The sequence below is a fragment of the Canis lupus genome, chromosome 21 (genome assembly GCF_011100685.1).
Source record: "Canis lupus familiaris isolate Mischka breed German Shepherd chromosome 21, alternate assembly UU_Cfam_GSD_1.0, whole genome shotgun sequence".
Classification (NCBI taxonomy): domain Eukaryota; kingdom Metazoa; phylum Chordata; class Mammalia; order Carnivora; family Canidae; genus Canis; species Canis lupus.
Window position 1 is genome coordinate 31,224,541 of NC_049242.1, and position 144,179 is coordinate 31,368,719.

A 144,179-nucleotide genomic window follows, 5' to 3' on the forward strand; every position below is an offset into this window, starting at 1 on the left:
GTTTGGACAGCTTCCCTATCCACCTATACACATATGTATGTCAATCTAAAAATCCTACCTTTAAGGGATAGAGGATCAGTCTTCAAATATGCTGTACAGTGTTTACCTGGATGCTAAGTTTTTGTTGTGGGTTAAGAGTTTATCACTGAGGGGCACCTGGGTAGCTCAGTGGTTGAGTGTATGCCTCCGCCTAGGATGTGATCATGGAGTCCCGGGATCGAGTCCCTGTGAGGGCTCCCTGTGAGGAGCCTGCTTCTCCCTCTGCCTATGTCTCTGCCCCTCTCCCTGTGTCTCTCATGAATAAATAAATAAAATCTTTTTTTAAAAGTTTATCACTGAGGTAGTAAGGGTATTATTTAATGGAATTCTCTTTAGAGGGACAGAAACATACACAACCTGCATATGCACATACACATGCAGATATACACACCACATATGTATGGTTTATACCCATACATGTTATTTTCACAACCTACTTTTTATTTTTTTAAGATTCTATTTATTTTTTCATGAAAGACACAGAGTGAGAGAGAGAGAGAGGCAGAGACACAGGCAGAGGGAGAAGCAGGCTCCATGCTGGGAGCGTGACATGGGACTCGATCCCAGCACTCCAGGATCATGCCCTGGACCGAAGGCAGGCACTAAACCGCTGAGCCACCCAGGGATCCACAGCCTACTTCTTAAACTCAACAGTGTGAGCAACATCTTTCTAAGGAAAATATAGGTCTACTTATGTGTTAGTAGACATAGGTCTACTAACCTTAATGGCTTAAGGTTAGTGCATCATGATCACAGCAGCCATTTCTTTCAATGTAGCTGTCAGACGTTGTGCAAACTACTTTCCATTAGGTTCTCAACTTAATCTGTACATCCATGCTATAAATTTGTGGTGTTATACCCAATTCTTTGTGGTGTTATGTCCAATTCACACTAAGCAACAGGCATAAAGGAGCTAAATCAACTGGCCAAAGCCACAGAGCTAAGAAACAGGGGGAAAGGATTCAACCTGTGTCTGTAGGATGACACATCTGTACTGTTACCCATTTCTCTATAAGGTATAGATTATATTATATAGGAAAACAAGAATTTACTCAGCACATCACTTACTGCTAGACTGTAAATTGTTTTATTCTGGAAATAATCCTATATGTGAATATCCTTTGAAGCAAAGTTTCATACATACCTATAATTATTTCCAAAATGTAAGGTCCCAAAAATAGCATTGTTCAGAAACAAAAGGCAGTTCCATTTTGTAAATTTTTAATATTTTCAAATCACCTTCCAGAGAGATTTTATAAATGCTACATGTGTACATTTTTCATATCTGCTTGCCCCATTCTCAAAAGTACAGTGAATGATTTCAATCTATTTCACCTTTGCTAACCTACTGTGAAAGGAACAGTATTATTTATTTTCTGTTTCTCTAAGTGAAGATGAACATTCTTTACACAGGTTGGGCATTTGTATTTCTTCTGTAAATTGGCTGTGTAACATCCTGTTTGCATCATTTTCATTGGTATTCTTTTTACTCTTTTTAAAAGCTTAAAAGCTCTTTGATATCCTAGTTTCCTACTTGGTGTTTATATGTTAACTGTGTATGTTCTTTACTTAACCACTTATTTTTACCTTGTTTTATAATAGACTATCCCGCCCCCCTAACTTAATGGTTATGGTTTTCATGGCATCCTTAGTAGGTCTTTTCCCACAGAAAGTACTCAGTTACATTTTCTACTGGTAATAGTATGGTGTCTTCGGTTTTATTTTTTCTTACACTGAGATATTTAATCCGTGTGTATTTGGGGGAAAAATAAGAATTGTTGTGAGAGTGTTTTGTTTCCAAACAGATACCCAGATATCCTAACACCATTTTTAAGTAATACGTACACCTTTCTCTGTTAATTTAGATGACGCTTGTATCATTCATGTCCTTGTATTCTTTTTATATATATATAAATTTGTTTTTTATTGGTGTTCAATTTGCCAACATCTAGAATAACACCCAGTGCTCATCCCATCAAGTGCTCCCCTCAGTGCCCGTCACCCAGTCACCCCCACCCCCCACCCACCTCCCCTTCCACCACTCCTAGTTCATTTCCCAGAGTTAGGAGCCTTTCATGTTCTGTCTCCCTTTCTGATATTTCGCACTCCTTTTTTCTCCTTTCCCCTTTATTCCCTTTCACTATTTTTTTATATTCCCCAAATGAATGAGACCAAATGCTGAGTAAAATAAGTCAATCGGAGAAGGACAAACATGTCCGCATATTCTTGATTTTGATTCTTCACTACTTTATTTCATTGAGATGTTTGTGCTTGGGCTAATACAATACATATAAATTAATCAGATTTAATTGTGTATCTTAGTATCAGGTAGGTTAAATCTTCTAACCTCACCCTACCACAGTGCTTTTCAGTTTCATTTTTTTCAGATATTTACTGTGAATATTTTCACATGTATTCTTCTGGATAAACTTCAGAATTATCTTAATTTCCCATCAGGATGCTTATGGATTTTGATTACAATTGCATTTGATTTTAGCATGTTTCTGGGGAGTGTTTCTCAAAATATGGTGCATGAAATAATCACATCAAAATCACCAAAAATACTTGTTAGAAAGGCGGGGTTTTTTTGTTCCACCACCAACCTACCGAAAATCTTCAGAGCCCAGAAATATTTATTTTTGACAAACTCTCACAGAGAGAATTATGAAGAACACTAAAGTGTGAGAATCAAGGAAGGAAGAACTGATATCTTTATAATATTTTAATTTCCCATCTGGGAATTAGGTGTATTTCTCCTTGTATTCATGTTGATGTCTATGATTCTCACTGGAGTATAATATTCCCCTTGCATTGGTTTCGATCATATTCTGTTAACATCTCAACTGAACATTTGAGAGAGCGCGCTGTTATGAACTTTAAGTGCATTTATTTTTTTATGACTTTATTTACTCATAAGAGACACACAGAGAGAGGCAGAGATATAGACAGAGGGAGAAGCATGCTCCCTGTAGGGACCCCAAATGTGGTACTTGATCCCAGGACCTGGGATCATACCCTGAGCCAAAGGCAGATGCACAACCGCTGAGCCACCCAGGTGTCCCAACTATAACCACATTTAATAAATTCTCTAATTAGTTCTCAGTATATAGAAAAAGTGCATATAACACTCATTTGTTTACAGATTTCTTATTGCTTTTAATCACTTTTCAGTAGATTTAAGTTTTCCAGACAAAAAATAATATTCATTTACAAATAATAAAGTTACCATTTCCTTTCCGATAATTAGGTCTCTTCATTCTAGTTTCTATTTCTAATTTCTATTGCATTAACTAACTCTTTGCAAACAGATATCTTTTCTGAACTCAGAATGTAATGTAAATGTTTCTAATATTTCACTGTTGAGTATGATTGAGCCTTTGATTTCAAATAATGTGTAATACCATAAAAGGATATATATTCAAATTCCTTCTAAAATGAAGTATACCAGGGAGCTGTGTGGCTCAGTTGTTTGAGCATCTGCATTTGGCTCAGGTCATGATCTTGGGGTCATGGGATATGGCCCAAGTCATGCTCCACTCCATGGGGAGCCTCCTCCTCCCTCTCTCTCATCCACTCCCCCTCCTTATGCTTGTGCACATTCTCTGTCAAATAGATAAATAAAATCTTTATTTTTAAAAAGATTTTATTTATTCATTCCTGAGAGACACAGAGAAGTAGAGACAGAAAGAGGGAGAAGCAGGCTCCATGCAAGGAGCCCAATGCGGAACTCGATCCCAGGTCCCGGGATCATGCCCTGAGCCAAAGGCAGATGCTCAACCACTGATCCACCCAGGTGTCCCAATAAATAAAATCTTTAAATAACATAAAATAAAATGATATACACCTAAGCTCATTTTTTACATAGAATGTTCATTACTAATGAAAGTAAACTTTATTCAATGCCTTTTACAGCATCTACTGACATTATTTTATCCTCATTTTGATCTGTTAATATGAAGAAATGTTTTAATCAAGTTCCTAATAATCAGTTCATCTGTGCATTCATGGGAAAAATTCACTTGATCATGAAGCTTTATTCTTTTGGAATACTGTGATATCCTATAGGCTTTTATTTATTCTTAATTTTAATTCCAGTATAATTAACATGCAGTGTTATATTAGTTTCAAGTATAAAATATAGTGACTTGGGATGCATGGGTGGCTCAGTGGTTGAGCATCTTCCTTTAGCTCAGGGTGTGATCCCAGGATCCGGGTTCAAGTCCCATGTCCAGCTCCCTGCGTGGAGCCTGTTTCCCCTCTGCCTATGTCTCTGCCTTTCTCTGTGTGTCTCTCATGAATAAATAAGTAAAATCTTTTAAAAATATATAGTGATTCAACAATTCTGTTTATTACTCAGTGTTCATCATGATAAGGGTATTCTTAATCCCCTTCACTACTTCCTCCATCCCCCCACTTACCCTCCTTTTGTAACCACTAGTTCTCTATAATTGAGTCTATTTTTTGTTTATTTTTTCTTTGTGTAGTTTTTCTTAAATTCCACATATGAGCAAAATTATATGCTATTTGTCTTTCTCTGAATTATTTCACTTAGTGTTATACTCTCTAGATCCATCCATGTTGTTGCAAATGGCAAGATCATTCTTTTGTATGACTAATATTCCACTCTGTATATATGCCACTTCCTATTTTCCATTTATCTCTTGATGGGCATTTGGGCTGCTTCCATAACTTGACTATTGTAAATAATGCTGCAATAAACATAGGGGTGCATGTATCTTTTCAAATTAGTGTTTTTGCATTCTTTGGGTAAATACTTTGTAGTGGAATTATTGAATTATATGAGAATTCTAATTTTAATTTTTTGAATCACCTCCATACTATTTTCCACAGTGGCTGCACAAGTTTGCATTCCTAGAGTAGAGGACGCACGACGGATTCTTTTTCTCCACATCCTCCCCAACACTTGTTTTTTCTTGTGATTTTTATTTTAGCCTTTCTGACAGGTGTGAGGGGATATCTCATTGTGGGTTTGCTTGTATTCCCCTGATGAGTAGTGACATTGAGCATCTTTTCATGTGTCTGTCCGCCATCTGTATGTCTTCTTTGGGGGAATGTCTGTCCATGTCTTCTGCTCATTTTTTTATTGGAGTATTTGTGTTTATGGTGTTTAGTTGTACAAATTCTTTATATATTTGGATACGAACTCTTTATTGGATGTGTCATTTGCAAATATCTTCTTCCATTCGGTAGGTTTTCTTTTAGCTTTGTTGATTGTTTCCTTTGCTGTGCAGAAGATTTTTATTTTGAAGTCATGCCAATAGTTTGTTGCTTTTCTTTCCCTTGCCTCAGGAGACATTTCTAGAAAGATGTTGCTATAGTCAAAGACAGAGAAATCACTGCCTGTGCTCTCTTCTAGGATTTTTATGATTTCAGGTCTCACATTTATATCCTTAACTCATTTTGAGTTTCTTTTTGCATATGGTATAAGAAAGTGGTCTGGTTTCATTCTTTTGCATGTAGCTGTCCAATTTTCCCAGCATATTTGTGAAAAGACTGTCTGTTTCTCATTGCATGTTTTTGCCTCTTTGGTCAAAGATTAATCCACCATATAATGATTGGTTTATGTCTGGGCTCTCTGTTCTACTCTCTACATCTCTGTGTCTGTTGTTGTGCCAATGCTATATTGTTTTGATTACTAGACCTTTGCAGTGTATCGAGAAATCTGGGACTGTGGACCTGCAGTTTTTCTTCTTTCTCAGGATTGCTTTGGCTCTTCAGGTTCTTGTCTTGTCCCATAGAGATTTTTAGCATTATTTGAATCAGTTCTCTGGAAAATGCTGTTGTTATAAGGATTGTGTTTAATCTGTAGGTTGTTTTGGGTAGTGTGGATATTTTAAGGATTTGTTATTGCAATCCATGAGCATGGAATATTTTTCCATTTGTGTCATATGCACTTTCTTTCCTCAATGTTTTATAGTTTTCTGAGTACAGGTCTTTCACCCCCTTGGTTAATTCCTAGTTATCTTGTTCTTCTTGGTGAAGTTGTAAATAGGATTGTTTTCTTAATTTCTCTTTCTGCTGCTTCAATTATTACGTGTAGAAATTCAACAGAATTCTGTAGATTGGCTTTATATCCTGTTACCTTTCTACATTCGTTCATCAGTTCTAGCAGTGTTTGGGTGGAGTGTAAAGGGTAATCTATATGTGGTATTGTGTCGTCTGCAAATAGTGAAAGTTTTACTACTTCCTTACCAATTTGAGTGCCCTTTATTTCTTTTCTTGTCTGATTTCTGTAGGGCTAGGACTTCCAGTATTATGTTGAATAAAAGTGGTAAGAATGGACATACTTGTCTTGTTCTTGATCTTCGGGGGAAATCTGTCAGTTTTTGACCATCGAGTATGATGTTAGCTGTGAGTTTTTCATGTGGGGCCCTTATGATATGGATATATTCCCTCCACACCTACTTTGTTGAGGGCTTTTATTTTGAATGGTTGTTGTATTTTGTCAAATGTTTTTTTCTGCATTGAAACAATCTTACGGGTTTTATTCTTTCTTGTGTTGATGTTATGTATCATGCTGATTGATCATAGTGAAAGATTTTTAAATATATTGTTGGATTCAGTTTGCTAGTATTTTATTGAGGATTTGTGCATCGATGTTCATCGGAGAGATACTGCCCTGTAGTTCCCCCTCCCTTCCTCTGTCTCTCTGTCTCTCTCTGTCTCTCTGTCTCTCTGTCTCTCTCTCTTTATAGTGTCTTTATCTGTACTGGTGGCCTCATAGAATCAATTTGGATGCTTTTCTTCCTCTTCTATTTTTTGCAATACTTTGAGAATAGAATAGAGAATATTAACTCTTCTTTAAATGTTTAATTGCATTCACCTATGAAACCATCTGGTCCTGGACTTTTGTTGTTGGGAGCTTTTTGATTTTGATTCCAACGTTATTGCTGGTAAGCAATCTGTTCACATTTTCAATTAATTCCTGCTTCAGTTTTAGGAGTTTATATGTATCGAGGAAGTTTTCCATTTCTTTGAGGTTGTGGAACTTGTTGGGTATGATTATTTGTATTTCTGTGGTGCTATTTGTTATTTCTCCTCTCTCAGTTGTAATTCTATTTATTTGGGTCTTTTCTCCTTTCCTTTTCCTAAGTCTGGCTAGGGGTCATCAATTTTAAATTTTTTTCAAAGAACCAGCTCCTGGTTTCATTGATCTGTTCTATTGGTTTTTTTAGTTTCTCTGTCATTTATTTCCATTCTAATATTTATTATTTCCCTTCTTCAGCTGGCTTTAAACTTCATTTGATGTTCTTCTTCTAGCTCCATTAGGTGTAAGATTAGGTTGTTTATTGATATTTTTCTTGCTTCTTGAGGTAGGACTATATTGCTATAAACGTTCCTCTTGGAAAAGCTTTTGCTGCATCCCAAATATTTATGACCATTGTGTTTTCATTTTCGATGGTCTCCATGTGTTTTTGTATTTCCTCTTTGAGGAAATATTTTCATATTCTATTCTTTTTTCTTTCTTTCTTTCTTTCTTTCTTTCTTTCTTTCTTTCTTTCTTTCTTTCTTTCTTTCTTTCTTTCAGGATCATGCACACAAATGAGCTGGGGAGGGTAGGGCAGAGGTAGAGGAAGGGAATCTTAAGCCAGCTCCATGCTCACATGGAGCCCAACGTGGGGCTCAATCACTACCCTAGATCATGACCTGGACTGAAATCAAGAGTCAGATGTTCAACTGACTGAGGTACCCAGAACCTCTATTTCCAATCTGATTTCTTGATTCACCCATTCATTGTTTAATAGCATGGTATTTAGCTTCCATGTATTTGTGCTCTTTCCAGATATCTTCTTTTGTTTGATTTCCAGTCATAGTATTGTGGATGGAAACATGCATGGTGTGACTTCACTGTTTGTTTGTTTTTTTAATTTCTTAAGACTTATTTTGTGGCCTCATGTGTGATCTCTTCTGGAGATTGTTTCATCTGCACTTGAAAAGAATGTGTATTTTTCTGTGTTAGGATGGATTCTGAATATATCAGTTAGATCTATCTGGTTCAATATGTCATTGAAAGGCACTGTTTCCTTGTTGATTTTGTGTTTGGATGATCTATCCAATGATCTATCTATCCTTCTTGGTCTCTTGTTGCACTCTTTGTTTTTAAGTCCATTTTGTCTGATAGAAGTATTGCTTCTGGCTTGCTTTGCACTTCTATCTGCATGATAGATGTTTTTCTTTTTTTTAATTTTTAAAAAGTTTTTATTTATTTATTCACAAGAGACACACAGAGAGAGAGAGAGGCAGAGACATAGGCAGAGGGAGAAGGAGGCTCCATGCAGGGAGCCGGATGTGGGTCTGGATCCCAGAACTCCAGGATCAAGCCCTGGGCCAAAGCAGGTGCTCAACTGCTGAACCACCCAGGCGTCCTGATAAATTTTTGCTATCAGTTCACTTTCAATCTGCATGTGTCTTTAGGTCTGAAGTGAGTCTCTAGTAGGAAGCATATAGATGGGTCTTGTTTTTTATCCATTCTGTCACCCTGTGTCTTTTCACTGGAGCATTTCTCCACTTACATTCAAAGTAGTTATTGACAGATATGTATTTATGGCCATTTTGTTACTTGTTTTGTGGGTTTTGTAGTTTTTCTCTGATCCTTTCTTCTCTTGCTCTCTTTCAAAGAGAGAAGGTTTATTGGCTATCTTTAGTGATATACTCAGATTCCTTTCTCTTTAATCTTTGCATATCTATTACTGGTTTTTGATTTGTGGTCACCATTTCATTTGTAAATAGCATCTTCTGCATAAAGAGGCCTATATTAAGTTGATGGTCGCTTCAGCTTGGACCCATTTCTTTACTCCAATACCCCCAAACATATGTAAACATATGCTTTAGTTATATAGTGTCATATCTTACATCCTTTTAATCCATTTTGGGTTGATTTTTGTATATGATGTGAGATAAGGGCCTAATTCCATTGTTTTGCATGTGGATATCCAGTTTTCCCAACACTATTTATTGGAGAGACCGTCTTTTCCTCATTGTGTATCCTTGGCATCCTTGTCACAGAAACCCAACCTTGTAAGGGTTATTTCTGAGTTCTTTATTATATTCCATTTGTGTATCTGTCCATTTTTAACCATTATTATGTAACAAGATAAACATATTTTCTTGTGAATATTTTTCTGGAGTTTATTTATTTTGAATAGATTCCTAGAATTGGATTTAGAAATTGGCATAATATTTGAGGATATTATATGATATTAGGCCTAGGGACTCAAAAACTCCTAATATTCTAGTCCTGGTCATTCCTCTCCTTAGAGTCCTACAAAAGAAACAAGAAATATGAAAAATAACAGACTGCTTTTTATTAGTTGTGCTAGTCCCGAATGTCACTCTAGTTCAGAACTCTGATAAGCCTGGGTTGGGGCACTTGGTCTAAAGTCTTTCAAAATCTTCAACCTTTCTTACAGTTTAGTGGGACTTGTTCCAATTTATTAGTCCAGTTCCATGAAGAAGTGAGGAAATAGAACATGCATGACCTTTTAAAGCACAGTAACCCTAGCCAGTAGTAAATAGGGACCAAGCAACATCCTAGAATGTCACAAATCAGATTCTTCTTCATGGGGAAGAAAAGACCAGTAAAAAGGAAATCTTTCCCTCCCCCCCTATTGAGAAGTCGGTCAAGGTATACAAATATTTAAAGTTTTTAGTATATTTGACAAAATTATTTTCCAGACAGATTGGACTACTTTTCCTACCCTCTTGCATTGTACACAAAAGTCTTTTTTTGTAAACCTTCACTTTACACTTAATGAATCCTGCTGTTTATTAATTGTGTAATTTGGGGAAAGTAGCTAAACTTTTCTATGCCTCAGTTTTTTCATCTGCAAACTAAGATTAATAACGTCTACCTTATAATGTCATTGAGACAATGTACTTTTAAAACCCTTCATGCTTGTCATGTGTTAAGTTTTAAATAAAATCCAAGTTACTATTTTGTGATGTGGTTGTTCTGTTAAAATCTTAGCTAATTTCCAAGGTGAAAAATGTATCCTTCATTGTTGTACTTAATTACTTGTAATAATATCAAGTATTCTTATATTTAGTAACTAATTGCATTGCATCTTTTTTTGTTGTTGTTTTTTAATTTAAATTCAATTTGCCAACATACGCTGTAACACCCAGTGGTCATCCCATCAAGTGCCCTCCTCAGTGCCCATCATCCAACTACCCCATCCCCCCATCCACCTCCCCTTCAGCACCCCTTTGTTTTCCAGAATTAGGAGTCTCTCATGTTTTGTCTCCCTTTCTAATATTTTCCACTCAGTTCCCCTTCTTCCTGCATTTCATCTTTGTAAGTAGTCTGTTCATGTTCTTAGCTCATTATTTTTTGGACTCAACAATTTTCATGGTGTTTTATATGTAATCTTAGTGTATTAAAGACATTACCTCTGAACTGACATCTTTAAGTATTTTTGTCAGTATGTAGTTCAACTTAAATTTATTCATGATATTATTATCGCACAAAAGCCTTTCATTTTATGTTATAACTTCTGCATGTTTTCCTCATGGTCTCTTGGCTTTTGTGTCAGTCTGATCCTGTCCAGATATCACAAGAATTTTGACTTGTTTTTCCTGGTTTTTTACTTTTACTTTTAGCATTTTATTCTTTAATCCAAAAAGAACAATACTTGGTATATTAAGTGATAAGCCTCTATTTCTTTTTTTTAAGATTTTATTTTTTTATTCATGAGAGACACACACAGAGAGAGAAGCAGAGACACTGGCAGAGGGAGAAGCAGGCTCCATGCAGGAAGCCTGACATGGGACTCGATCCCGGGTCCCCAGAATCACACCCTGGGCTGAGGCAGCACTAAACCGCTGAGCCATTTGGGCTGCCCAAGCTTCTATTTCTAAGCCAAGAAAAAATTGCTGTTTTTTTTAAGAAGTCAAATTAAGTTTGATGCCTGAAAGCTGTTTCACATTTTCAAGCATATGTTATAATTAAATGTGTAGTATTTTGAATAGTTAGTGGTGCAGGATTGTACATGGCAATAGTGCCAACAGTAAACAGCAATTTTGTAGGAATATGTGTATAGCCATTTAAGAAAATCCATTCAAATCCCAAATCCTCATATGAGAACTAGCCAGGAAGGCTTTAACGATGTCATAATATAGATAAATGGCACTGGGAAGAGGATATTTGGAAAAAAATTGAAATGGGTTGAAATTACAACCAAGCAATCAGAATTAATATTTAGTATTAATTAGAATGACTTGGGTAGCAAAAAGCTAGAAATATCCAATTTGGTTATAATATGAGCTTTAAATAAGACTCTTCTACAAGACTTGATGTTACAAACCAAAAGGTTGTTCTTTTTATTTGTGCAAACAGGTAAACAGGCATAAATCTCAATGGGAGAGGAAAACCAAACCTCTGTGGCTGAGTTTATTTTCCTGGGCCTTTCACAGGACTTGCAGACCCAGATCCTGCTGTTTGTTCTTTTTCTCCTCATTTATCTTTTGACTGTGCTTGGGAACCTGCTCATCATCATTCTCATCTTCATGGACTCTCGACTTCACACTCCCATGTACTTTTTTCTTAGAAACCTCTCTTTCGCAGATCTCTGTTTCTCTACTAGCATCGTCCCTCAGGTGTTGGTCCATTTCCTGGTAAAAAGGAAAACGATTTCTTTTCTTGGGTGTATGGCACAAATAGTTGTCTTCCTTCTGGCTGGGTGTACAGAGTGTGCACTGCTGGCAGTGATGTCTTATGACCGGTACGTGGCTGTCTGCAAGCCCCTGCACTACTCTAGCATCATGACCCAACAGGTGTGTCTCCAGTTGGCCATTGGATCCTGGGCCAGTGGAGCACTCGTGTCTCTGGTGGATACCACCTTTACTTTTCAACTACCCTATCAAGGACAGAAGATTATTAATCACTACTTTTGTGAACCTCCTGCCCTCCTGAAGCTGGCTTCAGCAGATACCTACAGCACAGAAATGGCCATCTTTGCAATGGGCGTGGTCATCCTCTTAGCTCCTGTCTGCCTGATTCTGGTCTCCTACTGGAATATTATCTCCACTGTGATCCAGATGCAGTCTGGGGAGGGGAGGCTCAAGGCTTTCTCTACCTGTGGCTCCCATCTCATTGTTGTTGTCCTGTTCTATGGCTCAGGCATATTCGCCTACATGCGGCCAAACTCCAAGACCACAAAAGAGCAGGATAAAATGATCTCTGTGTTCTATACAGTGGTGACTCCAATGTTGAACCCCATAATTTATAGCCTGAGAAACAAGGATGTTAAAGGGGCTTTCAGAAAACTAGCTGGAAGAAAGTCCTTTTCTCAACAGCGGTGATCTAGGGTTTGACTTTTATATTTGTTTAGTTTAGTTTAGTATTAGTTTTTGAGAGAGAACGAGAGTAGGAGCTGGTGGATTGGCAGTAGGAGAGGGAGAGGGACAAGCAGACACCCTGCTCAGTGGATAGCCCAGGAGGGGTACCATCCCAAGATCCTGAGATCATGATCTGAGCTGAAGTCAGCTGTTGAACTGATTGAGTCACTGAGGAGGCCCTATTTAATTAATTAATTAAATGGAGAGTGTGGATGAACAGGTAGCACAAGGCGAAGAGGGAGAGAGAAAGAGAATGTTTAAGCAGGCTCCATCCCTAGCATCGAGCTGATTGAAGGCTCCATCTCATGACACTGAAATCACGACCTGAACCAAAATCAAGAATCAGATGCTTGGGATCCCTGGGTGGCTCAGTGGTTTAGCGTCTGCCTTTGGCCCAGGGAGTGATCCTGGAGTCCTGGGATCGAGTCCCACATCAGGCTCCCTGCATGGAGCCTGCTTCTCCCTCTGCCTGTGTATCTGCCTCTCTGTCTCTCTGCCTCTCATGAATAAATAAATAAAACCTTAAAAAAAAAAAGAATCAGATGCTCAACTGGTGAGCCACTATGTTACTCTGGTAACATTCTTATAAGAGGTACAGGATTTTAGTAGACAGTTATGAATTAATTCAAGAAACATAAAAGTGAAGACATGTTCTAAAAACCATGAATATGCACACTGAGCTAGAACACAGAGGAGAGAAATAAAAGGATAAAAAGTTTATGTTTTCCTGATTATAAAACACAAGTGCTATTTTGGAATTTGTGGGTTAATTTCAACATGATACAACTGAATCTAAGGCTTAAACTGAATTATTTTGATAAACATCTAATATGACTGGCATACATGATTCTAACACCAAAGACATTTCCGGTTTAGATGTCCCACTCATACAAATCTAGGATTAGGCTCTGATAGAAACAACCAATATATCTGGAAGAGTCTTTAATATGGGATCATTCATGACTCAAAGCATTTCATCTTGTAAAATGCCACCAAGGGCAAAATACTTCCCAGTTCATGATATTTTCTCCTGAAAACTTCAAAAACAACAGATTTTTTTATCTTGATATCCCAAATTTCATGCAAACACAAACTATAGGGTAAAAAGGAAATTTAACATTTAACTGAAACAAAGTTCTGAGGCTTAAACCAGTCCATAATATTTCTATTGAGTGATTATCCAGCATTTGCTTAGGATTATATACCTCTCAACAAAAAAAAAAAGATTATATACCTCTCTACTATCTTGGATCATCCCTTTTCATTTATACAGCTGACAATCAAACAACATGTGCCAACCACTGCATATTGGAAAATCCATGTAACAACCTTTGAATCCCCTAAAACTTAACTGCTAATAGCATTGTTCACTGGAAACCTTACCAATAAAATGAGCAGTCGATTAACACATATTTTGTATGTGTATTATATACTGTATTCATACAATAAAGTAAGCTAGAGAAAAGAAAATGTTATAAAGAAGATCATAGGAGAAAATACATGCACAGTACTGTACTGTATAAAAAAATGTATAAGTGGACCCATGCAGTCCAAATCTGCATTGTTCAAGGGTCAACTATCGATACTTTTTTGCTTTTACAAAGATCTTCCTACGGTAAGTCAAAATCAATGTTCCTGTATCTTGAACTCACGTTCTCTAGTTTGAGTCCTTTAGTCCTATAGGAAAATTTCATTTTCCTATTCCATGACCCTCTGAAGTCAGTTTCTGTATTGGCCCAAATTCAATTCTCACAGCCAACCACTCACTTGTTTCTTTAAAGTTCCTATATCTAACATGCTCAGGCACCCTGTATTCATTCTGGTCATCCTCCTTTGAATGAGCTCATTTTATCCATTGAATCCCTCTTCCAAAAGCAAAAGAAAATTTAGGGTTTTAGAAATTGGAATTTGCAAACCTGAGGCTGACCCCTCCATGGGCTTAGATGCCTAGAACCACATCTTAGTGTAACTCAACTTCTTTAGCATGGTCCTTCTGCATTCCACTTTAGGTTTGATGAATGCTTAGTACAAACAATCTGCCTGACAGCCACCTGCTTATTTTCCCCAAGTTTTTAATCAGTCACATGTTTAGAGGGGATTCAATGTAACTGTAAATTTTTTCTACAGTTACCATGGATATGAGTCCAGGAACAACAGATGTCAGGAGTCAGGTACTACTGACTCTGCTGTAGTAGACCTCCCCAGTGAAGTAATATCTAGTAGCTAAATTTCTTCTTTTTTCATTCATGCATCCATGTATTTATTTAAAAACCGTTAGGAGTTCTTCTTTGCCAATTTGAATGCCTTTAATGTCTTTTTGTTGTCTGATTGCTGAGGCTAGGACTTCCAGTACTATGTTGAATAGCAGTGGTGAGAGTGGACATCCCTGTCTTATTCCTGATCTTAGGGGAAAGGCTCCCAGTGCTTCCCCATTGAGAAGGATATTTGCTGTGGGCTTTTTGTAGATGGCTTTTAAGATGCTGAGGAATGTTTCCTCTATCCCTACACTCTGAAGAGTTTTGATCAGGAATGGATGCTGTATTTTGTCAAATGATTTCTCTCATCTAATGAGAGGATCATATGGTTCTTGGTTTTTCTCTTGCTGATATGATGAATCACATTGATTGTTTTACGAGTGTTGAACCAGCCTTGTGTCCCGGGATAAATCCTACTTGGTCATGGTGAATAATCTTCTTAATGTACTGTTGGATCCTAATTGGCTAGTATCTTGTTGAGAATTTTTGCATCCATGTTAATCAGGGATATTGGTCTATAATTCTCCTTTTTGGTGGGGTCTTTGTCTGGTTTTGGAATTAAGGTGATGCTGGCCTCATAGAACGAGTTTGGAAGTACTCCATCTCTTTCTATCTTTCCAAACAGCTTTAGTAGAATAGGTATGATTTCTTCTTTAAACGTTTGATAGAATTCCCCTGGGAAGCCATCTGGCCCTGGACTTTTGTGTCTTGGGAGGTTTTTGATGACTGCTTCAATTTCCACCCTGGTTATTGGCCTGTTCAGGTTTTCTATTTCTTCCTGTTCCAGTTTTGGTTGTTTGTGGCTTTCCAGGAATGCGTCCATTTCTTCTAGATTGCCTAATTTATTGGTGTATAGCTATTTATAATATGTTTTTAAAATCGTTTGTATTTCCTTGGTGTTGGTAGTGATCTCTCCTTTCTCATTCATGATTTTATTAATTGAAGTCAAACTCTCCCTCTTCGCCAATGACATGATATTCTACATAGAAAACCCAAAAGCCTCCACCCCAAGATTGCTAGAACTCATACAGCAATTTGGTAGCGTGGCAGGATACAAAATCAATGCCCAGAAATCAATGGCATTTCTATACACTAACATTGAGACTGAAGAAAGAGAAATAAAGGAGTCAATCCCATTTACAATTGCACTGAAAAGTATAAGATACCTAGGAATAAACCTAACCAAAGAGGTAAAGGATCTATACCCTAAAAACTATAGAACACTTCTGAAAGAAATTGAGGAAGACACAAAGAGATGGAAAAATATTCCATGCTCATGGATTGGCAGAATTAATATTGTGAAAATGTCAATGTACCAGGGCAATTTACACGTTTAATGCAATCCCTATCAAAATACCATGGACTTTCTTTACAGAGTTAGAACAAATTATTTGAAGATTTGTGTGGAATCAGAAAAGACCCCGAATAGCCAGGGGAATTTTAAAAAAGAAAACCTTATCTGGGGGCATCACAATGCCAGATTTCAGGTTGTACTACAAAGCTGTGGTCATCAAGACAGTGTGGTACTGGCACAAGAACAGACACTTAGATCAATGGAACAGAATAGAGAACCCAGAAGTGGACCCTGAACTTTATGGTCAACTAATATTCGATAAAGGAGGAAAGACTATCCATTGGAAGAAAGACAGTCTCTTCAATAAATGGTGCTGGGAAAATTGGACATCCACATGCAGAAGAATGAAACTAGACCACTCTCTTTCACCATACACAAAGATAAACTCAAAATGGATGAAAGATCTAAATGTGAGACAAGATTCCGTCAAAATCCTAGAGGAGAACACAGGCAACACCCTTTTTGAACTTGGCCACAGTAACTTCTTGCAAGATACATCCATGAAGGCAAAAGAAACAAAAGCAAAAATGAACTATTGGGACTTCATCAAGATAAGAAGCTTTTGCACAGCAAAGGATACAGTCAACAAAACTAAAAGACAACCTACAGAATGGGAGAAGATATTTGCAAATGACGTATCAGATAAAGGGATAGTTTCCAAGATCTATAAAGAACTTATTAAGCTCAACAGCAAAGAAACAAACAATCCAATCATGAAATGGTCAAAAGACATGAAGAGAAATCTCACAGAGGAAGACATAGACATGGCCAACGAGAACATGAGAAAATGCTCTGCATCACTTGCCATCAGGCAAATACAAATCAAAACCACAATGAGATACCACCTCACACCAGTGAGAATGGGGAAAATTAACAAGGCAGGAAACAACAAATGTTGGAGAGGATGCGGAGAAAAGGGAACCCTCTTACACTGTTGGTGGGAATGTGAACTGGTGCAGCCACTCTGGAAAACTGTGTGGAGGTTCCTCAAACAGTTAAAAATAGACCTGCCCTACGACCCAGCAATTGCACTGTTGGGGATTTACCCGAAAGATACAGGTGCAATGAAACACCGGGACACCTGCACCCCGATGTTTCTAGCAGCAATGTCCACAATAGCCAAACTGTGGAAGGAGCCTCGGCGTCCATCGAAAGATGAATGGATACAGAAGATGTGGTTTATGTATACAACGGAATATTACTCAGCCTTTAGAAATGACAAATACCAACCATTTGCTTCAACGTGGATGGAACTGGAGGGTATTATGCTGAGTGAAGTAAGTCAATCGGAGAAGGACAAACAGTGTATGTTCTCATTCATTTGGGGAATATAAATAATAGTGAAAGGGAATATAAGGGAAAGGAGAAGAAATGTGTGGGAAATATCAGAAAGGGATAAAGAACATAAAGACTCCTAACTCTGGGAAAGGAACTAGGGGTGGTGGAAGGGGAGGAGGGCGGGGGGGTAGTGGTGAGTGGGTGACGGGCACTGAGGGGGATACTTGATGGGACGAGCACTGGGTGTTATTCTGTATGTTGGTAAATTGAACACCAATAAAAAATTAATTTATTAAAAAAAACCGTTATGAGCTCTTTTTCATTTTCTCTCATCTGACTCTAATTGTATCCAATATAACCCGAGCAATAGCTGACACATTATGTGTTTCAATACACATTTTTGCATTTGTTACTATTTTTAAATTTACTGGAGCTGGACCACAATAGACAAATTCTAATCTGGGGTGTGAAGATCAGAGAAAACTTTGATATAAGCAGCATGTGCTACTTGTGTTATAGACAAGGACAAAACACTAATAGGTGAAAATGCTGATTAGGCTGCCCATGATGATCTAAATGATACTGTTTAAGCAACAGGAAGAAAAATAAGGAAATGTAAACTGAAAATTTGGACATTAACTTAGAGAAGTCTGGCCATGAAGAAGAAAGAAGAAAGAAGGTATGGCTGAGAAAGTTGAATTGTGAACTTTATAAAAAATTTTAGATTCCTTGGTCACTTTCCCCTTTTCATTTAAGATTTTAACCCCGTAGGTCACTGTCACTTGCCCCAACACACTACTCCTGTTATAGATCTTAGGCTTTCTAATTTTCACATAAAAAAATATTCAATGATTCTGCATTCACAGAATTCCTTGATCTTCATTCTTCCAATGAACTCAGCCATCCACACCATGGTCATATTTTTAATATTGCTATTACCAATAGTTGCCATCCCCACTCCAAATTCTGAAACCACAGAATCCTGAGCAAAATAAAATGGGTACAGTTTTCAGGCACTAAGTTCTGAGATGGTTTTATTATACAGCAGTGGATAACCAAAATGCTGAGAGAATTATGCTCCCATTCATTCCATCAAAATAGATGCTGTTGGGACTTTTTCACACTACTAATAAAATCTATGATCTCTCTCAAAACAAACCAAATCAAAACTCTCAACACATGTTATCTCTCTTGCTATGGAGGGAGACAAGAAATAATCTGCCAGAAAGCTTCTAAAGAAAATATTTCCTATATACATCCCAAAATAATAATAAAATAATATGTAGATAAGGGTTCTAGATTGCAAGTAGGAAAGACCCACTATGAGTGATTTAAGTTAAAAGGAAAAATATTGAAAGAATGGTAATTCTGGTCCTGCAGCCAAAACCACAGGCCAAAATCAGATAGAATGGGTGTGATGACAGCCTCGCTGCCACTCAGCACTAGATGGCGCACGTCGCTCTGCCAACACCATCAGCCCAGGCTCCGCTGCTGGAGCTGCTGCTTCACTGAGGCTGGAAATTGGGCTGTTGGTGCTTCCTCTGCCCCTGAAAGAAAAAGACAAAGGAAATTGTGTGCTGACCAACACTAGGTCAGTCAGGTGGTCCAGGAGAACAGCAATAGTGATCACGTGGGTAGTATGTGCCCTCGAGATGATGTGATGGAGATAGCACTTTATCTTTGTGACCTCCCTCTCCTAAACCCATAAACTCAGTCGAATCATGAGAAGAACACCAGACAAATCTAATAGGTCGGCTTCCTATAAAATATGTGACCAGTACTCTTTAAATCTAGAATGGTCAGCAAAACACAAGTCTGAGAACCTGTCACAGCCAAGAGGATCTTAAGGAGAGATGCCCAGTAAATGTAATATGGCATCCTGTGTGGGATCCTGGATCAGAAAAGGGATATAAGGGAAAAGAGAAGAAAAAAAAAGATTGGGGGCACCTGAGTGGCCCTGTCAGTTAAGCGTCTGCCTTTGGCTCAGGTCATGATCTCTGGGTCTGGGACCAAGCCCCATGTGGGCCTCCCTGCTCAGTGGGGAGTCTGCTTCTCCCTCTAACCCTCCCCCACACACTCCTGCTGTCTCTCTCAAATGAATAGATCAACTCTTTAAAGAAAAGAAAGAAATCCAAATGAAGTATGAATTTTGGTTAATACTGTATCAGTAGGGGGCTTGGTGGCTAAGTCACTTGGGTGTTTGACTCTTGGATTCAGCCCAGGTCATGATTTCAATATGTTCAGGTGGTGGGATTATTCCCCATTTGGGGTTCCACACTCAGCCAGGAGGATGCTTGGTATTTTCTCTCTCCCTCCCCCTAGGCACTTTCCCCTGCTGTCTCTCAAATAAATAAATAAATAAATAAATAAATAAATAAATAAATAAATCTTAAAATCATGGGATATCAATGTTGATTTTCTTTTTTTTCTTTAAGATTTAATTCATTTATTCATGAGAGTGACACAGAGAGAGAGAGAGAGGCAGGGACACAGGCAGAGGGAGAAGCAGGCTCCATGGAGGGAGCCAGATGTGGGACTCCATCCCGGGTCTCCAGGATCAGGCCCTGGACTGAAGGCGGTACCAAACCATTGAGCCACCTGGGCTGCCCTCAATGTTGATTTCCTTAATTGTAACAAATACAATAATAATAATGTAAGATGTCAGTAATAAGGGAAAGTGTCATATGAACACTCAGGGTGTTCTCAGTTTCTATACGCCTAAAACTGATCTAAAAAAATAAAGTTTATTTTTAAAAAACAACAGAGACGGCTTGTTCTTGCTTTTTCATGTCACTAGAGCTACTTCAGAATGTAGACTGCGTGACTCCACCTTGCAAGCTAACCATAGCCGCAGTGAAGACAAGAAACTGAATTTCAGATGTATTCAGCTTGTAAGATGGGAGACAGGCTCCAACTAGCCCAAGACACACAGAAGACCATAAATGTGGAAAGGCAACCCAAATGACCAGAAGCCAAAAACTGACATATGGCCATTACACATGGCCTGTGAAACCAAATACCGCTTCTCCTCTCCCTCTTCTCTCCTCTCACTCCAACCTTGCCCCTCTCGTTTCATGCTTTCTCTCTCAAACAAAAAAATAAAATCTTATAAAATATAGTGTCCTCTTCTGATTGTGTTTACTAATATAATGCAACTGCTAGTACAGTATCTGCCACAAATTAGATTCTCAATAAGAATTTGCTGAAAGAATATTAGTGTAGGAAACGTATTGTCTCAAGTCTAGCTTTCTCACCATTTTTAAAAAGTTATATTAATTTATTTTACATAGAGGCCAGAAGCAGGGGGAGTGGCAGTCAGAGAGGGAAGAGGCTCTCCACCCCTAGGATCACAGCCAGAGCCCAAGAAAGATACTAATTTATTTTACATAGAGGCCAGAAGCAGGGGGAGTGGCAGTCAGAGAGGGAAGAGGCTCTCCACCCCTAGGATCACAGCCAGAGCCCAAGAAAGATACTAAATCAACTGAGCCACCCAGGTGCCCCTGTACTTTTTATTAAATAAATGCAGATGGGTCCATATTGGAAGATCTGGTTTTCATGATGCTAGAAGGAAATGGAGTTTGTAGCAATCAATTGCATGCATCTCAAGGATCAAGTCCCAGAGAGCTTGAGAGTCCTTTACCTGAACAATGAACGTCATATATTGAGGGAAACCTTACAAGATTGTTCCATTAAAAAAATCTGGACCTTTAGTGAAGTGACTGAAACCAAAAATTATCTTGTTCAATTAGATAGCGGACTCAGGGCTTCAGGGGACCTTTGAGGGCACATGGTCAGAAACCTCATATCTATGAGAAGTTGGAGAGAAGGTCTGGGTGTTCTCTGTCCTCCTTTGTGCCTCTTCCATTTCCCTGTTCTCACTGGGTTTTGAGCCTGTTTCCTGGCAATACTTACAAGTTAAAATATAAATTTTGCCTGGCTACATTATTATGACTTTCATAAAGGTCAGCCTCATTACAAACAATTCATAGCACACACCCTACCCCCAATCTTGGAAAATATCATTGAGTGAACAGCAGTGATCTGAGTAAGAAGTGATCTGAGCTTGGAGCTTAGCTTTGCCGGATTTTAGTTGCAACAAATTGGGGATGCTAATCTCCACCTTACAGTGTTTTGTGGTGATGAGTGAGATGCTATGTATAATGTGCTTAAGACAGTAGTGAGCACAGAGGAGGTTAGCAAAAAGCTCCTAGTTCCCCTTTTGTTTTACCTTGATGAATTCATGGTCTAGATTTAAACTCTGTGACTGATTCTGTTGAGTCTTCCTCTGGGCCTCAAGCCAGGACCTTCTTTTAGTGTTTTCTCGTTTTCTCTTCCTTTCTGCAATGTCATCCTCCCCCATAGCCTCAAGGATCATCCACCCAGAATGGACACAAACTGTACACCTCTGGCCTCAGACACCAATAAACTACGGACCCCCGGTCCATCTGCCTATTTGATAATGCTTCTTGGATGACCCAGAGTTATCTTGTACTTAACAAGCCCAAACTGGATTCACGAGACTTCCGTCAGACTTTTTACTTGGATGGAAACCAGAATGAATGATGAGTAAAATCGATTAATCAGGGACCACCATGTTTTATACATCCCAGTGTATTTTCGAAATTCTGCCCTGTTTTTTGGTCCCAGGCTAATGGGGTGGTGGTGACGTGGAGAAGTGTTGGTGTTAGGCTATCTCAGGAGAGGTGGTGGATTGAAGTACGTGAGGATGGCGGTGCTGTAGAAGAGGGAGACAACAAGGAGGTGGGAGGAATAGGTGGAAAAGGCCTTAGGTTTCCCCTCAGCTGAGGGCATCCTGAAGATAGTAGAGAGGATGTGGACATAGGACCCTAGGATCAGCAGGAAAGGGAAGAGGATAAATAAGACAGTGGCTGTCAGAGCCTCCAGTTCAAACAGAGAGGTATCAGCACAGACCAGTGCAATGACAGGGGGGCTGTCACAGAAAAAGTGGTTCACTCTGTTGGGGTCACAAAAAGGGAAGTGGAAAATCCATGTGGTTTGCACAGGGCCACAGGAAACTCTGAGAACCAAGATGTACCTGCTAGCTGGGCACAGGCTCTGCAGTTCATAATGACTGGGTAACGCAAAGGGTCACAGTTGGCCACACAGCGGTCATATGTCATTGTGGCCAGGAGGCAGCACTCAGCAGCCCCAAAGAAGAAGAAATACACTGAGTGGCATAGCCATGGAAGGAGTTGGTTGTATCTTGGATGATCAGAGTCGCTGCATCTAGGGCACAATAATCAAGTTAAAACCTACCTCCAGGTGGTAAAAAATTCCTGGGGAAGAAGCAGGTAAGACTTTGTAGAGCAGAGCAGGATGATAAGAACATTGCCCACTACGGTGCCAGTAAATAGTCCAAAAAAGGAGAAAGAGTAGAGCTTGGAGCTCAGAGGACAAGGCTGAAAAGTTCACAGAAACAAATTCACTGTCAACTGTCCAGTTTTCCCATGTCATTTTTCTGCTCAGGAATTCCCCAGGCATCATGATCCAAGAGTGAGGATTTGGGGCAGCTACATGGGTGGGATGGGGGAAGCTAAGAATGTATAACAGGCTCTCCCTGCACCTCAACCTCACCTCCACCCTCACTGTGGCCTGCTGCCGCCCACTCCCAGCCCCCTGGTTGGACAGCCTTCTACGGGTGGGTGGGGCCTAGGGAAAGGCTGGCCTGGAGATGGGGCGGGGCCTGGGGATAGGAGTGGGCGGGGCTTTATGTGGGGCGGGGCCTGAGACGAGGAGGGGCGGGGCCTGTTGCTTGGGGGCGGGACCTGGAGCTGGGGAGGGGCGGGGTCTTCTCAGGTGGCCTGGGGCCGCGGGGGCCGCTGGGGGCTCCTTCCAGGGCTGGTGCGCGTGCGCGCGCCCGGGGGCGGGGTCGGGGGGGCGCCTGGGCTTCTGGGACTCGCAGGACCCGGGCGGCGCGGAAGGGCGGGCTGTGCCCTGCTGCTTGGCTCGGGCGTCAGTGCCCACGCCGGCTGCCCCCGCCCGGAGCCGCACGGCCTCCGCGGCTGCCGTCGCCCCTGGCGCCCGGGCGGACGGAACGGAGCCCCTGCCGGGAGCCGCGCCCAGGGACCACCGGCTCGGTGGCGGTGAGGACGCGCTGTGCGGCGCGGGGAGCCCCGCTGCGGCGCGTCCGCGGGTTGGGGCGCGCGCCCCGCAGTGTGTGCGGGACCCCGGGGGGCGCGGGCGGCGGGGAGGCGCGGGCTGCAGGAGGAGGGGTGCGCGCCGGAGCCCGGGGAGCCGCGTGCGGCGCCGCCTCTCCGCCCTGCTGCGGGGGCGGCCTGCGGGCCTCGGGCGGCTGGAGGGGGTGCTTGGGGGCCGGGGTGACGGGGCTGGCTGCGTCGACTGCAGACGCGGTGGGAAGTCTGCATCCCACTGGCCTTCTTCCCAGTCATCCCTGACCTCCCGCCAGTGCGGACGCTTCGAGGCGTCTTTCTCGGTTTCAGACGCTCCGTGTGCACCGGGCCCTCTGCGCCCCTCTCCCTGCGCCAGGCGCGAAGGGGTTTTACCTAGGCCACTGCCTATCAGCTCTTTAGTTGACATGTAAACTTGCTCTACGAAACAACCCTCTTCACCCACAGAAAGTACCTTGCGCATGATTGGCACCTGTTGAGTCCTCGGTGCTAGAAAATCCCTTGAACATCCCTGTGGCCCCTGGTTCAGTGCCCTGGATTCCCGCCGCCTGCGCCTGTCGCGCCCTCCGTGTCCGTGGGCCTGGCTCGCACTCGAAGCTCCCTCGCTCCTGCCACCGCCGTCCTGAGAGGCGGCCGTTCACTGCAGAGGTTAAACTCCGACCCTTCTTGGCTTTGCTCGCCCCAGTGTTCATCGCTTACACAGCGCGAGGCTGCTCGCAGTCTCAGCCGTACGCTGACCTTCTGTCGTCCAGCGGCTCCTTTTCTGGACTCTTCACTGCAAGCAGGTCCTCCTGAACGTCTCCGACCTTCAGGTTCCTTAATTATTGATACCGACTGAGTTATTAATTTATATTTTCAGCCTATCCATTCCCACTATATTCTGTTGCTTTTTCTCACTTGCAGTTTTCTCACTTGCACTTGCAGTTGACTCATTCTTGTTTAGGAACTTAAACAAGTACGTATGTAAGGCTTTGACATCGCCTAACAGTGGAACTTGATCTGTTCTCTATAGATTCTGATGTGTGATTTTTTTTTAAAGATTTTATTTATTTATTCGTGAGAGGCAGAGAGAGAGGCAGAGGGAGAAGCAGGCTCCATGCAGGGAGCCCGACATGGGACTCATTCCCGGACTCCAGGATCACGTCCTGGGCCAAAGGCAGGAGCTAAACTGCCGAGCCATCCAGGGATTCCCCCCAATTATTTTTTTTTATTGGTGTTCAGTTTGCCAACGTATAGCATAACACCCAGTGCTCAGCCCATCAAGTGCCCCCCTCAGTGCCCATTACCCAGTCACCCCCACCCCCCACCCACCTCCTTTTCCACCACCCCTTGTTCATCTCCCAGAGTTAGGAGTCTCTCATGTTCTGTCTCCCTCTCTGATGTTTCCCTCTCATTTTCTCTCCTTTTCCCTTTATTACCTTTCACTATTTTTTATATTCCCTAAATGAATGAGACCATATGTTTCTCCTTCTCCGATTGACTTACTTCACTCATGATGTGTGATGTTTTTATTGTTTTGAATTTGAGTGGTATTTTAGAAGCAAAGTTTAAATTTCAAATTAGTTGAGAATGTTTTTTCTGTTTCTGTTAAATTCTAGTTTTCATTCTAATAATAAAGGTGGTCTCTACAACTGGTAGATACTTTTTATTTGAGGATTTTTGTAACTTAAAATATAGTAGCCTGGAGGGTATTATGCTGAGTGAAGTAAGTCAGTCGGAGAAGGACAAACATTATATGTTCTCATTCATTTGGGGAATATAAATAATAGTGAAAGGGAATATAAGGGAAGGGAGAAGAAATGTGTGGGAAATATCAGAAAGGGAGACAGAACGTAAAGACTGCTAACTCTGGGAAACGAACTAGGGGTGAGAGAAGGGGAGGAGGGTGGGGGGTGGGAGTGAATGGGTGACGGGCACTGGGGGTTATTCTGTATGTTAGTAAATTGAACACCAATAAAAAATAAATTAAAAAAATATATAGTAGCTTTTGTAAACATTTTCAAAAGTGCTTGAGTAGAACTTACATAGTAGGGCCGCTTGGGTGGCTCAGTTGGTTAAGTGTCTGCCTTAAGCTCAGGTCATGATCCCAGGGTCCTGGGATGGAGCCCCATATGTGTTTCATTGCTTTGCAGGTAGCCTCCTTCTTCCTCTCCCTCTCTGCTACTCTTTCTGCTTGTTTTTTTTTTTTTTTAAAGATTTTATTTATTCATTAGAGACACACACACACACACACAGAGGCAGAGACACAGGCAGAGGGAGAAGCAGGCTTCATCCAGGGAACCTGATGTGGGACTCAATCCTGGGTCTCCAGGATCAGGCCCTGGGCTGAAGACAGTGCTAAACCGCTGAGCCACCAGGGCTGCCCGATGCTCTTTCTGCTTGTTCTCTTTGTCAAATAATTTATAAAAAGAATCTTATTTTAAAAAGTGCTATCTCGTTTTATATATCACACTTAAATACATTTTGCATATCTACTATATTGTTACTTAATTTTAGTTTATCTTGCTAAGGATTTAGAAAGTTGCCATAATCTCTACTGTTTATAGCATCTCATTGTTGATTTCATCTTTCGTTTTCTGAGGAATATGTGATAAATATATTACAATTATGTTATTTGGTACATTTAGCAAGCCATATTTCAGCATAATTTGGTCATTTAATGTTTTATTTTTGTCTGGTATAATGCATTTGTGCTTTTTAATTCATTGTATTTCTGTGCATTGTTTATACTTGGCCTTTGGAAGATCTCCCAGAGTAGATGCCCATTAGGAAACCAATCTACTGATACAACAGAAGTAGAAATTGTTATGACCCTCTGGAATAGTCACCCTAATGCTTAAGTATGAACAGAAAACTAAGAAAACTAAACTATTTATTTATAAATAAATAAAATCTTTAAAAAATAAATATAATTAAATAAAACTCACCTCTCTGTAGTAAACCTGGGCATAGAAATGAGAGTGGGGTGGAACACTTGATTTTCATCATAAAAGTTCTCATATGCTTTTGATCATTTTTCTTTTTGCCATATGCATGGATCACTTTGAGTTGAAAAAATTTCTCTATAATTTTAATTTGCTTTACACCATAAAATGTTGTTCTCCCTTTACCTCAGCATTTCGGGAGAGACTGTTAGGTTTGTCTGTCATATCATTGGTTCAGTGAAGTGTCCCTTTTGTTCTTTACTCCTTCCAATCAAGGTTGTCAGTCTCTTAATCCATTTTGATATTTATCTTAATCTCCTCTTGTTTTACCAAATGACTCCCTAATTCTGTTCTACAAATTTACCATGCATCCTTTTGAATATGAATACATCAGGCAAGTGTCTTTAATATCTTAAATAAAATTTTTATTTTATCATTTCAGATTTACAGAAAAATTGAGAATATAGTGCAAAGGATTCCCACATACCCCACACTCATTTCCCCTATTAGTAACAAATTAGTACGGTACATTTGTTGCAGTCAGTGAAATAATATAGACATGTTAACTGAAGTCCATACTTTAATCATACTTCTTTGATTTTTACCTAATGACCTTTATCTGATCCAGGATCCCACCCAGGATGCCACATTACATTAAGTTGTCATATGTCCTTAGGCTCCTCTTGGCTGTGACAGTTTCTGAGACTTGCTTTTAATGACCTTCACAGTTTTGAGGAGTACTAGTCAGGTATAGTATGGGAAGCCCATCTATTAGCATTTGTCTGTTAGAATTTTTCTCATAATTAGACTGGGGTTATGGGTCTGGGAGAGGAAAATCACAGAGATAAAGTGCTGTTTCTACCACATCATCTCAAAGGTACATACTGCCAGCGTGACCTGTCATTATTAATATTAACTTTGATCACATGGCTGATATATATTTTTCAGCTTTCTCCACTATAAATTTACTCTTTTCCCCTCCTCCATATATACTCTTCCAAAGGGATTCACTATGCAGAGCCCAAACTCAAGGGACAGAGTTATGCTCCACTTCCTGGAAGGCTGAGTATCTACATAAATATTTGGAATTCTTCTGCATGAGAGATTGGTCTATTCTTCCCTATTTATTGATTGATTCAGTCAGTCATATATATCTATATTGCTTATGAGTATTAATTTTATGATTTAGGTTATTGCTCATATTGTTTCAGCTTTGGCCCCTGGGAGTTCTCTCACTTGACTCCTGGACGTATATGACATGATCCAGTACATGTGTTTTTGTTTTTGAGCTCTTATTTAGTTTTTTTTTTTTAAGATTTTATTTATTTATTCATGAGAGACACACACAGAGAGAGAGAGAGAGAGAGAGAGAGGCAGAGACACAGGTAGAGGGAGAAGCAGGCTCCATGCAGGGAGTCTGACGTGGGACTTGATCCTGGGTCTCCAGGACCAGGCCCTGGGCTGAAGGCAGTGCTAAACTGCTGAGCCACCCGGGCTGCCCTCTTATTTAGTTTCTAATACTTCAAGATGCTCCAGTGTATATCTTTTGCTCCAGTTCTAGAATAAGCCGTTTCTCTATAGAGCCTTGGTTCCTTGTATTGCATTAAAAAACGAAATCTGGGATCCCTGGGTGGCGCAGCGGTTTGGCGCCTGCCTTTGGCCCAGGACGCAATCCTGGAGACACGGGATCGAATCCCACGTCAGGCTCCCGGTGCATGGAGCCTGCTTCTCCCTCTGCCTATGTCTCTGCCTCTCTCTCTCTCTCTCTCTCTCTCTATGTGACTATCATAAAAAAAAAAAAAAAAAAAAAAATTTAAAAAAAAAAAAAACGAAATCTGGGAACTAAGTGTTGTTGCTTCTGGGATGTTCTTGCTTCTAGGTCCACTCAGCTGACAGAGCAAGGAAATATATGTGTGTATACCAACCCCTGTATATACAAATATCTATAAGTACTTCTGTATGTAACCACTTTTACCTGTATTAAGCTAAATATAGGTTCATATTGATATTTCCAACTCTAATTCATTACCGCCTGGGTCATTCTTTTTTTTTTTTTTTTTTTTTTTTTTTTTTTTTTTTTTTTTTTTTTTTTTTTTTCGCCTGGGTCATTCTTATTTCCTTCCCTTGATTATCTGTTAACTACTGAAACATGGAGAAACCTGCCTCTCATCATCTGCGATCCACTTATTGTTCAGTATAGCAGTATCAGAATTGTTAACCTATACCTCCATAGGAATTAACTTTATCAACTAGAGTACAGTGCTACTGTATATTTTCCTCTGCCTTTAGTCTTACAGATTCCACTCATTTCCATACTTCTATTTTTTTCTTCAGAAAGTTGCATTCTAAAATGTTTTTTTCTGGAGATCCCTGGGTGGCGCAGCAGTTTGGCGCCTGCCTTTGGCCCAGGGCGCGATCCTGGAGACACGGGATCGAATCCCATGTCGGGCTCCCGGTGCATGGAGCCTGCTTCTCCCTCTACCTATGTCTCTGCCTCTCTCTCTCTCTCTCTCTCTCTCTGTGTGACTATCATAAATAAATAAAAAATAAAATAAATATATAAAAATAAAATAAAATGTTTTTTTTCCTTTGACTTTTTTGAGCATTGTGCATTTTTCCTTCTATACTGTCTTTTCATAGGTCTCCATATATTGTTCTCTTCCTCTGTCTACTAATCCATATTTGAATGTTGAGTGGTCTTTTAAGTAGACATTGCCAACAGATGAGGTCAGGAAATACTTTTGTGAACAAACATTTGGCCAATCTGTAAGATCTGCTAATAAGCAGACCTATACATGTATAGATAATAGTCTATTGAGTGCTGTGTCTGGGTTTTTAATGGTTGTTATATGATTCCAATAAAACACAATGGAAAGTATTGAAAATTGATACTTTGCCCATTGCTTCAGGCTTTTTTTTTTTCCTAAACCTTTGACGCCTTTACCCATTTCACCTGCCACCCTTCTCCAGCAAGCACCAATTTGTTTTTTGAGCTTGTCTTTTTGTTTGTTTTGTAAGATTACACATATAGGAGAGATCATACAGTATTTTTTTTCTCTGACTTTAGTTCACTTATCATAATGACCTCAAAGTTCATCCATGTTGTTGCCAGTGGTAGGATTTTATTCTTTTTATGGCTGAATAATATTTCTGTGAGTGTGTGTGTGTGTAGATAAACATCTTTATCCATTCATCTCTTGATGGACACTTAGGTTGTTTTTATATCTTGGCTATTGTAAATGTGCAATGAACATGAGGGTGCATATATCTTTCCCCATTAGTGTTTCCATTTTCTTTGGATAGATGCCTAGAAGTGGAGTTGCTGGATCATAGGGTAGTTCTATTTTAATTTTTTAAGGATCCTCCATTCTGTTTTCCACAGTGATTGCACCAAGTGACACCACCATCAACAGAGCACAAGGGTTCTCTTTTCTCCACACCCTCAACAACACTTGTTATGTCTTGTCTTTTTCATAATAATCATTCTAACAGTTATGGGGTGATACCTTATTGTGGTTTGATTTGCATATGCTTGATGATTATTGATGTTGAACATCTTTTTATATATCTGTTGGCCATCTGCATATTTTCTTTGGAAAAACATTCAAATCTCTTCTCTGGAAAAATAGTCAAATCTTATGTCTTTAAAACATTGTTTTTTGTTATTGTGTGAGTTCTTTATATATTTTGGGTATTAATCTCTTATCAGATATATGATTTGCAAATATATCTGCAAATCAATCATGTGATATACCACATTAAGAAAATGAAAAAATCCTATCATTTCAATAGATGCAGAAAAAGCACTTGACAAAATTCAACATCCACTTATAATGATAAACTCTCAACAAAATGGATATTGAGTGCTTATTATCTGCCAAGAAGTGAATGGGTATTCTTTTAATCCCTATAATTCAGTCAGATGGGTATTGTTATATCCATGTTATGGTTGAGAAAACTCAAGGTTTGGTAAAATAATTTGCTTAAGTTTATACATTTAGTAACTAGTACAGCTGGGATTTAACCTCAGATCAGTAGGACTCTAAAGTATGTACTCTTAGTCACTGTATATTCTCTATAGCAGGGTTTCTTTCTTTGGAATTACTGACACTTTGGACTGGATAAGTCTATGTTTAGAGCATTGTCTTGTGTATTTTAGGATGTTTAGCAGGATTCCTGGGCTTCTCTCGCTAGATGCATGTAATACCCCCCAGCCGTGACAGCCAGAACTGTCTCCAGACATTGTCAGATTTCCCCTGGTACCAAATGTCCCCAGAAAACCACTGGCTTAGAGATGGGTAATAAAAGTGAACCCTGAAAGTTGAATTACATCCAGACTGGAAGAATTGTAAATTGGATAGAAAGCTGTATCTGAACTTCTCTGAATGTAATGACTCTCATAATTGGGCAAGCTTTTGGGGGAATGCTGAGTGCTCTGCTCTTAAAGTTTTTAAAAGATACTGGCTCTTATGGGAAGGCTTTTCAGTCAGTATGCTTTCTGCACAAAATGTGGATCTCTTCATTTGGCTATACTCTATGAGGACTCCCACAGAAGAACAGTGCTAGTTACTCTGCTAGTAAGCTGTATTTTCTGTCCAGTGGCCTTCTGAACAAACTAGTGCCAAATACGGCCCATGTAGTCTTGTGTGTCTACATGTTTAGTTGAGCCTATAACCTCCCTAATCATTATAGTCTGGGAATGCACTTTTTTTTTAATTGAGGTAAAATTAATATACAGTATTAGTTTTAGTATTCAACATATTGATTCTACAATTCTATACAGTACTTAAAATGACCACCATGATAAGTGTAGTCGATTGTACATATATTTTACACAAGTGACAATAACATCTGTCACCATGTGTTATTATGATAATATTACCTATATTCCCTATGCTGTACTTTTCATCTCTGTGACTTATTTTATAACTGAGTTTTTTCACATCCCCCCACCCACCTGTACTCTGGCAGCACCAATTCTGTATAGTTGAGTCTATTTGGTTTGTTTGTTTGCTCATTTGTTTTAGTTTTTAGATACCACATGTAAATTGTTTTTTTTTCTGTCTTATTTTCACTTAGCATAATACCCTACAGATCCATCCATGTTGTTGCAAATACAAGATCTCATTGTTTTTTATGACTAATATTCAATTGTACATGTATACTACCTCTCCTTTATACATTCATCTTGTGTTATTTCCGTATCTTAGCTATTGTGAATAATTCAATAAACATAGGGGTACATATATCTTTTCAAATTAGTGTCTTCATTTTCTTTGGCTAAATACCCAATGGTGAAATTACTGGGTCATATGGTATTTCTATTTTTAATTTTTTGACAGACCTCCACACTGTTTTCCATAGTGGTTGCACCAGCTGACATTCCCACCAATAGTACACAAGATTCCCTTTTCTCTACATTCTTAACAACACTTGTTATTTCTTGCCTTTTTTATACTAACCATTTTCTGACAGGTATGAAATGATAGCTCATTGTGGTTTTATTTTGCATTTCCTGACGATTAGTGATGTTGAGCATCTTTTCATGTACCTGTTTGCCATCTGTATATGTTTGGGAAAATGTCTATTCAGTTCCTTTTCCCATTTTTTAAAAAATATTCTGTTTATTTATTCATGAAAGACACAGAGATAGAGGCAGAGACACAGGCAGAGGGAGAAACAGGTTCCATGCAGGGATCCCAATGTGGGACTCAATCCTTGCACTCCAGGATCATGCCCTGAGCTGAAGGCAGACAGACGCTCAACCGCTGAGCCACCTAGGCGTCCCTCTTCTTCCCATTTTTTAATTGAAGTATGATGTGATATGCATGTGTGTGTGTGTTGAGTTGTATAAGTTCTTTATATATTTTGGATATTAAATACTTATCAGATACGTCATTTTCAAAAATATTCTCCCATTCAGTAGGTTGCCTTTTTGTTTTGTTGATGCTTTCCTTCACTGTGCAAAGGGTCTTTATTTTGATGTAGTCCCAGTAGTTTATTTTTGCTTTTGTTTCTCTTGTCTGAGAAGATATATCCATAAATATGTTGCTAAGGTTGATGCCGAGGGATTACTGCCTATATTTCTTTTAGGAGTTTTATGGCTTCAGGTCTCATATTTAGATCTTTAAATCCATTTTGAGTTTATTTTTGTATATGGTATAAGAAAGTGGCCCATTTGCATTATTTTGCATGTAGCTGTCCAATTTTCCAGCACCATTTATTGAAAAGACTGTCCTTTCTTCATTGTGTATTCTTACCTCCTTTGTCATAGATTAATTGATCATATAGATATGGATTTCTTCCTGGCCTATCTATCTATGTATCTATTTTTGTGTCATTGGAATATATTTTTGATTTATCCCTGACAATGAAATGATTCATATTTATTCTCTTATTTTTTAAACAATTGTTTCTTAATTTCTAGGAGTGTTTGCAATTATACTCATTTTATATAACCTTATTGATATTTTAGTGAGAATTTAGAAAGATATTTTTAGGCATCACTAGTGTAAAGCCTTAATAACTTGAATATCTTTCTGAAGATGTATTTTGCTTAGTTTTAATGCAAAAATGTATTGTCGCCTGATGCAGGAGAAATCTAATTGTAATTATGAGGTTTGTTTTAAAAGGATTGTCACTTTTTGTGTGTTGTCTGTGTTTTCTGTCTTTTTGGTGGGTGATTAAGGGGAAGAGACAGCATATTTTCTTGTTATAAAAAAAGAAACAAGAATGGAAGAATAATCCATAATATTTATCTTATTAGACAATTTTAAGAATATTATTTGTATTATTTTATCTTTTAACACTGCTAAAACATGTTCATTATATATAGGTCATATTGGTGTCTTTTTTTTTCATTGTCTCAGGTACCTGACTGTTGGCTTTGTGTCTGAAGCTCCTGGAAGTTTTCTCTTTTTGAGGTAGAACTTGGCTGAAATCACACTGCACACATATTGTATACAAGTGCTTAGCCCATGCCCAAGAATTACTATCCTCTAGTAAGACAAATTTGAACTACAGTGGGAGTTCTGTATAGGAAGATGCAGCCTCTGATCAAGTTGATGGCTATCTCAAAACCTCAAAACCTGATTCTAAATGAACAAAGTGAGGCCCTGAGATCAGATGTATCTTGGCAACAGGAATCCATCCCAGTCGTGGAAACATATGACTCTGAGGCCTCTCGTCAAAAGTTCAGACATTTCCAGTATTTGGAAGTGTCTGGGCCTCATGAAGCCCTGTGCCAACTCTGGGAGCTCTGTCTTCAGTGGCTGAGACCAGAGGTTCATACAAAGCAGCAGATTCTAGAGCTGTTAGTGCTAGAGCAATTTCTGACAATTCTCCCTGAAGACATCAGGACTTGGGTGAATTTACAACATCCAAAGAACAGCAAAGAAGTGGTGACCCTCATAGAGGATGTGATTGAAATGCTTAACGATAAAGGTGAGAATGTAGAACATTGTCAATAGAATTGTTGACCTTTATGTGGAATCTTGAAAAAAAAAGAAAAATGAGCTCATAGGTACAGAGAACAGATTGGTAGTTGCCAGAGGTGGTGATGGAGGGTGGGCAAAATGAGTGGAGGGTCACAAGGTATAGAAACTTCCAGGTATAAAGTAAATAAGTCGTGGGGATGTAATGTATAGGGTAGTGACAGTTGATAATACTGTATTTCATATTTGAAAGTAGTTAATACATTAAATCATAAGAGCTCTCATTACAAGAAAAAAAGTTTTGTAGCTATATATGGTGACAGATGTTAACTAGACTTATTGTGATGATCATTTTGCATTGTACATAAATGTTGAAGCATTACATTGTACACCTGAAGCTAATACAATTGACCCCTGAACAACATGGGTTTGAACTGTGTATCCAATTATACGTGGGGTTTTTTTTCCCAATAAATACAGCACCGCACTGTAAGTGTATTTTCTCTTATGATTATCTTAACATTTTCTTTTCTCTAGCTCACTTTATTGTAAGAATATAATATGTAATACATTTATAAAATGTGCATTAGACTGCTTATGTTATTGGTATGGCTTCTAGGCAGTGGTAGACTATGAGTAGTTAAGTTTTTGGAGAGTCAAAAGTTATATGCAGATTTCCAACTGCTCAGGAGGTTAGTGCCTCTGACACCCGTGTTGTTCAAGGGTCAGCTGTATGATATTATGTGTGAATTATACCTCATGTAAAAAGACAAAAAGAGCATTAAAAAAAAGTCATTGACTCTTCCCATATGAAAATAAATTATCTCTTTCTGAAGCTAGAAGATGTCAAGTCCAGATCCTGAAGGACTTTCCTATATCAGGAAGCATGGATTTTATTCTGTAGGAAATAGAAATAGAGAATGAGATCTCACAGAATGGGTAGGGGAGTAAAATTATATGATTTGCCTTTTAAAATGTCATTTTGATAACATTAGAGAGTAGTGGTTGGCAAACTATGGCCCAAAGGCCAAATATTTTTGGAAATAGTGTTTTTGGAACACAGCACATCCACTGATTTACATTTAGTCTACAGTTACTTTCATGCTATGACTGGAGTCGATTAGTTATAGCAGAGACTGTATTGCCTGCAAAACCCAAAATATTTACTATCTGAATCTTTGCAGAAGAAGTTTATCAACATCTTGTTTAAAAGATAGACCTGAGGGCTCTGAAAACAGGAAAAACAGTTAAGATAGATGAGGTGTTAAAGAATGAGGGAGTAGGGATGCCTGGGTGGCTCAGTGGTTGAGTGTCTGCCTTTGACTCAGGGCATGATCCTGTAGTTCAAGGATTGAATCCTACAGTGGGGTTCCTGCGTGGACCCTGCTTCTCCCTCTGCCTATGTCTCTGCTACTCTCTCTGTGTCTCTCATGAATAAATAAATAAATAATTTTTAAAAAGGATGAGGGAGTATTGGGAAAACAGAGGAGTTTGAGCCTGAAGGAATTATGGGCTGCATATAAGGTGTGAGTGGGATAAGATTGATGCAAATGTGCATGTTCTTGCTTTATAAGAATGGGGCATAAGTAGCAGATTTTATGGGAAGGGATTTATACAGTAATTATGTGGCTTGTTTAATTTGAGGTCTCTGTGGGTTTGGAAACTTATAGGTACGAACAGAAGTAGGAAAAAAATATATCCTCAGGGAGCATCAATATTTAAGGGCAATTGCAGATATAACTACTCATTACAGGAAATACAGAAGATGGGGGAACATGTTAAATTATACCAAGGGAATGCCATTAGTAAAATTTAAACTCTGAGAAACTACAGGACAGTCTAGTTTCTAAGACAAAATAATTTTGTTTCTGGTTTTTTTTTTTTTTTTTTAAAGATTTTACTTACTTAGAGCAAGCACATGTGCACAAGCAGGGAGGGAGGGAGAGATGGGGAGAGAGAACCTCCAGTTCTCTGCACTGAGTGTGGAGCCCAGCATACAGCTTCATCCCATGACCCTATAATCTATGAGCTGAGCCAAAATCAAGAGTTGGACATTTAACCGACTGAGCCACCTAGGCACCTCTCTGAAACAAAATAATTTTAAAGGAGAAGTAGGGGTATGGAAGAGGGATTTAGAAATTAATGTAAAAGATGTATGATCAATCACATAAATGTGTGAACCTTATAAGTCATGAGGCAATTAATTGGATATTTGACAAGGAATTATTGACTGGGAACAGTGATATTGTTATTGTTCCTATGTTTAGTCCTTATTTGAAAAAGAAATAAAGGACTAAACAGAAGAAGAGAAGCTAGTTAAGCAGGCTAGAAAACTGTGACCTAGGACATCAGAGAACCAAGAAGCGTTAGTATCTTGAGCTAAGAAAGAAATCTTCAAGAAGGGAGTGTTCAAAAATGGTGTGACAAAAAGGTTTTCCTCTTAAGATAAGTATTGAAAGTAATTTCCTGAAATTGTTGATTATGAAGTAATTGTTAAACTCTGGAAAAGTTTCAGAGATTGAGTTGAAGTGGTGCTTATTTGTAGTTATATTTAGTTTTCTGTTACTGTTATAACAAATGACCACAAAGTTAGTGGCTGAAAAGAATGTGAATGTATTTTACTACACATTTGTAGATCAGTAGTCCAACATGGGTCTCCCTGGACAAAAATCAAGGCCTCGGTAGGACTGCATTCCTTTCTGAGCTTCATGATTCCCTTCGCCCATCTTCAAAGCTGGCAATGACGAGCCATGTCTTTTCCACACTGCTTTCTCTTCTGCTCCATTCTTTGGTCACAGTACATGTACTTGCTCAGTTGAGCATGTTTGCTCTCTCTGTGTCTCTCTCTCTCCCTCTCACTATCTCTCACTGTCTCTCACTTTCACTGACCACAGCTAGGAAACTTCAGTTATTTAGAATTCATGTGATTAGATTGTGACCACCCAAATAATCCAGGGTAATTCCTCATTTCAAGGTCCTTAACTTTAATCGTTCCTGCTGAGTCCCTTTTGCCAGTATATCCAAGGATTAAGGGTGTTGGTATCTCTGGGGTCTATTATTCTCCCTATCACATTCCCCCGCCCCCCCCCCCCCCAAAAAAAAAAAACAGATGGATGAGGTATGAATGTGATAATGATTATAGACTATTGAAGTTCGGTTTAGGAGGAAAGGAGAGGTTGCTAGGTAATAGAGGAGGAGAAAGGTTTTTAGTTTCTTTTAATCTGTCTTGGCTCTCTGAAGAACCCACCCCAAGGACTTGCTCTTATTTTATCTGACTCAGAACTCTCCCAGGACAGAGGTAAGCCACCTACAGGGCAGGGCATTTGTCAAAGCATTTAATGGGAAATGTGTTAGCCTCTGCCACCTAAGACAGTGAATAACTGTTGAGGCAAACACAAAAAGATTGGGAGGAAAGGTTGGGGTATGAGATGCTTTGGGAATAAGGGATTTGAAAAGTTCATATGTATTCCTAGAGATCTAGAAGGCTGGGCACATGTTCAGAAAGATGTGATAAGGTCTTAACTGTCACTTTTGGCTGACCTTCAGACTTTTCATAAACAGGAACTAAAGATTAAGGTAAAATTGAAAAATTATCTAGCTAAGTGTTGAAGGCCAGCTTCAACACACACAGCCCATCTGCAGACTAGGAAATGGGTGTGTGTGTGTGTGTGTGTGTGTGTGTGTGTGTGGTTTTTTGGTTTCAGGTATCTAAGGAAATCTCTGTGGAATCATGAGCTGACCACTAAGCTAAGGGAACAGACTTAAGTGGACACATACAACAAAGAATATAGACTTTGCAAATCAGTTCAGAAAAGTAATTGAGCAAGAATTGGAACAATCAGGCCCCCAAAAATATGAAGCAGAAAACTGACAGAAATGAAGGGAGAAAGAGGTCAAGTTTAATAGTTGGAGACTTCACTTTAGAGGATTATACACCATGATCAAAAGGGATTTATCCCAGGAATACAGGATGGTTCAACATATGAAAGTCAACATTATATACCATACTAATATAATTAAGGGGAAAATCTCAAGGACCTCGATGCAGAAAAGCATTTGGCAAAATCCAATGCCCTTTCATGATAAAAGCACTCAACATGCTAGGGATAGAAGGGAATTTCTTCTTTCTGATAAAGGGCATCTGTGAAAAACTTACAGCAAACAACATACTTAATGGTTAAAGACTGAAAGCTTTGCCCTTAGGCTAAGGAACAAGATAAGGATGCCTACTCTCACCACTTCTGTTCAACATTATACTGCAGGTACTAGCCAGTGCAACTAAACAAGAAAAAGAAGTAAAAGGCATCCTAATTGGAAAGGAAGCAGTAAAGCTGTCTTTACTGTCATTTGATTTGTTGTTATGCAGCTCACCCTTAAACAACATGGGTTTGAACTGCGTAGGTCCATCTTTATGTGACTTTTTGTTGTTGTTTTTTAAGATTTGATGGCAAAAGCCACAGGCATTTATTTACAACTGCCCACTCATCTCCACAAGTCAAATGGAAGACAACTGGTTTAAAGGTCATAGCTACTGCCCCTGAGTACCCAGAGAGGCCTGCAGAGCCTGTCAGCAGCCCTTGGGATCCCTGAGACTGGATTACCTATCAATTTTTTTCATCAAAAAATGATTTTAGGGTGGCCCCAGTGGCTTAGCGGTTTAGCGCCGTCTTCAGCCCTGGGTGTAGTCCTGGAGACCCGGGATCCAGTCCCATGTCGAGTCCCACGTCCCACGTCGAGTCCCTGCATAGAGCCTGCTTCTCCCTCTGCCTCTCTCTCTGTGTCTCTCATGAATAAATAAATAAAATCTTTAAAAATAATAATTTTAAAAAGACAGCCTGTATTCATGTATTGGATGACTTAATATTGAGGTGATAATGCTCTCTAAAGCATCTGCAGTTGAATGAAATTTGTATCAAAATTCAGCTACCTTTTTTTGCAGAAATAGACAAGCTACTCCTAAAATTCATATGGAATTACAAAGGACTCCAAATGCTCAAAACAGCCTTGATGAAGTACAAACTTTGAGAATGCATATTTTCAATTTCAAAATTTACCTCAAAGCAATGACTTTAGTTAGGACATAATTCTAATTATCCCTAATCCCTAATCCCTCTTCTCCCTAATCAGAATCACTATTAGAGCTTTTAAAGACTATAGCGTTTGAGCTCTCAACCTTTGGAGATTCTGTTTGCTGGTAGGGGCTGACATGGCTTTTTTTCCAAAATTCTAAAGATGATTCCTATGTGCTTAAACTGCTATAATCATTAAATGTTTCTCCAGGGTAAACCTTATCTCCCTAATGTTTTCCTTCATCTTCCTCAGAGATACCCTGCAAGGATTCTGTCCTGCTCCAGAAGGAGAGCATTAAGGAGAAAATGGATGCTGACTCACTAAACGTCAATTCCCAGGTGAATTAGGATCTTTACTGGAATGACCTTTTTCTTTTTGGCTTTTGAACTTTTGCTAAACATAGGTCCATCTAAGGACATAAGACTGTTACTTCTCCCATAAGACATTGGATCCATTTTGTTTTAGTTGGTGATGAACTCTCTGGAAAATATTTAATCTTTCTATTTTTCTGTGCATCTTTTCCCTCAGGTTTATAGATGATAAAGCTATAGAAATAGAGCCCACCAGAGAATGTTTAGAATTAAAAGTGAAAGGGGATACCTGGGTGGCTCAGCGGTTGAGCATTTGCCTTTGACCCAAGGCATGATCCTGGATTCCCTGGATAGAGTCCCATGTCAGACTTCTTGCATGGAGCCTGCTTCTCCCTCTGTCTGTGTCTCTGCCTCTCTCTTTCTCTCTGTGTCTCTCATGAATAAATAGATAAAATCTTAAAAAAAAAAAATTAAAAGTGAAGGGAGCCAAGGACAGTATCCTGAGTAAGGTCATTGATTAGGCAGGAGCAGAGGAAACCTCAAATACTGAAATGAAAGCATCAAAGTGGTAGAGAAAAACCAAGAAGATAGGATGTCACCAAAAGCCAAAGATGAGAAGATTTCAAGGATAAATCCTTTAAAAATTCAGGAAAATTTAGCCTGAAGAGTGCCTATTTCCTAAGCATTGTGGAGATACTGTCATACATGGGAATAAAAGCCAGGTTGCAGAGGACTGAGGAAGACAGTGAGGAGGAAGTAGGCAAAACTAATGTAGATGATTTACTCACAAAGTCATGTGATGTCTTAGAGTCATCTGGCTCTGAGGTAGAGTGAGGAAAGAGATTCGTGTATTTCATTGTGATCGAAGGTGCCCATTATGACAAGGTTGAGAATCCTGGGGAGAGAAGTGCAACAATTGCTGGTGTGAAGGCCTTCATAAGAAATATTTGTGTAGTTCCCAATATGCCACTTGTCTAAGGACTGGGAATATGATGATAAACAAAAGGAAACCCCCTGCCTTTGTGGAAATGTCAGTAGAAGTAGATAGGTGCACACATGCAAATAAGATAATTGCAGATAGTAATAATTATTACAAAGAAAAGAAATAAACATAATACAGTAGAGACCAATGAGGAGGGTGGCTACTTGGTTTGGGTAATCAGGAAAGGACTGCATGATGAGATGTCCCTGGGCCGGAAGCCCTGAATAGGAAGGAGTTAGCAGACTGCATTTCTCAATTAGAGAAAATACCCTACCTCTTCTGCTAGCAGAAGCTCCATCTTCATTACAAAGTCCCATCAAATCTACCTGAAACTCCTTCTGTTCTGAATTCCTTTTATGTCAAGTATTTTTACTCTATAGTAATGTTTTATTCCACAATTATTCCAACTGTATTTTTCTCAACCAAAATGAAAATTTGGGATTAGGACTACACTTGATTTTCCTTTTGCAGCCCTCACAAGAGTACCAGGTTGATAGACCTCTAATATAACTTCGATTTTCATCACTTAGAACCCCAAATGTTTGTCTGTTTCTTACATATTCTGGGCAGCCTATCCTTTCCAAATTCATTTCTCCTCTATTAATATTTTCGGGAGTTCCCTTTGATTAAAAAGGAATTTAATGTTTTAGGAACCAGTAACATTCAAAGATGTGATTGTGGAATTCAGCGAGGAAGAGTGGGGACAACTGGACCCTGCTGTAAAGAACCTGTACAGGGATGTGATGCTGGAGAACTATAAGAACCTGAATTCATTGCATCAAGGTGGCTTCTGTGTATTTCCCCCATCTGCCCATCAGTAGTCTCTTCATCTGCTGCTAAAAACTATAGGACTACTATGGTGGTTAAGGGCACTTGGGTTTGGGTTCAGGTTTCTTAATATCCTTTGGGCACAATAGCAGATTTTCCTGCTGTATCTGAGGGGAAGTCCTTTCTGTGGAAGAGCTAGAAATACCCAGGTCTGTGGTGACCCCTGGCCTTATATTTCAGCAGCTCTTTGACTACTACATAAGGATGCAATCTTTTCCCTGTAAAAATATCTGAAGTGTCTGCCTGTTGTTGTTTTTTCATTTTCCCCATGAATAGAACCTCTGCTTTCCAAACCAGCTGAGATTTCCAATTTGGAGAGTAAGGAAAGAAGATGGATAATGGAGCAAGAAATCCCAAGCACATCTGTTTTTGGTAAGAACCAGGCAGATACGAGGCATTTGTAAGAAGCTTCTCTTTGTTAAACACACTGTGTACTGTTAACAGCTTTTAAGAGTTGAGGAAGTAACAGCAAGACTGCTGAAGCTTTGAAGGAAAAAAAGTCATCATTCCTTCTCGTTCACAGATTCTTTTTCTTAAGTAGGGAGGCAAAAGAATGTTGTAGGTGAGGATCATAGAAACTAAACTTAAAGCTGTGTGCCCTGGAGCAACTTATCTGCCAGTTTCCTCATCTATAGCATTGAATTAGTAACAGTATTTTCTTCCACATTCCTGTGAAAATTAAGTGAGTTTACATGGGTAGCACACTTAGAACAGTGCCTAGCACATAGTAAGCACTATGTCAACAAACTAGCCAACGTAATATTAAATCATATTCTTTTAAAGAAAATGAAAAGCTCTGCTTTATACTAGAGTGACTTTAGTAATTTTCCATTTTTCCTTTGTTTACCATAGAACTTCTTGTGCCCTCTCTTTCTACCTTCATTGTAATCTCTTTCTTTTTTTTTTCTAAGATTTTATTTATTTGACAGAGGGATAGATAGAGCCTGAGAGCACAAGCGGGGGTGGGGAGGTAGGAGGGAGAATGGCAGGAGACGTCTCCCCACCAAGCAGGGAGCTCGATCCTAGAACCCTGAGATCATGACCTGAGCTGAAGGCAGACACTTAACCAACATAGCCACCCAGACACCCCATAATCTCTTTATTCTTATTAACATTTTGTTTGTGGGAGATTATCTATTATTGTGTGCTTAATATAAATTTTAATACATATAGAAAAATATGAAGAGGAATAGAACTCACCACATAATCTCACTACCCAGAGCTATGCAGTACTAACATTTTTTTTTTATTATTTCAGTACTAACATTTTGATATATTTTCTTTTTCTTTTTTATTTTTCTCCCACTCTTTCTTTTTTTTTTTTTATTTATGATAGTCATACAGAGAGAGAGAGGCAGAGACATAGGCAGAGTGAGAAGCAGGCTCCATGCACTGGGAGCCCGATGTGGGATTCGATCCCGGGTCTCCAGGATCGCGCCCTGGGCCAAAGGCAGGCGCCAAACCGCTGCGCCACCCAGGGATCCCATTTTGATATATTTTCTTAGGCTTTTTGTGTGTGTGTGTGATGATGTATCTTTGTGGCTTGTGAAAATTTGTTATTTTTCCAAAATTGAGTTTGTCAAGGATATGTCATTTTATATATGTCAGTCTTCCCACCTTATATAATACCATGGGCAATTACCTGGGTCACTTTAGTCTATGGAAATGTGGTTTCTAATTCACATGTAATGTTCCATCATATACATGTATCATAATATATTTGACCATTCCCCACCCCCAGCTGTTGGACATTCAGGTTTTTTTCTTTTAAGATTTTATTTATTAAAAAAAATATATTTTTTATTTATTTATTCATGAGAGAGACAGAGAGAGTGAGAGGCGGAGACATAGGCAGAGGGAGAAGCAGGCTCCATGCAGGGAGCCCAATGTGGGATTCGATCCCGAGACTCCAGGATCACACCCTGAACCAAAGGCAGACACTCAACCGCTGAGCCACCCAGGCGTCCCAAGGACATTCAGGTTGTTGCCAAGTTTTCAGGCATATCTGGCAATAGGATATACCTTATTAGAAGAGAAACTTCAGCATCAAAGGGCATGAATATATTTAACAGTCTTGTTACTTTGTGCTGTATTGTCTACAGAAAGGTTATACCAGTTTATAGGTCACTGATAATGTATTATCTATTTATTATTATCACCCTAGAACCATATTGTTTACCTGAAATCTTTGATTTGATAGGCAAATTATTTAATTTCTTCCTTTCTAAGGTAAATTCCCACCCTCTTCCAGTGGACCCCATGCCTTTTTTCCCCCTGCCTTTTTTCACTTAAGATTTTACCATTTCTGCCTCATCCTCCCATTAGCTTTTTAACATTTTCAGGTCATTAAGGATTTAAATTTTTTTTCTCTCAACCTATTACTCTCTCTTCCACCTCTTTATTGCCAAACTTCTCAAAATATATTATACTTGTCTCATTTCCTCAGCATTTATCCCTCACCCCATTCCAGTTTAACTTATTCCAGATCTCCATCTGAAACAATCCTTACTAAGATCATAGATGACTTTCTTGTAGCTAACTCCAGTGGATATTTTTTCATTCCTTGTCCCACTGACTTCTCCACAGCAAGTGCCTCTATTACCTGCTCCTCACTTTTAAAACACTTGTAGGTTCCTGTAAAACTTCCAATTTTCCTCCTCTCTTTCTGACCCTTCTCTCTGTCTGTTGGAGACTTGCTCTCTCTAGCTCTAATTTCAGAGTTTCTTATCATTTGGTCTCATTTTGTCTTCTTTTATTACTCTGTATTTTCTTCTCTAAGTTATCATATCCACAACTGCAACTTCATTTACTACACACAAGTGTAGGTGAGTTTACAAGTTTGTGTCCCCAGTCTAGGCTTCTTCTCAGAATTGAAAAATTTAGAGATATGTGACATTTCTCTTGGATGTCTGAAAGATGACCAGTTCTATAAAACCAAAGTTATAACTTTTTCCTTTTCAGTCCTCCTTCATTGTTCCCTGAGTGAATGGCACTGCTGTCCATCCAGTTACAGAGTGTAGTGTATTATCCTTGACACTTCTTCATCTCTCTAATACTTGGTATTATTTTATCTTTCTCAATATCCCCTGAATGTCTGCACTTCTCTCTGTAGTCCATGTACCGTCATCATCTCTCCTCTACACTATCCCCACAATCTTTTAATTCATCATACTGCATGATCTTGCCATGTCTCTTGGCTTTTTCCCCAGCTCCAGTGTTTGACCCACATTGCAATCAAAGAGATTGAATTCTGTCCTGTACTTGCTTAAATCATTATGTAGACTGCAGTTTTGCTTTTCCCTACCTAGTCCCTACCTACTTCTCCAACCTTGCCTTACACTGCATCCTCCCCTCACTCTTTACACCCAAACCACACTGCTCTTGTAGTCAGCACCATATAAATATTAGCATCTGTTGTGTCCTAAGCACTCTGATAGGTGAAGAAAGACTGCAGAGAAAAGAGTTCCATAGGATACACATTCCAGATGACCCTTGAGTGCGGCTGGCCCTCCAACTCAGGGCCTCTGTACATGCGGCTTCCTTACATAAAGTGCTCGTTCTCATTCTTTGCCTAGTTGACTCTTCATCTTCCTTCAGATCTCAGTTTAACATTTCCTCAGGAAAACCTGTCTTGAATAGTTTCTTCTGTTACATACTTCCATAGGATCATAATTTTCTTTTTAGCACGTATCACAGTTATATTTTACTCGTATCTGTATAGGTCTTTGTCTTCCACATTAGGCTTTATGTTCCTTGAAGGTAAGGACCATGTGTCTTTTTGCCCTACCTTTATTTCTCAAGTTTTTGCACATTTATAGGAACCAAGGAAAAAAATGGTTAGATAAATATTGGATTATGAGAAAGGTAAAAATTATTTGTTTTGGTCATTTGTCATTAGTAAATGATTTTAGGTCCTTTATCTATTAAGACCTTAGAAATTTTTAAGTAAGATCTTATGTAAATTCCCACTATTGATCACAGTTATGGCAAATGAAATATCACTGAAGTTTATTTTATTTATGGTGTCTGCTGTACATATTTTTTAAATTTATGTTATCATTATGTCTATCTTATACCCAGTGCTTTATATCTGTTATTTTTAGGCATAAGAATTTTTCCATCCCCAAACTAGAAACCTATTTCCTAATTTCTTTCTGATTCCATCTATTTCATCATTTAAATATACTTGTCAGTCAATCCAGAATTTACCTTGGTAAATGTAATTTATTTTCTGAAAGGGTTAATGGATTACAGTGGATTAAAGGTGGCTACAGAATCTTTATCTCTCTCTCCATCAAGATGTAGACTTGGTACATCTGAAACTAATGTAACATTGTGTGTTAACTATACTTCAGTTAGAAAAAAAAAAAAAAACATGCAGACTATGTTTCCCCTCCCTTTGAATCTCAGCTAGCACTAGACTGTGTTTAATCAATAAAATGCGGCAGAAGTGACACTGCCATTTCCAGGTCTAGCATGTAGACTTGAACCTGCCACTTCTTTGTCTTAGAAGTTAGTAGCCACTACTTCAACTAGCTTGACATCACTCTGTTTGTGAGAAGCCCAGTGTAGCTACATGGAATGTACATGCATATACACACATGTGCACATATATATACTTTCAAGGCTCGTCAGATGATCAGAGGCAAATCTAGATTTAAGTGCTAATGATCCAAGTTTATTATAAACAGTTTAAGGTAAATTTGGACAGAAATATAAAGTCAAATTTTGGACAGCTTAATTAGTCAAAACCTGTGAAAAAGAATCCTGTGGATTTTAATCTACTAAACACAGATAAGCCACTGGAATGATTTGAAAACTTAGGGGAGGGCAGCCCAGGTGGCTCAGTGGTTTAGTGCCGCCTTTGGCCTAGGGTGTGGTCCTGGAGACCCGGGATCGAGTCCCACGTCAGGCTGCCAGCATGAAGCCTGCTTCTCTCTCTGCCTGTGTCTCTGTCTCTCTCTCTCTGTGTCTCTCATGAATAAATAAATAAAATCTTAAAAAAAAAAAAAAAAAAAAAAAAACTTAGGGGAAACTTTCAGATAGGCCAAAGAAAGGCAGAGATGGTTTGGCCTAGCGTAGGCTAGTCTCCAGGGGAGTTATGAGCAGACACCCAAGATTGGGATGATAGCTAAGGTTTAAAGTGTTCATTTTTGTTTCAAATTAGAGTTAGGGACGAAGTCTTGTAGATAAAGCATAGTTTATCAGTTTGGGATTGGTAGGAATAAGACAATGATTCAGAATCTGTTTAGGGCAAAAGGGGAACAAATCATGGGTGTAAAGATAAACTGTGGTGTTTCCACTAAAATCAATAGAAAAGAGTGTTTGTTGCTATAATTGTTTAATGTTGACCTGAAAGACATAAATGAAAAAATGAGAAAGTTAGTAGGAAAAAGGAAAAAAGGCTATTATTTGTAAATGATAGCTTTTCTACTTAGAAAATTCAAGAAACTTGTTGTCAAAACTGTTAAGAGCTTTGTTAAGATGGCCAGATATAAAATAAAAATATTGGTAGCTTTCCTATATGTTAGTACTGATTTGAAAATAACAAAATAATATGAAAGTGATTTTAAAAGGACTAAAGGAGTTATATGAAAAATGAGTTGTAGAAATATGAGAATATCAGAGATTTACTTAGAGAACACATTTAGGTATTTTCCAATCAGTAAATACTGCTGGAACAGTGTCAGTTTCAGTTACCGATTATTTCTAACAAATTGCCTCAAAACTTACTGACTTTAAACAGCCACCATTTTATTAACTATCACAATTTTGTGAATTGACTTAGGAGTTCTCAGGATTCATATGATGTGGCTGAGAATACAGTGTTCTGCTGGGATGGAATGGTCAAGATGACTTATCACATGGCTAGCAGTTGACATTGATGTTAGTGGGAACTTTTGCCCTGTGGACCATGGCACTTCCATGTGGTCTTTTCTTGAGGCACGGGTTTCTCATAGCATGTCAACAGGTTCTGGGAATATCCTGGGAATTGGAAATCGTTAGTCTCCTAAAGGCCAGGCCTGGAAGTGACATGGTATCACTTCTACATTCTTTGGCTAAGCAGTTACAGGAGTAGCCCATTTTCAAGAGAAAGAAAAATAAATTCCACTTCTCTATGAGAGAGTGTATCTGTTTCTTTTTATTACTCTAGTATAATTAATATGTGGTGTTATATTAGTTTCAGGTGTACAATATGATAATTCAACAATTCTATACATTATTCAGTGTTCATCATCCTAAGTGTACTGTTAAGCCTCTTCACCCATTTCACCCAATGCCCTCACCTCCCCTCTGACAAGTGCCAGTTTGTTCATTGTATTTAAGACTCTGGTTTTTTGTTTGTCTTTTTTCCTTTGTTTTTGTTTTTTTTTTTCTTAAATTCCTCTTACGAGTGAAATCTTAAGGTATTTGTCTTTGGCTTATTTTACTTACCATGATCCCCTTTAGATCCATTCATGTTGTTGCAAATGGTGAGATTTCATTATTTTTTATGACTTAGTAAGTAGTGTATTCCATCATATGTGTATGTATGGGTGTATATATATGTATACATCTGTGTATATATAGACATATGTATACACGTGTGTGGGTATATGTATGCATATATACGTGTGTGTATATGTGTGTATACACACACACACACACACCACATTGTCTTTATTCAGTCCTCTATAGATAAACATTTTGGTTGCCTCTATATTTTGGCTATTATAAATAATTCTGCATAAGCATAAGGGTATATATATTTTTTTGAATTAGTGTCTTCCTTTTCTTTGGCTAAATATCCAGTAGAGGAATTACTAGATCATATAGGATTTCTATTTTTAATTTTTTGAGGAAACCCCATGCTGTTTTCTATAGTGGCTATACCAGCTGGCATTCCTGTAACAGTGCACAAGGGTTCCTTTTTCTCCACATCCTTGCCAACACTTATTTTTTGTGTTTCTGATTTTAGCCATTCTGACCAGTGTGAGGTGATATCTCATTGTGGTTTTGATTTACATTTCTCTGATGTTGTGTGATGCTGAACATCTTTTCATGTGTCTGTTAGCCATCTAATGTCTGCTTTGGAAAAATATTCAGGTCCCCTGTGCATTTTAGAATTGGATTGTTGTTGGGTTTTTTTTCATGTTGAGTTGTATAAGTTCTTTATATACTTTGGATTCTAACCCTTTATTGGATTTGTGATTTGAAAATACCTTCTCAGGGCATCTGGCTAGCTCAGTTGGTTAAGTGTCTGCCTTCAGCTCAGGTCATGATCCTGGGATCAACTCCCATCTTGGGCTTCCCTGCTCACTGCATAGTCAACTTCTCCCTCTACCCTTCACCTTTGCTCATGCTCTCACTCTCTCTCTCAAATAGATAAAATCTTTAAAAAATTTTTAAAAATCAAAAATCAAAATATCTTCTCCCATCAGTCCTTAATTTTGTTGATAGTTTCCTTCACTGTACAAAATATTTTTTACTTTGGTGTAGTCTCAATAGTTTATTTTTGCTTTTGTTTTCCTTGGCAAAGGACACATATCTGGAAAAATGGTGCTATGACCAATGACAGAGAAACTACTGCCTATGTTTTCTTTTAGGAATTCTTTGGTTTCAGGTCTCACATTTTTGTCTTTAATTCATTTTTAGTTAAATTTTGTATATAGTGAGAAAGGGGTCCAGTTTAATTCTTTTTCATGTAGCTGTCCAGTTTTCCCATCACCATTTGTTGAAGAGACCATCTTTTTCCCATTGTGTATTCTTGCCTCCTTTGTCTTAGATCAATTATCATAAAGCTGTGGGTTTATTTCTGGCTCTGTATTTTGTTCTGTTAGTCTATATGTCTATTTTTTTATGCCAGTACCATTGTTTTAATTACTACAGTTTTGCTTAGTATGTCTTGATACCTTCAGGTTTGTTCTTCTTTTTCAAGATTCGTTGGCTATTTGGGGTTTTTTGTGGTTCTGTACAAATTTTACTATTCTTTGCTCTAGTTCTGTGAAAATTGCTGTTGGTATTTTTATAGGGGTTGCATTAAATCTGTAAATTGCTTTGGGTAGTATGGACATTTTAACATACTGGCTCTCCCAATCCATGAACATGGGATATCCTTCCATTTCTTAGTGTTATTATCTTCAAGTCATTTTTCAGTATCGTTTTATGCTTTCAGAGTATAGGTGTTTGACTCTTGATTAAATTTATTCCTGTATTTTTTATTCTTTTCTATTTTTATTTAAATTCAGTTTAATTAACATATACTGTATTATTAGTTTCAGCAGAAGAATTTAGTGATTCATCAGTTGCATACTTCAAGTGCCCTTCTTAATGCCCATCACCCAGTTACTCCATCCCTCCACTCACTTCCCCTATATATTTAGTTTTTTGGTGCAATTGTAAACAGGACTGTTTGCTTCCTTCCTCCATTCCTTTCCCTCTCCTCCCTTCCCCACTCCTCCCATTTGGTTTATTTTCTTAATTTCTCTTTCTGCTACTTCATTTTAAGGTATAGAAATGCAACAGATTTCTGTAATAATAATTTTGTATCCTGCAGCTGTACTAAATTATTAGTTCTGGTAGTTTTTTGTTTGAGTCTTTTATGGTTTTTTATATATAGCATCATGTCATCTGCAAATAGAGTTTTACTTCATATTTACCAATATGAATGCCTCTAATTTCTTATTCTTCTCTGATTGCTGTGGCTAGGACTTTCAGTACTATGTTGAATGAAAGTGGTGAGAGTGGACATCCTTGTCTTGATCTTAGAGGAAGAGCTCTGTTTTTCCCCCTTAGAGTGCAATGTTAACTGTGGGTTTTTATGAATGTGCAACTATTTTGATCTACTTGGTCTGTTTCTGGCCACAAATAATTTTTTTCCTCTCCCTTGTTAAATACACTTACTCTCTCCTAAGAGACCTCATCACATTATGGATCAAGCTTGAAGTCCAGGATCTCACCACCTGAATTAGGTACAGGTTTAGAAGAGGTTTCTCTCTCACTGAAGATCTATGAATTAAAATATAGATTATCTGCCCACATACCCAGTATACACTTAAGAGGCAGAAACAGGGCAGCCCTGGTGGCACAGCGGTTTGGCGCGGCTTGCAGCCTGGGGTGTGATCCTGGAGACCCGGGATCAGGTCCCGCATTGGGCTCCCTGCAGGGAGCCTGCTTCTCCCTCTGTCTGTGTCTCTGCCTCTCTCTCTGTGTCTATGAATAAGTAAATAAAATCTTTAAAAAAAAAAAAAAGAGGCAGAAACAGGGAAACTATAGTCCGTACTCTCATTATATTCCTAGACTCTGCCCTAGGAGATTGTTTTAATCCTCCAGTTTCTGGTGTATTATACAGACAATTTCTGCTAGAAATTAGGCTAAATCAGGGTGAATTAATAGGTATTCGACAAAATTGGATGTATCAGTGGGCTGCTTGAGGTAAAAGTCATTTCATAAAATAATAGTACCTCAGGGCAGATTAGATACAAGAAATAAAGAGCAATGAGTATGCAAGAAATCTTTGCAGACTCTAGTATAAATATTAGAAGAACAATGACTCACCAAACAAGTAAGGACATTGAGGGAGGTTCTTTCCACATGAAAGATGAAATTCTCAGGCTCGTTTATTGAGTTGGAAGACAGTAGTAGGATAGCCAAGTGGCATTGTCTTGGAGACAGATTTTTAAAAAAAAGTGGATAATATAAGTGAGACTAGAAAGCTGAAGATGTGTTTTGGCTAGCAATAAAATGTGGAAGTAAAAGCATTAGATAAAGCTGAAGTTATATGCAGAAGGATAAAGGGAAGTCAGTGAAATTTAATTATTAAAAAATTGCTAAAAAATACAGTATATTGGACATATTTATACAGAAGCTAAATGAGAAAGGGATTTTGATGGGAAGCCGAGGTGGCTCAGTGGTTGAGCATCTGGCTTTGGCTCAGGGTGTGATCCCAGGATCCAGGAGCGAGTCCCATATCATGCTTCTTGTAGGAAGCCTGCTTCTCCCTCTGCCTGTGTCTCTGCCTCTCTCTCTCTCTGTGTCTCTCATGAATAAATAAATTAAATAAATTTTTTAAAAAAGTAAAAAATAAAGTTAGGTAGGTATAGCCCACACAGACTATTTATGAACCAGTAATAATTTGAACTGTAATAGGTGACCCCATCCCAGTTCATATGCTGGTATTTTACCAAGCCCTATGTATTCTCTCTAATATTCCTAAATAGCTGTCCTCATATTTTATGATCTCCTGACCTCCTTTTTTAAAAATATTTTTATATTTAAATATTTAATATTTAAATATTTAATATTTTTTTATTTATTTATGATAGTCACAGAGAGAGAGAGAGAGAGACAGAGACAGAGACAGAGACATAGGCAGAGGGAGAAGCAGGCTCCATGCACCGGGAGCCCAATGTGGGATTCGATCCTGGGTGTCCAGGATCACGCCCTGGGCCAAAGGCAGGCGCCAAACCGCTGCGCCACCCAGGGATCCCTCCTGACCTCCTTTTTAATACTGTTTCCCTTTTATTTTTTCTATAATTCCCCTTTTCTAATTTCACCTCACATTTCCATTCTGTATTTAAGACCTATAAAATATGCATATTCCCTTGTGTGGTTTAGCATTCCTTTCCTAATTAAACACTTGCCTTTCTTCTATTTCATGGAATTTTTAATTTCTTTTTAGACAGAGGGGTAATTTCAGAAAACCAAGATTCAGTTCCAATGCAGAAAATTTCTGGAAAAGTTTCATCTCCTGGCGTGATTATGACAAGACTGACCAAAAGTGGATCCCCTTCTTTAGATGCTTGGGTGAGCGATGATTGGCTATATAGGAAACAAGAACACTGGGACATAAATTTGTCAGAAGCTTTTGTTCATAAGACAGTCTGCTCTGAGGTGGGAAACTTTGAAAGTAGAGAGAATAAGAAAAGCTTAGATGTTAAGTCAGTTAATTCAATTTTGGGTATACAACAAGGAATTCCTATAAGAAAGGGGTCCTCAAAATGTGATAAGTTTAAAACTAACTTCAAGTTTAATATAGACTCAGGTAAGCAATATTCAAAATATGATGAATGTGGGAATGCCTTGAGCCTGGGTATAGGTGTTCAGTACCCAGAAGGTCATACCTTAGTGCATTCCTATGAATGCTATCAATGTGGAAGAGCCTTCAGCCGGAGTTCATCTCTCATTCGACATCAGATCATTCACACAGGAGAGAAACCTTATAAATGCAGTGAATGTGGGAGATTGTTCAACAGACGTACAAACCTTACTAAGCATCAAAAAATTCATACTGAAGCAAAGGTCTGTGAAGGCAATACCTGTAGAAAAGCTGTCAGTGAGAGTGAAGACAGTAATAAAAATTCAAGACTTCAGTCTGGAGATAATCCCTATGAATGTATTAGCTGTGGAAAATCCTTCAGCCGAAGCTCATCCCTTATTCGACATCAAATGATTCATACAGGAGAGAAACCATTCAAATGTCAGGAATGTGAGAAAACCTTCAACAGGAATTCAAACCTTAAAAAACACCAAAAAATTCATACTCAAGAGAAGTCCTCTAACAGGAAGCAACAAAGGATTACTTACTTACATCAATGAATTTAACTGGAAGGAATCTAGTGAATAGAGTAAATGCAAGAAAACATTTGTCAGGGATTATTCTTTAATTGATATGACGGAATTAATATTGGAGAGAAATCTGTTATTGGATAGGAATCTGAGGTGGTTTCCAGGCTCTCAAATGAAGCCAGAAGGGTTTGGAGTTAAATGTATCACCATACAAGTCTGCCTATCATTATTCTGTTATCTGTTGCCATCATTCCTGGTTCATAAATGGGAGCTATGGCATCCTATATTCACATGATTTATTGAAGTAGGTATTAGTGAGGAGCCAAGCAAAACCCTTGGAGTTGGATATTTTAATAAAACTCAAACTTTCAGTCCTTATAAGAAGGTCATAAGAAACCAGGAGCCCAGAAGAATACAGAAAGACTATACTTCTAAGGACTGAACTCTCTGAATTAATAGAGATGACAGCCATGGCAAATTACTCCATCCCTGATAGTATCCTTCACTGTCCTGGTGCTGAGTGGGGACTAGAATTGGAGGAGCGTTATCAACTGCAGTGGGAGGTGGGTTAACAAATCTATAGGTAGTCTTCATATCTGCATTTTTAAAAGTACTCTTTGGGATCTAGGCTGGAGAGAGAGCCATAGCTTCAAGGTTTATCATTTATACCAAATATTAAGAGGTCAATAAAATGTCTTAATACTCGATGCTCTAGAACTTCCTTTTCCTTCTGTAAGTTACTTCAGGATCCCTTTGGGATCCTGAGACAAAGGGATCCTGAGACAAGCTTATCTTTAATCTGCCCCAAAATACTTCTATAGGAGACATTTCCAATGAATGATGATTGGGGCTTTTTGTTAAAGCTCATATCTTATTCAAAAACCAAAAAGGTATACTGGAGTGTGAACACTTATGAGTTAATGTAGAAAATTATTCTGTATTCATTTGTTTTATGGTTTCAGGTCTTTAATCCATTTTTTATTTAATTTTTAAAAAAGATTTTATTTATTCATGAGAGACACAGAGAGAGGCAGAGACACAGGCAGAGGGAGAAGCAGGCTCCATGCAGGGAGCCCGATGTGGGACTCGATCCCAGAACCCCGGGACCACAGCCTGAGCCGAAGGCAGATGCTCAGCTGCTGAGCCACCCAGGCGTCCCTTTATTTAATTTTTGTATATGGTATAAGAGTCATCTACTTTTGTCTTTTTTTTTTTTTTTTTTTTTGTCATGTGGCTGTCCAGTTCCCCTCTACCCCGAGAGCCTACAGAAGACAAATATAGGACTCTTCTTTCAGCTTTTACAGTGAACATGTTTCTGGCATCATGTACCTGCTGTATGATCTGAGCTAGTCATCCAGCTCTTTACTGGGCATTGATGCTTACCAGAAATCCTTCTCCTTCCCCAGACAGCAGTCTTCTCTATTTCCCAAACACTATTTAGACACAATTTTTAAATGAATTATGCAGAATTATGACTTCTTACTCTCCTCACCTTCATAAATCACCACACCCATCCCTCAGAAGATCAGCTTGTTTCCATCAGAGAAGTTGTATACTGCCAGACCAAAACTATCTCCACATCCTGCCATCAAATCTTCAGAGTGCATTTCTCCTCTGTAACAATGGAAGAACTATCCTTTCATACCATGGTGCTCTGAATCTTTCCCTTTTCACTTTCTTAGAGAAATCACTCCCTTATACTATATGTTGGCAAATTGAATTTAAATTAAAAGGAAAAAAAGGAATAAATTATTTTTAATATGCAAAAAAATCCCCACTCCCATCAATCACCTCTCCTTTTATATCTTTATTTTTTAAGATTTATTTATTCATTCATTCATTCATTCATTCATTCACGATAGACCTAAAGAGAGAGAGAGGCAGAGACACAGGCCAAGGGAGAAGCAGGCTCCATGCCAGGAGCCTGACGCGGGACTCGATCCTGAGACTCCAGGATCGCGCCCTGGGCCAAAGGCAGACGCCAAACCACTGAGCCACCCAGGGATCTTACCCCCCTTTTATATCTTTAAATTCACCTTCTATACTTGGCATCTTCTCATCAGCATTTAAAAGGTCACATCTACCTTGAAAAACTAGGAAAGGAACAAAGGCAAAACAAAAACCTCTCTGCTCCACTACCCATAGTAATTATACTTCTCTTTCATCTCCATGCCAGCCACACTTCCAGAAAGTGTTGTCCATACTGGCTCACTGCCCACTCCTCAACAACCTGCAATCTGGTCATAATCCTCATCACTCTAATGAAAGAGTGCTCGACAAAGTAACCAACTGCTTCTTTTTTGGAACCTAACATACTTTTTAGCCTTTATCTTCCTTCACCTTTATCTCCCTGTGGTGTTTGACTCTATCAGTGGCTCCCTTTTTCTTGAGGTATCTTTTTCCCTTGCTTTTTATATACTACAGTACAGTATACTGTATTGTATACAGGATAGTACAGTATCCTGATTTTCCTCTTAAATCTTTGACAGCAGTTCCTCCTGAGTCAGAGATCTATCTCTCCATGTGATGTTGCTCCTCACTGTTCTAGTCTTCAGTTACTGAAGTAACTTCAGTTACTATCTCTGCATGGATGACCTCAAGCTAAAATATCTTCCCCAAGCTCCAGACCTATAAGACATCTCCATATGGATGGCTCATGAGCTGTTCAGCCTCAGTGCAGGGAATGGTCCAGTTGTCTAATCTCAAAAACCTGCCCCTTCTCTCTGTGCCTGTATGCCGTATCCCACGAATTACTAAGGCACTCTGCTAGTTGTTATCCATTATCGTTATTCATCCCATTTTCACTGTCAATAGAATTTTAGCCACCCAACTCTAAATTTCCCTCTGTTAGTACTGGCCAATGGGATGTGAACAGAAGTGATGTGTGTCACTTCCAGGTCTTCAAGAAGCTAGGCATTATCCTACTCTCCTGACACCTTTTCCTCTCCCTGCTGGCTGGGAAACCATGAAAACTGTAGTAACTGTAGTGAACTACAAATGGAAGCCAGTATTGGGAATGGGATCCTGGACCACCCACCTACCTCCATACTGGTAGAAATAAACTTGTCACATATAAGCTCCTGGTTTTGCTGTGTTTTGTTTTTCTTTTGTATCACAGGTTGCCCTGTACCTTAGTTAATATACTCACCAGATCTTTTAGACTCTTCCTTGTATCTATCTGCATATATCCCTCCTGATACTATATTTATATTTCTGGTTATTGTCCTCTCTCCTACCTTACTGCAACTAGTGTCTCTGCCTTAAATTTTGTAAAATGCAGGCAGAGGATCTTTTTTGAAATACAAGTTTTGATTATTGTACACAAATGCTTAAACCTTTCAAAGACTCCCTGTCAACAAAAGTTGACCTAAAAAGGTGAAATCTAAACTCTGAAATGACTCATTTGCCTTTCATGTTCTAATGTTCTCTTGCCCTACACCCTTTGGACTCCATCTATCAGCCATGCAACAGCTTCCAGTTTCCCATCCACTGTGTATGCTTAGCAGTGTGGTTTTCCATATATTTCCTGTTCTTGGAGACCTCTTCCTTCTCTTCATCTAATTTTCATTCCTTCAAGCTCAGCTGAAGAGATTTCTTCCCCTAGAAAGCCACCTCTGACAACCCAAGACTATCTATGTGCTAAATTCCACATACTTACATGTGTATAGCACCTATAGGAATCTTATTACAATTATTTATTGGACTGTATCCTGTATTTAGTATGGCTTGGGGGGGGACAAGTATTCTGTAAAAAGTATCATACTGACAGGCAACAAATAATAGTGAGTAAGAAGGAAATAGACCTACCACTTATTTTTTACATCTCATTGTTAAAACTATGTAACCAAAGACATTTTTAAAAAATATACTATTTATTGCGAGAGTGAGTGGGGGGGAAGGAGAGAGAGAATGCCAAGCTGATTTCATGGGGATTGTGGAAACCTACAAACGTACATAGAGGTGAGCCTCTATGTCCTGACCCTGAAATCGTGACCTGAGCCAAAACCAGGAGTCCAACTTAGTGGACTAAGCAACCCAGGCACCCTTACAAAGACATCTTTAAATGAATACGAATGATCCCACTATAACGACAGTACTTTTTCAAGTTTGTGTATTTGAATATAAAAAATAATTGTTCCCACTCAATTAAGATGGAATTATGATGCGTGGCCCTGATTGGGCTCTATTTGCTATCTCCATACACGTGAGCTTTGAAGTCAGTGATTCGCGAATACCAGTTCTGCGCTCTCCATGTTCTCCAAGTACTACTTGGTATCCATGTTGTTGTCTCTTGCTTCCATTACTTCATTGTGATGTTGTAATGGCCACGCTAGGTCACTAAAAGGAAGCTCCTTAACTGTCATAGACCGTAACTATGTGCCGGTCTAGCGAGTGCGGGAAATAAAGTGACAGAATCTTCCTTTACATCTTCTGAGGCAAGACGGTAACAGCTCAGTGGGTTTGGCTTATGAATGAAAATGTGTAAGAGGGACGTGCGGGAGAAGAGCGCAAGGACGGTCCCTTTTGCAGTTTCGCGAGGTCACTTCTCGAGGCCCACCGCCTTGAGGGGTTAGACGGATTCCAAATCCCTCCCATCATTTCCAGAATGGAGTCCGCCTGGCTCGGCCCCGGTGGTCTGAGCTCACGGTCGGCAGTCCCAAGAGCTGCAGGAAGCTCCAAAGGAGCCCTGCGAGGTCTGCAGTCAGGGCGTCTACAGTACGTGGCTTCAGCCTGTCAACAAAAACAAGAAGTCCCGCCTAAATCTCTGCTTGCCTGGGAGCGCCTCCGGTGTCAGAGGGCAGGGCAGGCCGGAAGGCTCCGCAGCCCAGCCCGGCTCCCCGCCCGGCTCCCCCGCCCGGCTCGACCCCACCGCCGCGGGCCTCTCGCACCGCTGCGGCTCGGGGGTCTATCCCGGCCGGAAGGCGCCGCCCACGTGGGGCCTGGGCGGGGCAGGGGGCCGGAAGTGGGGCGGCGCGGAGCCTGCGTGGTGGCCTGCGGCCGCGTCCGTCCCTGTGCGCAAGCGCGGTGGGGGTCAGCCGGCGCGGGGTTGGTCCGCCTGTACCTGCGCGGCCGCCTCGCGGTCCTGGACTTGGCAAGCGTTCCCAGGAGAACCCGGTAACCGCTCTGACTTTTGGGCTTGTCTTCTCTTGCACGTGCTACTGGAGGTGTACCGCGACCCCCAGGCCCCAGGGCCGTGAAAGCCGGTTCCTCGCGGTTTCCGGCTGGGCGGCTCGGCGGCTCGGCTTGCGGTGGTCGCGGTCCTCTCGAGCCTTCGGGGCCGTGATCGCTCCGGGCTCCAGCGTGCCGCTCGCCAGGACCGCCCCTGGATTGCGAAACTAACAGGACGTTGAACCGTTAAGATTTTGCGGAATGAGTGTGCCGTGAAGATGGGCACTTTCTTATGTGTGATGCGCTATTCTAGAGCTCATGAGGGGACTTAAGACTTGTTAATCCAACCTCTATTAATTTACAGTTTACGATGCTTAGAAGAAGTCAAATGATGATCCCAGTGCCATGCAATCAGTAAAAGACCCTGGGTAACACGCAGACAGTCCTTCCGATCTTTCAGCCATTGTGCCTTTTCACTGTTCACCAGGAGAACTTTTTCCAAAAAAGAAAAAAAAAAAAGTTAAAATTCGAATTCATTTGGCAATTTTAATGTTTAGTGAAAGACAGCTGTACACATGACTCATAGCGGTATTATAAATTCTAGAATCTGTGAAGATGAACAAAAGCAGAAGATAGTGGATCTCCCAAGCCTGCGTAAGCCTAGTACAATATTTAGTAGGTGTTTGGTGGGCATTTCTGGCACCTCTGCCTGACTCTGACGGTTGGCCTGATGACAGTCTGCATTCCTCCTAGTTCACATTGGCCCAATGATTGTAACCTTTGGCATTAGGTAGAAATATGCCTTATTTTCATAGTAACTGATGTGAGCTCAGGCAGCCTAGCTCTTAATCACCAGGCTATACTTACTTACTCCTGAGACTCCGTATTTTGCTCAGTCTGCTTGAAACACCCAACTCCAGGGCACCTGGGTGGCTCAGTGCTTGAGTGTCTGCCTTCAGCTCAGATGATCCCTGGAGTCCTCGATCGATCGAGTCCTGCATCAGACTCCCTGCAGGAAGCTTGGCTTCACCCTCTGCCCCTCTCTCTCTCTCTCTCACTCTTACTCTTTCTCTTCCCCCACCCTGTGTGTCTCTCATGAATAAAAATCTTTTTTTAAAAAAAAGAAACACCCAACTCCCTTTTTCTGCCTTCCTCCACAACTCCTGGCCCCAGTTTATAACTGAATAAAATTTCAGTTTATTCGGACTGAGATTAGAATCACCCCCTAACTCCTACCCAAGGTTGGGCATGATTTAGTCTTATGGCACAATTTGAGCTTTATATTATCCAGATTGGAAAAAAAAAAAAAACTAGGAATAGCTCAAACTCCAAAATGAAATCATTAGATAATTTCACTCTTCCTAAAACACCATTGTGCTCAACTACAAGTTTTTACAAGCAATTCCTCCTATTTCTAAACTATTTTGGCCACCTTTTTGGCCACCACTAATATGCTATCCAAAGCCCAATTTTAAAACTGCCCTCTGATAATCATCATACTGAGACTCCATCCAAAATTTCTCTCACTTCTCTTAAAGGCATTACTGCAGTACCTTCCAAGTGGAATCCTGGCTTTGCCTCTAGCCCCTACCTTGGGTCAATTCTCACAGCCTTCAGAGTGACCTTGTTAAAATTTAAAGTTAAATCATGTTCCTTAAAACCCTCCAATGGCTTTTCATACTATCTCTCACCTTATTTTTTTAGTGAGTGTTTTCCAAATTTATACTGGTGAGCACTCAAGGAAACAAAAAAAGAAACTACCTCCTACTGTCAAAACTCATTGATACCACCTAATGGTGTGCTAAATGGTCTTGGACCTCCATTCTTCCTCATTCTCTTCCCTCACTCTATCAATATATCCCATCCCATTTAACACTGTTGTTAAAGCCATCTTTTTTTTCAAAATGTCAGTATCACACTCTTCATGTTTCTTCACGACCAACAGAATTTTTTTAGTTAAACACAGGAAGTCCTTCATGATCTGGCCATCCTTTAACCTCTCCTTTCACTGACACTTTCTACACCAACAGTGTCAGGGTACTTGTAGCTGGCTGTCTACATCATTTAATTTCATTATTTAATTTCTTTCTTTTTTTTAAGATTTTATTTATTCGTGAGAGACACAGAAGGAGAGAGAGAGGCAGAGACACAGGCTGAAGCAGGCTCCTTGCAGGAAACCTGATGCAGTACTCAATCCTGGGACTCTGGGATCATGCCCTGAGCCAAAGGCAGACGCTCAACCACTGAGCCACCCAGGCGTCCCACTATTATTTAATTCTTTGTACAAATTACACTCTGTGACCTGTATTTCAGTAATTGAACATAGAAAATTATAAAAGTTGACAAGAATAATCGAAAACTTCATACATGACATTTATGGCAGTTAAATACATGATATAAAAATGAAAAGTCCAAATCCCTGATATAGAGATAAGCATTATGGTACAGTAACACAATGGAATATTAACCATTAACATTTTAAATAAGTTGTATGTAAAAATGTGATTTTATTTTTTATGAAAATAAAGCACTAATAAAAATATAAAAAATACAGAAAAGTATGAATAACATAAAGATAGCCACAATCCATTCTATCAAATAGATCCACTAATAACATTTTTGTGTGTATGTATTTATATATATATATATATATATCCAATTTTTCCCCATGAGACTATCTATATAAATATATAAATAGAATCTTACCCCATATACAGTTCTTTATCTTGTACTTAACACTGTAGGTACATTATCATTACAATAGTCTTAGAAAATATAATTTTAAATGACTGCATAATAGTACACATACAGGTGCATCATAATTTATTTGACCTTTCCCCTATTTGGGGGAGGGGAGCACAGCATAAGGAATAACCTCAATAAATATCTTGAATATTTATCTTTGTGGGTCTAATGTAATTCAGAATGCTTAAACCTGCCACTTTCTGGGGAAACCTTTTGGAACATCAGCCTAAAAGGGCCGTGTTATATGCCTTATCCTATTCCTGGGCATGTCTGAAGGGACCAGAGTGAACATCTGATACAAAGCTAGCCAATCCAAAGGCTTCCCAGGAGCCTATGGTTTAGCCTGGCTTTAAAGGCTTATGTAGAGGCAGTAATGAAAATTGAGCCAATCATCTTCCCCCACTCAGAAATCTGAACAGAGACCCAGAAGGAAGTTACAAGTTAGTGGCAGGCAATAGAATTAAAAAACATATATTCATGGATATGGTGGCAATTACAGACCTGCAAAGTAAGGACCTGCAGAGTAAGTAAGGAGGTCAACAGGTAGAGAGAATAGAGACTAGTGAAAGAGAAGTTTTTGGAAGAGTGGCTTCATCTAATGGCTTTCTAGTGCAAGTTCTAAAACATGAATGTTATATAGCTCTTTTTTCAATTAGATAACTTTAGCAGGCATCTGTTTTTTGGAAATAGAAATGCTCTAAAATGTGTAATCTATTTCCAAAAGATATATGTCTAGACATGAAATCACTGTAGGAAAGAATATCAAGACTTTTGAGGCTTATGATTAGCCAAATCATAAGTCCAAAATCTATCAATTTACCCTCATTGTAAGTAGTGTGTAAGCATCGATCACTCTCTACTCACTGAAAATAGCTATTATAATTGTTAATGAAAGTGGGATTTCATTGCTTTAATCTACTGATGTTTTTTGCCAATTTTTAGTAGATATCCAGTCTTCCATTTTAATTTATAAAAGTTCTTACCTGTCCTAGCCATGGCAAATATTTTTCCTATTGTCTGATTTCCATGTTTTTACCTACAGTTTAAAAAAAAAACCTTATGTGTCCCAAATTCTTAGGTATTTTTTCTGAGTTCTTCCATTTTATCTAATTCTCAAAAAATGCATATGTGTGTTTTCAACCATATAAAAACCAACTTTGGTGAATTTTAAACATTTATGTTAAAGCAGCACAACCCTTTTTAAAAAAGAAATCTTATGCTAATCTTGAATATCAGATAAAAATGGGGTTAAATTTGTAGTGTATTTCTAATGCACCAGGCTTCATGAAACAACATGGAGGTTAATGAAATTCTGCCTGAAAACTTTAATCAGTGCTTTAATCAGTCTGTATTAGATCAATATATATATGATGTGGGTCATGAGATGAAAGTCTAATATTATTTTTCACCAGAGGTAAATCATTTTCTTAGCACCATTTACTGAATAATCCTTCTCCTACTCATGGATCTATATAATATGTAAAGTATATATGCATATATACTAAATTCATATATACATATGTAATCCATATTATGGTCTGTTTCTAAGTGACTTGCTGACTGAGCATTCTTAACATTTTTTTCATATGTATAATGAAGTTCTCCATTTTAGCTTCAATTATATCATCTTATTTTAGGGCAATCTCATTAATCTTATAAATTATCTTTGATCTTCTCCAGTGTGTTTTTCTTATAAGATTTTAGATTTTTTTTAATTTCAAATCTCATTGGGGTTTTGATGAAATTTCAAATAAACCGATAGATTAACGTAGGAACATTTCCTCTAAAAAATTTATAAGACTTCTTTATGCAAGTCCTTTTTTATTTTCCTCAGATTTTTTCATTATTTTCATTCTACATCTTTATTCTTTTTTAGAAAGAAATTTTAGTGTTATTACAAAGTATACTTTTCCCCACCTATTATATTTTCTGATTACAGCAAGAATTCAGGAAACTACTGGTTTATTTTTACTCACCTTATGGGTTTAATTAGTTCATTTTAATTCACTTTTAAAGACGTATTGTAGGTACTCACTTATGTTTGTCTAATAAACCTTTGCCTAGTCTTTTAGATCAATAAAATTAATCAATAAGTCAATATTGAACAATCAGTCAATTAATAATGGATAGTTACTGACCAGTATCATTTTGCTTTAATTTTTTTCTCTCTTTGGCTAATATAGGGACCAAATATTTCTGTTTTTATTTTCTCCCCTGTTTTGAAAAGTATATTGCTTCAGTTCTATTAGTTGCAATTTCTAACTTGTAAAAATATATATGTATATATATTTTACATCTTTATTTCTTCAATTTTAACTGTTAAAGAAGATGTAGAGTCCCTGCTATTTAAGATCAGAAATGTAGCAGATTTTCTTTTGCTCTTCTTACCCCCATACGGTTGCTGGATTTCCAAATAAAAACACAGGTTGCCAAAAAAACAAAAACAAAACAAAACAAAACAAAAAAAAAAAAAAAAAAAAAAAAAAAAAACACAGGTTGCCTAATTAAATTTGAATACCATATAAGCAAATAATTTCTTGGTGCAAGTCCCATGCAATATTTGGGATATAGTTATACTAAAAAATTATTCATTGTATATCTGAAATCTGAACGAGGTGTCCTGTATTTTATCTGACAACCCTAGTCTCCCACTCAGGCATTTATATATAATCTGCTTTTATACCCAGCATTCATATATTAAATATTTTCTTGCACAGCTATTTAAAATTTTTGACATTTTATAAACAAATTAACAATTATTCTGACTTAACTCTGTTTAAGTGATTTTAGTGTTCATTACCAGTTTTAGGCACATTTAATGGCCACATTCTTGACCTCCCTTTAAGAAAGGAACATGTATGATACTTTGTTTTCTTATTTAACTTGGTGCTTGCATAATTTAAACAATGACAATTTAATTTTAAAAAATACCAAAAGTGATAATAGGTTTTTTAATCTCACAATTCTAAAGGTGTCATTCAGCTGTCTTTTGACATTTATTGTTGGAGTTCTTTATCTATTCTCTCTTTCCACTCTCTTTGTAGAGACCAGAATTTTTCTTTCTGCATGCTTTCAATTGTTCTTTTTTCCCTGTTTCTAAGCATGATTTTTATTTGGTTTTGCCTAAAATCTAGTAAGCCATATGTACGTTTAGCGCAGGTAAAATGTCTTAATTTCTTTGATCACTGATTCTATTCTACATTCTTTTATCTTCCTTAGAAACACCTTTAATACCTACATTGCATCTCCATTCTTTACACTCCGTCTTGTCTCATTGTTTCCATCTCATTATCCTTTGTGTATGCACTGAAGATCTTCTGAAGTATATTCACTGCAGTGTTTGATATCCTGCAGTGCCAATTCTGCTCTTACTGCCTTTTACTTTGATCCATTTTAAATTTCCCTGTAGTCCTTCATTATTTCTCTTTTCATTTTAGAGGCTCTTCTGTACTTAACAGATTTCTACTCTAGTTTTACTGATTTCAGGTTTTCTGTCATGCCACTTAGGACACCAATTTTTTGAAAATTCCTTCAGGAGACTGAAATAGCTAATTTTCAGGGCTATCAGGTTTTACCTCTTCACAGTGGTGTTCTTTCTTTGGTGCTGCAATTCCTTGTTATTTCCCTGAACACGTCCACTTAATTTAGTTTCTCTTGGGTAATGATGTCTAAGCATATTTATATTACCAATAGTTAGGACTGGTGTATTCCTGCTGACTCTGCTCCATTTTACAATGGCCACATTCTCTCTCCTAACATCCTTAGCTTATTAATTCAGTTTTGCACATAGCCCTGCATTCACTTCTGCTTCCAGCAGCTATTTCTCATTACCACTCTGTTCTGCTGAGAATAAGTCAGTCTACTGCTTACATCTCTTAATTCTGAACAGTTGGACTATCTTTAGTTTCCTGAAGATTCACTTCTATCAGCTTTTGCTGACATCTTTCACACAGATATTAAATATTGTACTTCTTGTTACATGGTATCTGAACCTATGAATCAATGTGGAAACCTGGAGAGGGGGATGTGAGAATTGACCATTGTAACATAAAAGTGCAGGACCCCTGCAAAAGAATGCTTCCTGACTCTTCTGGTTGACAGAGATAACATCTCTTAAGACATCCTATCTTTAGATAAAGGGTCATGCAGTGTTTTCCTGTGTCCTAACCAATCGAATTGTACTGGCCCTATAGTTAATTCTTCCACATTTGAGCAAGAGGTTATCTACCAGTTTGAGTTTCAAGTTTTGTGTGTTTTGTCCCTGTGGCTTTCTGGAGACTTTACAAAGGAGTCAGAATGCTGTTTCATAGATAGCTAACCAATTTCGGTTCAAAACAAAATGTAAGTAAATGTTTTGAAGTCAATGAAAACACAGGGTTGAATACACAGTATGATTTCAATGTACATGAAAATGCACAAAAAAAGATTAGAATAAAACAGGATGAAGAGTTTTCTCCTTGAATCCTTCATATATTTTATAATGGACAGGTATAATAGAATAGAAAAAGTAAATACACTTTCATTTTAAATATATAGGCATCCTAAGGATTTCTTCTTGAAGTAAATGATTCTTAGTGGGAGTTAGGGGAAACTATAAATGTTGCTTGGGATTATTCGGGTTATTTATAGAATTTTCTTCCCAGCAGCATTTATTGGGCTTAAGGTTAAGCTTTGATTAAAGTGGTTAACTAGATGAATGTAATTATAAGGTTTCTCGTGGGTGATTATTGTGAATATGTGAACTGTGATCAAATCCCTTATAATACTCATGGCATTTATGAGGTTTTTCTCCTGTGTGGACTCTCTGATGAATTCGAAGAGCCGAGCTATGACTGAAACCCTTACCACACTTAGTGCATTGATAAGGCTTCTCTCCTGTGTGGACCCTCTGATGAATGTGAAGATTAGAGCTGTGACTAAAGCCCTTTCCACAGTCCTCACATTTATAGGGTTTTTCTCCTGTGTGAACTCTCTGATGAATGAGAAGGTGCGAACGCTGACTGAATCCCTTACCACACTGTTCACATTTATAGGGTTTCTCTCCAGTATGGACTCTTTGATGAGTGTGAAGCTTCGAACTCTTGCTGAAGCCCTTCCCACATTCATGACAAGTATAGGGTTTCTCCCCAGTATGGACCCTCTGATGAATACGAAGATCAGAGCTGTGACTAAAGTCCTTCCCACAGTCATCACATTTATAAGGCTTCTCTCCTGTATGTACTCTCTGATGAATCTGGAGATTTGAGCGCTGGGTAAAGCCCTTACCACAGTCATCACATTTATAGGACTTCTCTCCTGTGTGGACTAACTGATGAATTCGAAGATTTGAACTCTGACTGAAGCCCTTACCACATTCATCACACTTATATGGTTTCTCTCCTGTGTGGACTCTCTGATGAACATGAAGTACTGAACTCCGACTAAAACTCTTACCACACTGATCACATTTAAAAGGCTTCTCTCCTATGTGAAGTCTCTGGTGAATATGGAGTAAAGAATTTCGACTGAGGTCCTTATGACATTCAAATTTATAAAGTTTCTCTTCTGTATGGATTCTTTGATGATTGTGAAGACTAGAGATCTGACTGAAGCTGTTACCACACACGTGGCATATATAAGAAACCTCCCCTGGGCAGACTCTCTGATGAAATCGAACACCTAAGCTCTGAGTGAAGTTATCATCAACTTGATCACATCCATACAGCTTCTTTCCTATGTGAATTCTTGGATGTCTGGATAGATCTGATCTTGGAGAGAAACATGCTGTGCTGATAGAGCATTGATAGAACTTTTCTCCAAGTTGATTTCTTTTGTGGAGAACACACTGTGAATTCCAATAATAAATTTCTTTACATATATTACATCTACAGTATTCCTCTTCCATAGAGTTTTTCAGTAGGTCATGTTGACATAGCTCCCCAGTGTACTCCGGAAGGGCTTCCACTGTTGGGACATAAGAATGCTGAACTATGAGCTTCTGTTCTTTTTCCACAGAGAGATTTTTCCTAGATATGTCAAAATGGCATCTGCTTCCTTGAAAACCATGTGATTCATTCATGTAGATTTCTCTAGCATAGTCTTGAGGGTTATGTTTTGTTTCTAAGGACTGCCAAGGTATAAGCTTTGTATATTTTAAGTTCCTGGCACTTTTGTCTTCAAAAGTCAGTTCATAGTTCCCATACCCTGGTACTTGTGTGGAGAGTATTAACCATTCTTGATGGTGGGAAAGGTCTTGTTGCTTTAGGTCTTTGGAATTTATTCCTTGGACAGTTTCCACATAGTTTCTATTCTCATATATCTGAGTGCTGGCATTCCTCCAGCCTTGCCACCAGGGAAGATTTTCATGTTCTAAATATCTGAATTTTTCTTCTTGGAATTTGTAGCTCTCTTTCCAGTTTCCTAAAAGAATAAGCAGATAATCCACTGGTGAGGTGAAAGTGGTTTTAAAAAATTTCCAAGTATCTCAATCTGTGAATTCCAGATTTATGGGAATATATGTGTGCGTGAGAGTGGGAAAGAATTATGACTTAGGCTGCTTCGTATGTCTGAAATTCATGTGTTTGTTCATTCATTCACTTAGTCATTCCATAGATATATCTTAAGCCATCTACTACTTACCAAGTATTGTTATAAATAAACAAGTAAGGCCGACTGCTTTGTGGAAATCACCTTAAAAACTAATATTTGGGATCCCTGGGTGGCTCAGCAGTTTAGCACCTGCTTTCAGCCCAAGGCGTGATCCTGGAGTCCCGGGATTGAGTCCTGCATCAGATTACTGTATTTGGGGCATTATGATAAGAAATAACATACTGTTTCTATTTTTCTGTTCTAGCAGAGCATGACAGATTGTGTGAAAAAATGGCTGCATTAACTCTGTACCTTTGGTACCCCCTCCATGCTGACTTTAGCTTGGCTATACAGCTTACTTTGTTTACTGGGACAACAGCAAAAGTGATACCAGTAGAGACTTGAAAGTGCTTGTGTTGGGGCTTGCCCTCTCTCTTGCTAGTTTTGAAATCCTATGACCACTACCATGTAAAAAAAAGCCTGGGCTAGGCTGCTTGAAGAGGGATATATGGGGATCCCTGGGTGGCTCAGTGGTTTGGTGCCTGCCTTCGGCCCAGGGCATGATCCTGGAGTCTCGGGATTGAGTCCCACATCAGGCTTCCTGCATGAAGGCTGCTTCTCCCTCTGCCTATATCTCTGCACCTCTCTCTCTCTCTCTTTCATGAATAAATAAATGAAATCGTTAAAAAAAAAAAAAAAGAAGAAGAGGGATATATGGTCAACAACACATCCCCATTATCCCCACTGATAATGACCAACTGCCAGACATGTAAGTCACTGTCCAGCCTCATCTGAGACCATCCAGCACCAATCAGATCATTCTGTGATAGAAGATCCATCTAACCAATTAGAATCATGAAAAATAATGTTTGCTTTAAGTCACTAAGTTTGGGGTAGTTTGTTATATAGCAAATGCTAACTTGTACAAATATATGAAGAGAGAACAAATTTAGGACCACACAAAATTGATTATATATGGAGATTTGTATTTTAAGTATAATCCAGAAAATAATTAAGACTAAAAATCACAGGGGCACCTGGGTGGCTCAGTGTTTGAGGTCTGCCTTCAGCTGAGGGTATGATCCCAGGGTCCTGGGACTGAGTACTGCATTGGGCTCCTTGCAGGGAGTCTGCTTCTCCCTCTGCTCATGTCTCTGCCTCTCTCTCTCTCTCTCTGTCATGAATAAATACAATCTTTCAAAAAAATAAAAAAAAGAATAAAAATCTGGGATGCCTGGGTGGCTCAGCGGTTAAACATCTGCCTTCTGGCTCAGGACGTGATCCTGGAGTCCCGGGATCGAGTCCCACATCAGGCTCCATGCTTCTCCCTCTGCCTATGTCTCTGGCTCGCTTGCTCTCCCTCTCTCTTTCTCTCTCTCTGTGTGTCTCTCATAACAAATAAATAGAATTAAATAATAAAAATCACAAACACCTATTAATTACATAGCCTAGGTGTCTTAGGGGAGATGTCTCACTCTATCTTCTGTCCTCTATGACCCAATTTCTGAGGGTCATATTTCTATCTCAATACAATACCTAGATGAAGAACCAAAATACTCAACAAAAGTGGTCCCAAAAGAAACAAATTCTGTTACTTAAGAGCTGGGATAACTTTACCTACTGACATGACATTTGTGTAGTTCTCCCACATGACCTCTCTGTAGAGCTTTTTTTGAGAAGAATCCAGGAACTTCCACTCCTCCCAAGTAAAAATAACAGTCACATCTTCAAATGTTACTGCCATCTGGTCAAAGATCAGGTTTTCCAGGAAGAAGAGATCTAAGTGAGAAGATGGGTAAAGAAACAGCCATTTAACAGGTAATATAAGTGACAAAATCAAAAAAGAAAGAACTTCAGTAATGAAGAAAAACAAGCAGAGACATAATAATACGGTTGGATAAATAATGTATCCAGTCACTGAAGCCCATCTGTCATAAGAAACATTTATATAGAATCTTTCTGCTGACCACTAGGCTAAGGACTTTACATATATTTCAAGTAGTCCTCACAGCAACCATCTCTTGTAGACACTATTATTATCCCAATTTTAAAAATTAGTAGATAATGGTTGAAAAAGATTAAGTCAATTGACCCCTCAACCCTTTATATTCTGGAAATGTTCATATTCCTGCTTCAATCTGGGCTGGCTATTCTTTAGTGCTCTATTTTCTTTTTTATTTATTTTTTTAGTGCTCTATTTTCAAGATCATAGACTTCTTTTTGTGATTTACTCCATTAATTGGGAGGTATACACCCAAATGAGTTCAATCAAGCTATGAATGTTAACTCCATGGCCACTGGAAAAGCAAAAGGTGACAAACAGGCAAGGTTTTTTTTAGGATACCTTTGATTTAAAGGAGAATCTCCAAGCATGGTTACACTGTATGCTCGAAGTCCTTATCATCACTCACAAGTAGTTGGGTATTAAATTCTAGAGCAAAAGGAATTTTATCAGAACTGCTTCACTGTTCATAAGTCTTCATTATTGTTTCTAATTCTTCTATTGTTTCTATTTTTTTTTTAAATTTTAATTCCTTTGCAGGCAACTTTTTCTTTCCTCTTTGGAAATATTTCAGGATCCTCTTTTTTGACTGGCCCTTTGCCTCCAATGGTACGGATGCATCCTCAGCTTCCCAAAGTTCACAGGGCTCATCAAATCCTTCTTGTGCTTATTCTCCTTGGGAGCATTCCAGGATGTAATTGTCTAGCTCTGTGTGGCCCTTAACACTGTTCTTCCTGTTCCCTTCCAAGCTTTTTTAAGATTTGATTGATTGATTGATTGATTGAAAGAGCCAGCAAACATTCACGCTGGTCCCGGGGCAGGGTAGAGGGAGACAGAGAGAGAATCCAGAGCAGACTCCGGACTGAGTATGGAGCCTGAGGTGGAACTTGATCCCAGCACCTCAAGATCATGACCTGAGCTGAAATCAAGAGCCAGACACCCAACCAACTGAGTCACCCAGGCACCTTTACCATATTTTTTGTTGAAATTTCTCATTTGCTGATGGTTCTTTCTTTACTTCGTCATTGCAGGTTCATATATTTTTTTAGTTTTTTATTATCATGCAGTTTTAGAAAGAAGAAAAATGTATGTATTCATACTGCCTAAAAATACCTTTTTTAGTGAAGAAAACAGCTCATAAGTTGATTATGTGACAAATTAATTTCATTTCTTTGATATATTCTCAATTCTAAAGTTTAATTAAAAATGTTTAGTAAATACTACGAATAAAGGAAATAGGTACTTTTCATGGAGGAAAACTAGAATATCATGACCATCAAATCATAATCATAGCAGTTAAATATTATCAAGAAGTTATGTGAAAAGGGCTGTTATTTCTATCACAACAATCCTTAAGGTATAATTATCAACACTAAAGGAATAAGGAAACCAACATTTAGCAAGATTAAGTAACTTGTACAAGGTAATGCAGTTAAAAAGTAATGGTTTTTAAACACAGGACTACCTGCTAAGTTGAAGTCAAGAGAAGTAAAAAACAACTTGGTGAAGGGTTCTAAATTAAGATTTCTTTTTTTTTAAGATTATTTATTTATTCTTAGAGACACAAAGAGAGAGAGGCAGAGACACAGAGAGAGGGAGAAGCAGGCTCCATGCAGAGCCTGATGTGGGACTAGATCCAGGGTCTCCAGGATCACACCCTAGGCTGCAGGCGGCGCTAAACCGCTGCGCCACCAGGGCTGGCCTAAATCACGATTTCCATTTACATCCTTTTTGTGTTAACAAAAGGACAAAAGGAGGATGTAATGAAATATTTAAGGATTCAAAATATACCTCCTAGGTATTGCTTTCCATATAAACCACATGAAAATCCATGCCTAAACAATGAAATATTAACCACAAGTAAGAACTCAAGAATGAGAAAATTCAGTGTTTATTTTTAAATGTTTATAAAACAAATGTTAAAAACTTAAAGTACAATAAGTCTATTTTAATACATACAAGTGAAAATATAAGAAAAAATTGGGATGCTCAGAAGCCCAGACTACAGGACTGAAAACTGCAGTCAGAAAATAAAAGAACTCATTGGTTTCTTACTTAGTAAAAAGTACAGAAAAATAAAACTCAGCCTGTTGTTATGGGCTTTGTTACTTTTTAAAATATTCAAGAATTCCTAAAAAAAAAAAAGGTAAGAATTTCTTTAAAAAATTATACTAGAGGGCTCAGTCAGTTAAGTGGCAGACTCTTAATTTCAGTTCAGGTCGTGATCTCAGGGTCCTGGGATTGAGCCCCATATCAGGCTACACACTCAGCAGGAAGTCTGCTTGAAGATTCTCTCTCTCTCTTTATCCCTCCCCTTGCTCTTGCGTGCTCTCTCATTCTAAAATAAATACATAAATCTTAAAATATATATACTAAAGATTGAGTCTAATTGCTCTTACTGAAAATAAGTCCATAAAACTTTTAAATAATTCTGAATTAATATCAATAAAAACTAAAAGCCATCCTCCCCAAATACCTTGAGAGATAATCAAGATAGTTTTTACTGTGCCCTTTCTGACATGTTTTCATGCGTACACAAAAGCATGCATACATACCCCACTGCATTTTTTCTTAACAAAGATGTGATAATTCTGGCTTGCATTTTTCACATAATATATAATGTACAGCTTCACATTTCAGTACATATAGGTCTATCTTATTTGTGGTTTTAAGATATGTCCACAAATTATTTGATTCCCTTCCCTTCAAGATGTATAGCCAGTTCCCCACCCCTTGAGCATGGGCTGGACTTAATAACTCACTTCTGATTAATATTATATAAAAAAATGTAAGGGAAAGAAGTAATGGCGTACAACTTTCAAGACTGGCGCTTTTTCTAAGATTTTATTTTGTTTATTCATGAGAGATATAGAGAGGCAGATACATAAGCAGAGGGAGCAGGGTCCCTGCGGGGAACCTGATGCAGAACTTGATCCCAGGACCCGGGGATCACGACCTGAGCCAAAGACAGACACTCAACCACTGAGCTACCGAGGCGTCCCTCAAGATTAGCTCTTAAAGGCACTGCAGCTTCCTTTCTGCCCTTTTTCTTAGATCATTCGCTCTGGGAAAAGCTACCTTCCATGTGGTGAGAATACTAAGGAGCCCTGTGAAGCTGCCGCATGGCCAGGAACTGAGGCCTTCTGTCCTCAGTGAGAAATGAGGCCTCCTGCCAACAGCCACATGAGTGAACCATCTTAGCAGAGGATCCTCCAGCCCCAGTGAAGCCTTCAAACGGCTGCAGTCCCGCTGACAGTTTGACTGTAGTCTCATGACAGACCCTGAGCCAGAACCACACACCTATGCTGCTCTGAGCTACCTGACCCTTAGAAATTGAGTGACATAATGTCTGTTATTTTAAGCTGCTATGTATAATTTACTATGCAATAAATGTTATTGTTCTAGCATACATTCTATTAGCAGTTAATTACCATTACAGTTAAACTTTTTTATAAAAAATAGAAAGTAGGGGATCCCTGGGTGGCTCATCGGTTTAGTGCCTGCCTTTGGCCCAGGGCATGATCCTGGAGTCCCGGGATTGAGTCCCACATCAGGCTCCCTGCATGGAGCCTGCTTCTCCTTCTGCCTGTGTCTCTGCTTCTCTCTCTCTCTCTCTCTCTCTGTATCTCTCATGAATAAATAAATAAAATATTTTAAAAAATAGAAAATAGAAAGTGAAAATTGCTAGATCATTATGTAGCTAGTGTAATCTTGACTCCCAAGACCATATAAAGACAATACAAAAACATGAAATTATAATCCCATTTGTAAATTCTATAAATCTATAAAAGTCCTAAATAAAATATTAGCTAATTGAATTCAGAAATATAGTAAAAATATACATCATGATCAAGCATGGTTTATTACAGGAAGAAAGGACAGTTAAGCATGAGAAAATCTATTCACATAATTCACAGTGTTAATAAACTACAGAAGAAAACCTTAATTCACTAATGAGAAAAATCAGACAATAAAGTTCATAATATTCACCACCTTTATATGGTCTTTAAAAATACTTTTAGCAAAGTAGGAATAAAAACAAACTTTCCTCATTCAGTAAAGTTTACATATTAGAAACCTACATAAACATTAAGCTGAATAGACAAATTTTTTGTGTTCCTTTTATTATGGTAAACAAGTTATATAAGAATGACTACCATCACCATTGCTTTCAACAATGCTGACAAATACTATAAGAAAATGAAACAAGAGGCATAAGGATTAGAAGTAAAAACAAAAAATGTAACTTTCTGCATGTTATAGCAATCTACCTAGAAAAATCAAGAGTACAGAGATAAACCATAAACTAAACATAGAGCTTAGCAAAATTACCAGATATAATAACGCATAACTGTATCAGCAATCACCTACTAGAATACAGAGGATACCATTCACAAAAAGCAAAACAGGGGTGCCTGGATGGCTCAGTGGTTGAGCGTCTGCCTTTGGCTCAGGACGTGATCCCTTGGGATTGAATCCCATATCGGGCACCCCCACAGGGATCCTGCTTCTCCGTCTGCCTATGTGTCTGCCTCTCTGTGTCTCTCATGAATAAATAAATAAAATCTTAAAAAAAAAAAACAAATATGAAAAATACTATCTTAACCAAGGATATAAAGAACTTTTTGAAGACAACTTTTAAATTCCAATAAACAGAAACATGCAGCCTAAATAAAAGGAGAAGCATACTTCCATGTTCTTTAATGGGTTGAATTAAATTCAGTATACCTCCAGTCAAATTTCCAGCTGGATTTTTTTTTTTTTTTTTGAGGAACACAATATACTTTTTCCCCTAAAACTTACAGGGAAGGAAAAGAAGGATATAATATAAAAATTTAAGTAAACCAAGCAGGAAGACTTGTCCTACCAGATTGTGACATACCACCAACCACGATAAAATCAGAATTGACAAATAGACCAGTAAAACAACATGGAAGGGGGTAGCCCCAGTGGCTCAGCGGTTTAGTGCCACATTCAGCCCAGGGCATGGTCCTGGAGACCCGGGATCGGGTCCCCCATGTCAGGCTCCTTGCATGGAGCCTGCTTCTCCCTCTGCCTGTGTCTCTGCCTCTCTGTCTCTCATGAATAAATAAATAAAATCTTAAAAAAAAAAAAAAAAAAAACAGCATGGAAAACTCAGACTGTGCTTGTTTATATATGACAACACAACAATAAAGATGGCATTACAAATAAAAGGAAAGTATGGATTATTTACTATGTGGTGCTGTGAAAAGTGATTAACTGTATAAAAAAAATAAAAACGGATTCCACTTAGTATCATACACAATGTGGACACTTCGGTGGATTAAACGCTTAAGGGCACGCCTGGGTGGCTAAGTTGGTTAAGTATCTGCCTTCTCAGGTCATGATCCTGGGGTCTGGAATGGAGCCCCACATCATCAGGCTCCCTGCTCATCCAGGAGCCTGCTTCTCCTCCCCCTCCCTCTGCCTCTCCCCCTGCTTATGCTTACTCTCTTTTTCTCAAATAATTTTTTTTTTAAAGGGGAGGTGGAAGCTATAGAGTAAGTAAAAGAAAATGGTGGAGTTGAAAACATTTACCATTGTGAACAAATCCAAGAACTGGTTTTTTGGAAGAAAAATATTAACAATAAATTAGATAAATTACCAGCTGGCTAACCAAAGGGGAAAAAAAGTAGTGAGCATGAATTGAAAAAAAGTTAGAATTGATACAGGGGAAATGGCAACAGATAAAAATTTAACTTAATGTTAGGTGAGCACTTTCCACAGCTCTTTAAAAATAAATCTTAAAAGGAAGTATATTTTTTCCTAGAAAACTATGCAATATGTCCTAAAGAGAAAAAAGTCTAAACAGATCAGTTATTATGAAAGAAATTGCTCAAGTTGTCAAAGAACTATAACCTTCAAAAATAACTGACCCAAAAGTTTTCTCACATAAATTCTTTCAAATTTTCAAGGAACAGATTTGGAGTTACTAAATTCTTCCAAACATATAGAAAAACTATGAAATTTTTAAAACATTCAGGAAAACACTGAGACAATAAAAGTCAGAAAACTATAGTTCTACACTGTTACTAATGAATACTGATATAAATTTCAAGACAAAATAAAGGAAAATATAAGGCCAATAAAATCTGGCAACACCTATATTTATAACATAACTGCCACAGAACTAATTACTCCAAAATGTACGTGGCTTCACATGACAATAATTATTATCTTTCACAACTTCTCTGGGTCAGAAATTCAGGAATGGCCAGGCTGGGCAGTTCTGGCTCAGATCTCTCACAAGATTGTTGAGTAGTGGACTAGAGAAGCAGTCATCTAAAGGCTTGATTGGGCTGGAGGATTCACTTCCAGGGTGGCTCACTCACATGGCTGGCAGACTGGTTGTGACTGTTGATGGAAGGTCTCAGTTTCTTTGCACTTGGTCATGTGGCCTGGGCTACCTCTCAATATAGAGGCAATCAAAAGCTACATCCTATCTATGACTTAGTTTGGAAGTCACATAGCATCTACTTCTACTGTACTCCACTGGTTGAGGTGATCATATGCCCCAGCCAGATTTGAGAAGAGGGTAGGCAAATCCTGCTTTTTGGAGGGAAGAGTATACATCACATTGTAAAATAAGAAGTCAGATATGTTATAGGTGTGGCCAACTTTGGAAAATGCAGATGCAATCTGCTATAATACCAAAACACATTATAGCATGATAGAATAGTGGTTTATTCCAAAACATAAATAAAGGTCCAAATAAAGAAATCTATTAACTATAAACTGTCATAATAATGTCAAATAAGAAAAGTCATATATTTTAATCACGGCCAAAAAGGTACTTCTTAAAATGCAATATGGGTCCTTCATTTAAAATTACAAACAGGGACGCCTGGGTGGCTCAGTGGTTGAGCGTCTGCCTTCAGCCCAGGGTGTGATCCTGGAGTCCCAGGATGGAGTCCCACATCGGGCTCCCTGCATGGAGCCTGCTTCTCTCTCTGCCTAGGTCTCTGCCTCTCTCTCTCTGTGTGTGTCTCTCATGAATAAATAAACAAAATCTTTTAAAAAAAAAAGACTGGAACTCAACAAAGATACTTCAAATTCATTATTTTTAAACCACTGATGATAATACAAGTAGGTAATTACAGAGGGTATGATTGTATATGGGAAACCCAAGAAAATCAACTGAAAATCATTAGTAATTACAAGGAAAGTCAATGTCCCAGAAATTCCAATACTAACTAGGTTTATACCCTAGAGAAACTTACACATGCATACAGAAGATATGTACAAAAACATTTTCAGTATAACTGCTGTAAGAGCAAAAGACTGGAAGCAATACAAAAAGCCCAACAACGGTAGAATGGATAAATAAGTTGTTTGTCATTCTGTGAAACAGTACACAGCAGTGAAAAAAACTAAAGCTACATAAATCAACATGCATGCACTATAAAAATTAACATTATACTAAAGAAGCCATTCACAGGAGTATACAATGATTCCATTTATATAAAACTAGGGAATAATAAACACAACATTTAAGATAGCAGGTGCCTCTCTAGAGAAAGAGGGAATGAAATTGTGGGGTCAGCAAGGGGGCTTTTAAAAATATTTGCTGGTCTAGATAGTGGGTGTTCATGTTATTTTAAATTACACATATATATTTTAGTATATTTTTTTGCATGCACGTAATGCATCATAAGTTCAAATTAATTAACCATGTAAAATACAATTACATAATTTCGAAAGTTCAGACATGTAATCATTAAAAGGTATTTTAAAAAAATTAATGGGGGTGCCTGGGTGGCTCAGTCAGCTAAGCTGCTGCCTTCAGCTCAAGTCATGATCTCAGGGGCCTGGGATGGAGCCCTGCACAAGGCTCCAGCCTCAGTGGGGAGTCTCTCCCTTTGCCCCCACGCCTGTGTTCCCTGTCTCTGTCTCAAGTAAGTAAGACAATTTTTTTTAATGACATTTACAATAGCAATTAAATATAAATTCCTATGAACTCAATAAAAATGCTGAGAACGTAGATAAATGTAGCTTTTGAATTTAGAAAATACTCCTTAATCTTAGGTAGGAGAAATAAATATAATTTTGTTTTCAGTAAACTTATCTACGTTTTCAGTGACACTAACAGGTTTGAGGGAAGGTCTGAGAACTGATTTTAAGTACTTTCATGATTTTAAGTACTTTTGTGAGAAAAAGGAAAAGTGTTTAAAAGAGATGAGAGGTGACTAACCTAAGTGGCATATTAAAACTCTGCAACTCTGTAATTATAACACCATGAGGTTGACGCAGGAATAGAGAACATCAATAGAAAAGAACAGAAATTTGGAAATGGACTCAAAGAGAGCAGTGAATTCTTTTTCTTTTTTTAAGATTTTATTTATTTATTCATCAGAAACAGAGACAGAGACAGAGACAGAGGGAGAAGCAGGCTCACTGTGGGAAGCTGGTGTGGGACTCGACTCCAGGACCACAACCTGAGCCAAAGGTAGCCGCTCAACCACAGAGCCACCCAAGTGCCCCTATAGCAATGAATTCTAAACATGATAAAGATATTATCAAATCTGTGGGGATAAGATGGTTTATATAATTAATGATGCCGGAACATCTTGACTAGCCATTGGCCAAACCTATATACCTAGATTAAAGCCCATGTACCTAGAATGGAATGATACATACTTGGAATGGAATATTATACAGTCATTAAAACCCATACTACCAAAAAATATTTGGAAAAGTTAATTATATTTATATGTAATATATATATAACAATGAAAAATTATACATGTAACACCTATGCATACATTCAAACAAATATTCAAGGAGGGCTTAGTATATACTAGGCAGAGTTCTATGTACTGGAAATGTTCTCTGCCCTCGTAGAGCCTACTTACTGTGTTCAAATTTTTTATATATACTCATCTCTCTACATATATGTATGTTAGATTACCTATGTGCCTATATTTGTATATATGTGTATATGTAAACATATTAGTGTCTATACAGACTAGTGAATGTATATCAAATATTAGATAAAAGCCTTAAAGCAGGCAGATGTGTCAGTAATGCCTGCCTCTGGTTGATGTGCAGGGGACTGAATGGTGCACAAGAATAAGTGACCAATTAAACATGAATGGCCTCCCACAATGTGGCCTCACCTTATACTTGCACACTTACATGCTCTACAGTAATTAGCTCAGTTTTCTTATTTTTCCACTCAACTTCTGCCTGAGACAAAAGGATGGTCCTTCCTCTCTAGAAGAGTATCTTCCTATTCATGATGATTTTTCAGACCTGAGCTCCTGTTCCTGTTTTTTGAGTGTCACTCATTCTGACACTTTAATATATGATAACTTGAGGAATTATTATTCATCTCATATGGTTTATCTCCCCAATGTTAAGGAAAGACATTCTTTTATTTCCTTTCTCAGAGCATTAAGAACAGTACAAATTATACAGCAGACCTGAATAAATGAGTAAATGATGGGAAAAGACACTGGGTGGGAGGCAGGGAAATGCTGCATAGGAGGCTTGGAAGTTTCTCAGGCAAGTGAGGAACATTCTCTATTCTATCTGGTCTGTCCATCTCCACTCCCACTTCCTCTACTCCCACCACTCATAGAGAATTGAGGGGCATTTTATAAGTGAGAAAAGACAATCCTACTCACCTGGGATCAAACTATGAGGAAAATAGTGAACATTCCTTCCTCTTTTATGCTCCTCTTTTGGGGAAGGGTAGAGTTTTGAGAAATCTGAGCTGAGGGAGAACAAAGGAGGAATCAAAGACTGGACATGCCTTGCAATTCTCAAACTCACTACAGTCCCCACATACTAACTGGGTGTGACCACGAAGCCTCCTAGAGAGAGGCCAGAAAGAACCCAAGAACATTTCTATTCCCTTTCAAGGGCCAGATTGGAGAGTTATGAGAATGGCCACCCTGGACTTTATTTCTGAACCTTTAAATCTTCAAAGGTACAATTCTAGCTTGGGCATGAAAACAGAATTTGATCCCACAATCCCTGCAGGGATGCAGATGCTCTCTATGTAATTTAGCCTGAGTTTCAAGGCTTTCCTAGTTAATTATTGACAAGCATAGTAAAATAACAAAAATGAGACACTTAGCTTCTCGCTAAAAGTCCTTTCCTTATTTTGTTCAGTCAGTAAAGCAGAAAGATAATTCCATTGCTCTTCTGTACGTATTACAACAGAAATACCGGGTTTACTATCAGAGTACCTAGAATCTCATAGAAGGATCCCAGATCCAGCGTTCCCAGGACCTGATCAGTCTCAACCCCATTACCAGTTGTAGAACTTTGAAAACCGCCAAACTTCTAGACTTCCCCGGGGCCTCACTTTCCTCACCTGTAAAATGGGGGCATGAGCCTTTGCTACCCCGGTCCTGCCTTGGTGGTCACAGGTCCCTGGGGAAAATGATAGACAGTTAAGAGCCCTCCGGGGAGCAAGAGAGAGAGAGAGAGATTCGTGGACGTTTCGAGAGCAGCATGGGTTTGGGCTCCCCTCCCCGTCGCGCCACGCGCTGCCGAGTGTTTCTGGACTCGGACACACGGACGGTTCTGCAGGAGCCGGCTCCGCCCGCGTCCCGGCCGTGGCTGTGCGCGGCCTCTGCTCCCGCGGCGACGACACGCGAGGCCTCGGGTCCACGTCCAGGCCCCCGCCCCCAGCTCCGCCCCAGCACTTCCCGGCCCCGAGCACCCGGCCCCGGGCTCCAAGCTGCCGCTGTCCTCCTCTCCCCGCCCCACGTTCGGATCTCACTTGGGGAGGGCGGCCGTGAGAGACCCACCTACACTGGTGTCTTCGGGATTTCTAAGCCGGAGCCGCTTCTCGGCCCCTCACCCTCCCTTTTCTGCCACTCTTCCTTCGATCACAGCTCTCCCCGCCCTTGTCCGCTCCTGGCTCGGTGCTCCCGAGAGTCCGCGTCGCCTATGGAGCCTCGGGGGGGACCGGGACCCGCCGAGAAGGTCCGTGTACCCAAACAATGGCCGCAGCCCCGCAAGCCCGAAACGGAAGCCCGGGGCCTCGGAGTAGACACTCAGCGTTTCCATGGAGACGGGGGCGGGGCGGGAAAGGCGAGCGCCGGGGAACGTGGCTCCTGATTGGCCAGAAGGTTCGGGGCGCAGTTCGGCCCTCTGCCCCCCGCCTTGGTGGCAGGAGACCTGCCTCTCCGCGCTCGACCCCGATGCTAACGAAATAGGACTATTCTAGGTGCTTTTATTTTTTATTTTTATTTATTTGGATTTTTTATATTTTTTTTAATTGGAGTTCAATTTGCCAACATATAGCATAACACCCAGTGCTCATCCCGCCAAGTGCCCCCCTCAGTGCCCATCACCCGGTCACCCCAACCCCCAGCCCACTTCCCCTTCCACTACCTCCTGGTGCTTTTAGAGCCCCTGGGAAGGGGGCAGGGCTGGGGATTCAGAGCAATAAGGGCTGCTCGGAGAATTCTGGGATCCTCAGAACCCCCGAGTGGGGACCCTCCGACCCCCCCCGTAGGAATCTGGGGAAACCCTTGCTGTCACGTCTTTGGGGACGAAGGATGCTTGCGCCCGCTGTCCCGCGCCTCCGGCGGAATAGACGCCCCGCTGGCTCCGGCCCCAGCATTGTCCCTAAACTGCAGGTTGGAGCCGCGCAGCCACGAAGAGGACCTTGCACATTCCAGGTCCCCAGGCCCCGGCTTGGCTCCTGCGGACGCTGTGGCGGCCGCGCTTTCCTCGTCCCTCGTCCCTTGCCAAGTCCCGGGCTTCTCTGGAGACTCCAGGCAGAGAGGAGAAAGACAAGGTGGGACCGAGGCGGCGCCGCGGAAAAAGCCTCAGAAAGAGATCGCGCCACCTGCTCTTCTATTATCTCGTTCAGTGTTCCCTTAGGAAAATGTTTTCATTTCTTTAAAGCACTTTTCCGCAAACTTAGGCTGGATCAGTAAGATTCAACTGTTAGGTAAGGAACGCTTTGTAGGGTGGTCTTTAGAAGCAGTGGACTCCGTCGGATCCTGTTCTGACTATACCACCCACTCGTGATGGGATCTTGGCTGAATAACACCCTTTTTGTGCCATCTTTAAAATAGGCATAATAATAGTAACTATTTTACAGGCTTGTTGTGAGAATTAACTGAGTTGGTGTCCTCGAAATTCTTAAACCGGTCCCTGGCACATAGAAAGTTATGTATGGGGATCCCTGGGTGGCACAGTGGTTTAGCCCCTGCCTTTGGCCCAGGGCGCGATCCTGGAGACCCGGGATCGAATCCCACATCGGGCTCCCGGTGCATGGAGCCTGCTTCTCCCTCTGCCTGTGTCTCTGCGCCTCTCTCTCTCTCTGTGACTATCATAAATAAATAAAAATTAAAAAAAAATTTAGAAAGTTATATATGTTAATATGTTTACAGTTCAAGGATTAGCAGAAGCAGGTGGTCAGGGCCTACCCCTCTGGCCTCCACTAGGAAATGAACACCTGGATTTCTGTGACTCCCAAGATCACATTTTGCAAATCACTGTGTGGATCCCTCCCTGACTTACACATTCAGGGGCCATAGGGCAGTGTTTAAAGGCTTGGATTTTGCTGTCTAACAGAACTGACTTTAAAACCTGCTGTGGGGGATCCCTGGGTGGCTCAGCGGTTTGGCGCCTGCCTTCGGCCCAGGGTGTGATCCTGGAGTCCCGCGATCATGTCCCGCATCGGGCTCCCGGTATGGAGCTTGCTTCTCCCTCTGCCTCTCTCTCTGTGTGTCTCATGAATAAATAAATAAAATCTTAAAAAAAAAAAAAGATACATCATAAAAAAATTTTTTAAAAAACCTGCTGTGTTACCCATTAGGTGATGTTGGGCAAGATATTCAATCTTTAACCCCCAGTTTTCTAATCTGTAAGATGAAGATTTTAATATGGTTAAATAGTTCTAGTTTAAATCAGAAAGGGCAAAGGGAAAGAGAATCTCTAAGACTGCTCAGGGAACGAAACTGATGGGGGCTCTGCATGCGGCTTGATCTCAGACCTTGAGATCACAACCCTGATACCATGACCTGAGCCAAACCAAGAGACAGCCCACTGAACCACCCAGAAGCCCCTATAGTCTCTTTTTTATTAATTAACTTATTATGTATTTATTTATTCATGAGAGACACAGGCAGAGAGTGAAGCAGGTTCCATGCAGGGAGCCCGATGTGGGACTCGATCCCAGGAGTCCAAGATCACAACCTGGGCCGAAGGCAGACACTCAAACCGCTGAGCCAGCCAGGCATCCCTATAGTCTCATTTTTTTTTAAGGTTTTATTTGTTTATTCGTGAGAGACACAGAGGGAGAGAGAGAGAGAGAGAGAGAGAGGCAGAGAGGCAGAGAGGCAGAGACACAGGCAGAAGGAGAAGCAGGCTCCACGCAGGAAGCCTGATGTGGGACTCGATCCTGGGACTCCAGGATCATGCCCTGGGCGGAAGGCAGGTGCCAAACCCCTGAGCCACCGAGGGATCCCTAGTCTCATTTTTTAAATGTGCTTTGAGACTAAACTATTGTGTATCAGAGGATCTCAGATGTGTGATCGGTCTCCTGCATTGTGAGCTTTTCTGAACTTATTTTGAAAGGGAAGTGGAATCCAGAGTTTTGTTTCAAACAACTGTTTTTTTTTTCTAATTAAGAACACTAATCCTTAAGACCTTTCATCTTAGACACATGTTTTCTCCATGCTAAGGTTGGCAATACTTTGAAAAAGCAGGGCTTTTTCTTATAAAAGAAAGTGAATGGATCTCCCATTTCATAAGGTCATTCACAGAAAAGAGCAGTAGCTCTCTACTAAAGTTAGATGTGGATCATGCAGGAGATGTGTAATGAGCTCTTCTATTTCCTATTCTGATGTCTGCTTCTCCTACACCAGAGAACTGGAACTTATGGAAAGGAACCTTGAGCTCAGAGCACTGGTTTAGAAACCTGATATTGGATCTCTCTCCATCTCCTTCTTTATGGGGTAGATAAGAATGTAGCAAACAATGTCAGAGCCCACGTGTGAGGACTTGAAAGTGGTTTCTTGAAAAGAGCCTAGACCTTAGGAGATCTGTATACATTTACTGAGGTTCTCTGACTCCCAAGAGACCACGAAGAAGCTGAACACGTAGGCTGCTGGTCCCCTGTGCTGAGTCTGAGAGATTATAAGGAAACTAGAAAGCCAGAGGGTTTTTTTGTCTAGGGGTCATAGTAGGAAAATGGCAGGCTTCATGCTTCTACTCAACAGCCAGCTGCAGTAAAGTTCCTGGCCTCTTTTGTTTTCCCCTATCTATGGGACTGCTACCACTTAAAATAGTACATTAACCAGACTTGAACCTCAGTGAAATGAAAAAAACAAAACAAATTTACAATATACACATACATATGTGTGTATGTATGTATGTATGCATTTATTTATGCTTTTTTAAAAAAAAAGACTTTATTTATTCATGAGGGACACAGAGAGAGGCAGGATACCCTCAGGGAGCCTAATGCAGGACTCATCCCAAGATCAGGACCTGAGCCAAAGGCAGAAGCTCAACCACTAAGCCACCCAGGTTATATATATATATACCTTTAAAAATAAAATTTTAATTTAAATAAAATTTTAAAAGTATATATATACTTTAAAATTTGATATTAATAAAATTTGAAAAGTATGCATATACTTTTAAAAATAAAATTCTTAATTTAAAAATCTCTAAAATTTAAATTTAAAAATGCTAAATCTGGGGATCCCTGGGTGGCGCAGCGGTTTGGCGCCTGCCTTTGGCCCAGGGCACGATCCTGGAGACCCGGGATCGAATCCCATGTCGGGCTCCCGGTGCATGGAGCCTGCTTCTCCCTCTGCCTGTGTCTCTGCCTCTCTCTCTCTCTCTCTCTCCGTGTGACTATCATAAATAATAAATAAAAAAAATGCTAAATCTGTGTCTATCTACCTATATCTTCCTAATTCATCAATTTAGCTAATGAATTGGGATAGTCACTTTTGAGAGCCAAAGGTAGCCTAGGTAACTTTTAAGAATTACCCCGAAAGCATAGAAGAAAAAAAGAGATAGAAATCATAAAAAAAAAAAAGATAACAGGCTTAAAGGATAGATCTATGATACCTACTACGCAGACAGAAAAGTTCCAGGAGGGAAAAAAGGACTGGATAGAGGTGAAAAAAGTAAATGAATAACAAAATAATAAAAAATTCTTCTGGGCTGAAAAAAAAATTTTTAATGCCTGAATCTACGGATCTAAGGAAGTCACTACATTTCAATCTGGATTAATGAGTAAAGACTCACACTAGGCATATACAGATATCATTTCTACATGCTAAGAAAAAAGAAAACTCAAGCTTTCAGGCAGAAAGGGCAAGTTATCTAAAAAGAAAAATAACATTAGACTTCTCATTTGTAATGTTGAAAGCTAGTAAACAGAGGCTATTGACTGGCAAAATAAAGAGGCTGCATCCATCAGCCAAAATAGGTCACCTGTCCTGGTGAAATAAATATTTGTAGATTTGTAAGAATTCAGAGTCCATATCATTCTTCTATCTGAAGAAACAGTTCAAGAAAGGAACAAATAACAAATAAACCAAAGATGGAGGTAAGTTAGAAAAATTATGGGAAAGCAAACAGAAAATAGTGGTATAAAATAAATAATGAACTCAAAGTAACATATAAAGAATGCAATAAATTTTCAGTCCATGTGCTAAAGGTGAATGGACTGAATTTTCTTATATAAAGGCAGAGACAGACTGGGTCAAGCAACAAAATCCAGGCATATGCTGTTTACAAGAAACACCTGTGAGGTTGGTCAAAAAGCTGCCAGGCAAACATTAAAAGCAGAAATTGCAGAAAATTGGAAGTTCAGAATCAGAGATGGATTTTATACATTGAAAAGGGGCACAATTTATGAGGAAGTATAATAGTATTAAGCCTACTAAATAAATAGGGCAAAAATTTACAAATTTAAGAACTTGATAAATACAGTTTCTATGGGAAAATTCAATACATTTGTGTCAGAATTACACCTAGAACACAAAAAATAAGGTCCTACAGAAATTGAGTACCATAAAATTCCTGATTTAAGAGTTATATAGAAGGACACCTGAGTGGCTCAGTGGTTGGGCGTCTGCTTTCGGCTCAGGGTGTGATCCTAAGGTACTGGTACCGGGATCCCCATGGAGTCCCCCATCGGGCTCCTTGCATGGGGGCTGCTTCTCCCTCTGCCTATGTCTCTGTCTCTGTCTCTCCCTCTCTCTGTCTCTCATGAGTAAATAAATAAAATATTTTTTAAAAAACAAGAAAAGTTATATAGAAACTTTTATCTCTAGAATAGAGAACATAATTTTGTGTCCATAGAAAATTAACAAAAATGAATTACAAGGTTTGCCATCCTCGTCCATGTATATTGAATGTGCTCTTAATTGCCTTTATTATCTCCCCACCTTATTTAGTTTTATGAAGAATGATGTCTCTCCTTTCAGCTGCAGGGGCATGAAGTGATATCTTAAAGTTTTTTTCCAAGATGTTTTCTTGCTAGTAGTTGTTAGATAAGAAGACTTGCATTTTTCATTATTGAGCATCTCAAAACAAAGAAGGCCTGAAAGATTAAATTTTAGCAAGATAGAGAAACAACAAAACCCAATTTTCTTTAGCGATAATGCAATAAAGGGCAAGGAATGCTCTTCCTCACAAAGGTGGCTTTCCATGGCAGGGCCAAACCAAGAGGGAAACAAAACCAACCAAACAAGAAAAAAGATCGTACTAAAATATAATATGTAGGTATGTATGTAAACTTAAATATGCCAGGTATATGTAAATTAAATGAAAAGGGGGGGAGTCTAATTCACTTTATTAAGGCACAGCTTGAGGGGATCCTTGGGTGGCTCAGTGGTTTAGCGCCTGCCTTTGGCCCAAGATTGATCCTGGTAGTCCTGGGATCGAGTCCCACATCAGGCTCCTGCATGGAGCCTGCTTCTCCCTCTGCCTGTGTCTCTGCCTCTCTCTCTCCCTTTGTGTCTCTCATGAATAAATAAATAAAATTAAAAAAAAAAAAAGCACAGTTTGGGATGCTCAGCTTCTAAAACCCTTACTCGAAGGGTTGCCTCAATTTATTTTTCATGGAATGAATATGTTCTTTTTTTTTTTTTAATGGTTTTACAAACATGTTAGAAATGGCTTTGGAACCCAAACTTATGACATTCATAGTTTCCCTTAAGATGTATGTACTTGTGAACTTCGGCTGTTTTATTCCCGGCTAGAAAGGGCCCAGCAGACTGCCAGGCGCGAGGCAGGTGCTCAGAAGTCACACGGCTTACCGGATGGATGAGGAAAGAGATGAAGCTTACTGGGAGTCCGCCTGTCCGGGAAAGGTCCTCGGCAGCCGGGGCCCAGCGCCCAGCCCCCCTCGTCCGCACCTGTTCTGCGTTCTCGGGAAAGCAGGTGTGCGGCGCGCGGGGCGGGAGCGCGGGGCAGGAGCGCGGGGCGGGGAGCGCGGGGCGAGCCCGAGGACCGCGCGAGGAGCGGGAGCGCGGGCGCGGCGTCCCCGGGACCAGCCGCCAATAGGAGGAGCGGCGCCCTGGGCCGGCGGGGGGGTGGGGGTGGGGGTGGGGCGCCAAGCTCCGCGCGCCGCGGGGATGGAGCTGGGGCATAAAAGGCCGAAGAGCGCGTTCCCGCGTCGCGTCTGGGAGCGGGCCCTGGGGGGTCGTTCCCTTCCCTCTTCGCTCCTTCCCCGGCGCGCGGCTTTCGGCGCTGGGATTTAAGCTTGGCCCCGGACGCCCTCTGGCCCGCGGGGTAGAGGACCCTCCCCCTCCCTGGGCGTGTTTTGCTCGCTCTAAACGAGAAGGTTAGGACCCTTGAGGGTCTTCCCAGCGCCCCCATTCTTATGGAAGGTAAGGAGGGGAAGGGAGACCCCGCCGGAGGTCCAAGGCGAGGAGCTGTCAGGCGTGGGCGGCCCAGGGGGGAGGTGGTTTTCCCGGGGCGAGGCCGCGCGCTTGGATAGGGACCCGTGGGGACCCGCGATAGCCTTGAACTGGCGCCCAGTACCTGCTGCTTAATTCTCCTGAGGGCAGGTGGTATGATGATCCTCACTTTCGCCAAACTTCGTAAATTCAGGCGCTCCTCTCTCCTCCCGGCAGGGGAGCAGGTGTTTAGCCTTAAATCTGAGAGTATTTCCTCCCCCTGGGCTCTGCCTTTGTTCCTCCGCTCTGCCTCCTCTCAGCCCCTCTTCCTACTGAAGAGGATACTAACAGCCAAAAACTTTACAGACCTGTGCTCCGCGCTACAAGTTTTTCTCCGAACTAGCAAAGGTCTAGAAAGAACAGCGCATGCTTGCTGTGTCAGTCACTTGTACCCATTGTAGTGAGGCTTTAAATAACTCCCACCCTTCTCCCCCAGCAGTGACCTAAAACCTAAAATTGCCCTCTCCTACAATGGTTACCAGTGAGCTCCCACCTACTAAGTTCAAGTACAGTCGACAGGCATTCATTTCTTGGTCTCTTCGGGATTTGACAAACTGATCTTGCATTCCTTTTTACCTTTTGGATTTTCCGCTTTTTAAAGGAATGTATTCTGATTAAGATTGTCACATATTTTCAAAAACCCAAAACACAACCACGGTTAATATTTTGGCTTTTTTTTTTTTTCTGCAGAGGTTTTAATTATCCTCATATTACCATATGCTTTTAACCCTCCACCTGTTGCTTGTCGCTGCATGAAGAGGTTATTTTAATGACCAGAAAGATCAAGCGTGGGACGTATTTCTAAATTTTTAAAGTAGGCTCCACTTCCATCGTGGAGCAAAACCCGGGGCTTGAACGTTCAACCCTGAGATTAAGACCTGAGCTTAAATTAAGAGATGGTCCTTAACCAGCTAAGCCACCCAGGTACCCCTAGTACATGCTATATTTTAATACATTTATTTCATTATTCATAATGAATTTTAATTTGGCAGTTATTTTTTAAAAGACCTTTAGGTAGAAAACCTTATTTCTATATTTGGGATTCTTTCCATTGGATAATTTCCCAGGGGGAGGTTGCTGATTGACAAGTCAAGCAGGTTTTTAAAGCTCTTCATAGGTGGGCACAAAGCTTTCCAAGAATGTAGCTATTAACATTTTCCTACAATATCTGCTCCATTCCATTCTCATTGTCCTATTGTATTTTTTAAGGCTACATATTTTTGCCATTTTGATCAATGTGAAGTGATATCATCTTGTTTGTATATTATCTTTCAGTTTGAACTAACCTTTCAGAAAATAGTAATAGGTTTACCCTTCTCCCTGTATGAATAGGCTATTAACAATACTTTGCTTTTAGTGTGTTTCTAATCTATAATGTGAACCTTTTTAAAACCATATTTTAGTGTGAACTATAATTCATATAGAAAACGGCATTAAACCTAAATGTGCAGCTAGTGGTTACCAAGTGATCCTCCATGTAAACCAATACAAAATCAAGGAAAAGAACATTACCAGCACCCATGCACCCCCAGGGGCATCTCCCCGAATGTAAACCCCTCCCTCCCTGCCAGGGTGGTGTTAAATCAACTTTTATAAGTAGTAATCTCCTTACCCCTAGCCCATTTAAAAAGTATGGTTTTATCACCTATACATGCATCCATAAACAGCATAGTTAAGCTTTCTTTTTTTTCAGTTTCAATGTTTTTATAAAGTTTATTTTTTAAAGTAATCTCTACACTCAACGTTGGGCTCAAACTCCTGAGATTAAGAGTTACAAGCCCTTCCAACTGAGCCAAACTGGTGCCCTAATTTTGATCATTTTATAAATGGAATTATATGGTACATAATCTTTTTGGGTCTGGTTTCTTTCACTATGTGAGATTCATCCTAGCAGGTAGCTGCATATCCTATATTTTCATTGCTGTATGAGATTTCTTGTATGAATTTTCCAGTATTTCTGGTTCTATAGGTGGGCTCTTGGGTCTTTTCCAGTACTTGGGAATGACAGATAATGCTGCTATGGCTAGTCTTCTACATCTCTTAGCGTTTCTGCACACACTTCTCTTGAGTGTATTCTAAGGACTGTACTTGTTAGTCTATAGAGGATGCATGTCTCCAATTTAAAAAAATTATTATAAAATAGCTTTAGATTTACAGAAAGAGGGGATCCCTGGGTGGCTCAGTGGTTTGGTGCCTGCCTTTGGCCCAGGATGTGATCCTGGAGTCCCAGGACTGAGTGCCACATCAAGCTCCCTGCATGGAGCCTTGCTTTTCCCTCTGCCTGTGTCTCTGCCTGCCTCTCTCTCTCTCTCTCTCTCTCTCTCTCTCTCTCTCTCTCTCTCTCTCTGGTGTCTCTCATGAATAAATAAATAAAATCTTAAAAAATATTTACAGAAAGAGTTTTTATATACTCCTTAGCCAATTTCCCCTATTTTTACGTTTTGTGTTACTATAGTATATTTGAAACCACTAAGGCAATTGAGACCACAACTAAGTCACACTTACATTTCACCAGCATTTCCTAGTGTTTTTTTTTTCTAGGATCTTTTCCAGCATACCTATTACATTTTGTCAGTTTGATCTGTGACAGTTTTAGTCCTCCTACCCCCACCTGCCTTTTCTTTTTAAAGATTTTATTTAAATTCAAGTTAACATAAAGTTTTGTTTTTATTATTAGTTTCAGAGGCTGAAAGTAGTGATTCATCAGTTGTATTAACACCCAGTGCTCATTACATCAAGTACCTTCCTAAATCCCCATTGCCCAGTTACCCTATCCCCTCACCCACCTCCCCTTCAGCAACCCTCAGTTTGTTTTCTATAGTTAAGTCTCTTACAGTTTGCTGCCTTATTTTTCCTTTCCTCCCTACGTTCATCTGTTTTGCTTCTTAAATTCCACATGAATGAAATCATATAGTATTTGTCTTTTTTTGACTTATTTTGCTTAGCATAATACCCTCTAGTTCTAGCCACGCCCTTGCAAATGGCAAAGGTTCATTCTTTTTAATGGCTGAGTTATATTCCATTGTGTATATATACCACATGTTCTTTATTTCTTCATCGATGGACATCTGGGCTCTGCATATTTTGGCTAATGTGGACATTGCTTCTATAAATATTTGGGGTGCGCATACCCCTTTGAATCACTATTTTTGTATTCTTTGGATAAATACTGAGTAGTTAAATTTCTGGGTCATAGGATAGTTCTATCTTTAACTTTTTGAGGAACCTCTTTATGTTAGTGAGTGGCTGTACTAGTTTGCATTCCCACCAACAGTATAAGAGGGTTCGCTTTTCTCTACATCCTCACCATCTATTGTTTCCTGAATTGTTAATTTTAGCCATTCTGACAGGTATATGGTATTTCGAGTGGTTTTTATTTGTATTTCCCTGATGAATGATGTTGAACTTTTTTTCATGTTTCAGCCATTTTTAAAAATTTATTTTTAGATAAATGCTAACGAGAGCAGGGGGAAGGGCAGAGAGGGAGAGAGAATCTGAAGCAGGCTTTGTGCTGAGGGCAGAACCCAATGCAGGGCTCAGTCTCAGGACCTGAGATTATGACATGAGCCAAAATCGAGTCAAAGGCTTAACTAAAGGAGGAACTCAGGCACCTCTCTGTTAGCCTTTTGTATGTCTTTGGAGAACTGTCTACTCCTGTCTTCTGCCCATTTCTTGTTTGGGTTTTTTGGGTGTTGAGTTCCTTACAGATTTTGGATACTAGCCCTTTATCTGATATGTCATTTGCAAATATCTTCTCCCATTCTATGGGATGTATTTTAATTTTGTCCACTGTTTCCTTTGCTGTGAAAAAGCTTTTATCTTGATAAAGTCCAATAGTTCTTTTTTGCTTTTGTCTCCCTTGCCTCTGGAAACCTATCTAGCCAGAATTTGCTGTGGCTGAAGTCCTATAGGTTGCTGCCTATGTTCTCTTCTAGGATTTTGATGGTTCCCTGTCTCACATTTAGATCTTTCATCCATTTTGAGTTTATCTTTGTGTATGGTATAAGAATAATCCAGTTTCATTCTTCTGTGTGTGGCTGTCCAATTTTCCCAGCACCATTTGTTAAAGAGATTGTCTTTTCTCCATTGGATATTCTTTCCTACTTTGTTGAAGATTAGTTAACCATATACCTGAGGGTCCATTTCTGGGCTCTCTATTCTGTTCCATTGGTCCATGTGGCTGTTTTTTTGTGCCAGTACCATACTGTCTTGATCACAGCTTTGTAATACAGCTTGAAGTCTGGAATTGTGATGACTCCAGCTTTGGTTTCCTTTTTCAACATTCCTTTGACTATTTGGGGTCTTTTCTGGTTCCATAAAAGTCTCAGGATTATTTGTTCCAGCTCTGTAAAAAAAAAAATGCTGGTGGTATTTTGATAGGGATTGCATTCAATGTGTAGATTACTTTGAGTAATATAGCTATTTTAACATTTCTTCTTCCAATCCATGAGCATGGAATGCTTTTCCATTTCTTTGTGTCTTCCTCAATTTCATAATTGCTCTGTAGTTTTTAGAATACTCTTTTACCTGTTTGGTAAGGTTTATACCTATGTATCTTAGGAGTTTGGTGCAATTGTAAATAGTATGGATTTCTTGATTTCTCTTTCTGCTTTTTTTTTCTTTTTAAATAGGACCCTGACAATTTTGAGAAGTACTGATCAGGTATTTTGTAGCAGATCATTTTGAGTTTGTCTGAGGTTTTCCTCATGTGTAGACTGGGATTTGAGGGAGGAATAGGACGGTGGTGATGTACCATTCTCCTCACATCATTCCAATGTCAGTGACCTATGGCTGATACTAACCTTGATCACCAGGCTGAGACCACTGTTTATCAGGTTTCCTCACTTAGCAAATCACTAAGCACAGTCCACACTCCTGTGTAGGAGTGGGATGGGGTTAAGATATATTTCCCGGAGGAGGGAATTATCTATATAACATATTTGGAATTTTTCTGTAAGAGCGATTTGTCTCTTTCCATTTATTCATTCAGTCATTTATCTCTATCTGTATGTACTCATGGTTATTTGCTTTCTGCTTTGGGTTATAATAAAGTAGATAAATAAATAATAAAATGTTATTTTGGCCAGTGGAAGCTCTTTCCAGTTGGCTCCTGTGTCTTTTTGACCTACCCCATCCTTTTTTCCTTTCTGACCTTATAAGTTCTAGGGTCATCTTGTATATTTCTAACCCCGGCCCTAGAATCTGCAATTTCTCCAAGAAGCCCTGATTCCTCTTATTGAAGGACAGTATTTGAACCTGTCTGATCTGAATCTGAGTGCATATAATTTTAGATATTAGTAAAAACCACTCTAGAACTGTTGACATTTATATTCCAGTTGTATTTGCTAAATTTCCTATAAAAATTTTTGCTATTTTTTTGATTTGCCATTTGTGTTTGAAATCTTATAGACAAGAGGTTTTAATTTCAACATAGTTAACCATATTTTCTAATATACATCCTGATTCTTTATTTCCCTTATTATGCCCAAGCTGGTAAGTCTCTCCTCTCCTGAGGTGTAATAAATATTCTTTATTTTTCCCTCCTCTGGTTTGAGTATTGATGACTTACTGATTTACTCAGAGATTTATTCTATAAGGATACTAATCATTTTTCCTGAATGGTTTACCAGTTGTCCTTAAATAATCTGCACCGATATGCTTCCTTTTCAATTACATTATTTATTATACATGAAATCTTATCAGATTGTCTTTTCCTGAGTTATCTACTCTGCTGCTTTGATTATGGTAGCATCATAGAGAAGGACTGATCAAGTTACATATTCAGCAGTAGGGGGGGTAAGGCTTTGGAAGTGGTTTCAACCTCTGGGACAGTTTACTGCCCTGGGACATCTGGCAATGTCTGAAAACCCTTTGCCATGACTGCAGGAGACTGAAAGTTCTAATGGCATCGAGTGGGTAGAGGCCAGCAATGCTGCTAAACATCATATAGTGCACCCGAGTGTCCTCAATTATCCAGTCAACAATGTTAGCAATAGTGAGGTTGAGAAACTGCTATAGGAGATTGCATTAGAGCAACCAAGAAAGAAAATCAGGTGAGAGTACTATGAAAAAGGTGGGAATATCATGTTTTCTAGATGAAATGTCCCTTTCCCCAGACCTTCCCATCTCTACCCTTTATAGAAAAGAATCCTGTGCTCTAAAATTCTACTAGAGCTCAGAAGATTGCCATTATATATTTAGAGGCCCTCCTCTTCCCAAAGACCAGTGTTCAGTGCAGTATCACAGAACATGGCCACAAAGATTACATTTAACCCCGAATTCCCCATGCCTAGAATAAGTGAAACTAAAAGGTAGTGGTACCTAGTAGAAAACAAATGAGCTTTGTATTTTGATTGGCTACTTGTCAACTCTGTAACCTGGGCAAGTTTCAGGACTATTTTTAAGACTAAGAATTTTCATAAAGAACCTATACACTGTAGATCTTCAACAAATGTGGCATTATTAACATGTACTGAATATTTTGAACAAATGTGGTTTAATTAAGGGCAAACATCTACGTCAATAAATTTGCAAATTCAATCCTCCAAGACCATGGATTCCTTTAGTTCAGAACATACTGGAATTTATGAATGTCTTCATAGAAGAGTAGCAACACCAGACAGAGCATCTTTCCCTCTTCCCCAAAATATGGTATATGGTACTTTGTTAGAATTTGTAGACATCATATAGTAGCAGAAACCCAGTAGGATCCAGAACTATATAGATCTTGGCTCCCAGAGACCCCCCAAAAAGCAAAAGGAAAATGAAAAGTGTGGGATTATGAAAGCAAAAGGGAAAGAGAATATCAAGAAGTAAGGCATTGTTAAAACAGCAGTTATTATGTGTATGGCACCCTGTGAGTTAGGTGCATGTATTAACTTCTAATCTTTGCAGAGGTAGGGACTGTTAGAAACTTGAATTCAAAGATCAATACCTATTAGGTTTTTGCAACAGGGTGGTGATTGCTCTAAGTTATCTCAGTGCATTTCTGATTGCAAAAGTGAGCTTGCAGTGGATGGTGGAGGAATAATAGGTTAAGTATAGAAGACTCTGAATAAGTTTGAGCATGAAGATGAGGGGGATGCAGAGTAAAGGGAACATAGATTTGGGCATGTTTAAATGTTAATGAAAAGGACTGAGGGGAAAAGCCTTTTTGTTCTGGATAAATTTCAGTCTTCCTTTGAAGTTTCCTCAAATTTACTCCTTTTTGCTGCTTTTTAATAAGTTACTATGGAACCTTATTTCCCCCATCCTTCTTTTTGAGGCCCATTAGCAAGATCAGTGGCATAAGCATTTTGGAGGCTGGAACGCTCTAGGTGGAGTTCTATCCTTACCACTTACTAGTTGTCTCTCTAGCCAGTTGCTCTAGAGGAGATAAGGCACTTGGAGACAGTTTAAGTGATCAACTCGAGGTACCTGTGCTGAATAAGAAACTGAATAAGGCTCTTACATGACTGACAAATAAGAGGAAAACAGGCCTCAAGAGAAGAGGATTTGATTGTATTTGAAGAACTGTCACAGTGGGAGGGAGAGCAAGAAATTGCTGCTATCTGGAAGGTATTCAGAGAGAATGGGTTATAGGAGCTTGCAGGTAAGTGTGAGTAGTCATTACTGATGAAGTCTGGAGTGAGAGCATCAGAATGAAATATTGGAGTGGAATAGTCACGGGAGCTCAGGTCCGTGATGTAAGAGAATGCTGTTTGGGGTGAGCTGTAACTTGGAACACATCCAGAACATTTGCAGTGTTGGGACTCGGTGTGAAAGGAGCTCATGAGCTGGGAACACAGATCGTCACTGGCTATGTAGGGCTTGTGACAAGAAATGAGAAGACAAAAAGAGCTGGATGGTGGCATATTCCAAGTGTGTGTGCTTCAGGAGTAATGATGTGTTGGGAGCAGTGTAATAACAATGTTTTATGGACTGAGGTGTATGTTGGATGTTGGTAGAGGAGAGAAGGCATGACAAGAGTTGCCAGTACTTAGTAAGAGCCTAGACTATGCCAGGCAATAGATGAACTCCTACCTCACTTAATCCATACTGTTCTCTGAGGGTGATCCAGAGCTGCTCCTTTAGGAGAATAAACTGAGGCTCAGAGAGATGAATTGCCTTTATTTCTGACAGCTCATAAGTGGTGGGACTGGGAGTAACTCTGGAAAGGTGGAAGAAACCTACAGTGATCTGTATTAGAGGAATGTTTTTATGACAGCAAAACATATTGCAGGGGGCACCAAGTCAGTACTGAGTCTAACTGTGGGGCTTCAACATGTGTTTGTTGAATTAATCTATATTTTTATGGGTATTTCATTTTCTAATCTTTTGTCAGTCTTGTTTGTTCCTATATATTTTTTAAAGATTTATTTTTATTTTAGAGTGTGCTGGGGGGAGGGGGGAAGGACAGAGAGAGACAGCATCTTAAGCAACTCCTTGCTGAGCATGGAGCCCTACATGGGGCTGGATCTCACAACCCTGAGATCACACCACCTGAGCCAAAATCAAGAGTTGGATGCTTAACCAGACCACCAGGTGCCTCTATTCATATTCTTTTGATGTTTTTTTCCCCTCACTGAAGCCTGAGTATTGATCTGTGAACAAGATGACAGATGGGTCGTCATCTTCCTTCTTCCCTGATTTTGGGCTGCTGTTGTATTTGGAGGAGCTAAACAAAGAGGAGTTGAATAAATTCAAGTCATTTCTAAAGAATGAGACTGTGGAGCCCAGGTCCTGCCAGATACCCTGGTTTGAGGTGAAGAAGGCCAAGCGAGAGGACCTGGCTAATTTGATGAAAAAATATTATCCAGGAGAGCAAGCCTGGGATGTGGCTCTCAAAATCTTTGGCAAGATGAACCTGAAGGATCTGTGTGAGCGGGCAACAGCAGAGATCAACTGTGAGTGATGCTGGCAACCACTCTGGGGCTGGGGGAAAGATGTGCTTCTGGAGCCCCATCAGCATGATTCTATGAAAGGGACTTGGGGATTAAACCATTGTTGGATCATTTGAGAAACACTGAAGAGGCAGGAGGATTTTGAGTACTATTATTCAGTGTGGCTCCTTAATTGGTGGGGTGGGGGGTGGGGACCGAATTCATCCATTTTGTACTAATTAGAATGACTAAAGGAATTGAGTGATAAGAATTGTCCCATCTAGTTAGTGTTCCTTTGCCTGAAGGGCAAATAGTCGTAGGTTGCACTAAATTTTAAGTACCTTCAGATAGGACTTAAGATCTTCACTGAAATATGAGGAATGGGCAAAAGCGTAAGCCACGCTGATATTTCTAGTCATTCCTAAGTATAAAATATTATAGACCTCAAAAATTTCTTATGTACTTTACAAAGCTTTACAGCTACAAAATTGTATTCATTATTTCCTAGGAGCCTCACCATATCCCTGTGAGGTCAGTGTAGACAAGGAAACAGGCTTAGACTACAGCACTTGCCCTGGAGTTACAGGATGGAGAGCCTGGCAAGAGGTCCCTTCCTCGGTGCTGTTGACACCACCTCACTTCCTTAGCTAAGCTGGGGGAGTCTGAGGCTCTGTTTGCTCCAGTTTTCTTGAGCCCAGATGTCATAGAATTAGACCACTGAGGACCATTCTGGCCCCTGTTTGGCTATCACTAAAGCTCTCCTTGTGTATGGTAAATCTCACAATCCTGTTGGAACCTGTCTCAGGGACAGCCCGGACCATGGTAACAGAAGGTGCCAGGACACAAGAGGAACAAGATGATCAGGAGGCAGTGCAAAGTGAGTAGATGTTTTGTGATTTGGGAGGAGTTTGAGGGTTTGAAGTGTGCTAGAGGTTTATGCCCCAGGGGACAGTTGTTGATGATTATTCAAAGAGACTCAAGACAACTGGCTCTCTAGCCAAGGTCAAAATCGGGGCCATGTTAACTCAGGGTCTCAGTGAGAATAGTATTTGGAAAAGCCCAGTCGTGAGTTTACAGTCTGATGAAGGAGGGTATATTCATGTTTTATTTTACAGAATTAGAGTCTCTGAGTTTGGCAGGGACTACTGGGCTTATCACATCTACTCTCTTCCTTTAGAAATGATTCTGTACTGGGTGTTATTCTGTGTGTTGGCAAATTGAACACCAATAAAAAATAAATTTATTTTAAAAAATGATTATTTGAGTTGTAGGAGAGGTAACCAACTAGTCCATATAGAATGTAATTCGTAGAACCAGGTCTCCTCAGTCTTGGTTCAGTACTGTTTCCATTCCCCCGACTTTGTTTTAAATTCTATGTAGTTGAATTCTATTTTATATAAATGGAATTACAGTAGAAAGAAAATTGGACCATGTGGGAAATCCATTCTTACCCCAGCTATGGCTGCTTTCTGATGGGCCACATTATTTCATTCAAGAAGTTAATTGAGATCTACTTTATTCTAAGCACTAATAAAAATTGCTCATTGTGTTAAATGATCTCGAAGATAACTTTCTGCTTTGACTTTAATTTCTGATTCAGTATAGGGAAATTTTATTCCTGTGGTATTTATTACTGGCCATAAATTTAGGAAATCAGGATTCCACTTCATAGAAGTTGACTGTTAGAAAATTTGGAAGATAGATAAAACTCTAACAAAGAAAGTAAAAATCATCCTCATAATCCAAATTTTCTTTTAAGTACTGTACTAGATAATACCAAAAAGAGTATCTGTAATACAAACCGTCTTCTGGAGGAGATCTAAGTGATGTAATTTAGGAATATAGGTGAGGTTTGGTGGGGTGAGCCCCAGAGCTGATGACCCAGAAAGAATTCTTGAGAGTGCAAAAATGATGGTTTTATTTAAAGCACAAGGACAGGACCCGTGGGCAGAAAAGAGCTGCTACCCCAGGGTTATAAGTGGTGGCTGATTTTATATAACCTGGGAGTTGGAAGAGGTAAGGAAAATTCTTTCAAAAGCCTCAGTGTCCATCAAAAGATGAATGGATAAAGAAGATGTGGTCTATGTATACAATGGAATATTACTCAGCCATTAGAAACAACAAATACCCACCATTTGCTTCGACGTGGATAGAACTGGAGGGTATTATGCTGAGTAAAATAAGTCAATGGAGAAGGACAAACAATATATGGTCTCATTCATTTGGGGAATATAAAAAATAGTGAAGGGGAAAGGAGAAAAAATGAGTGGGAAATATCAGAAAGGGAGACAGAACATGAAAGACTCCTAACTCTAGGAAACGAACCAGGAGTGGGAAGGGGAGGTGGGTGGGGGGTAGGGGTGGCTCGGTGATTGGCACTTGACGGGATGAGCCCTGGGTGTTATTCTATATGTTGGCAAATTGAACACCAATACAAAATAAATTTATAAAAAAAATTTTTTTGTATGCTAAACAGGACCTACAAGCTTTGGAGGCCTTGCCATTGTCTAGGTTCAGTTCTTTTTTCCTCTAGCAAGCATTAAGATAGTTGGGAGTTTCCTTCTGGAAGTTAGGTTATTGATAAATAATGCTTTTTTCTTGTAAATTTCTAAGACCTTTTGTAAGCTCAGGGAGACTTGTGTCTATAAGACTATAATTTCTATAAGTTAACTATTTCTCCTTTCACTTAGCTTTAGGACAGCCAGGAGTGCTTGAGGAATGTCCCACATAGCCCACCTGGTGGGCGGGGGTCCCTTGTGGGGTGTCAGCTTCTGTTTTGTCCTCAGCTAGCCTTCTGTTCCTCATCATAAGCATAATCTAGTGGGACTTGAACTGTTACATGTTTATACTGAATGCCCTGATAGAACAAAGAATTATTTACTTAAAAAAATAATTATAGCTTGTGAGATATGCTGTGAATGAAAATATACCATGTTTTGAGAATTATGAAAGAGAACTATTCTAGCATTGGGGTTCACAGAAGTTTCCTCTGAGATAGTGACGTTTCAGATTTAAAGAAGTAATTGGACTTAGGTGAAACTCTTTCCATTCTGGTTTGACACTTGGGAATATTTTTTAAACCTCCAGTACAGTTAACACAGAGTGTTATATTTCATATGTATAATATAGTGATTCAACAATTCTGTACATTACTTAGTGCTCATCATAAGTGTATTCTTAATCTTCTTAATCCCCTTCACCTATTCCATCCATTACCCACCCCACACCCCCTGCCCTGTGACCATCAGTTTTCTATAGGTAAGGGTTTGTTTCTTGGTTTATCTTTTTTTGTCCACTTATTTTGTTTCTTAAATTCCACATGAGTGAAATCATGTGGTACTTGTCTTTTTTGGACTTATTTTACTTAGTATTATATTCTCTAGATCCTTTCATGTTGTTGCAAATGGCAAAATTTCATTTTTATGGCTAATATTCCATTATATACATCATTTATTTATCCCTTCATCTCTCAATAAAAACACTTAGACTGCTTCCACGTCTTGGCTATTGTAAGTAATGCTGCAATAAACATAGAGGAGCATATATCTTTTTGAATTAGTGTTTTCATATTCTTTGGGTAAATACCCAGTAGTGGACTTACTGATTCATATGGTACTTCTATTTTTAATTTTTGGAGGACTCTCCAACGGTCTTCCACAGTGGCTGCATCAGTTTGATTCTCAACAGTAGTGCACAAGGGTTTCTTTTTCACCATATCCTCACCAACACTTACTTTTTGTGTTGAGTTTTAGTCTGACTGGTGTGAAGTGGTAACTCAGTATGGTTTTGATTTGCATTTCCCTAATGATGAGTGATGTTGAGCATCTTTTCTGTGTCTGTTGGCCATCTGTATGTCGTCTTCGGAGAAATGTCTGTTCATGTCTTCTATTTTTTTTACTGGATTATTTGGGGGGGTTTGGTGTTGTTTTAGAGGTGTGTGTGTTTTGTTTTGTTTTTAATATTAAGTATTCTCTACACCCAACATGGGACTTGAATTTACAACCAAGAGACAGTTGCATGCCCCACTGACTGAGCTGGCCTGGCTGGCTTTTTTTTTTTTTTTTTAAAGAATTTATTCATGAGAGGCAGAGACTTAGGCAGAGGGAGAAGCAGGCTCCCTGTGGGGAGCCTGATGTTAGACTTGATCCCAGGACTCTAGGATCACAACCTTAGCCAAAGGCAGATGCTCAACCACTGAGCCACCCAGGTGCCCCTAGAAATTCTTTTTTTTTTTTTTTAAAGATTTTATTTATTTATTCATGAGAGACATAGAGAGAGAGAGAGAGAGGCAGAGACGCAGGCAGAGGGAGAAGCAGGCTCCGTGCAGGGAGCCTGATGTGGGACTCGATCCTGGGTCTCCAGGATCACACCCTGGGCTGAAGGCAGGTGCTAAACTGCTGAGCCACCCAGGCTGCCCCCGCCCCTAGAAATTCTTTATGTAGTTTGGGTACTAATCCTTTATCAGATCTATCCTTTGCAAGTATTTTCTCCCATTCAGTAGATTGTTTTAGTTTTGTTAATTGTTTCCTTTGCTATACAGGATTTTTATTTTCATGTGGTCCCAGTAGTTTATTATATTTTAAAGGTTTTATTTATTCATGGGGGGGGTGGGCAGAGACACAGGCAGAGGGAGAAGTAGGCTCCATGCAGGGAGCCTGACATGGGACTCGATCCCGAGAGAGAGAGACAGAGACAGAGACAGACAGGGGCAGGCACAGGCACAGGGGCAGGCTCCATGCAGGGAGCCTGACGTGGGATTCCATCCCGGGTCTCCAAGTCACACCCCGGGCTGCAGGTGGTCCTAAACTGCTGTGCCACTGGGGCTGCCCCAAGTAGTTTATTTTTGCTTTTGTTACCCATGCCTGAGGAGACATATTTAGAAAAAAGATTTAGAATATTTTTCTTTAAAAAAAAAAATTCTTCAGGCTATGCCTCAATGTTCATTTCTGTTAATGTTTTACTATAAAGTGGATTATTTTGATCTGTAGATTGAGATATGTCTTCAGGTCCTTCCTCACTGTCACTGTTAATGGTGTTCTTTCATTTGGGTGATGACTCTATCCTTCATACAGTTGTCCTTTTCTCCCTGTAGAGGAAAAGTACAAAGAAGAGAACATCTTTCTTTTTTTGTTTTATTTAAATTCAAGTTAATGTACAGTGTATTGTTAGTTTCAAGGGGAGAAGTTAGTGATTCATCAGTTGCATACAACACCCAATACTCATTCCATCACGTGCCCTCCTTAATGCCCATCACCAGTTACCCCATCTCCCCCCCACCTCTCTCCTCCAGCAACCCTCAGTTTATTTCCTAGTTTAGCATCTCTTATGGTTTGCCTCCCTCTCTGTTTTCATCTTATTTTTCCTTCCTTTCCCCATGTTCATCTGTTTTGTTTATTAAATTCTACGTATGGTATTTGTCTAAGAGAACATATTTCTAGAATGAATCTAATTTTTACTTTCTACCCCAAATTCATTCTTCTGCATGATCAATTTTGTTTTTTCAGTTTCTTATGCAAGTTTTAAATCTATAGGAACTTTTTTTGGTTTACATTCTTAGCTAAACCAGCTGCACTTTGATTTGAGCCAAGTCCAGTGTTAACACTGCAGTTCATAGAATTTGCTTTGATTATGTGTTTTCTTTCTTCCTGCTGCATTCTGACTTAGGTGATGGAACAGAATACAGGATCCAAATAAAGGAAAAATTTCGTATCATGTGGGATAAGAAGTGTTTGTTTGGGGGACCTGAAGATTTCCATCCTGGAATTGCTCAGGAAGATCGAGAACTGTTGGAACATCTGTTTGATGTGGATGTGAAAACCGGCGAGCAGCCACAGACAGTTGTGCTCCAGGGGGCTGCTGGAGTTGGGAAGACCAGCTTGGTGAGAAAAGCAATAGTAGATTGGGCTGAGGGCAATCTCTATCAGCAGAAGTTTAGCTATGTTTTTTATCTCAATGCAAGAGAAATCAACCAGTTGAGAGAACGGAGCTTTGTTCAAATGATATCCAAGGACTGGCCCAGCACAGAAGGCCCCATCGAAAGGATAATGACCCAGCCGAGTAGTCTCCTTTTTATTATTGATAGTTTTGATGAACTGAACTTCGCCTTTGAGGAACCGGACTTTGTGCTATGTGAAGACTGGACCCAGGTACACCCCGTGTCCTTCCTTATGAGTAGTCTGCTGAGGAAAGTAATGCTCCCTGAGTCCTTTTTATTGGTGACAACGAGACTCACGGCTTGTAAGAAGCTAAAGCCTTTGTTGAAGAACCAGCATTCTGTAGAGCTGCTGGGTATGTCCAAGGATGCAAGAAAAGAATACATTTACCAGTTCTTTGAAGACAAGAAGAGGGCCTCGCAAGTATTCAGTTCACTAAGAAGCAATGAGATGCTTTTTAGCATGTGTAAAGTCCCCCTGGTATGCTGGGCCATCTGTACCTGTCTGGAGCAGCAAATAGAAATGGGTGGTGATGTTTCATTAACCTGCAAAACAACAACAGCTCTGTTCACCCGCTATATTTCTAGCCTGTTCCCACCAGTAGATGGAAACTGTCCTAGTCTGCCCAATCAAACCCAACTAAAGAGCCTGTGCCACTTGGCTGCCAAAGGAGTGTGGACTATGACATCTGTGTTTTATAGGGAAGATCTCAGAAAGCATGGCTTAACTAAATCAGATGTCTCGATTTTCCTGGACATGAATATTCTTCAAAAGGACACAGAGTATGAAAATTGCTATGTGTTCACTCACCTGCATGTTCAGGAGTTTCTTGCAGCTATGTTCTATATGTTAAGAGACAATTGGGAGACCAGGAATAATTTATTTGATTCTTTTGAAGATTTGAAGCTATTGCTTGAAAGCAAGAGTTCTAAAGATCCCCATTTGATGCAGATGAAATGCTTTTTGTTTGGCCTTTTGAATGAAGATCTACTAAAACAACTGGAGACAACTTTGAAATGTAGACTGTCACTGGAGATAAAAGGGAAAATCCTTCAGTGGCTGGAGATACTGGGAAACATCAAATGTTTTCCAGCAGAGCTAGAATTTCTGGAATTGTTTTTATGTCTGTATGAGACTCAAGATGAAGCATTTATAAGCCAGGCAATGAGATCTTTCCAAAAGGTGGTCATTGATGTGTGTGGGAAAGTCCATTTGCTTGTGTCTTCATTCTGCCTTAAGCACTGCCAATGTTTACAGACCATTAAATTATCTGTGACTGTGGTATTTGAGAAGACGTTAAACTCAAGTCCCCCAGCTGAAATGTGGTAAGTGGGGAGGTGCCCTGTCAGGGGAGTGAGGGGAAGTAAATTTCAGAGGGAGGAAAGGAGAATTGTTGAGCTGAGATTACCCTTCAGAGTTGTCCCACCTTGAGGTAGGGAGGCCAAGCACTAAAATCCCTTATTGACTAGTCATGGCTTCTGGTGAGGAAAGGACAAAATCTTGCCTGAAGTGACTCTCCTGGCCTGAGGGCCATCCCAAGAAAGGGGCGTGGCTGAGGGCAATCCCCTGGCAACACTTTCAACAACTAGAAATAATCTTTAGTCCTCAGGGAAGGATGTGACCTAGCACAAGGTTGGATCCACTATGATACGTATATTTAACTTTTAAAAAGAATGTACTCCAGAAGAGCCAGGGACCAGGAATTTCATGCTGAAGCTAATTTACACAGGGTATCTGGGTGATGTTCCTCTGTAAGCTACCAACCTAGCTCACCTTCTCCATTGCCTAGATGTAGGTCAGCCTTTGTAGTTCATGAAAGATCTCAGCCCTTTAACCTCAGTAGGGAAAGTCTGATTTGGGTAAGAAATAGTAGGAGCTGAATGTATATTTTGAAAGACTAAATGAATCTTTAGTGTTTGATGCCTATATTACCCTCTTCTCTTCCATGAGTTGGCTTTTCTGGCATTCTCGGTCTATGTCTAAGGGAAGGATTAAACTATGGGATTAGCTCTAGATTTAACTAAAATTGAGGGCTTACTGTATGGTATATAGTACATGGGATATTTAACCAATTATCCAGTTTGATACTGGTCAAAAGCATATCTCCACTTATTTTTGAGATTACAAAACTGTGATTCAGAGAAGTTCACCTAGAAAGTGTACCATTATTGATTCAAGCACACATCAGATAACAGCATCTGCTTGACACGTGCCTGACAGTCTTCTGAGTCCCAACTCAATTAGTCTCAACAATCCCAGGAAGATGCTGTTATTTCCATTTTCCTAGTAGAAACCCTGAGGTACCAAGAAGATCTCAACTTCACTGAGGTCACACATCTGATTAAGTCCTTGGTTTTCTAGCTGACCCCATGCTCCCTCACTGCCATTACACGCAGTTGCAGAACCATGTCTCCTGTAAGGACATACGTTTTTATTTCTCTTCTGCTGTGGACATAGGAATTGTAGGCTGGGATGCTGTGACCTTTACTGTCCTTGGGGTGTTGTAAATAACCTCCTTCAGTCTGTTATCTCAATTCTGACTTCATAGTTCTTTTTAATGCTGTGATTGAACCCAGGACATTAGAACGTATTTTGTGTTTTGTGCCTAATATTAGGAAGGCATTCTGGCCATTATATTGCTGGTCCTCATGCTACCTTCCCCTCACCTATGTTGTAATGTTACCTAATATTAGAGTTGGCATTGTTGCCAAAATAAACCTGAGATATCAGTGTTTTAAGTGGCACATTATAGGCGGGTCATTGTATTCTACAACACAACAACATTATAAACCTAACAGCCTCTCTGTCTTGTTCCCCATAATATCCTATGGCATTTCCACATAGTAAGCACTTGAATGTTTGAATGATTATTGCCTAATTTTGTCAAATTTAAGACCTCAGGTGATGTAGAAACCAGAACTCTGCAATGTTATTCAATCCAAGGTAAGTAAGGTATGGGGGAATCAATATTTATGGAGTACTGAAGGAGATCAGGATATGCCACCTCAAAATATGCCACTTTTCCATAAGAAGTCTTTTGAGCTGAAGACCTAAGAGCTCCTGAAACCCCTTACCTGCCTAGAAGCAAAGCCTCTGAAAAGAACTCCACTGTCCTAAATCTCCTCCCTGGAAGGAGTTTCTCTACTTTCTTCTTGGAGACAGAAGTTGGCACCACACCCATGTAGACATAGTCACAAACTATCCTGTCTTATCTGTTCTCTGAAGGGTCCATTTATCTTCCCAACAGATCATTTGTTTTTTCACAAGTGCCTTTACTTCCTCTGCCTTTTTCCTGCTAATTTAGCTATACAAAGCCCAAATTCTACCTTTGAGTTACTCCTCACTGAACGTCACCCACAAGTATCCACAATGCACAAGCTAGTACAACTTGTATGCTTTTCTCTTGTTAACCTGACTTTTGGCATTCCAATTTACAAGTCCCTAGCTAGAAGCTGGGAGGACACAGGAAAAAGTTTTTTCCTCTCCTACAGCAGCTATTTGTATCAGGCAACATGCTAGACTTCATATATTTTAATATGAATAAGTGCAACTACCAATTGTTAGCAAGTATTTCCCATTGTAAATGCTAAACATTTTCTGTAGATTGTTTTACTAAATCTTCACAGAAATCCTAAGAAATTGTGTTATCTTCATTGTTTAAGATGAAGAAGCTGAGGCTCACATAAATTAGTGCCAGAATCACCCAAGTTAGCGAATGGCAGAGTTGGGACTCAGGACTGTTTTGTTCTAGAGTGTATACGCTTATAATCATAGGGTGTTCCTCTGTCTTATTCCTTGTTAACCTTTGTTTATAATGGGTTTATTGAAAGTATGCCTCATAGTTAAATTATACAACATTTACAAAGTGCTTTTGTGTATGCACTAAACTTGACTATTAGATCCCTGCAATCCTGCAAAAGGGGATGGAATTCCCATTTCTTAGATGAAGAAAGCTTAGAGTTCTCAGAACTGATGTGATTTACCTAAAGTAATGCAGTTTAGAAAACTGGAGAACTAGAGCTCATAACCCATGGTTCTTAATCCCCACTCCGTGCCTGAATCTCTACCCACTACTCTTATTCTTCTACTTTGAGTCTTAGATTATTTTTCTCCTTGATACTGGCTCTTTGGATATTTGAAGACCTCTGTCATCCTTCCTAAGCCGCCTCATCCAAAATGAAGTCTCTCTAGTGTAATTTTGTGTGTGAGGGAATCATTGGGGAAGCATAGCCTCCTGGAGTGCCAAGAAGACGACTTTTGAGTGGACTGTGCCCATCCCAGACCTGCACTGATGCATTCGCCATTTCCAGAATATACTTTCACCCAATACCATCTTCTGAGAATTGCCTGGGCTGAAATAGATACATTGGTCTTGTCTTTTTCTCAATTATTTAGGCAAAAGGATGATGGTAGCATTATTCATTGTTGGCAAGATCTCTGTTCCGTGCTTCATACAAATGAGCACTTGAGAGAACTGGACCTATGTCATAGCAACCTTGATGAATTAGCCATGAAGACTTTTTATCAAGAACTGAGGCACCCAAACTGTAAACTACAAAGACTATTGTAAGTTTGGCATGAGAAAATTTCATGAAATTATTTCAACTTTCTTTGTCCTACCTCCCACTATTACTTATTAGGGGGAACCAATGAATACTTAAAACCCACTGTGTAAAATACCTAAGGACAGCCATAGTATAAGCCTCTGGGGATGTGGAAGCAGACCTAGTTTGTTCTGGGAAATATTGTATGGAGTGTAGCAGCTGTTGATGTGCATTTTTTTGAGGCTTGATAAGGAATTTTCTAGATGAAGAACAAAGAGCTAAGGCATTCTAGGCAGCTCAACAGAGTATTTTCAAAGATAAATTCTGGGGGCACCTGAGTGACTCAGTGGTTGAGCTTCTGCCTTTGGCTCAGGTTGTGGTCCTGGGATAGTCCTGCATCAGCCTCCCCACAGGGAGCCTGCTTCTCCCTCTGCCTATGTTTCTGCCTTTCTCTCTGTGTCTCTTATGAATAAATAAATCTTCAAAACAAAGATAAGATTTTTTAAAGATTTTTTAATATTGAATAATTGACATTTAATAAAATGCACAGATAATTGACATTTAATAAAATGCACAGACCTGGTTAAGTTTTGACAATTGCATACACCTATGTAAGCAATACCCAAAATTAGATGGAAAATATATCCCCTCTGGAAGTTTCCTTCTACCTTATTCTATTCAACTTTCTTACCTTATGCAGTCTCTGCAGCAACCACTTTCTTACCTTTTATCACTATAGATTAGGTTGTTCTGTCCTTAAAAATTGGGATTGTTTCATATAGTTAGTATGTACTTGTGTCAGTATTTTGCTCAACAAAATATTTTTGAAAATTTAGTTGCATGCTTCAATAGTTCATTGCTGATGAGCATGCCATTGTATGATATACTGCAACTCCTTCTCTTTTGAATAGACCCCTGGGCTGTTTCCAGTTTTTGGCTATTATGAATAAGGCTGCTATGACTATTCTCATATACACTTTTTGTGTGTGATTCAGGTCTTCATCTCTTAGGTTAATATTTCGGAATGGAATTGCTATTTCACAGATGGATGTTAACTTGTTAGGAAATTGCCAATGAGCTCTTTAGAGTGGTTGTACCATTTTTCAGTTGTACTAGCAATATATTAAAGTTCCTGCTGCTCCTCATCCTTGCCGACACTTGCTATTTCAGTCTTTATTACATCTTAATTTGATTCTACAGACCCTATCACTTCTTTATAGTGGCTGGTTTGCACTTCTGTCTCCTTGTCTACTGGCTCTACTAGGAGCTGGAGCTGAGCCTATTCTGTATTCAGTGCTCATCCATGTGCTCAAGGCCTAATTGGTGCTAAGTAATATGTACTGAATGCTGAACAAATGATTAGCACTGGAGATTGTTCTTTTTTTGGGGGGGAGGGTGAAGGGGTGGGAGGACAGGCTTCTCCCTAAATATGTCCCTTGGAATCTGTTTTTAGTGAGATTGACCTTCGGTTTCAAATAATCAGATTTGGCCTGGTTTTACACATAGATGTAGTAGGTGACTGCACAGATGTCAATATTAAGGGGTTCCTGGAAATCCTTTTCCTTTACTCCCAAACATCTCCCCTACATCTCCCTTTCACTGAATGTCACCAGTCTAAAGCCCTAACAATAGCTACTGCCTTCTTTTGGGCTAAAAGGCTTACTCTTTTACAATGTGAGGGCTTCTTGGGAGGACACCACAAAGGCTGAACTTAGTTTTTCCTCCACAGTGGAGTGGCCTTCCTTCAAGTCCCTCTTCCTTAACACATGAAATTGTACTTTCAATTTATATTTAGTGAGTGCATTAGGCACTTTTACCAGATGATGATGATTAATGCCATAAACCCCAGGTAAAAGCTGTTTTCTTGGGCCTGGCCAGAAGGAGGGTGAGGGTGAAGGGTAGGTGGTGGGCAAAAGGGAGGAGAGGTGATGTTACAAAGGGATGTTCCGAGCAGACGGTGAGCAGTGTAAACATGCAGAGACACTTATGGAAGAATCAGATATAGCTAACAGTCACTGAGTAGCAGATAACAACTAGGAAGAAATACGGGTGTATTTAACTTCCTTCCATATTTAGCTTTGGGCTATCTCTGTACACCTTGCCAAGTCCATGAGTTGACATATTTTGCAATAATCTGTTTTGCTAATCATTTACATCAGTTGATATTAACTATGAACTTGGGTTATTTAAAGCATGCAATATTGTGAATTAATGTTATAATTAAAGTATTTGGAATATCCTCCATTATTTGTGGTATACTGGAATTGAGTTCAAAAACTCCTCTTCTGCTTTTCCTGATACTACCTTCTCCTACTTCAAGGTCAAAAAAAGTTGAGAGTATCAGTTGTCAGGATGTAAGGGACACCTAAGTTGTAGCCCCATTGTTTTTCTAAGCAACGTCCTGAAACTGATTTATGACTACCCATGAAATATGAGAAACTAAAAGTAAGATAAGAAATGACAAGAATATTTAGATATATAAGAGTTGAGTTTGAAAAAAAAAGGGGGGGGGGAATGCTCTAACCAGGACAGAGATAATTTTGTTAATTCCTCCTGCATATTTTTCCTCTAAAGGATGAGATTTCTTTCTTTCCCGGGTGGTTGTCAGGATATTGCTAGTTCTTTGACTCACAACCAGAATCTGATGCATCTTGACCTGAAAGGGAGTGATATAGGGGACGATGGAGTAAAGTCATTATGTGAAGCCTTGAAACACCCAGAGTGTAAACTACAGAATCTGAGGTAAGTTGTGAGTTGTTTTTTGTTCTTGTTATAACTGAACAGATAGACTCTTTTATCCAGATAGATTCTTAAAGCCTGGATTTGCTGTTCACAGGACCAGCTTCAGTCTATTTTCACTATATGGAATAGCAGGAATCCATGATTTCAGAGTGACTTCCTTCTGACAAGACTTTTAACTGCTCCCATCCCCCCACTGAAGACAGTCCCCACTCCATTGTACAGTTCTGTGTCTCCATTTAAAAAAAAAAAAAAACCCAGGGATCCCTGGGTGGCGCAGCGGTTTGGCGCCTGCCTTTGGCCCAGGGCGCGATCCTGGAGACCCGGGATCGAATCCCACATCGGGCTCCCGGTGCATGGAGCCTGCTTCTCCCTCTGCCTGTGTCTCTGCCTCATTCTCTCTCTCTCTGTGAGTATCACAAATAAATAAAAATTAAAAAAAAATTTTTTTTTTAAAACCCAGAATTTATAAAGATTTAAATATTTTCATATTTAAGTACAGCCATATGTATATTCATTGTATCTTTGCTTATAAGAATGCAAGAATGGTAACTGGGGGCAGAGTTAGAGGGCTCAGTTTTACTTGTTTTGATAACTAATTACTCTTAAAATTGCAACTCCCGTGACCAATACAAAAAGTTGAGGAAGAAAACAGCAGCTGTTAGTTGTCAAGGTGCTCACTTGCTCTCACACACTGGATCCTAGTAGTGGGTCTGGTTTTTTGTTTTGTTTTGTTTTGTTTTTTTTCCCCTGAAAGTGAGGGTTGTCGATCCTACTTGGTCCCCACATTGTATGACCAATTTCAAGGGAGCTCTCCTTTTCCAAATAAAGGTTTTTAATTCAGTTTCTCACAAAGTAAAACTAAAACCAAACAAGAACAAAATAAAGTCACTGTAGTAAATTTTACCTTAAAAATTTTCACAATCCATGGACTCACTTAGGGGTGGGGAAGAGCTGAGAAGGGGGGTGGAGTAGGGTGGGCAGGGGGCAAGACAGAACCTTGACGCATGAAAGGCCAAGATAGGTTTGTACTTGTCAGAAGCAAATTGTAATCTATATGTAGAAAGCACAAGTAAAATCCAGAACAAGATCTTTTGGCTAATAGGGAGATGAACTAAATTACCTTTGGGAATTCTTTAAGCCTCCCCATGTTTTGTAGGATGAAATTCACTAATAGCATGTCTGGAAAGTTGAATGCTTCTTGAACATGGGTTGAGTTCAGTTATTAGCAGGCCAGGTTGGGGTATTGGCTTTACCATCTGTGAAATAGTCTTAAGACATTGTGAGGAATTTTCAGTCACCTGCAGCCTCTAGTCTAGAACGCAGGTGAGAAGTAGGTCATTGGTTCTTCCATCAAAAGTGAAACACGTTAGTAGCAAAAAGCTGTTAAATGGAGGGAAAGAGGTTTTCTTACAGTGGGAGGAGCCATGGGTCCAAGACAAAAATGCCCTGGCACTTTATAGAGCAGCAGGCCTTGGTAAGATTTTTATCAGTTGACTTTTTTTTTTTAAGATTTATTCATGAGAGAGAGAGGCAGAGACTTAGGCTGAGGGAACAACAGCCTCCTTGCGAGGAGCCCAGTGTGGGACCCAATCCCAGGACCCTGGGATCATGACCTAAGAAAAGGTAGATGCTCAACCACTGAGCCACCCAGGTGCCCCTATCTGTTGACATTTGAACAGTGTTTTCCACTGCTAGCCTTCATGTAGACCCAGTTACTAGGCTTTCAAATAGGAAACCATCTATCTGGGTCAAGGAGTAGGGCTCCTTTTACCAGTAAGTAAAAGGTTTTGGTGGCAGAAGTCACTAGAGCTTCATAGTAATTGAATTATGTAGGATTGGATGTTCTCCCACGATGGGTGACCCCTTATTTACACTTTGGAGAAAGTTTCAGTTTTATGTTTGCATTAGACCTCATCACAGTTATGGACAGCTAGTCACAGTAGTCTGGTTTGTGCATAGATCATGCTGAGCTTAACATTGTAGAGTTGCATTTTGATATTTATTTTCCCAGTGATTCTAGATGATGTGAGCAGTGAGAGTATTGATAAATTAGTAGGTCTTTGCCAGGCTGCCTCACAAAATATCTCCAATTACCATAGGAATTTTGCAAATTTAAACTATTTAAGAAAACTTTAAATTGCTGAGAGACTCCAATTAGCTTTTATACATGAGCATACTGGAAAAGTACAATCACTTTCATGTGAATCTTTCACTGTAATATTTACTAAAGATTCCCCTCTAGAAGGGGAGAAAGATCCACTCAAGATCCTTTTGCTAATAACTTTTTCTACTTCCTGTGTGTGGTCCTGATAATAAAAGCCTTGGGCATATTAGTAATGCCACCTTGTGTAATTGTTGATTCCACCAAACAACCACCTGAAGAGTGCCAAAATGGTATTTTTTTAAAGATTTTATTTATTCATGAGAGACAGAGGCAGAGACACAGGGCAGAGGGAGAAGCAGGCTCCTCACAGGGAACCTAAAGTGGGACTCGATACCAGGACTCCCAGGCCATGCCCTGGGCCAAAGGCAGACACTTAACTGTTGAGCCACCCAGGCATCCCCAAAATGGTTTTAAAGCAAAACATTCTCTACATCTTCAAAGATTTTGAATTTAGAGGACTAATATTTCAGAAAGGGTGGCATCTAAAATAGCTGCCAGGAGAAACTGATTACTGATCAAGATAAGAAGGAAGGTGCCTGAGAATGAACCACAGCTTTGACTTTATTATTAACTAGAATAAATATTTTATAAGAGGTAAATAGTATATAGACCAGTGGAAAATTTTTGCTTTCCCAGGAGTTTGGAATCCTTCTAGTTTACTACAATTGTTTATATTCATGAAGGGTTCAAAAATGAGTTATAAATATGAACAGACTTTGGAAAAGGGAGAGTATACACTTTGAAGTCAGAACTTCTGCACCTGCACAGATTATCCAGCACACAGACTGGAGTTGAAACCTGAACTATTAATGTTCTTTTCTTTATTGCAAAAATGTCTTCTACTCATTAACTTTAATAAACTTTGATATGTATACATCCACAGCTTCATAATCACACTACACAGGATTTAAATGAAATATCATTTAAAGATTTCAGCCCTAACTTCAAACATAAATAATAATGGAATATGAGAACACCTTGATTTTTGCTATCTTAATTTGAGTTGTAGGAAGAATAACAAATACATAAGAATGTGATTTATTTTCCCTTTGAAGTTTAACTTTTGTAGAGATTTTTAGAGAAACTATTTTTTAAAAAATATTACTCCAAGTTCCTAAAAATCAATGTTTGGAAACTATATTTAAATTAACATTAAAGACCGTATAACCACTGTTAAGTATACTTTTTTGGTATATTCTTCATTCAGAGGTTGATCCAGATAGTATGATATTTGCAATATTATCTGATTTTATGACTTACAAGATTACAACTTACAAAGATGTTGGTCATTTATGGTATTAGATATTAACTCATTTTAATTATATATCCCAATTTATATTTGCATGCTTTTAAATATTAATATAAGTAATAATTATGTGACCTAGAAGGGAACTAAAAGAGATATAGGAAATTCTTTCTTTTAGATTCTTTTATTAAAAATACAAAGCTGTGTATGATCTGAAAACTGTTTGCATTCTTATTTCTCATTATGGTAAATTCAGACATAAATCCCAACGACCTCTTGTAAGTCTCAAATTACATTTTATTTAAGTTTTTAAATTTATTTATTCATAGAGATGCAGAGAGGGAGACAGAGACACAGGCAGAGGGAGAAGCAGGCTCCATGCAGAGAGCTTGACGTGGGACTCGATCCCGGGTCTCCAGGATCATGCCCTGGGCTGCAGGCGGCGCTAAACCGCTGCGCCACCTGGGCTGCCCCAGTCTCAAATTACAGAACAAATTAATTTACCTTATGTTTTACCTTGATTTATAATGGGTCATGAAGCCTATCCTGTTCATCCAAAGGCTTTCCTTCTTGCAGGGAACAATTTCTATTACCATATTTTTTTAGAAACAACTCTCCTGCCTTCTTGTAATTTCTAATGCCTATCAAAAATAATAATAATCTTGTACTCAAATAACAAAAGAATTACAAAAGTCTTGGGCATCCTGGAAATGATGCAGCAGTTTTGAGAAAACATTCACACAGTTGTTCTGAGGGCCTGGAGGGAGCAGACCATCTTAGCTAAGGGAAGACTGGCCTCTCCGGCGATGCCTCTGGAATGGCAGTGTACTGATCCTGAGCTGCTAGCAGCACAGGAGAGCTTACTTCAGTGAAAAATCTGGCATCTTGCATCAGATAGAATCCTACCCCAGCTATGTCTCCAACATCAGGAGACCTTTATCCTTGAAACGTGGATTTCTTCTTCTGAATGCACTGTATCTAGGACCACCTGGTGGACCTGTACCCATGGACAGCTGGTTAGAGAAACAGACCGAAATCAATGAGAACAAAACTATAACTGCTTGCTTTAATTTTAAAAATTATAATTTGTCTGGAAATTGTCAGCCCTGGGCCTCACCATAGGGGCACTATTAAGAGATAATTGGGTCATCGCTGCAGCAGGACCCAAATGTAAGTTAACATGTCTCCTCTGTTTGCTGGCCCATATGCAGGGGGCTGTTTGGAATCTGCATCCTCAGCTCAGCTTTTGATTGAATCACTGGTGATTCAGGTTATATATTAATATAATGGAGATAAGATCTTCAAACTCTAGGGACAGTTATGTTTTTAAAACTTCCTTATATATGTGAGAGGGGAGTACTGGTGATCTGATTGACAAAATCTGTTCCCTATTTGTAACATTTAGAAATTAAATATCAATTTGAAATAAGAGTGACACAGTATTTAAACAAACGATCAAAATTAGACTGATGAGTACTTATGAGTTGTTTTCCCAAGGCCTAGCAAAGGTTTTAGTTCTATTGCTCTGTTTTTCAAGAGTGTCTATTAGTCACTGGTTGTAGCTCTTTTCCTATATAACTGTTACTTTTGGTCATATTAATCTTGTTTTCCCCTTCTTGAGGTATATCAAATTTATTTTCATGGATTTTTTTTTTTTTAATATTCATGAGAGAGACAGAGAGGCAGAGACACAGGCAGAGGAAGAAGCAGACTCCCTGCAGGGAGCCTGATGCAGGTCTGGATCCCAGAACCCTGGGATCATGACCTGAGCCAAAGGCAGAGGAACAACCACTGAGCCTCTCAGGTGCCCCTATTTTCATTGATTTTGTTTTTTATTGTCTGAAATATGGATTTCAGGTTTCCCTTGTCTTTAAACCATTGCAATTTTTTTTTTCTTTTTAAATCTTAAACCTTCCTTTTCTCAGCCTGATCTCCACTTAGGATGTATTCTTCAGAGAATTTGCATCTTCCTATACATTTAAAGCCTAAAACAAGCCATTCTAAACATTTTCTTCTGTTTCTGTTTTCTCTTTTTCATATGTGTACTTATCTTCTCTCCCTTAGTTAAGCTTTAATATTTTCTCCACATTGGAATCTTTTATCCGTCTAGAAGGGCTCCATCCAAACCCAGCGTTTCTCTTGTTTCTCTGCCTGCTTGGCTGCTGACAGACTTCCCTTTTGTATCACTCTCTTTAGGCTGCTGTAACCAAGTACCCCCTTAAAACAGAAATCTATTTCTCAAAGCTTTGGAGCCTGAAAGTTCAAGATCAGGGTGCATTTCTGGTGAGGTGTCTCCCATTGGCTTGTAGGTAGCCCCCTTCTTGTGGTGTCTTCATGTGCCTTTTGCGTGTGTGTGCGTGCATGTTCTTGGTGCCCCTCTCCTAAGGGCACCAGGCCTGTTGCATCAGGGTCCCTCTTATGACCTCATGTAACCTTAATTATCTCCCTAAGGCCTGTCTCCACATACGGTCACTTGAGAGTTTGGTGTTCCCCGAAATTTGTATGTTGAAGTCAATTCAGTCCGTGACACCTTTTCAGGGCAAGTTGAAGTTTTCAGCCTTAGGCTGTGTCCTTAGTCATATGTTGAAGTCTAGTTCTGGATTGAGGAGGGAGCAGCTCTTTCCTACCTATGGACATCCTTATTTTGATGAAGAGAACCAATTCCTGAGGAATGGAGTTGATACGTGCTTGGTTCAAAGAAGGAATTAGAGCAACTCCAAGTTTTTGGAACCTGTTGTCACCTGCCTTCTCTTGGAGCTGGTATCAGGCCCAGGCTCCTCTGAGCATAAATAGGAGCCTCTAAAAATGTGGGCTCTACCGGCACTTCTTCCATTCTTCTGCTTCCCTTCTTTATTTTTAGAAATTATTTAGTTTCTGACTCACTTATTTTTACTCTTAAGGACTAGGTTCCTCAGAAAACATGAATTGACTCCTATGAATAGGTGAGCTCTTAACAGTGGGAATCACACCTTTTGTTCCCGACGTCCTGCCCCTTTGTTTCAGAAGTCAGGGTGTACACAGTATCTTAGTCCACCTTCTTCCAGGTTGTAGTTGGAGGAAATTCTTCCTGGCTTAAAAAAAGATTATCATTTAAAAATATCTTTAGGGGGGACACGGGTGGCTCAGTGGTTGAGCCTTTGCCTTCGGCTAAGGACGTGATCCTGGAATACCAGGATCGAGTCCCGGCATCAGGGTCCCTGCATGGATCCTGCTGCTCCCTCTGCCTGTGTCTCTGCCTCTCTCTCTGTCTCTGTCTCATGAATAAATAAAATATTAAAAAAAACCCTAGGGGACAGCTGGGTGGCTCAGTCAGTTAAGCATCTGACTCTTGATTTCTGCTCAGGTCATGATCTGAGGGTTGTGGGATGGAGCCTCCTATCAGGCTCTGTGCTCAGCAGGGAGTCTGCTTGAGGAGTCTCTTTCTCTGTCGCCCACACATGCTCTCACATTCTCTCTCAAATAATCTTTAAAGAATATTTTTAGTACATTCATACCTAATTTCCATAAGGAATTGGAGAGGTGGAGATGGAAGAAACAAGCTTCCTATTCCTCCCTTTTCTAATCTGCTGTTAGAGCCTTGTGCTGATTAAGGAACTCACTCCATGTAAGGAAGCTGGTCTTCAGAACTGGTCACAAAGCCTGGGAGACTATACCCTCAGGCTGGGTGAGTGGTTGTCATAGCTCTTCTCTGAGTAGGGTCATTTCTGTTCTTTTATGCTGTTTTCCAGCTTGGAATCCTGCGACCTAACTACACTTTGCTGTCTAAATATTTCCAAGGCTCTCATCAGAAGTCAGAGCCTGAGATTTCTGAATCTGTCCACCAATCACCTATTGGATGATGGAGTCAAGCTCTTGTGCGAGGCCTTAGGACATCCCAAGTGTCACCTAGAGAGACTATCGTAAGTCTTGCTCATTTGTTTTCCCTGGAATCCTTTTGTGCAGTCTTGTGTGGCTTAGTGAAGAGCTGAAAGGGCAAACTGCTTGGGCCTTGACACCACTTGGCTCATCTGTCAAGCCTGGGTGAACTCTATGTAAAGGCCTCCTTTCCTTCCTTTTTTGATATTTATTTGTTTATTTTCTTATTTTAGATTTATTTATTTATTTTTTAAATTTGTTTTATTTATTTATTTTTTTTTCATGAGAGACAGAGGCAGAGGAAGGGAGCAGGCTCCCTGTGGGAAGCCTGATGCAGGATTCAATCCCAGGACGTGGGATCATGACCTGAGCCAAAAGCAGACACTCAACCACTGAGCCACCGAGGTGTCCCTAGTTTGACTTTTAAATGCTGCTTTTCTTCATGACTGCTTATTTTTATTATTTTCCCCCTTTTCCCCTCCACTGTATATAGCTGCAGTGGCATTTGTAATTTTAGTGGATTGAAAAGGTTGATTCTATAGCAGAGGTGTAGGGGCTATAAGTTACAGCCTAGAGTCCCTGCAAAGGAGAAGAGAAACAGGAGCTTTGGTATTTGAATAATTCCTTCCTGTGTTTCTCTTTCAGCCTGGAAAGCTGTGGCCTCACGGTAGCTGGTTGTGAGGATCTTTCCTTGGCTCTCATCAGCAACAAAAGACTGACACATTTGTGCTTGGCAGATAACATCTTGGGAGATGATGGAGTAAAGCTTGTGAATGATGCTTTGAAACATCCACAGTGCAAACTCCAGAGCCTTGTGTAAGACTGTACTAGTTTTCATCCTTCTGATGTATATTACATTTTGAAATATATTTTAAAAAGGAAAATATGAACGTATCCTGTCCCTTTTTCCTTTGTTATCCATAATGAAAATGACAAGGATGATGCTGTTAATAACTACCACATATTGTATCTTTACTCTATGCTGGGCCCTGTGCTAAATTTGTTTAATCTGTAGAAAAGCACCTGTTGGTATCAGATTGGCCATCCGGGTTCTAAGTGCCTCATTGGACAGGTAGGAAATGTGAGGCTGAGAAAGATTATGTTGCTTGCCTTATACAAGAAAATGATGGATTCAGGACTAAAGTCTGCCTGTCCCGCTCCATTTCTGGGCTTAGAACAGATCTATATTAACACCATTAAACAGAAATGTAGCATCCCATAGTATGGCTATATCACAGTGTGATTATTCTCTTCATTGCTCTTAGACAATTTTAGATGTGGAATTAGAGGCAAAATTTTTATTTTGTCATATGCTTAAATTTCTTCAGAGATTGTTCATATTTCCTCGGCAGTCTGGGGCCTGCATTTTAATATCCTCACTGGATATCTATTTTTTCCATCAATATTATTTGGATAATTGAAAATAACTAAAAATAATTTATTGAACATCTTCTCAAATATTTTTGGCCTTTAGTATTCTAAGCATTGCCTCTTTGTAGGCCCAATTTTCCTCTGGATGTTTTCTGTTATATATGTTATATATGATGATTATTAATAGCACATATACATTATAAACATTATTTTTTTATATATTGCAAATAGTTTACCTAGCATGTTGCTGTATTCCTAGCTTACAGTCCTTTTTAGAATATAGAAGTTCAAAATTTTTGTGAAGTCAAATTATCTTTCTCCTTATGACTTCTTCTGGAAGTTTTGTCATAATTGGAAATATATTTCTTAAAAAAAAAAAGACTAATGTCCTATTCCTTATGGTTTACTTTTTAAATTTAAATGTTAAATTATTCCTAATTTACTCTAATAAAGCTTAAACTTATTTCCCCCATATGTCAGGTCTGCCTTCCCAAATTATTTATGGTATAATCTTTTCCCTACTGACTGGAAATGCTACTTCTATTATGTACAAAAAGTACTTTATTATGATTACTCCTGTACAGTGTGAAGAAGTTAACATTTCACTTATAGTAAGAAAAATTCTGAGAACATGGATCCAGTTTGTGCAATTTGGTACAAACCTAAGTATCCCAAGGGATACAGGCAAAGAGGTAATGAGGGAAGAGAATATTTGAGATAGTGCTGGCAAATAAGGGACCAGAGCATGAAACCTTTTCAAAGATAAAAATCTCTGGCCAGTAAAGCAGTGATTCCATCTTTGCTTACATTGTCCTTCCTATAGGCTAAGGCGTTGCCACTTCACTTCACTTAGCAGTGAACATCTCTCGTCTGCTCTCCTGTGCAACAAGAGCCTGATACATCTGGATCTGGGGTCAAACTGGATACAAGATGATGGAATAAAGCTTCTGTGTGATGCCTTTCGGCATCCAAGCTGTAACCTTCAGGACTTGGAGTAGGTTTTATGTGACCTTCCTTTATGTACTTTCACTACTGTGAGGTCAGGGGAGATGAGGAAAGGGATGAGCTGTGTATCTGTCAGAGAAAGAATAAACAGCTGATTGCCTCTCCTCCTTCCTGAGACAAGTTCGGGAAATATGTTCATCAGATTTTTCTTAAATAGTTACTACAGTAATTAAAGTCAACCTCCCTCAGGTAAGGAGGACCAGAGAGACAACAGGCTGAACATCAGCCATTTTTTTATTTTTTGGTTGTGCCCCAATGAGTTTATTGTGTGTCCTCTGCCTTATATCCATGAGGCAGAAATTATGCTTTACTTTTCTTTTCAGTTAAGCTTTTTTTTTTTTTTTTAAGATTATTTATTCATATGAAAGACAGAAAGGCAGAGGGAGAAGCAGGATCCCTGTGAAGAGCCTGATGTGAGACTCCATCTCAGGAACCCGGGATCATGACCCCTTTGTCCTGAGCCAAAGGCAGACACTCAACCACTGAGCCGCCAGCCAGGTGCCCCTCAGTTCAGGTTTATAAATAGGTCAACTTCTAAAAAAACTAGGAAGGCAATTCTTTTTTTCTTTTAGAGAGTGCATGTGCAAGCAAGGTAGCAGAGGGAGAGAGAGAATCTCAGGCAGACTCCATACCCTACCGGGAGCCATACTCTTGGGCTTGATCTCATGACCCTGAGATTGTGACCTGGGCTGAAATCAAGAGTCTGATGCTTAATGGACTGAGCCCACCCAGGCACCCACTAGGAAGGGAATTTTTTAAAATATCCAACAAGCCAGTCATTATTAAACAATAGCTGTTCTTGTTATATCCTCCCATTCTGTGAGTGGGTCTACACACACATGCATGCTGCGTGTATATGTAATTGTGAGTCCTGCATAGATAGGACTTTGAGGCTTCCTTTTCATATGATGGTATTTCAGAAATGTTTGAATACTTATATACAGTTATCTTATTGGCTATTTTAACAGATGCACTATATTTAGTGTTTAATATTTCAATATGTAAATGTTGTGGCTAGAGTGAAGCAACATAGTGGTGTTACTTAGTGGTCTTAGCTCCCTTTCCCACCAGGGCCTCCCATGGGACTAGTCACCTGGATAAGTCATTAAGTCAAACTCTAGCATTTTAGAACTATAAACTCTAGATTGTTGGTATATCCAGAGGTGTTTGGCTTGACTGGACTGACTCAGGATAGCCAAATTGCCACAAGAGTTTAATAGTTGATTGTCACATTGGTAAACAATAAGGCGATTCAACCTGTGAGTCCCGTAAATACCTGTACTTTCTTCAGGAAAACGTGTATGATGTGATTCTCTGAAGTTTCAACTGGAAGACAAAGTTTTACTTCATGGAAATTATTGTTAAATCCAATACCTTTATGTCAGCCACAATTTCTAAGTGACCTATACATGCAAGATGTTTGGTTAGTGCACTTTGTCTCCTCACCACTGCTGTAAACACATAGACAAATCTTTTGGTTTCTTAGCTACCTTCACAGCCTCTATGCAGCCCATGCCAATTCTTTTAACCAAAGTTGACAACAAATATAAGCTACATTCTGAGGGCATTAAAAGCTGTTACTAACGTGATGCTCTTGCCCTCCAGTATCTCACAAAATGCTGAGGTCAGGGAAATAAATACAAAGCCAGTTAGAACATATTCCATGTATTATAAAGATAGGACAAAAGTCCCAAGAAGCAAGTAGTGGAACAGAGGGGACTGAGTTACCTTAGCCTTGAAAGATGAGGAGGATTTTGTTGGGTGCAGATATCCTTGGCAGAAGGTAGGAAGAGAGAAGAGACATGAAGATAGAGGTGGTAGGTTTGGGGGGAAAAATGGATGTGTATGGTTGGTGACTAGGATGGGGATGAAATATGGAAAGAGAATGCTGGAAGCCAGATTGTAAATGCTCTTGACTGCCCTACTGGAGACTGAAAGAAATATATTCATATATGCAGTCTGCTGCTGCTTGGAAAAAATGCTTTCTTAAAAAAGATTTTATTTATTCATGGGAGAGAGACACACACACAGGCAGAGGGAGAAGCAGGCTCCCTGAGGGGAGCCCGATGTGGGACTCGATCCCAGGACCCTGGGATCATGACCTGACCCAAAGGTAGACACTCAACCACTGAGCTCCCCCCCCTGCCCCCAGCCATCCTAGTAAACAACATTTTAAGATAGATTCCTGGGAAGTGTTTTTATTTCAAAAATATATTAGAAACTGAAAGCACAGAGATCTGTGGGTTCCTTGGGTAAACTTCTATCCCCCCCCTCTTTTTTTAGTTTTGATAGGAAAAAGTATTTATACCTCTGATTTGGGAAGCTTGGTAGATAACGTGTTTTTGGGAGAAAGAAGCTTTATTCACTGCTTTTTCTTCTCATTAAGAAATCCTATTTGTTTCTGCTGATAATGTTAGACATTCCTATGTGCATCCTGGATTGTGGATAGAAAAGGGGTCACGGAAAAGGCTCAGATACCTGGGCCTCTCTCCTAGGAATAACTAATTAAGCTTCACAACCAAATGTCTCACTTCTTCTGTATTTCTTGCAGATTGATGGGCTGTGTTCTTACTAGTATGTGTTGTCTGGATCTGGCTTCTGCTATTCTGAACAACTCACACCTACAGAACCTGGACCTTGGGCACAATGACCTGCAGGATGATGGAGTAAAAATTCTGTGTGAGGCTTTGAGACATCCAAACTGCAATATTCAGAGGCTTGGGTGAGTTCAGTTTTCCATCAAGAAAATGCTACATATTTGGTGGCTAGTGTGGCTAGAAGAAATTTAGTAGACAAAAGAGGATGAAAAATGGAATAGAAGGTAAGTTACTCTCAGAAATGAGAATCTGAATTTCAAATATATGGATCAGTGTGTATTAAGCATTAGTATTGAAGCTGTATTTCATGTTTCTTAGTGTCCTCCTTAGTGCCTTGGCCAGAGTCTATATTAAGTAAATGGTACTAGCTTTAAGCTCTTCTATGTTCTGTCATCTTTCAGATATTCCATCTGTCTTTGAATGAACTTCTCTTATTAAATTGAAGATTTTTGGAACACCTGGGTGGCTCAGTTGGTTAAGTGCCCAACTCTTAATTTCGGCTCAGGTCATGATCTCAGGGTCAGGAGATTGAGCCCTGCATTGGACTTCACACTGGGTGCTTAAGATTTTGCTTCTCCTTCTACTGTTCTCTCCCCTCCCCTCCCCTGGCTTGTGTGAGCTCACCTGCACATGTGTACTCTCTCTCTCTCAAAAAAAAAAATAAATAAACTGAATATTTTGCCAATTGTCTTCTATCTGGAAAAATGCTATCTATGCTCTTTTTAAAAAAGATTTATTTTTGAATCTTTTAAAATCTTTAACATCTCTTATTCTAAAGAGAGGTAGAGGCAGAGAGGAGAGGGAGAGTGTGAGTAGGGGGAGCGGTAGAGGGAGAGGTGAGGGAGAGGATCCCAAGCAAACTCTGCACACTGAGCATGGAGCCCAATGTAGGGCTTGATCTCCTGACCCTGAGATCATGACCTGAGGTAAAATGAAGAATTGGACCCTTAACCGACTGAGCCACCTAGGCATCCTACTATCTATGCTCTTAAGAAGCCTGTGGTCTAAGAAAATCTTATCTTCTGTTTTGAGTACTTTTTATGTTCAATCGTATATTTATTTTTTTTAAATCTTGAAATGATATTGGCTAGTACATTTTTACTTGTATTGCATGAATTATTGACCTCTGGGTCAAGAATTTTGTTCTGTATGTGAGAAACACAAATATTTTGTCTCCCAGACTCTTTCAAGAAAGTGCTGTTTTATCTATGTATGCATCAACTGTTTATTGTTGTTGTGATAAAAATATATATTGTAACTATTGGATCTGAAATGTAATTTTATCCTGCTTATAACCTAATAAGTTAGCCTTGTTATCCATTACAACTCATGAGAGGGAGCAGGACCTGCTGATCTTGGTATCATTGGCAATAAAGGGAGCAAAAAATTGGCCCAAAGCAGTCCCATCTCCAATAAAGAGACACTCAGTGGCCCATACTTCCACATTTAACAAACCTCTAACCTCACTCCAGTGTGGTCTGTATTGTTCCACTGATTTGGGTCATCATGCCCAGTTAATTCTTCCCCTTCAGTGTCCTTACTGGTTAAAAATTGTTTTTGTCTTGGAAGTCCATAGAATTGCTCTTCAGGAATAATCATTCCCGTGTAGAATTGTCCTTATTAATATTTTTCTGGGGAAATGGTGTGCTATTTTAGTCTATAGATAGTGCTCTTTATTTTGGTAGGGTTCCTACTTTAATTTCTGCTTATCTGATTTTCAGGGTCCTTAATTATGCTTGTGTTGGATCTCTTGTCTGTCTTTATAAATTTTTAAAAACTCCTTTTCTTTCACTTTTTCTCTAACCCATACTACATATTTCTGAGTGTATTTTCAGCAGTGGCAACCTCCTTTTTGCTTCTTATGTCACCTAAATTCTCTAATTTTTATTTTTCTCTCCTGATATTTTAAAGATCTTCCTATGTTCATCTCTTTTGTTTCTTAAATTCCATATGATTGAAATCATATGATTTTTCTTTCCTTATTTCCCTTAGCATAATACACTCTAGCTCCATGCATGTCATTACACCTTTTTGATGGCTGAATAATGCCACTGAATGGCAAAGGAGATTGATTGAGATATTTATATATATATAAATATATATATAATCAGTGGACACTAGGGCTTTTTCCATTATTTGGCTATTATTGATAATACTGGTATAAACGTCAAGTGCATGTATCCCTTTGAATCATTTTTGTGTCCTTTGGGTAAATACCTAGTAATGCAATTGCTGGATAGTGATAGTTAAAAAAACAAAAAAACAAACAAAACCAAAAACAAGAAAAGCAAATACAAAACAGACCCTTAACTATAGAGAACAAACCTAGAGTTAATGGAGGGAGAAGGTGGGTGGTAGATGGGCTTAGATGGGTGATGAGTATTAAGGATGGCACTTGTAATGAGCATGGGTGTTGTATGTAAGTGATAAATCACTAAATTCTATTCCTGAAATATTACACTGTATGTTAACTAACTGGGAATTTAAATAAAAACTGAAATGTTTATACACAGAAAAAAAAAATCTGCCAAGTCCTATTTTAAACATTTTCACTAGGAAATATAAAATATATACAAACAAGTAAATAAACCTGTTTTTTGTTTTTGTTTTTGTTTTTAAAAAAAAACAGGTCAGTAAATTGAATTTGCCCAGGAAACTAAAGTAACCTTTATCTTTATCTTTGTGGCCATCATTTATTTGTACAGTGACCATGAGTGTATATAGTCCTAGGCAATATATTAAATTATGCCAGGTTCTGCATTTTATGTACAGAGGATCCTACTCTGTATATTCTTTTGTGTTATGATTTTTTTGTGTGCATTGTTAGGAATTTGGCATCCAGTTGTTTCATGTAGTTAGTTTTTAAAATTATTTATTCATGAGAGATACAGAGGCAGAGGGAGAAGCAGGCTCCATGCAGAAAGCCCAATGCAGGATTTGATCCTAGGATGCCAGGATCACACCCCGAGCCAAAGGCAGACGCTCAACTGCTGAGCCACCCAGGCATCCCCATGTAGTTAGTTTTTTTTTTTTTTTTTTTTTTTTTTTTTTTTTTTTTTCTTTTTTTTTTTTTTTTATTGGTGTTCAATTTACTAACATACAGAATAACACCCAGTGCCCGTCACCCATTCACTCCCACCCCCCGCCCTCCTCCCCTTCCACCACCCCCAGTTCGTTTCCCAGAGTTAGCAGTCTTTACATTCTGTCTCCCTTTCTGATATTTCCCACACATTTCTTCTCCCTTCCCTTATTTTCCCTTTCACTATTATTTATATTCCCCATGTAGTTAGTTTTTTTAGGTCATTTTTATCGCAGTAAAGTATTCCAGTGAATGACTATACCACAAACTATGTAACCCTTCTATTATATGTGGACTTTTGTGTTTTTATTTTATAACCAGTGCTTCTGATGAATATTTCAATAATGAATTCTGAAGCACATACATATATATCCATCAAGGGTAAACAGGAGTAGATTTATTACATCATGGGGACTAGGTCCTCAAATTTATCAGATTTTGTCAAAAAAAAGTTTGTACTAATTTCATCTGCCCCTGGTAGTGTGTGATGGTTCTTGTTCTCTATTCTTGCCAGTTTTGTCTGACTTAATTTTTAAAGTTTTAGTGAATCAGGTGTGTTTCAACATGTCATTGTGGTTATACGAATATTTTAATATCTTGGTTTATAAAGGAGATTAGGTTATAAATTTCTTGTGTAGTCCCCTTCAAGTTTTGGTATCCAGATGATCGTATTTTCAAAAAAAGGAGTTCAGGAGTGATCCTCTTCTCTTTTCTAGGGGAGTTTGTGTAATATTGGAATTATTTCATCCTTGAACTTCGTGGAAATTTCTGGTAAAGCTATATGATCCAGAATTTCCTTTGTGTGGAGATTTGACTTCTGATTCATTTTTAAAAATAATTATACATTTATGTAAGTTTTCTAGAGTAAATCTTGGTAAGATTATTCCTACGATTTTATCCATTTCATCTGAATTTTAAAACTTATTGGCAGGTGTCTAAAATTTTATTCTCTACTCAACTTCTGATCAACTCCAGTGACTTAGACATCTAGTGATGTCTCCTGTCTTTTCCTGGTATTGGCAGTTTGAATTTTTTCTCGTTTTACTTTTTCAAAGAACACAACATAGATCTTCTCTATATATTTTATTTCATTAATTATTATTTTATCTTATTTCTGCTTTTATTGAGTTTATTTTACCATTCTTAAATTTAAATTAAATTAAAGGAGGATAAATATTTCCTCCTTTTCCAACACTTAAACATATGACTTTTCTTCAAATCATTGCATTAATTCCATCCTATATTTGATATTATATGCACCATTTGTTATTTTTGAGTCTAAAATATTTAACTTCCCTTATGATTTTTTTCTTCAATCTATGGGTTATTTTAAAGTATATTCCCTAATTTTCAAATATGAGGGGTTTCTTGTCATATTTTTATATTTAATCTCTTGCATTGTGGTCTGAGAACATACTAAGCACGATTACAGTTCTTTGAAATTTGATATTAGCCTCATGACCTAGTATATAGTCAGTTCTTCTATGTGTACCATGATGCACTTAATATGAAGAGTTATGGATTGCCATATTGTATATAAGTGAATTAATATTCTGTTATTCAGATCATCTATACATTTTTTTAAAGATTTTATTTATTCATGAGAGAGACAGAGAGGCAGAGAGACATAGGCAGAAGGAGAAGCAGGCTTCCTGCGGCAGCCTGATGCAGAACTTGATCCCAGGACCCCGGGATCAGTCTGAGTCAAAGGCAGACGCTCAACCAGTGAGCCACCAAGGCATCTTTAATTTTCTATATTGTGAAGCCATTATTAGTGACTGCAAACTTAGAATGATTATTTCCTGATGAATTATTAACCTCTTATGTCTCCTAGTGCTTTTTACCCTACGGTTTATTTTGTGTGATATTAACCTCATGTCATAAATAGTGAAATTGTTGGTCTATCACATTAATGGCGAGTTCCATGTGGAGGCAGCAACTTAAATGTTTTAAACTCAGCACCTATATAGGCACTCAATTATTGAATGGCTAGGTAAACATAAGATTAGTTGCTTGGGGATGTCATCAGGTGTAGAAGGCTGAGTTTAAAATACTTCAATTACTAGTAGTATCATTGGTTTATGCAAATGTCCTCTATTGACTATTGGTTAATTTATCTCCTTTAACCATTTTCCTTCCCTTGTGTAGGCAGCTGGCCTACTGTGTTTGAAATATGCCATATAATTGTATCATTGTAAAAGATATAATGTTTTTTGGTGTATGCATTTCTATTTGCATAAATGGCACAGTGCTAGAGACCTCATTCTATACCTTGCTTTTAAAATACTCAATACCATATTTCAAAAGTCTACTTACACATCTATACTTTTAATCAAAAATCTAACTGCTTCAGCTTTTCTTAGTGTGTTTTCCTATTTATTCCCTGGACCATAATTATGAACTTGGAATTCTTGATTTAGGAAGGGATATATTCAGTCTATAAATATCTAGTAATAATGAATATGAGAAGGACTTACATTCTTCAAATTTACTCTAATTATGCTCCCTTCATTTTAAGCTTTGGAGTCCTCCTACACTCCCAGCTCACAGATCTCTTACGTTCTTGCTCTCTGGGATAAAATTTTTATCTTTAGTCTCTCTTCCCTGCAGATTGGAATACTGTGGTTTGACCTCCCTGTGCTGTCAGGATCTCTCATATACTCTTAGAAGCAACCAAAACCTGATAAAAATAAACCTGAAACAGAATACTTTAGGGTATGAAGGAATGATGAAGTTATGTGAAGTCTTGAAGTCTCCTGAATGTAAACTGAAAGTTCTGGGGTAAGTCTTCATTAACTTCTTTAGGTGAAAGTTTCCTGTAACAGGGGATTTGGGGAACCACTTATTTACTGCAGGCCTAAGGATCAGCCTGATTGTGGATCCTTGCATATTTTTGAGGCCCGTATTTGTTTTTCTCACATAGGACATGGAATTTTGAGAGTGTAGCATAGTTGTAACAGCGAAGAACTCTAAAGCAAGACTACCTGAGTTTGAAAGCTAGCTGGAACTTACTAGACATTTGAACTTGCACTAGTCTCCAATCTCTGTGTTCTGGTTTCCTTATCTACAAATGGGTGAAATGATATCTGCCCATGTGTTATTATGAGGATTGATCAGCTATCTCGGAAGGGGGGGGCGCCTATTCTGAAGGTAGAGTGTTTCTATGAAAACTTTCATAAGCCAAAATGATGTAAAGCAGAGAAGCAATTACAATTAATTTTATATGGGAAATTTTTTTTAGCATTCCTGGACCTAAACAATAACCTCTTTCAGGCTTTTCTGATACCTTAGGACACATGCACAAAATAAATTGATATAAAGCACAGATGCCTGACAGTTTAAAGCTATGCCAGCATGGTGCTGAGAGGCAGTGTAGGTCCCAGAGAAGGGGCTTGCTAGATCCAAATGCTATTTTCGCTTTTTACCTGTCTGTGTGTGTGTGTGTGTGTGTGTGTGTGTGAGAGAGAGAGAGAGAGAGAGAGAGAGAGAGAGAGATTGAGAGAGAGAGAGAAAAGTAAAAATCTTTAGACTTCCTTTGGTTATCAAAAACGGTTGCTAATGTAGGTCTCTCATAAGGGTGAAATGGTATAGGTATGATCTTTGAACAGCCAAGGGTACCTGTAGTTAGAACCGTGCCTAGCATATAACACATAATAGTGTTATGTGTTAGCTGTTGCTATCAGTAGTACTGTTTTGTTTGAGAAGCAAAAGCCTCCTGGAGGATCCTCTTAAATTTTAGTCTATTTCTATTTCTACTCTCTATTTTCCTTCACCTCCTGCCTTCCCTCTCCTGTGTATCCCTCACACTTTCCTTGCCCCACTCCCAGCCATGTTCATTTGGGTCTACTGCAGTCTTTCTCAGAGAAACAAATCTGAGTGTGAGAAGAGGTGTTCCCTTGTTTTCTCAGGGTGTGCAAAGAAGCATTTGATGAGGAAGCTCAGAAGCTGCTGGAAGCTGTGCGAATTAGCAATCCACACCTCATCATTAAGCGCGATTATAATGATGATGATGAAGATGGTTCCTGGTGGCGGTGTCCCTGATTTGAAGAACCTGATGTTCTTTTTAAAAGTAAAATGAAGGCCTCAGAGTGACTAGGCTTGGGCCTCTTAGCTTTAGGTGCTTTATGCCCAGATTGTTTAAGGTCTGTTAGATGTAGATGAGTCACTTCTCTGTAACATATCTGTTATACTTCACATGGGAGTTGAAAGGCTATAAAATAAAATGAAAAGCATAAAGCTCTGTGAAAGGTATGACATGTTTTTAATTGGATACAGAGCTTTAGAATTCAGATGTGAGAATCCTAGAAATGACACCAGAGGACGGGGCCAGGGCAGATGACATAAGAATGTCTGTTTTCCTTTCTCTCCCTCCCATAGTTGGCTTACTTCACAGCCTCACCAGATCTGGGATATTTTACTGACTGCTTTTCTTTGTGTGCTCCTGGGACCACTGGTGTCTAAATACTTCGGGTGTTTCTTAAAATGCAGATTATTGAGCCCTGTATCAGACTTACTGAATCAGAATAACTGGATGAAAACCTTAGGAACTGGCATTTTAAATAATTTTCCAGGCAGTTTTTAGGCATGTTATGATTTGAGAATTGCCAGTCTCAATTGAAGTGGGAGTCCACTTCCTCAGTGAACATTTTCCGTAGCCTGTTGCAAAGATATAAGTGGATATAGGATTATTGGGTTTAGAGCTAAAGTCATGTGCTTTGACAGAAACCTGATTCAGTAACCTTTTCTGTGAAAGACTTTTAATTATTTATTAATATGTGAAAAACCATTCCAAAATTTAGTGACTTAAAGCAGTTACTGCTTTGTTCTATCTCATGACTTGGTAGATTAGAATTGAGAGGGGCTCAGCTAAGCATTTCTTACACTCCACACATTACTTGGGGTCCTTCAGTGATACTCAGCTCGCAGCCAGGTTGCTCTGGAGGGTCCAGGGTGACTTCACTCACATGCCTGGTACCTTAGCAAAGATGGCTGGAAGGTTGGGTTTGGCTGGATATCTCTTCCCTCTAGTCTTAGGGACTTTCCACATGGTTTCTCCAGCAGGGAAGGTAATTATCTTATGGGGGTTTAGGACTTAAAGGGTCCAAGTGGAAGCTGCCCATTCCTTGAAAGTTAGGCCCCAGACTGGCACAAAGTCACTTCTATCTTATGCTATTGGTCAGGAACAGTCCAGGGCAGCCAGCCCAGATTTGAGGGCAGTCACTTCTTGATGGGCATAGTGTCAATGAAGTTGTGGTCTTCCTTAGTCTACCAAAGACTCAATTTTTTTTCCCTCCTTGTCTGTAAGAGATAAGTCTCATAGATGGTATAATCACCCCTATGTCAATGTGGCAGAGCTGGAGGTAAAGAGTTGACCATAGCAGTTAGAAGGAGGCGCAGGTGGCAGTCATGGGAAAATTCACAGATAATGTTATTGGAGCTAATATCTATACAGATGATGCCTAGAGAGAGTCACTAATGGGGTTCTCAGTTTTGACAGTCATGCTGGCTAAAGAAGACTAGCCTTGGGTTGTTATAACAAAGTATGCAGCAAGGAAGTGGTATTCCCTTCACATGGCAGTTTTGGGCTACAGTGAACATCTTATCCTTCATAGACAATAAAATTTCCAAGATGCCCAAGTAAAACTCCATAAAGGAGTTAATAAATGCTTATCAAGGTACTTTCTACCAAACTTTCAGGTAAGAGAAAATTCTTACGTTTTTTAAGCCATTTCAGAGCATCACTGAGGAAGGTAACTTTACCATTTTCTTTTATAAAACTACAAAACTTTAATAGTAAAATCTCAAAAAGCACTATAAGGAAATTCACAGTTGGATGTTACTTATAAATATATACACGAAGACTAAATATAAATATTTGAAATTTCCAAAATTTAATTTAAATATACCATGAATTAGGAGTGCCTGGGGTGGCTCAGTCATGTACCTCCTGAGCTCAGAGTTTTTTTGGTTTTTTTTTTTGTATTTTTTTTTTAATTTTTATTTATTTATGATAGTCACAGAGAGAGAGAGAGAGGCAGAGACACAGGCAGAGGGAGAAGCAGGCTCCATGCACCGGGAGCCTGACGTGGGATTCGATCCCGGGTCTCCAGGATCGCGCCCTGGGCCAAAGGCAGGCGCTACACCGCTGTGCCACCCAGGGATCCCACTGAGCTCAGAGTTTTGAATTTGAGCCCCACATTGGGTATAGAGATTACTTAAAAATAAAATCTTAAAAAAATATATATACCATGAATATTATGATTTGCATCCGAAATACGAGAGGACAAATATTAGGAGGCATGTTATAATTTAGGATATAGATTGATGTAGAAAGACCAAATGATCACTTCAGTAAATGTTGATAAGGCATTTAATAAAATTCAGTCTTGTTTTTTGGTCAGGTACTTTCATAACATAAGGAATTCTTACCCTGCACTATAACTGTATACTAGAAGCATTTCTAGTCATTTAAATCTTGGAAACACACCTGGTTTCCAGGGTGTTTCTAGGGTGAGGGGAGTGAAGTACTTACTGGAGGACTGTGGAGGCTGCTGGGGTGGATCTTGTGCCAGTGCAGAGTCAGACGCTGTCTTTAAATCTTTGGTGTTCAGTTATCATGGATGTTTTGGGTGAATTTTGATTTACAAAGTATTCCACTAAAATGTTTATCTTGATTACTGAGTTTCTCCATATCTCCTTAAGTTTTGTGCATCACCCAAATTACTCCCCTCGTCCTAAATCCAGCCCTGAAGACAGAAGGGTTTGCAATTTCAAATACTGTAGTTAAGGAGTGAAAAAAAGAGTCAAAGAATAAACAGGGTGATCAAAACAACTTTAGCTTTGTTGGTTTTTTTTTTTTATTCTTTACATTTTTGAAAAATTTATTTTGTAAATTCTTTTTTTTTTTTTTAATTTTTACTTATTTATGATAGTCACACAGAGAGAGAGAGGCAGAGACACAGGCAGAGGGAGAAGCAGGCTCCATGCACCAGGAGCCCGACATGGGATTTGATCCCAGGTCTCCAGGATCGCGCCCCAGGCCAAAGGCAGGTGCCAGACCGCTGCGCAACCCAGGGATCCCTATTTTGTAAATTCATATTCATTACATTTGAATTTGTTCTGTTAGTATGCTAACGTCTTAAGTTAGATTCTTACTGATTTCTAGCCTCTTTATTACAAGCATTAAGGCTATAAATTCCCCTCAGTTTCTACTTTAGCTGAATTCCCAAGCTTGAATATGGAGTAGTATTCATGTCCTAACGTTGTCTTACACTGGGATTTTTTTTTTCCTGTGGCTCATATGTCAAATAGAAGTGTTCATAATTTCCAGACGTAAGAGTTTTTAAAGTTATCTTTTTGTTATTTTTAACCTAATTATCAGATAATGTGTTCTGTTGGAAAATATTTTTTGAAATCGGTTAAAACACTTTATGACCTACCATATAATCAGTTTTCTAGGTGTGCTTGAAAAGAATGTAAACTTTCCCATAACTGAGTCCCTGCACACATATATAGACACATATACATCCATTAAATTAAGCTTTTTAATTATGTAGTTCAAACCTTCCTATACTAATTTTTGCTGTTTAACCTATCAATTGAGAATATTTGCTTTAAATCTAATATGGAATTATTTTTTTCCTGTATTTAAGTTTTTGCTTTAGATATTTTGAGGCCATGGTTGTCTACTAAATATGATAGAATTATGTCACAGGCAGATTTGAACTTGCCTTTTGTCAGCTTAGCCAAGGAGAAAAGATGTCTTTTATTATACTGCTTTGGTTTAAAGTGTCTTTCAGAGACTCTAATTGGTGCAGAATGGATCCAGGGATGCAGTAAAACATAATTTTTAAGGATTTAAAATCATGGCTCTTATATAAATGCAGAATGAGTCAAAGATTCATCAAAGACTTATCAGTGCATTAGCAGGGAACTAGTGAGCTAATGCTTTAAAAAGCATTTAAGGAACAAACGTTTATATATCCATCAGAAGTGGTGTTCTTTAAAAAGTTGGAATAACATTTCAACCATTAAAAATGGTTAATGTCCAGGGTGCCTGGGTGGCTTAGTCTGTTGGGCTTCTGACTTTGGCTCCAGTCATGATCTCTGGGTCCTGGGAGTCTGCCTGTCCCCGGGCCCCTCCCCCCACTCGTATTCTCTATCAAAATCTTTAACCACCTTTTTTTTTTTAATGTCCTACAAGGTAATAAGTAACCTTTGGTATTCTCTTTCAATCATATAGAAATCATTTGCACTGCTAGCTCAAAGAATTATTTATATTGCTATTAGGTTTCTACAGAATACTCTCTGCCCTTAGTTGTGAATCTCCTGATCAAATAGCAAATTGACCGAGAACTTTTAAGTTTTTTAATATGCCTCTCAGTTTATCTTTTTAAGAGTTTGAGGGAAAATCAGTTTGAATTATGCAGCACCAAACTGGAAGTGGAAAGAAGGGTTGTACCCAAAAACAGGAGAAAGTCTTTTAATAGAGAAGATATGAAAGCAAAACAAATTATTTGAATGGCTATAGGTTAAGCATTATAAGCTTTATTTGGAAAAGCCTAGTTGGGTATTTGTGATCAGTTGTCCTTAGGTTTCCATTTAACCTTGAGGCATTTACAGGTTTTTGTTTTGATTTGCTTGGATAGTGTCATTAGCACACTATGAAGGCACACACTGGAGTGTGTCTTTCCACAATGTTGGCTTTATTCAGTCATAAAGCAAAATTAATTATAAAGCAGGTTCAGCATTCCAAACTCAATGACTTTTCACCATGTGATTAACTGAGCTGCTTATAAGGCACACAAAGCCATGCACAAGACAAATCCTACAACAAGACAGAACAGGGGGTAGGAGGTTAACCAAATGTGAAGTCAGTCAGCATATCAGTAAGCTCTTGGCCCCCGTGTAAGTCACTTCTCAGCACTTAAATGCTTATTATGTTCAAGTGGTGAAGGATCGGTGTTCTTTTCACAGATCAATTAGAGCCTGCTGCAGCAGCTCTGAAGTGGTCAGACATAAAGGGGTCAGTATTAGTTAGACTCTCAAAACAGTTTGCTGCAAAAATCCTACCTTGTTAGAGACTTAATCCATCTTGGGCCCCTGCAGACCTCTTATCTTTCCGCTGGTTATAGGTTCTGAGTGTGTCATCAGCTGGTGTTGGCCTCGGCGATATCTGGTCTCAGCTGAAATGCCCTCGGTGCCTGTGTCACTTCTTGACATAGGCCACTGCTGGATATGAGTGATGATATCTTGCTCTCTGCAATAGGATGCTACGATATTAGAACCACCTCCATCTAATGGCCACCTGTACACCCCTGGAAAATCAGATAATCCTCTGCTTGCTAGCCAACACCTACCATTGCAATGAAAGGATACCTAGTAATCCTTTTTGCCTATTTTTAAGTTTTGGATAATTTTTCTTAATACTCCTCTCTAAGAATGGTGAGTCTCAACTGTGGTGATTTGGCCACCAAGGAGTGATTTTTGGTTGTAACTGAAGGTTTCTCTTGGTAGTCAGTGGTTTTCCATACATCAAGTGAACCTGGTGTCGACGGATTTTAGTTCTGTTACTACCAGCTGCAGCTCTGTAATGTTGGCAGGTATTTTATTTTCATACTTCAATTGAGTTATCTATAAAATGGAGGCTAAAAAATGTCTCACTAACACCCCTGAATCTTAGCCTAGGAGAAAATAAACTTTAGGGTGAGGGAAGTGTGGCAGACAGGACAACCGTCTTCCCCCAACTGTGCTATACTGTACTTTACAATATATTTCAGTCTTCAGGCTTCCTGGCTTACAGCTCTTGAAAATTTTTTAAAGATTTTGTTTATTCATGACAGACACAGAGGCAGAGACACAGGCAGAGGTAGACACAGGCTTCCTGTAAGCCCGATGTGGGACTGATGTGGGACTCGATCCTGGATCTTGGGATCACGCCCTGAGCTGAAGACAGCCGCTCAACCTCAACCACTGAGCCACCCAGGCGTCCCATTCTTGAAATTGCTTAAGAAAACTCTTGAATTTCCTAACCCATAAGAGCAATAGGAGCATCTTTTGTTATAATATTTGGTCTTTTGTCCTCAGTTCCTGAAATTGCCTCAGAGCCATAAAGGTGAAATGGCTGTCTTGTTATTCATGAGTCCTTTCCAATGATGAATTTATGTTGAGGTGACCTTCAGAATGCCCCTGAGGAGGAGGGGCTGGTTGCCAGTGGAACCAACCTTGATTTGAAGGTTGGAATTTTCAGTCACAGCCCCTGACTGGGAGGGGGGGGGTGCTGGTGCTTGAGGTTCAATCACACATGCCTATGTAATGGAGCCTCCATAAAAAACCAAGAGAGTTTGGGCAATTTCAGGATGGTGAACCTAAATGTTATCAACCTGCTAGCCCCCAAACTCCATGGGAACAGAAGTTCCTGCTCTTAGGGACCTCTCCCTATGGATCTCTTCATCTGGCTGTTTATATACTATTGTAATACATCAGTAATAGTAAGTGATGTGGAGAACAAAGGTAAAAGAAAAACTTCCTTACAGCTTACAGCCCATTGACAAGTACTTGAGACAGGTAGAATTACTTTCCTCATTGCCTAGCCGCCTCATTGTTAATACTCTGCTAGAGGCGAAAGGCAACCATAGTTTGATGTTAGCCTGACCTCCAAGACTCCATAAAAATCCCTTTGGAAACTTCCTTGTCCCCTAAACCAAGATATATATTAGCAATCTTCCTCCAAGCATATGGCCCACTTAAGTGTCTCATGACTAAAGTTTTACTAGACACAGTACGAAATGACCTTTTCCCAACAACCAGCCCTTGAGGTCCTGGAAACCTTGCTTCCAAATTCCCTTAGACACTTACACTATCCCCAAGTCCCTCCCATCATGAAAGCATCTCAGCCACTCCTCACAACCCCAGTGCAGCTCTTTCTGCCCATGGGTCCTGTCACTGTGCTTTAATAAAACCACCCTTTTTACACCAAAGACGTCTCAAGATTCATTCTTGACCATTCAGTCCCAAATCCCAGCATTTCCTATCAGTAAGTTTTCTCGTTTCCTGAGTCTGTGCAACACTCTAGCAAGTTAATCGAACCCAAGGAGGGGGCTGAGGTGTTACCAAATAATCTATCACAGGCCAGCCCAATGCTCCCTTCCAGGGAATCCCAAGGAGGATGCACAAATCAAAAGCATAGCTCCTGACTGGGTTTGCCAACACTGTTGCCAAACTGATAAATTTGTCATGAGAGGTCAGTAACTCAAGAGACAAGGGTTTGGAGGAGGGAGAAATTTATTTTGGGTGCCAGTAGCTAAGGGAGGTGACAGGCTTATGCCTTTACAACTGGCCTCTCCAGCAGATGGACACCTAGAGTTTTGCAGAGGTTTGCAATGTGGGTGGGAGGGGTGGTATGTGCGAGAGAGCATGTGATCAGCCTTTGATCTTGGGCAGGGAGGGGGGCTTGTGGGGTGTGATCTTCTAGGCATTCCATTACTATCAGGGCTTTTCTACTCTGACCCTTGGAATGTTCCAGTTATCATCAATGCCTTAGGAAAGTGTAATAAGGAATGATTGTTGGGGTTCTATAGTTGAGGAAGAGGGGTAACTGACACTCTGATTTACATATAGCCAGTTCAAGGGACAGATGAGCAACCTGGACTTCCAATTGGCATCGTGTGGGACTCAGTACTCATCAACCTGTGGAATATGATGCTATTTCTAGGTGGGCAGTGTCTGAGTTGAGTGAATTTGTAGGATATTCAGTGTCTGGGGAGAATTAATTGGTGTGGGAAAAACACATGGTACCTTCCATTGTCAATACACTTTAAGAGTGCAAGAGAAAAATTCTAAGGGAAGACTCGATTGAAAAGATTTCTTTCCAGTGTTAGTACAGTTTATTTTAGGTCATTTCCTATCTGATCTCCCAGCTTCTCACTTATTGCATTCTACTATGTCCTTCACTCAAAGTAGTTTTCTTTAAAAGCAAAACAAAACTATATTCAAGTCTCTTTTCCCTGTCCTTCCACTTCTAATGCTTTACATTCAACTTCATCTCTTGACCCCCACAGTGTAAGCCATTGATAATGTTGTTTCAAACAGAATAATACTCTATTCAGTTTATTTTGTCCCCATTTCATTGTGCACGTATTGTTCCCAATAATATTGTCTTCATTTATTTTTTAGTCATAAGTCCCTTCCTAGAAGATAAGTAACATCTAAGTGCAGATTAAAGGGTGGACCCTAGCAGGTTCCTTTACCAATAGGAGGAAGAAAGGTGATGAACTCACATATTGTTATGTCTTTCAGATGTAATTAGTTGTTTAAACAGTCCCTGTTCTTTTTTTTTTTTTTTTTTTTTTTTTTTAAGATTTTGAGAGTGCATGAGAGGGAGAAGCAGAGAGAGGCAGATGCAAACTCCCCACTGAACAGGGAGCCTGATGTGGGGCTCCATCTTAGGACCCAAGATCATGACCCGAGCTGAAGATAGATACTTGACTGAGCCACCCAGGGGCCCCCTCTTTGTCTTTACCTCAGAATCTCCAACACCTAGTATGGTGCCTGTCCTATCGTAGGTACCCAATATTTGTTGAATGAATGAAAGAGTAAGTGAATGTGAGAACTGGATAAAATTCTCCTTATTTAAAAGGCAGCATAATTTGGGCATCAGGGTGGCTCAGTTGGTTAAGTGTCTGATTCTTGGTTTCAGCTCCATTCATGATCTCAGGAGTCCTGGGATCAAGCCCCACATTGGGTTCCCTGCTGGCAAGGACTCTCCTTGAAGATTCTTTCTCTCTGACCCTCCCCCCACTCACATGCTCTCACTCTCTAAGATCTTTTTTTAACAAAAAGGCAGCATAATTTGGTTCCACTTTCCAATATGTCACTCCCCCTTCTCACTAAACACTGATTTCTTCTCAATTCCTTGAATGTTGCAATTTTTTCCACCACTGGTCCTTTGCTTGGTGATCCTCTCTGTCCACTCTGCTCTTCCAGCCTTCCACAGAGCTGACTCTTGACCATCCTTTACACTGCAGTTTAAATATCCCTTGTCAGAAAGGTTGAGCATTGTTATCTGAAATACTACTGCCCCTTTCCTAACAGAGCATAGGTGCTTCTATCCAACTTCACCAAGATTTCCTTGTTGCCTATTTTCATCAACACTGTGTAAGTTCAGTGAGGGCAGGAACCATGGTTCTTTCCTTCCCTGTTCTATTTCTAGCTCCCAGCACAATGTCTTGCCCAATGTGGGCTCTGAATGAATGAATGAAAGCAAAAATATCTCACTCTTCCTGAAGGCATCTGATGTATTACTTTCTAACTTCCTACTACCTCAGTGAAGCTGTTGATCTTGTCATGCTGAGAAAAGCCACTGACTCCCACAGCTTGGAAATGCCCAGCTTCTAGGAAACTCCTGGATTCACATCCTCTGCATCCCGCTGTGGTCCCTGGATTCCAACTTTGATGGGGAGGACGGTGCTTGTTTCCAGTTGGCTTTTTAGAATTATTAAGCAGGGTGAGTCTGCCTTCAGGTCCTGGGATGAAGCCTGGGAGGCAGGCCAGGAGTTTCTTGCGGAGTGTCCGAGGTTGTGGCAGATTGGGGAGAAGACAAGCTCAGGCTGGGGAGGCCAGAGCCAGGCGCACAGATGCATGGCTGGCGTGCCTAGCTTTCGGTGGGTCGGGGCGCAGGCCGCCCTGACTAGGCTTGTAGGGGGCGGGAGCCCAGAGTCGCAGGGTGGGTAGTCGGCTCCCGGGCCTTGTGTCCCAGAGGCAGGCACCCTCAGAACATGGCTTGCGGTGCTGTTCATGGTATGGACGTGCTTAGAAAGGAAGCGACCCCAACCCTGGCCTCCCAAGCCAGAGAACCTGGACACTAGGACCCTGGACAGCGTTTAGAGGCCAAGAAGGCTTGAGTCCCTTTGAGTTCCCAGATCTTTTCCCCTGGGGCAATTTGGCCACTCCTAATAAAGCTGAGATCCCAATCTGTGGAGCTGCTTTCCTAAAGCTGGGCAGAAATGGATTTCCAAGAAATGGACATGTGTTATCATTCACCAAAACAATATAAATATCTTTGAATCAAGAGGAACATAAAGAAGTCTTTCAGTTCATATTATTTGAATAAATGAAGGGGTCTAGTACTTAGATTGTGAAGACAGAAAGTACAGAGGTGGTGGCCAGGGGCTGGAAGGAATGTGGAGTTGTTTAATGGGTAGTCTCAGTTTTGCTGGATGAAAAGAATTCTGAGCTTGGTTTCACAATGTGAATGTACTTAATGCTACTGTAAAGGGAACCTCTTATTTTCATTTACATCAAACACAATACTCTGAATACTACACTATGTCTGATGCTTCTGGTCACCACATGTGTACACATCCAGCAATTCTCCAACACCAGCTGAGTGTCCTACAATTCAACTCAATTCTGATATTCTCCACCTGGAGAGCACCTCCCATCCCACAGGTTGAAAACTCAGCCCTGCAACACTGCCCCCTCCTCCTGGTGGCTCTTTAGGTGCCAGTCACAAGTCCAGATTGTACCTGTGCTTCTGACCCACCAGCTATGAAGCAAAGATTCCCAGGATCCCCTCTTCAGGTCTGATTAATTTGTTAGAGTGACTCGCAAAACTGAAGAAAACATTTTTAAAAACATTTTTCTTATTAGATTACCAGTTTGTTACTAAATGGCCTAACTCAGGAACAACCAGATGGAAGACATGCTTAGGACAAGGTATGGGACAGGGTGCAGAGCTTCCATGCTCTTCCTGAGAAAGAATGCCACTTTCCCAGTACCTCCTCATTCACCAGCCTGGAAGCTCTCCAAACCCAGTATTTCCAGGTTTTTATGGAGACTTCATTACATATGTGTGATTGATTAAATCATTGGTCAGAGTGATTGAACGCAATCTCCAGCCCCTCCCCCCTCCAGAGAGGTGGGAGCAGGGTGGGACTGGAAGTTCCAACCCTCTAATCATAGGCTGGTTCCCCTGGCAACCAGCTGCCCTCCTCAGGTGTTTCCAAAAGTTACTACATTAACTTAAACTTAGGTGTGGTTGTCTGGAGCCTGCTATGAATAACAAGACACTCATTTCACCTTTATGGTCCTGGAGCTACTTCAGGAATCCATGACAAAAGATTAAATATTAAAAGTTGCTCCCATTGTTCTTATTCCTCAGCAAATGCCAAGGGTTTTAGGAGCTATGAGCCAGAGACCATAGACCAACAACAAAATATATAATAAACCACAACATCACAACTATTGAACTATGTACCTAAAAATGGTTAAGATGGCAAATTTTATGTTAAGTGAATTTTATAATTTAAAAAATTTAAGTTAAAAAAAAGGCAGTGCCCAAGCTGCAGAGTGCCTGGGAAGCTCCCTCCTCACTGTCAAGGAGCTTGTGGGATAGTATAGAGCCATGAGATCACTCCATGTGTCTGGATGGTTGGACCAGAACTCAGTCTCTGAAAATACTGGAAACAGATTCAGGGTCCCAGGCCCCAGGCATTGGTGTTGCTTCCAGAGATAGTCCCTGACCTTCTTATTAGGAAGGATGGGGATCTCATTCAGTTGACTCTCATATCTGCCCTGAGGAAATGGGGAACCTCATGACTGTTCTTTTGCACTCTCCAAGTCTTCCTTGTCAGGGCATAGCCCTTTATAGAGATTATTACTGTTACTACAGAAGGGTGATTTTTTTTTTCTTGAAATGTGGATAGTGGATAGATTTCTTTTTTTCATCTTGGAGCTTCTCTACCCACTAAGTCCCTACCTCCCTGGCCCAGTTACTCTCTTGAAGGATCTGGTAGCCAGTGAGATACTCTATAGGGAATGCCCCTGCACTCCATTGCCTGGCTCTCCTTTCTTTGATGTATCCTTCCCTGTCCACTGATTTTCACAACTTGATGAATTATTAAGATCTACTACAGTTTGCTGCTGGTAGTTGCAAAAGGAGTGAAAAAATAGTATTAGCATTCTTTTTCACAATACATGGGGAACAGCTGTAGACACATAAAATATTCATTATCATTTTGCAATTTCAAGTATTGTAATTATTAAAATATTTCAAAATGAGTATGTGGGTGGTTCAGTCGGTTAAGCATCAGACTCTTGATCTCAGCTCAGGTCTTGATCTGAGGGTCATGAGTTCAAGTGGGCATAGAGCCCACTTAAAAAAAATTCAGAGTGGCCCAGACTATGAGTGTTAGAATATAAAACAACCATGTATGTTAGAACCTCTTCATCATAGAGCAGAAATTCATGTGATCTGGGGATCCCATGTGCACCTGGCCTCTGAATAAGGGCAGTTTTGTTGGGACTGAGCCCTTAGGCTGTGGAGTCTGTGCTAATTCCCAGGCATTAATGTCAGAAGAGAATGACGCCCCGTTGGTGTCAAAGAATTGAGAGTTGTTAGAAAATGACACACTGGGGCAGCCCGGGTGGCTCAGCGGTTTAGCGCCACCTTCAGTCCAAGGCCTGATCCTGAAGACCTGGATGGAGCCTGCTTCTCCCTCTGCCTGCGTCTCTGCTCTCTCTCTCTCTCTCTCTCTCTCTCTCTGTGTGTGTGTGTGTTTGTGTGTCTCATGAATAAATAAAATCTTTAAAAAGAAAAGAAGAAAATGACACACTGTCTCTCCTTGATTGCTACAATAGCCTCCTGGCCAACTACAAATTTAGGAATTCTCACAATGCCCCTAGTTTCCATAATGCACTAGAAAGACCCATAGAACTCAATAAAGTGCTATCCTTATGATTACAGTTTATTATAAAGGATGCAAATAAACAACCAAATGAAAGGACAGAAGGCAAGTTCAGGAAGTGGGTCTGTAGCTTCCACTCCCCTCGAAGCAAGCGACCTCGCAGCACATCCATGTGTTCACCCAACAGGAAGTTCCCTGAACTCTATTGTTTAGGGTTTTCTATTTTTTTAAGATTTTATTTATTTATTCATGAGAGACACAGAGAGAGAGAGAGGCAGAGACATAGGCAGAGGGAGAAATAGGCTCTATGCAGGGAGCCCGATGTGGGACTGACTGAATCCCAGGACTGCCCTGAGCCAAAGGCAGACGCTCAACCACTGAGCCACCCAGGCATCCCTGTGTAGGGTTTTCATATGGGCTTTCACTGCAGAGGCATGATTGGCTAAATCATTGGCCATTGGTGATTGAACCCAATCTTCAGGCCCTTTCCCCTTCCAGAGTCAGGTTCTAACCCTCTAATCACATGGCTGGTTCCTCTAGTGACCAGCCCTATCCTGAATCTATTTAGGGAACCCTTTAGGAGTTACTCCATTAACATAAACTTTGGTATAGTAGAAAGGGTTTATGGGTTAAAAAAAAAAAAAGACACTTGTATTTTCTAACATTCCAAGAATTTTAGACAAAGATTAAGTATGTGTTTTACTGTGTCCCTGACCCCCTCTAGTCTTTGACCATGGATCCCTTAAAGCAAAAGAAACATCATATCTGAACATAACCAATAACAGCAACATTTGGAGGAGTTCATGTGGGATAGAGATGGGAGGCTTTTAATTTAATTTCCCAATACATCTGACCATCAATATCAGTATTACAATTTTACCAATGATGTAGATATAAGACCATATTTCATTATGGTAAACGTAATTTGAAAAATAAAAGATACTGGCCTATTACTAGAGTCCCATTGAGTCCAGGCCATCATCGTACTATCTGGAAATACCTCCCACGGTGAGGTCACTCATGTTTGCAGGCTTTCATTTGATCTTGACATGTTCCAACAGCAGGAGTAGCCTCAGCACTACATAGCTTCACTCTTTCAGGCATCAGTATCACTGCGCTAAGGGACAGTATCATCTCCTGCTTTGAGCCTCTTTCTAAGTGTTACTGAGCTAGAGCGTCTCTCATTATTTAACTCATTTATTTATTTTATCTTCTTTTTTATCCAAATTTTCTCACCTTTCGAAGGGACATTAAGTTCCCTCACGGTGCTGCTCTAGATCGCAGACAGCAATATCAATCTAGCAGGTACCCTCCCCTCAGGCCACTCCCATGTGTTTAGAATAGGATGATACAGATACAGAATTAGTGGACTGATTTTACTACTAGTCATAGTGGAACTCACTGTTAATCACTGTTTTCCCAAATGGGGTAAAGGTATACTTCATCAGGTCCTTAGGGATTCTGACAGAAGGATTTAAAATATAGTCACAGTTTCTTACTAAAGAATTATCTCTGCTTCTGGAACTTATAGCTGCAGCCTTGGTCCTGCGACCATTAGGTAAGAAAAAGAAAGTTGAGGTGGTAAGGGGAAGAAAGAAAAATTACAGTCATTAGTCATTATCCCATGAGAAGATGCATAGTCATGCTACCATCCTCTTCCAGTCCTCTTCCTCAGATCCACCAGGAAAAAAAAAAAAAAAGACTCTATTCAGTGAGGACAGTACCTTAGCCCTCCCTGTGTTGAGTGTGAGCATATACTCATAAAGGCCTTCATGCCTTTATCTCTCCCTGTTTCAGATGAACAATGTCTAACTGCCCATTCCAATTCTCTATCAAACTATTACTAAGAGGATACCTCCCTACTCATTGTTGGACATTATGGGCCATAATGTATGTTCCTTGTCATACTTCAGCCAAGTATGTTCCTTGGTCTGAAGAAATATGATTTGGTGATCCAAACTGGTACAGTCTGTTCTGTCATGGTTCTTTTACAGTACTCTGAACATTTGCATCTTCTATTGGGTAAGCAGAGTCTACTTCAAAATCCACATCTATTCTAAGACCCCTTGGCTACCAGTATCAGTTTCACTTGCCAGCTGTGTTTCCCCAGCTAATTTGCCCATACATCATCTGTAGTTTGTCTCTCTTGTTGGCAGACAGAACTGTAGCTCGTGGCATTTTGTGCTCCAGAGGTGCAAGACAAAAATGTCTAGATTCAGGCCATATCTGCATTGCTCCAGTATCCAGGCATTTCTTGCATGCAGGTAGCCTCTTCAAACAAGTACACAGGGCTGTCGACTAGTGAATTCCAATCACCTTGTGAAGCTGCAGGTTGCTTCTTCTAATGGGCATCAACATGTCCTGTAGTGCACCCCCCAAATTCTCACAGTGATTTCAATAGGGCCATGCCTCACATCTCTCTCTTATTTAAATATTTCATCTATTAAGTAATCTCTACCCCCAATATGGGGTTCGCTAATGACCCCAAGATCAAGAGCTACGTGCTCTACCTACTGAGCGAACCAGGTCCCCCATGGTTATCCACCCCTGATCAATGGACACCACCCATGAGTCAGTGAAAGCTCAAACCAAGAGGCTTTTATCATTGTTGACTTCTTCAATCACTGCTAAGAAAACAGCATGTAATTCTGCCCACCAAGCTGATTTGTTTTTACCCTCCCTCAAACAGTTTTTAGCCTTCCAAACGGGATGCTATCTGTTCACCTTGGAACTGCCATCCATGAACCAAGCAGCTCCTTGTTGGTCACTTGAGAAACTGTTTACAGGGCACTGTTCATAGAATATAACCCTACAGCTCGTCATGTGGTTCCAAAGTCAATCCAAGGGGAAAGTCTACCTGGCTTGCTTGTGAATCCACTGGGCAACTTTCTGCAGTCCTCTGATAGCATATTCCTATACAGACCATTTCTATTTTATTGTAGAAGTCTTCTGGGCACTGTTCTACCCATTAGTATGTTTCTGTGACCTCATCCAATTATCATTAATATTTCTGGTCTTAAGATTATTATTTTTCATTAAAAATTTTAATTATGTTAAATACACGTGACATGAAGTTTACCATCTTTACTGCTTTTAAGTGTACAGTTCAGCCGTGTTAAGTATATTTACATTGTTGTGCAACCAATCCCTAGAATTTTTTCATCTTGCAAAATTGAAGCTCTGTGCCAATTAAATAACAGATCATTTTCCCCTCCCTCTGGCCCCTAGC

At 39.5% G+C, this 144,179-nt stretch overlaps 4 protein-coding genes across 16 annotated transcripts; 3 read left to right on the top strand and 1 right to left on the bottom strand.

Moving 5' to 3' along the window:
• The first annotated feature begins 11,394 nt into the window (after positions 1–11,394).
• Positions 11,395–12,360, top strand: LOC119877363 (olfactory receptor 2D3). Its single transcript, XM_038568925.1, has one exon. The coding sequence runs from the start codon at positions 11,416–11,418 to the stop codon at positions 12,358–12,360; it is 945 nt and encodes a 314-aa protein (XP_038424853.1). The 5' UTR covers positions 11,395–11,415.
• Positions 12,361–23,268: 10,908 nt separating this feature from the next.
• Positions 23,269–53,234, top strand: ZNF215 (zinc finger protein 215). 7 transcript variants are annotated; one of them, XM_038568919.1, is made up of 7 exons: positions 23,285–23,387; positions 23,880–24,244; positions 33,226–33,799; positions 39,112–39,197; positions 40,803–40,935; positions 41,257–41,352; positions 51,641–53,234. In XM_038568919.1, exons 3-7 carry the CDS (start codon positions 33,400–33,402, stop codon positions 52,555–52,557), a joined length of 1,632 nt encoding a protein of 543 aa, XP_038424847.1. In that variant the 5' UTR covers positions 23,285–23,387; positions 23,880–24,244; positions 33,226–33,399; the 3' UTR covers positions 52,558–53,234. The 7 variants fall into 7 exon arrangements, with proteins under 7 accessions (XP_038424849.1, XP_038424847.1, XP_038424846.1 ...); XM_038568921.1 differs by lacking the exon at positions 23,880–24,244 and having other exon boundaries at positions 23,269–23,387; XM_038568918.1 differs by lacking the exon at positions 23,285–23,387 and having other exon boundaries at positions 23,627–24,244.
• Positions 53,235–56,621: 3,387 nt separating this feature from the next.
• Positions 56,622–79,978, bottom strand: ZNF214 (zinc finger protein 214). Of its 4 annotated transcripts, XR_005375713.1 has the most exons (7): positions 79,732–79,978; positions 79,293–79,351; positions 78,598–78,686; positions 68,566–68,727; positions 65,227–66,780; positions 57,590–58,128; positions 56,622–57,258 (listed from the first exon to the last, which is right to left on the bottom strand). XR_005375713.1 is itself a non-coding variant. In XM_038568917.1 (5 exons), exons 4-5 carry the CDS (start codon positions 68,690–68,692, stop codon positions 65,084–65,086), a joined length of 1,824 nt encoding a protein of 607 aa, XP_038424845.1. In that variant the 5' UTR covers positions 68,693–68,727; positions 78,598–78,681; positions 79,293–79,351; positions 79,732–79,978; the 3' UTR covers positions 64,684–65,083. The 4 variants fall into 4 exon arrangements, 3 of the variants coding, with proteins under 3 accessions (XP_038424845.1, XP_038424843.1, XP_038424844.1); XM_038568917.1 differs by lacking the exons at positions 56,622–57,258; positions 57,590–58,128 and having other exon boundaries at positions 64,684–66,780; positions 78,598–78,681; XM_038568915.1 differs by lacking the exons at positions 56,622–57,258; positions 57,590–58,128 and having other exon boundaries at positions 64,684–66,780.
• A 6,220-nt stretch (positions 79,979–86,198) lies between these two features.
• On the top strand, positions 86,199–130,111 carry NLRP14 (NLR family pyrin domain containing 14). 4 transcript variants are annotated; one of them, XM_038568926.1, is made up of 12 exons: positions 86,524–86,799; positions 95,438–95,753; positions 96,535–96,606; positions 101,394–102,987; positions 106,058–106,228; positions 108,781–108,948; positions 116,087–116,257; positions 116,859–117,029; positions 118,408–118,578; positions 121,141–121,311; positions 126,876–127,046; positions 128,174–130,111. In XM_038568926.1, the coding sequence occupies exons 2-12, from the start codon at positions 95,462–95,464 to the stop codon at positions 128,304–128,306; spliced, it is 3,285 nt and encodes a 1,094-aa protein (XP_038424854.1). In that variant the 5' UTR covers positions 86,524–86,799; positions 95,438–95,461; the 3' UTR covers positions 128,307–130,111. The 4 variants fall into 4 exon arrangements, with proteins under 4 accessions (XP_038424856.1, XP_038424855.1, XP_038424854.1 ...); XM_038568927.1 differs by lacking the exon at positions 106,058–106,228 and having other exon boundaries at positions 86,523–86,799; XM_038568928.1 differs by lacking the exons at positions 86,524–86,799; positions 95,438–95,753; positions 96,535–96,606 and adding an exon at positions 86,199–86,350 and having other exon boundaries at positions 128,174–130,110.
• Positions 130,112–144,179: the final 14,068 nt, after the last annotated feature.

Coding starts and splice junctions, on each gene's coding strand:
- ZNF214 (XM_038568915.1), bottom strand. Junction 68,728..78,597: donor TCCTCATAGTTTGATCCCAG/GTGAGTAGGATT, acceptor CTTCTCACTTAG/ATCTCTTCTTCCTGGAAAAC. Junction 66,781..68,565: donor CACAAATGTCATGTCAGTAG/GTAAAGTTATCC, acceptor TTATTCTTTTAG/GAAACTGGAAAGAGAGCTAC.
- NLRP14 (XM_038568926.1), top strand. CDS start 95,462: ATGACAGATGGGTCGTCATCTTCCTTCTTCCCTGATTTTGGGCTGCTG. Junction 118,579..121,140: donor TGTAACCTTCAGGACTTGGA/GTAGGTTTTATG, acceptor TATTTCTTGCAG/ATTGATGGGCTGTGTTCTTA. Junction 121,312..126,875: donor TGCAATATTCAGAGGCTTGG/GTGAGTTCAGTT, acceptor TCTTCCCTGCAG/ATTGGAATACTGTGGTTTGA.
- LOC119877363 (XM_038568925.1), top strand. CDS start 11,416: ATGGGAGAGGAAAACCAAACCTCTGTGGCTGAGTTTATTTTCCTGGGC.
- ZNF215 (XM_038568921.1), top strand. CDS start 33,400: ATGCAGCCTCTGATCAAGTTGATGGCTATCTCAAAACCTCAAAACCTG. Junction 39,198..40,802: donor CACTAAACGTCAATTCCCAG/GTGAATTAGGAT, acceptor TTAATGTTTTAG/GAACCAGTAACATTCAAAGA. Junction 41,353..51,640: donor CCCAAGCACATCTGTTTTTG/GTAAGAACCAGG, acceptor ATTTCTTTTTAG/ACAGAGGGGTAATTTCAGAA.